The sequence below is a fragment of the Glycine soja genome, chromosome 2 (genome assembly GCF_004193775.1).
Source record: "Glycine soja cultivar W05 chromosome 2, ASM419377v2, whole genome shotgun sequence".
NCBI lineage: Eukaryota > Viridiplantae > Streptophyta > Magnoliopsida > Fabales > Fabaceae > Glycine > Glycine soja.
The window spans coordinates 46,173,745-46,316,193 of record NC_041003.1 but is presented as its reverse complement, the minus strand read 5'-3'; the positions used below and the strand labels follow the sequence as shown (position 1 = coordinate 46,316,193).

The following is a 142,449-nucleotide window of genomic DNA, read 5'->3' as shown; positions in this document are numbered from 1 at the left end:
AAATTTTGTTTATTATATATAAATACCTAGGATAAAACAAAAAATGATGTATCAAGACACAAACTCAGAAATAATTGAGATCATGGAGATCCAATATAGACATCACTTACATCAATCCATTTGGAGAAAATCACGCGTTGATAACAATAAACAGGAAGTTTGTGGAGATATACTTGAGAGCAGCACTAGAGTTTTTATGAAAGATGGCAATGGCATAAAATTAAAATCTTGAGTATTTAACAAGATAAAAATTGCAACTACGTACGATCTAACATACACATATCTGTTATTTAATAACGATAGTATAACCAATATAACTTGAATTATTTAATTTACATTATGAAATATGTAACAGTATCTGTTAATTAAAAAGCTAGTTTTCACCCTAGAAAGTATGTATTCATATAAGTTCATATAAATTAATTTTTTTGTCGGATCTATACGTACGAGTTCGACTCATTGGAAGACATGTTGGACTCATGGAAAGAGTTAAATTGCTAGCAGGCAATGCAGAGAGAGTACTGACTGTGGAATTGCTAGCAAAATAGTATGGCTAGCTACAACATCTTGTCTTCACAGGGGCCCATGTCTGCTCGTTAAATCTTCTTGTTTTTAGTGTGTGCTAAGATTCACCTATCCAAAATTATGTTGACTTGAAATACTAGTAAACTAGATTTTAGGGAAATATTTCTATGTTTAATTTTAAACAATAATTCTGAATTCATAATTGATTTGAAGTTAATACAATTTTAAAACAACTTTTGCATTATATAAAAAAATTATATTAAGTTTGACTATTAATTTACTTTTAAAACAAAAACATCCAAACACAGATTATATTAATTACTTCAAAATTAATTTTAATTAAAATCATTTTTATTCAAAATATCAATTTTGGTAGTGCTCACCAAACACACTAATCCAGGATCCTTGCCCTCTCTGAGCTAGAATTCTCCTTCCCGATTCATGGCAATTTTTGGTAATAAATTTAAATTATACAAACTTTCTTAAGACATTATCAGACCAATACATTTGGAAGGTTTAATTCCACTTCAAACAATATACAGGAATCAGGATATCCAGCTCTGAATGTTGGCAGCAATTTTGAACCTTCCATCTATGATTTTTTTCACTTAACTTGCTTGAGATCAGGGAAAAGAAAATCTTTCTTCTTATTCAATTTAGTCTAGGGAAGGGGTTACATGTCAAAGTTTTCTGCTGAGATAAACTACTACTACCTCCGCATAAATGCCAGAATTTATGATTTCCTAGCTTCTCAGCTGAACCAATGAAAAAACCATATAAACTACCTATGATGTACTAACATCGTATTGCTTTTGGCCGTGCTTTGGCATACTTCAATCCATCGAAATGTTTTATCAGGAGTTTTTGTTGCAATCAAATCATTATATGCAGAAAATCCCAATGCATTAAATTGTACTGACAAAAGCCCAAGGGATAAATGAATAGGAAACAGTGCCAAAAATTTCATTAAGTAGACCTATTCTTTACACATATATAGATGCTGCAGATAGTTAAAAAGAAGGATAAATAATGTAATTTTGAAGCAAACAAAACAGGAAACATATGTGATTTTGTGAGTTAAGAGTCATAAGACAGATCAACTTGCTACAAGCCATCACGCGTTTCATATATATATTTCTTTTCCTTTTTTTACTTCAATTTTTCATAAGCGCAATTTAACAATATATATTCATAATTTTCTTTATTGTTGGAACAACAATACATTCAGATTATGAACGTTAAAAAGTTATATCGCTATTTTTCTCAACTGATATACTTTTAATATGACCTGATCATATATAAATTAAATAAAGACACAATTGAACGTAGAAGAATATGGTTCATTGCATAGAAAAAAGAAGAAGAAGAAGAACATGGTTCATACACAGGCTACAACTAATAATTAAACTACAAGTTTCTAACATACATAACTATATTGAAGAAAATACTTCCATATTGCATCGCTGAGTTAATTGATGAAAATGCATTATAACCTAATCCACTCAAGATCCTTTTCATCATATAGACGCAACCTATGTTTGTGCTTGCCAATATCAACCATATTTAATTTATCAGTCATAAATATAAAATTTCCAAGGTAACTACAGGCACAAGAGCTAGCCGTTAAATGAATGCAAATAATAATGGACATGATATATATATATATATATATATATATATATATATATATATATATATATATATATATATATATATATATAAGGGATATATATGATTGGAAAACTCTTAACAGAAGTTCTTTTTGCTAATGCCTTCAGGATCGAATAAGTATAAGAATGGAAATAAAAAGGAATGTCAGCAGCTATAGCCATATATTGCTGGAGAAAACTGTGTGCAACAATATACTTCTTCTATGTTCTCTACGAGCCTTGCCTTCTGATGATGCCAACCATGGGCTTGATTAATAATATATATAAACTCAAAAAAGTGTAATTTTATATATTGTTATTTTTCTAAGAAATTCACTCTCAACTAATTACAACATTTATAATTTTTAAAATAATTATTACAAAAGTCAATCATCTTATTTACATGATAATTCAGTATTCGATGAAATTAAAAGTTTTTTTTACAATGTCAATTAATTAAATAAAAATTCATGATTCGATGCGAATGTATAATTAAAAGTTTATTTTCCATCATGTGGAAATATTCTAATAAATTTTTAACTTCATTTTTTCTTATGTTTTTATAAATATTTCAAAATTTGATTTTTGAAAATATTTTTGTTTGATTTAAATTTTTATTTTTTAAGTGAACAATTTTGATTTTATTTTTTTTATTAAATTTTGATTTTAATTTCAGAAAAATATTTTTATTTGATTAACATAATTAAATGAATATTTTTATTCAGTTTTTTTAATATTTATTTTTGCTGAATGATTTTTTTTGTTAAATATTGAATTGGTTAGTGATAGTTTAATTAATCATATCATATATATTATAATCATTCTTGCATGTTACTGAAAAGGTAAGTAGAAAAACAAAATTATTAAACTGCATTTTCATTTCATTTAAAAATGACAAAATCTGCCAATAAGAACATATAAACAACCTAATTGAATTGGCTATTAAAGGTGCCTCAGCTGGTAGGGGTTTCACTGTCCTACCAACGCGTCCTCCAGAATTTGCTCCTTTTTTAATGGCAGATGCTTTTGGAACCTCCTTTATTAGATTAGCTTAGTGCATTTTTAATGATAAAAAAATTTAAGATATTGATTTTGATTATCTTAGTGCATATTAAATTATTTTTTATTTTAAAGAAATTAGAAGATAAGTTATTTATATAAGATATTCATGTCAAAATTTAAGAAACTCACAAGGTCAATTAGACTTGTTCCAACAATAAAAGAAAATAAAAAATATTTTTTTATCCTAAGAAATTCATCAAACATCTTCGATTGAAGATGATCTTAGTTTCTCTTCGCTGTTTTTGTATTCCTCCTTGATAAAAAAAAAAAGAAGCCCAATTTAAGTTTTATTCAAAATTAAATCCCACTCTAGAAAGTTACTTCTTCCGATAAATAAAAGCTTGTTCAACTACAAATTGATCCATTTGAAAGCTAAAGCCCACTAAAGAATGTTACTGGGCTTTGTTATTCCCACTATCCCGATTTCTAAGTTAACCTCTAACTTTATCAATATCAGATTTTTTTAACAAATGGACAAAATTTGTTGAGCTATATAATAAAAATATGTTTTCAAGTATCTTGATAAGATTAAGATTGTCGAGATGCATAATACAAATATATTTTCATTGTTTATCTCAAAAATGTATTTTTGTTATGTATTGCAAAAACATATCCCTTCAACAAAACATAAATGTATTTTCATTGTGTATTGTAACCAAATGAATCAAGCAAGAGTAGTTGACAAAAAGAAATTGCATAAAAACATGCAGAAAAGGGAGGAGGGACTAACAAAGCCCAAGTTACTTCTTTCATTTGTAAGGCCCATTAGTTAATCATGATAGCCTGCTAGCTTCTCTCTTTATTTTTTATTTTTTTATGGAGGTCTACTAGCTATTCTCTGGGCTATCATAATGAGCTCACGACTATAATCACGACTATTTGGCAAGGTGAGCTTATAGTCGTGATTAATATGCTAAATTTAGCACAATATATATTCCAATGGGGAAATTTAATCGTGAAGATAATTAAAAACAATAATTCATATCTATAACATTTTCAAATTATTGTATACCATAATTTTAGCATAGTCCTCCATTTTTTTTCCGGGACTTTAGATAAATATTTTATGCTTCGTGTGAATTTAGACTTAAAAGAATATTTATTTATTATAAATTTTAGTTGTAAAAATAAATATTTATCCTATATATTGTAAAAATTGATTTTTTATATCATATTCTTTTGGAATATTAAAGATATTAATTTTAATTACGAGCGGTTCAATGACCAATTACTACATTTTTTAATAACATTGATTCTTAATATTTTTAAATAAAAAAAAATTAGTTTGCAGCGGGTTGGGAGTGCGCATTACGCACAGCGTGTGACAGTAGCCTAGTCGGGAAGCGAGTGCTATGGGTAGCATTGAATATTCATTCAAGGGTTGAAACTTAAAACGCCAAGATTTGTTCATTGTTGGGTCAATTGAAGTCTAAGAAAGAAAACAGAGAGCGAAGAAGGAGAAGAGATCAGAAAAATGGCGTCCAAAGCTCCAAAGAAGGCCAATCTCCTCGATCACCACTCCATCAAGCACATCCTCGACGAGTCAGTCTCCGAGGTCCGTAAAACCCTAACCCCCTTTTCGATCTATCTCTTTTCCACCTTCAAACCCCCTTTTTTTTGTGTATTTAATTCGCTAATTGGACTTGGACTTGCTCCAATTTTGGGTTCGTGTAGGTGGTAACGAGTCGTGGGTTTGTGGAAGACGTGAGATTGAGCAATGTGAGGCTTCTCATTGGGGCAATCATCATCGTCATTGCTCTCTTCGCCCAATTCTACAAGAAGAAGTTCCCTGAAAATAGGGATTTTCTCATCGCCTGCATCGCCTTATATCCTTTCCCTACATTTTAATTTATTTAATGTTGTTTGTTTGTTTTAATTTTGGTTTGCATGAGATAATTGGATGTGGAAACATAAAAAATTTAGGTTGTTTGGAAATGGGAATTGCTGGTGTCATGTTTTTGTTTCTGCTATTTTTTTGGGGGGGGGGGGGGGGGGGGGGGAAGGTTGTCTGATTAGGGTAACGGAAAACAAAACATTTGGGCAAGGTTTTACCTTTCCTTGTAATTCTTGACATTGGAGGAAAATGTGGACATGATGTGGCCTCAATTGTGGTCACAGATAGCCCCAAAACGTTGATGCTGCGGCTGAAATCATGGTTTGTGAATTGTTTTTTAAAACCTTGCATCTGGGATCAAGTCCTTTTGAGGTGGGGATTAAGTCTTTTTGCAGTGGCTAGGGATGCACAAATTGTTCAATTGAAGGTTATCGAGGTTCCTAGTTAAATGAGTTTGGTGCTTTATGTTGAAAGGGAAATGTGATTGCTGGTGTTTATGATTTTTATTCATTATGCTTCAGCTCTGTTTGTTCCTTAACACTTTCGAACGTATGTGATCTTCAATGGGTTGTTGCAGCTGATCATATACACTAAGGAGAAAAATGCCATTCTGTTCACTTATCCTCCTGTTGTAAGTTTCTGTTAACTTAGCTGAGGCTCTTCACTTTAATGCTCTAGTTTTTATTTATGTATGGAAAATAGATGCTGTGTTTCACTTGCATAATTGAATTTTTGTCTACCACCTCCTTGGGTTGGTATATAACAATATATCAGTTCTAAGGTGTTGGATATGAAGATTGTAGAAAATTGAAACACATAATCTATATTACTCACTACTCTTCTAAATGTTTAAATGCTCTATTAGAATATTTGGTGATGTTTTATGACAGGTTGATTTCAATTATTGAAGGAATCTGTTCATCTTTTAATTGCTTATTCAAATTGAAAAAAAAAAACAATCTCTAGACGTTCTATGGCTCCTTGTTTTATGTACTGATTTATTTTTTGTTTCATCTAGCCATTTTAATTCACTTTTTGATATAGAGAACATTTTAGACTTATATGATATCTATTTTGTGTTTTTTTTGTGTGTGTAAGAGAGAGATAGAGAAACTGGGAAAGGGAGGAATATGCCTTTTTATTATTGTTTAAATTTAAATTGGAAATCCTTTTTTTTTTCTGTCCTGAGAGAGCAATGACACCGAAATTTTACTCTGGTTAGCTTGTTAGAATTGTGCCATATATACTCTTAAGATCCGTCCAATAATTTGAGCATGACTGTTTTAGCTTAGTAATCAACATAGAGGCTAAGCAGATCTCTTGTGTATTAAATGAGCCATACATCAAGCACAATTATCAATATTGTGGACTATGGAGCAGTCATGAACTGCTACAAAGTTTGAATAGCTGTGTGTTTTTTAATAGCAGCCATGGCAGCTGCAATTGTGACCAAAATGGCAGCTATAGTGGTAGCTAGAGTGACGTTTTTCAAAAACCCATTTTTTCCTTAAAACATTGTTTTTTTTCGTGGCCTTTTTTTGGGGAAGGGAGGGCAAAGTTGAGATATCCTTCCCCCTTTTTAGAATGCAAAAAATTCCCTAATTGGATGTAGTTTCCCATGGTCCATCTCTGAACTCTCAACCTTCTTTTTTCCCTTATATATACAACACCACCCTCACTTTTCATTGCTGTTTAAGATTTCTTGTATTTGAAATGTGAATGTTTTAAATTTTGGTTGTTTCCTTGAGTTTCACTTTATTTACTTGTTTGTTTTGCTTATAACCCATGACTTTTTTTTTTTTTTTTTTTTGCAAATTATGAATATGTCAGGAGTTATTTTTTTGTAATTTTTTAGCATTTATGTGTTTAGGAGAAGTTATTTAATCTGTATATAAAAATTAGCCCTCTCACTATGTGCTATATCAATTTTGGGTCAGTTGCTATACACCACTGTTCTAGATTGATAACTAATACATCAAGTTAATGGATAGATGAAATTATTATCAGTTTGGTAAGAAATTAATATTTATTTGATACAGTAGTGTTATGAAATATTGAAATGATTGCAGTGAATAACCTTTTAACTTGTACTGGTATAGTTATACTCTATTTTCTTTATCCTTTCAGTTATTGAATTTCAATTTAAGTTGCATGAAAATTGCAACAGGATGATTTTTCACATTCGCTGGGTTAAACAAGACTAATTTCTTACATTGAATATGGCACATCTTTATTTAGGTTGGAAATTTAAATCAGATAGTACCTATATCTTTGTTATTTTAACTTTTGATACATTATCATCTGGAATTTGAATTGACCCTAACATGTTAAAATTCTTTAGGGTTCTAGTTGCTTTAGTTTTAAGTTGGATTACAACAACAACAACAACGCCTTATCCCACTAGGTGGGGTCGGCTACATGGATCAACTTCCGCCATAATGTTCTATCAAGTACCATACTTCTATCCAAACTATTAATTTCGAGATCCTTTTTTATAACCTCTCTTATAGTCTTTTTGGGTCTTCCTCTGCCTCGAATTGTTTGTCTTCTCTCCATCTGGTCTACTCTCCTCACTACAGAGTCTACCGGTTTTCTCTCTACATGCCCAAACCACCTAAGTCTATTTTCCACCATCTTCTCTACAATAGGCGCTACTCCAACCCTCTCTCTAATAGCTTCGTTTCTAATTTTATCCTGTCGAGTCTTACCACACATCCACCGCAACATCCTCATCTCCGCTACACCGACTTTATTCTCATGTTGGCTCTTGACCGCCCAACATTCTGTTCCGTACAAAAATCGCCGGTCTTACCGCAGTCCGATAAAACTTTCCCTTTAGCTTGATCGGTATCTTTGCATCACATAACACCCCCGATGCTTTTCTCCATTTCATCCATCCTGCTTGAATGCGATGATTCACATCCCCTTCAATTTCCCCATCATCCTGTATTACAGACCCAAGATATTTAAACCGTGTGACTTGAGGGATAATATGGTCTCCTATTTTCACCTCTGAGTTAGAAACCCTCCTTCTTTTGTTGAACTTACATTCCATATACTCCGATTTGCATGCAGTGATGCAAACTAGTTGCTTGCTTGGTGATTATTATATTTATAGGTTTTCCATGAACTAAGGGTGTTGATATTTATTTATTTATCTTTGTATTGCCTATAATGGAATATGTAATATTTCATTCATCTTATATTCATAGCCTTTCTGCAGAAGCCCAAGACATTAAAATTATGGTTATCATATTCCAACTTGGATTTTTGTCCCCTTTTCTACAGGGATCCTTTACTAGTACCGGTTTGGTGGTTTCCTCCAAATTGCCTAGGTTTTCTGACATGTACACACTCACTATAGCAAGCGCAGATCCAAAATCAATTTCTGCAAATGATCAAGTACATTTCACCAAAAGTGTCACTCAGTGGTATCTTTCTCTGTCTCTCTCTCTCGCTTCATCCCTTAACTTATGTCTGCTCACACGATGACATTGGACATATGAATCAGTATGCAGTCATCTCTTGTATGCCTTTTGGAGATCAAAGTGCATCAGTCTGTTTTTGTTTGGATTGCAGGTTCACTAAGGACGGAGTCTTAGTTGAGGGCCTGTTCTGGAAGGATGTTGAAGCTTTGATAGTTCAATATACTAAAGAACCAAAGAAGAGCAAGTAATATGGAGACATGAACTTTGGTTTTGTGGAAAACTTTTTGGATGAGAAAACATATATTTGGATATGGTTTATAATTCTATACTTAAGACATTTAAAATAGAACTGAGGGAATCAAGCTTTTACCAGCTTTAGAGCACAATTTATTCCCATATTTCATCAGCTTATTTCGTAGAAAAGGCTTGAACCTTTATTTTCATTTAATTTTCTAAAAACTATTAATGGTTCTCGAACACCCTATTTTTTTTCTGCCTTTTTTAGGGGATAGAAAAATAATTTTTAATATTAAGGAAGATAAGTGTACACAAAATGAAGGTAAGACACCAACAAGAAAAATTATAAGAGAAAGTATATCCTGGTTCGAGACTATTACGCCAATTGTGGTAGCAGTTTCATTTCTCTTATTTCTAAAGTCCTGTGTATTCAACTTTTCTATCATAAAAAAATCTTCATTCCAAATTCCGCTGGACCACGATGCAGAATTTGGTGTTCATGATATTATCAATTGTTTTAAAATCATAAAAAAAAATGGCGATTGTGCTATTCATTTCACATTGTGTACACCTCAACACAAATATAATACATGTCAATTCATGCTTGTAGTCTTCAGCCTTAATTTGGCAGACCCCTCCTTACGATGCTTGCTATGTGCCTATGTGGTTGTTTTCCCTCACGCCACAAAACAACGGTGATTTTGGGGTTTATAAAGGAGATAGCGAGCGAAGAGAGAAACAAGGACTTTCAAATTTCAATTTGTTCTAGAGGTGACTGTTGTATAGGTTGACGTTAGTTAACATATGTGTAGATAACATGTAATAATACAGAAAATTTAACCATAGTTGAAACAATGGTCAGGCTAACAACCACTCCTAATTCAGTTAATAGAGTGGGTTGAAATGTCAATTTGACACAAAAAATAATAAATAAAAAATTGAGTGTCATTTTCACAAACTTGAAAGTGATCGTTAAATCTCTTAAAATTCATATGGATGTATCATTATCAATAATGTGTTAGATTTCTATCTTCTTTTTTCTCATGACATGTGCATGTTCTTACTTTTTAATAATGTATAATATTGAGCTAATTTTCTAATATATTATCGAACAATATTATGAAGTGAGAGAGTTTACTTGTCGAGTGAGGCAGAACTCTTATGCCATCTTATTGAAAAATTAATAATTAGTAATAAGAATATGTTATTTACTTGTTTTATATTTATTAGAGGGCAGGTAAATGTTTGACCAAATGATTGCTTCTAAAGAACTACTCTCAGTCATAATACCTAGAGAGAAAATATCATGGCAAAGATATGATAACTGAATTTATAAAAAAAAAACGATAACTGAACGAAATTATTGGTAAAGTAATTGAAATCCACAATGTAAAATGCAGTATGTCTTTTTCAAGTGTATTATTCAAGTTGAGACTTGAGCCAATCCAAAAATATCAACTCTCCAATTTAGAAGGTTAAAAACATGGAGTTTATTTAATTATTTCCAAACTATTTTTTTAAAATTTAATTTTTTAATTATATTTTTCATATTATTATCATAAATAATTTTTTTACTTGCATTTATCTTTATCCTCTAAATAATTTGTGTACATTTTTCCTTTTATTTTCCCTTCATCAGTTTGGGTTTCTAATTAACATTGATGCCAATGCAATGCAGATTGTCAAGGGACCAACGACGCAGACAGATTTGAGAAAAACGAGTGCCTTGATAATGAAATCGGTTTACTTTTAATTTTAGTTTTTAAGCCACTTATATATTGTTATAGTCGGTCCTAGAGTCCAGACAAAGAACCAGTAAGAGCAACCTCAATAATTTTTTGGGTATAATAATATAGGGCATGTTTGCTTGCTAAAATCTTTTTTTAATTGTAAAGTATGTTTAGAAAAATATAAAATAAATATGCCAATTAAAATTCATTTTAATATAATGAGTTAAATTAATAACATCTATTAAAAAAATGATAAAATTACCTTTTAAAAAAAATGATAAAATATACTCCATCAGCCGTCCAGGAGAAAAAATAAGCAGAAAAGAAGAAACTAAAGATGAGCCCGTTCAGGTCATTTTTCTTCAGTTTTATGTGCTTGCTTACGTCCTTTCCCGAAGAAAAATAAACCTTTTTTTATTATAAAAAATAGAATAATTTTAGAGTATGAGTGGCATAATCATAATTAATCGTTACACTATTTATGAGAAAATTGTTCACAATTCTCTTCTCCCTTATTTGGTCGTAGTGGAAAAATATTAAGATTATAAATTTTAAATTATTTTTATTATAAAGTTCCTTTTCAAACTAAACAATTTTATTTTTTTTTGTAATCAGGTTATAAATAAAATGATATTGCTGCTGAAGGCTAATATTTTAATAAATATAATGTTTAAGCTTTTTATGAATATTAAAATTAATTTTTTAAATATATATTAAGTTTAATAAATATTAAAAATATTATATTTAATAAATACAAATTTTATATATCTAATCATATTATTTAATTTGACTTTATTATATTTAATAAATGTAATATTTAATGTTGTTAAACAGTCAATTTTTTTTACAGGGTTAACAGTCAACTTTATTCATGATATAGTGTATTATAGTATTCGTCAATATAATATACATTTAACTTAAATGATATTGTTAAATAGTTTATATATTAAATACATGTTAAATATAATAAAAATTACATAATTTACGCACATATAAAACATATTAGTATATTTGTTTTAAAACATTATTATTTGTTTTAAAATTCATCTTATAAAACATATTTTAAATTTTTTTTTAAATAATTATGATATATTAGTATATTACATTAACATGTCTTACTAATTTGGTATCTAATTGTATAAAGGCAGACGTGACAGATCTATGAATGGGAGATGTTGTGCGAGTATGTTTAAGTAAAATTAAATTCAAATTTTTTCAGTAATATTTTTATTTTTTTAAGTTTAATGATCGAAAAAGAAAGTGATGTCTCTATTTTAAGTTTAATGATTAAAAAAACGTGATCAGATGAAAAAATTCGATGCAAATATAAGATTTGATCCTTAATAAAATAATTAACATAAAAATTAAAATCACTTGATCAAAATTTAAAAATGTAAAGATATAATCAGGGAAAAGAAATTATTAAAAAGAAAACTGTGTTTAGAGTTAAGAGTCCTGGCCCTGGCACAGGGTGGCCATCATTATCACCGTCCGTATTGGACGGTGTCGTTGTCAAAACCTAATCAGAGAGGGTCGGCCATAGCTCCGACGTGGCACCGCCTCACGCTGGAAAAGCGGGACCCACAGAAAGCTGACATGGCCTCATGACCCCACCAACCAGTGCGCCTGGATCTGAAACCAGTGCCCTAACCTCCATTCCATAAACCCATTTCATGTCCGCCACGTCACCCTGGCCCGCCTTCTATTTGTAGAACAACTTGCTATTTCCCTTTCTCTCCATTTCGAGCGTTACCTCCACCTGTTCAAGATATTATTTCTCTCTCTAAAACCTGTCCACCCTCTCTCTCTAAAACCCTTCAAAATCCCTCGAATCTGTATTGCGTGACTGCTCGTTCGATTGACATTTGCTCTCGATCTCCCCTAACGGAAGAAGCTAGCTAGGGTTTCGGATTGATTTCTCTGCTCATAATTATAATCTGATTTGTTTTTCGGAAAATAATCTTAATCTTGCTATGGCAAGCCGGAGAGAACGAGATTTGTTTCACAGCGACGAGATCGATCCCGTGGACGCGTTGAATGGTGAGGATTTCGACGATTCGTCATCGGTGGAGAGTGCTACTTCCGGTGGTTCGAGGACGCAGGTTGGACTTACGGAGCGGTTGACGGATATTCTCGTTGACGAACGCGACGGCGATCTGTTGATTCAGCAGACTAATAGAGAGGACCGGTTGTTGCAGTGGCTTCAGGCTCTTGATATGCAAGTTATGGGAGCGTGTCGCGCTGACGAGCGGTTGAAGCCCTTGCTGAAGATGAACGCTGCTTGCGGCGTCGCGGAAGATCCTCTGCTGGCTCAATTGACTCAGGTGAGACTTCTTCTTGACGGTTCCGATGACTGAACTTCGTCTTCTTTTATTCATCTTGTAACCAACCTTGTTTCTTTCAACATATATGCAGCATTTTGAGCCATCTGAAGTTGGAATGTTAGCTAGATGCTTCTGCGTGCCGCTTGTTTCGATCCGCGTCGGGAAGATCAACAAGGAAGGGACTCGCTTCTGCCCTACTTCGATTAGGTAACGCCATTTTAATTTTTGAACCTGTGCGGAATTTGGCTTCCCCTCCACCCCTAAGGATGCGATAAATCTTTTTGCGATTTTTTTATTGTATATTTTGTTGTTCGATTACTCTACTTATTTGCATTGAGAGTTCCATTGGTTCTTAGTGTTTGATTTGTGTATTTTTGTTGTTCTCTACTTCGATTAAAACCGGTCATTGTCTGTTGATGCAAATAATTCTTATGTCTAGCCAGTCAAATTATCGACTGGATAACTACTTTATATTATTCATACTGCCATAACAATCCGCCGGCAATTCATTGTGTGCTTTCTGGTTCGGGAAGAAAAATGTGGATCAAAATTAGGCCTGATTTTGGTGGGGTATGTAAATAGCCTGGACTAATTATCGTTGGCTAAACAATTTGCCTGACAAGGGCAGGCCTTATTTGATATGTTTGTTTTTTCCCTTAATAGTTGGGTCCTGTGAGTTCATTTATACTGGATTCCAGGGTCCTGCAGCTGTTAAGTTAAAGACTTAAGGATTTTTTATTCTCCATGTGGAATTGTTTCATATCATTTGAATTGAATTTATTTATTTATTTTATATGTGCTTTATTGCGTTTATATTTGTTATCTTCCTTGTTCATAACTGTGGAATTGATTTTTCTGGTGGTTATAGTCAATCACTCATGCACTTTGTTTTGCTACATGGCTGTTCCTAAGATCGAAGTAGCAGTTATATCTGTTATGTATGAACTATTATTGCAAATTTGTTGCATTACTTCTAATTATCTGTATTTAGCAATGCGAAAATCCTTAGTTTATTGGATGATCGGTAGTAATTACTAGAGTCTGTAGTTTAGTTTATTGATGGTAATAATGTGATATGCTCATTCTTCCAAGTAAAGATGTCTTTTGACTTGTAGGTAACTGGGCGTATTCTATTATGATCTCTGAATTAAGAGGAAGTAAAGGTAGTTTCATGATCCTATATTATATATATAATTGCTGCTCAGATTTTCAGATCACTATAGGTTTGAAGCTTTTTATGTAGGGAAAACAGCACATTGACTAGTTTACAGAATCTAGCAGTATAACATGTATTTGCATATCTGTATGTTGTGTTTTTCTATGTAAATGTATTGTAAGTTTTATGTGTTTGCATTGATATGCCAAACTTGTTATTTTCGTGAGCACCCCCCTCAAAAAGAAAAAATTAATGTATCAATATAATCACATATTCATAGAATGTCTTTTGTTAATCATCTGACTTGGTGAGATTTAATGGGAAATTTATTCAGTGTTTGATTTTGGTTTTATATGCTCTAAACTAAACATGAAACAACACTCAGTAGAAAGCAGTGATAGAATTAATTTGTTCTTTTTGAAGTGGATTATCTATCTGTATTTAAAATGATGGAAAGGGTTCAATATGTTAGTGATTTAGATTTTTTTTTCTTGGGTAGTTGTATGACCGTACTTGTGTCTTAAATATGTCTTTTGGTAATTAATTATGATTTTGTCATTGGTAGCAAATGACTCTGCCCACAAAACTAACAAGTATTATATTCAATTTAGTAACACGTTTCCTGAAAGACAAGAATGTTTTTCAACTGGTAGGAATTTCATACCCTGATTGAGAAAATACTGTGACAAGGATAACTAGATGGATTCATTTGGTGTATATTTCCTAATTTAGCTACATCCCAGAAAAGACTCAATTATTTTTGTGATTCTAGTAAAGAAACATGGTCTGTACTATTCTGTTATGAGGACTGAGTTTTGGAACTAAAACTTCAATTTTTAATTGGAAGATACCTGTTATGTTCTTGGGCTAAAGTTTTGAAGATAACTAGTCACAATTTCATTATACAATTTTTATATGTTGTTTGTCTTCTTAATTTGTTTCTGTCTTCTTTATCCCGTACTAAGGTATCATCACATCTAAACTTGTGCACAGGGGTAACTTGACACTTGTACTACTGCCAAGTTCTGATCTTCGTCTCTCGTTCATAGGGGATGATGGTAGAACAGAGAGATTATTCACCCTTACCAACAAATCCCAATGCTCTGGTGTTATGGTTGATGAAATCCCAACTGATAGTTCTGGCCGATCCTTCCTTGTAAGGACTCCAGATAGCAGAATTTTTTATTTCTGGTGCTCTGAAAAGTCCAAGCTTTTGGGAATTGAATTACTTGGAAAGGTAATTTTAGCTATTCTTCTTGATTGAACTTATTTGCTTAATTTTAATGTTGTAGTATTTGATATGAATTTATTCTGCATTCTTCGTTGTTTCTCCTCTATTTTATTGGAGTTTTGAATATATTTAATGATTAATAATTTTTGTCATCAAACTCATTTTTGTATGAATCAGATGAAGGATTTGCTCAAGAGAAAACCATCCATTGTTGAGTTGAGTGGCATTAGCAAGTCACGACTTGACTGCTTTGCAACTCAGCTTCGGGCCTTTCTTGTGGGGACAACGGGAGGCAGAAGTCATGATAGTTCAGTCTGTGCTTCAACATCTGCTAATTCCATGTCTTGCTCCAATGTTGCTTCCGAAAGTTCACACCCTTCATCTTCAAAATTTCCCCGATCACGAAACATTGGAGGTCAGACAGCAAAGGGAGATACAACTCTTTACCAGAGTATTCTTAGTCCAAGATCAAGTTCTTTTAAAGAGGTTCCACCAAGAAACTTGTCTTCTCACAGGATTGCAGCCAGGGAGAAAATTAAACGTCGTGGTGATAATCATCAGCCAACAGTTGATACCTTGACAAATGATTCAACAAACATTTTGGATTCATCTTCCACTTCTGATCATGACAAAGCATCAGAAGTTACCAAAACTCTTGAGTTTTCACCAAGTTTTCTGGGTTCACTTGGAAAGCTTGGTGATGTTCCGTCAAGCATGGGGCTGGGTGGGGAGGTCCTTCCCGGGATGTCACCCGTTTTTTCTCCTTACTATTGTTGGTGTCCCCCAGGGGTTTCTACCTGTCCTTCCATTGCAGCGGTTACGCAATTCCCCAACTCATCTATTGAAACATTGCCTTTTCCCTCAGGTGCCTCTTTATTACCCAATCCTCTATCGGCTAACTTGTTAGATCCAGTACATCCTCTTAGTACTTCCATGGACTTTCCTCCTTTTTTCCCTGATCCACTGGTGAGAATGTCCTTGCCATCTCAGCAGATTCCCACTTTCACACCATTAATGTGTGATCCAATTGTTCATGTCCCAGTGATTGACGTGTGCTCTTCAGGTCAGGGCTATCTTGTGAGTGCTGGCCCTGCAATGTCACCTAGCATTCCACCATTGCATCCAAACCTTGTGAAGCCATTGATTCCTGAATCTGATGCTGTGGTGAAGGGTGCAAGAGAGACTCTACGATTGCTACTTAGTGGTTCAAGCCAGGGTAACCAACAGATGATGAGGGACACTCTGCCAGCAATTTTAACTAATCCAGACGAAAAGCAAAACAACATCCTTGTGGCTGGCAGTCGTGGTCTTTACACCGGAACCAGAGATATTAATGCTATTGCAAACAGCATTGCTGCTATGGGATTAGTATCACTGTCTGGGGTATCCAAGGTAGAAAGTGGAGGCTATTCGGAGCTATGTGAAAACTATGGGAATTTGGAAGCAGTGAAAAATTCTAATGATTCAGGTGGTGCCATTTTGGATGATGAGGGCGGGTCTTTTGATTCTAAGCAGTAGTGTAGTGATGAGTGCAATTATGTTTTTTTTTTTTTTTTTTGATGTAGATCTCTTTTGTCCAGCAAATGTAGATATGTGCTGTGGCACTTTTGAATGGTTTTTAAGTTAAAATTTCACCATTCAAAGCCTTGATGATTCTTTCTTGATTAGATATTTGGAATGTGGCTGAATCAGATTTTGGCTAGCTGTATATCCGTTTTCAGTGTATGTAGTGGTAAATTGGTATGGAACAATATGACAATATCCGGTTTCCTTTTTTTTTATATATAGGCTAAATGAATATTATTAAAAAAAATCATCAATCTTAGCACATTGGAAATAATAGATTCCAGGACAAAATGATGTGCTTGCTACAGTAGACACCCTCACCCATATATACCCCAAATAAATTCCACTGAACAAACATGCTGCTGCTTCATATTTTGACCCTGATGTGACGGTCCCTACGTTTTTATTCTCTACATTAACCATAATAACTACTTCCTATCTTTTGTATATCCAAAACCGCGAGGCATATGCAGTGTTCATGTGTATCTTTTATTTAAGTCTTTTATCTATTATGATTTTTATTGTGTAAGTTTATTTTCTAGCATCTTTATATTAAGTCAATGGTTGTCTTAAATTAATTCTAATATCAATAAAGCTGTTAACACTATTTCAATTTAAGTTCTATGCACTTAAATTTTTTATGAACTGTTGCAAACGTGATACCCCTCCATCAAATGAGTCGATTGTACACGCACATACAACACATATGAGTTAATTTCACACTAATTTATAATTATCTAAAATGTAAATAAAATATGATAACAATTAAATTATTATAATAATTAAAATATCTTAATAAAAAAAGAAAAACACAAGTCAAGTTCATGGCATACAATACTTAACCTGTCCCATTCCATTTCTACCCCCAACCTTGTGCAATGAAAGCAAAGCGAACAACAGTAATTAATTTCTCTTAACCCAAAAAGCTAAACACCATGCCTGAAAGGGTGAGAGGAGAGGAGAGGAGAGAGTCTCAAATTAAGGAATGTTGGCCCTCACCTCATTTGATGATAAGGTCACCACACCTGGTACTGGTGTAGAGGTCGCAGTACGAAAACGAACACAACCGCACACACATGCCAACTCTGGATCCCAATTTCCAAATATATCTATAAGCTTACGTCCTGTCTTAATCTAACAACACCATTTATATTTAAATGAAAATATGAAATATTATTAGTAATACATTTTTTTGGAATAAGATATATATATTATTGATTAAATTTGTAAAAATTATAAAATCAAAAGACAAGTTCATTAGATAAAAAAATAAAATAAAAGATAATAAATTTGTAGCTTTTACTAATAAATTTCAGATCATAAAAGGTGGATTTAAAAGTTAAAGAATATTTTATTAACATTTCTTTTTGTAGTATATTTTATAGTTGTGCCCCCACCCGATAATATCCCTGCAAGTAAGAATGACGTAGCCTTTTTCCCCCCACAACCTAAGCTTCAGAATCAGACCATTCACCAAAAACAAAAGACTACTCATTGTCAAAGATAATGGCCAGCTGAATTTTTGGTCCAGGATAAAAAGTTTGATCCAAATCATTTTCTTTTGTACATCTCAGGCCTGTATAAGCCTTCTAGCTAGGTCCCTCGCGTTAGAATTAAGCTCAATTTAAATTAATTGCGCTATATAGAAGGAGATGAAGTACAAAGCTTCTACATGTCTCTTCGTTCGCCTCATACTACATGAAGTACAAAGCTTCTACATTTCTCTTTATTGTACAAGTCAAAACCTTATCTATGATTGGACAAAATAGAAAAGGAAAATGCCAGAAAAAGAAAGACTATCAATGTCTTGGGCTGTTAGCTGTTTGACAAAGAATCATCATGATGATTCCTAATAAAAAAATTTGATGACGGATCCAACGGATTCTAAATCTTTTTTACTCATTAATCTCGTTGACAAATTTTACATTGTGTTTGACAGAGCATAAACAAAAATGAAAGTGTAAGAAAAAAAATAATAGAAAAAGGTGAAGAAATAGAAACAGAATAAAAAATAAAATTGTTTGATTTGGATGAAAGAATCGAAACAATCATAATTTATGAATATTGTGATTCCTATTGTCTATTAGCCTCGTGTTTTACAACATTGTAACTCTAGTGTGACTTTTCTAGCAATGATGAGATAAAACTAAACGGTGTTGATGCAGCTACCCAAGCAGACACCAACAACAGCCACTACAGTTGTATTTGTCTGATGTGAGAGTGCAATAATGTGGAGCCTTTGCTTTCTTTCCTTCGACTACAAAAGATAGATTTCTCTTACCCTACATTCTTCTCTATCTGTTTTAACCCGTGAATGTTAGTTTTATTAGTTTGGTTAAAACATCATAGGAACATTCAAATTGATGACTTTTCTTTTTTCACTCTTTAGTTTTTTTTAAAAAAAAAAATTATAAAATTAATTTGATGGTCAAAGGTATAAAGAGAGAGAAAAGTCATAAATTCAATTTTTATTAACAAAATACTAATAATTAATAACTACCATTTGTCTACAAATTTTTTTTCCTCCATTCTTCTCTATTTTTGTTTTTTTAGAAACAAAAAACAGGATCAAATGACTTTTAATATTCTCTGCCTTGAGAAAGAATATTCCCAAGTCTCTTTCATTCTCCAATTTATAAAGGATATCTATGTCCACTAGTATTGGGGTGAGATATAAAGTGTGTACGAATGGTGTTGGATGGAGCCAAATTGTACACGGTGGTTGTGGAAAAAGGAGGCTTGTCTCGTGTTGCCATGGAATGGTGCCAAAATGAGTTATGAACCGTGAAAGGATTTGAGATCGAACCATATTGTCGCATGTTGTTCCTCTTACAATGTGTGCCTAGAATTGCATTTGAAAATGTCAAAGTAAGTATGCAATACCAGTTCGAAAATCGAAAATAAAAGTACTTTGCAATCTTCCTCTCATTACCAAGAAAATGGATTTTTCTTTTGAAAATTTTATCTTTAATTTAATTTGTATTATTATAATCATTATTTAATAGATGAACCCGGTGGCATAACCGCATAAGTTTGAAGAAAGCTTTATATATATATATATATATATATATATATATATATATATATATATATATATATATATAAAAGGAGGGATCTCAATTTCATTTTTGCAAATTCATTTTATACAATCTGGATAAAGTTAGTTGTTTACACAAACGACTTGAACAAGTCATTTTTTTATAAGCAATTTAAGCAAGTCAAATTTAAGTATTATATTTTTTTAAAGAAATAAAGTTTACTCATAAAAAAACAAATAAAGTTTAAACGTTAAATTTGGCTTATTTAAATAAAAAAATATAGATTCAAATATTACTTTTTAAATTAAATTTAAAATTTGAACGATTAGCTTGATTTAACCGCTTTAAACCATAGATGAAAAAGTTGGACCAAACCAACTAATAGTCGCCTAGTTAGATTATCAATTCAGATAAATATTCCTTAAAAAAGTCAATTCAGCCAATAACAAAATCATGCAGCGGAAAATTAGTCGAAAATCGTTTAAAATAGTTTAATTACTATTTTTTATGGGTATTAAACGAATGGATTTTTTTTAGAGGAAACGAATGGATTAGATTAATGTAGAAATACACTTAATAATTAATAAATAAAAATGGATAAGGAGTACTTTTAATTTTGAAACTACGGGTTTTTTTGTGGTTTTCTAAAACAAGACTGTAGTATAAAAATATGAACTATTATGGATCATTTCGTTTCTATGAAAGTGGAGGACTTTTTTTATGAGTAAATGTTAGTTGTTAGTTTGATAGCCAAGAATTTGAATTCATGATTTATTTCACCCTCTCTTCACTCTGTTACTAGGGACATTTTAGACTTGTCTGGTTTGCGATATGTTGGTTCTGTTTTGTTGGTGGGTTTGGGAGTGATTCTGATGCAAGATTGGCATACATAATTTGGTGGGTGTGATTTCACAGTTGATATGGCTCGGCTTATTATATATTTTGTGACAATAATTCAGACAGAACAAACAGAAGCCGTTTTTAAGTCTTAACAGTCTCTCTTACGAAAAAGGGAATGAGATAGATGTGTAGATTTCTCAGCAATCTCACAAATTATGAGATTGAATAATCATACTTTTAGTACTGATCTATTATCATAAAAAAGGAAAAATAATAAGGAAGGTTCTTTCTTTAATGAGAAAAGGAAAATGAAAAATGAAAAATAAAAAAGTTTTACCCACGTAAAATTAAAGTAAAATCATAGCTCTGTACCAAAAAAAGAAGTAAAACCATAGCTTATTTTTGTTAAATATCAGAGGATGATAAAAAATAATAATATAATTTGATTAAACTGGTATTACTGCAAATATGAGAATACAATATGACTAATTTAATCATGTAAGATTTGAATTGTATATCAAATCTACCAACTATTATTATATCATATGAAGAATTTGAGATGTATTGGCAATGAGATAGCTTATATTTCTTTTTTTTTTTTGAAAAAAATGTAAATTATATTAAATCCAAAATGATACAACAATAAACGGGACATACCCCGCACAGCTAAAGAAAATCAAAAGTCTCCCTAATACAAGAAGTTCTATATCAAGATGTTAAAACAAATGTAACATGTGTGTTTGTCTATACATAAAAAACTTAATCTTACTAATAACCTCTATTACAGAAAATTGATAATCTTCAAAAATCAGCTTGTTCCTAGACAGCCAGATGCAGTAGACTGTAATTGCTATAGCCAGACAACGTAATTTTCCTTGAACACCTGATGTGGATCTGCCCCTAATTAAAGAGTCAGTAATGCGGCGCTGTAAAGAAGTGAAACGACTCCGGAAAGGAGCCAAATCACGAATGTGAGCCCAAACTTGGAGGGATTTCCTGCAAGAAAAGAACAAATAAATATTTGACTCAGCCTCATTTGAACATAAAGGACAGAGAGAACCCTTGTTCAAAAAAACAATTTTATCAAGATTAAGCAGCCGATTCCTTTTAGCAAGCCACAGAATAAAATACATCTTAGGGGGGATTGTTGAGTTCCATATAATAGAACACCAATTAACAATTGTTCATTTAAGATTGAATTTTCTTTTTTACCTATTCCGTATTTAGCTCTTTAGAAATAATAAAGTCTCATTATACATATGTAACCGAAATAAAACAAAATAGCGGATAAAATTTGACAAATTGGCTTTAAGACAGTCACAGTTTGTTACCCCAACGAGGTCACAAGTCGATTTAGGAATGGTCCCACGTTAGACATGGCATGACGTCAATGCATATAGAAGTTTGGCGCCAGAATTTTAATTCCTTAGGATTGATTCAAAAAGTTATTAAAACTCTATCTTAAACCGGATCTTCATTTAATTGCCAGTTGTAAAAATAAATAAATTGGTGGACCAATAGAAAAGACAGAACATTTAATTCTCAAAAACACATATTACTAACTAAAAAACAGAAAGAAAAAAAAAAAACCAAAACACGACAGAAACACACAAATTGTAATGGAATCGATCTTTCTCATGAATGCAAAAAAGTCAGTTATAATTGTTCAAATTTCGTAAAACATTTGAAATAATGATGGTTAACCATTATTAATTAATTTAATCCTGAAGTATCTTATTGACAACCGATGGGTTCTATGGTGGACCCTAGGAGCAAATACTACACCAATTGAAAAACTACTTTTGGTCTAGAATCAAACTTACTTTCATAAAAAAAACAATTACTTTTGCTCATAAAGTAGACATTACCGGTATCAAAAGATGTGTGATTAGAAACTTTAATACAATTGACATAACGTAAAGGAATATATATAGTGTATATGGATGATTATACAATTTAAATTTTGATCTTCTCACTTCTCACATAATATATGATACTTTCTGGATAAGAAACATATAGTTTAAAGTGTATAATTTTAGTTTTTATTGTTAAATTTTTTTAAACTTTTTTTGTTATGGTTGTTTAAAATTGTTTAACACCCTATAAGATAAATATGGACTAAATGAGTCAATTTATGTTCATTTTAAATGATGTTAGTGAACACTTGACAAAGATGACTAAAAGAATAAAATAAAATATAACCATTGAGATCTTACTAGAATGTTTTAAATTATAAAAATTAAAAGAAAAGTTTAGCCAAACCGCCTACAGGCCGGCAGTACTTCTCATTTTTTTGTTTAATCATAATGTTTGTGTTTTTTTTATGCATATCACATTTTTTGTTTAATTTGTGATTTGAGTACATTATCTCTCTTTTTCAAAGGAAACACAACTTAAAAAGCATTCATTGTATTTCATCAGCCAAGAACTATAGATCATGTTTTGTTTTTTGTATGCCTTCACATTTCTGGAAATTGTTTTTCTGTCAATCTTTCAAATTTGAACTCATGATGTACGGGAGTGGAAAGAGATTGATGCTTCCAGCAATAACGAATGTGGTGGGGAATAGATGTTTGCTCGGATATTTGTACACGACAAACTTTTAAGAATTGTTCAATGATATGATACTGCTTTTTCAATTGTGGACAAGAATATGGTACAATATTTTTTTTAAAATATTATAAACTGAGACTTAATTTCAACAACTGAGATTTTTTCTCATTTTTTTTTTCTTTTTTCAATGGTTATTTACTCATTCACGATAACATAATACGCACTCACGCTGATTGTCTTCTATTAACCTCAAAATGAAGTCTTTTTTCAAAGAAAATCTTAACAGAACCTAAAAATAAGTTGATATTTTAAAAATAAAAATATCTCAACCTACCCGATATTCTTATTATATATATATATATATATATATATATATATATATATATATATATATATATATATATATATATATATATATATTTGTTAGGTATAATTACTGGTTGTCACATGTAAGTACCAATCAAAACTGGTATCAAACACGTAAATGTCAATGATGGAAGTGATTTTTATATATGATTTTATTTCCAACCAGAACGATTTCTTGACTAACTAAATGAATCCAAAATCTAAAATCTAAAAAATCATCTTTCCATCGCACCCACTGCATGTAATAATTTTGTTAAATCAAGAGGATAAATATAGTTTGTAATACATCACTCCCTGAATCCCTCAAGAATTTCATTTTACATTATTGGCAATTGAGAGGGCAAGTTTTGTCGTTTAGTTGGCTTCTTTCTAGTTTCTACCTTTACTCTCTCACATCTCCAGCTCTAACTTGCTTCCCTTTAGTTACTTGCATCTACACAACAGTACAGTGATAAAATAAAAACAACTAGTACTAAAAACCCCTACTTTTTTTTTTTTTATTTAAATTTTCTCTTCTCAGATATTAGGATCCGATCCAATCCCCTTTTAACATTCTGTTGCAACTGTCACCGTCCAATACCTCTGATCCTCGCAATCTCCACCGTCCGTTCACTCTCCCTTCCACTATGTCTTCCCCTCACCCTCTTTCTTTTTTCCGCTTCAATTGGCCGGTTCGGCGGTTCGGTTCCGATCCGATTGGCTCGTCTTCAGTGTGAAATTCCTCGCTCATCGCGTTCCGAATCTTCCTCTCTTGTTATCCAGCAACCGGTTTGGCGGCGCGGCTTTTCACACGCGTCTCACAATTCGTCCACGTTTTTGTTTTTTTTGTTTTTTGGATAACGAGAATTCTAGATCTCTTGAACGCACCGTTTTTGGCGGTTATAGAGGATCGGGACGCGAGGCGGATGACGGCGAGGAGGTTATCGGATGTGGTGCTGGACTGCGTGATGCCATACATACACGACTCCAAGGACCGCGACGCCGTGTCGCAGGTGTGCAGGCGGTGGTACGAGCTCGACTCGCTCACTCGTAAACACGTCACTATTGCGCTGTGTTACACCACCACGCCGGACCGGCTAAGGCGGCGGTTCCCGCACCTGGAGTCGCTGAAGCTGAAGGGAAAGCCGCGGGCGGCGATGTTCAACCTGATACCTGAGGATTGGGGAGGTTTCGTCACGCCTTGGGTCAGAGTGATCTCTCAATACTTTGATTGCTTGAAGTCGCTTCACTTTCGGCGCATGATTGTGAGGGATTCGGATCTTCAAGTTCTAGCTCGTTCGCGCGGTCACGTACTTCAAGCACTCAGGCTGGAAAATTGCTCTGGATTCTCCACTGATGGCCTCTACTATATCGGTCGTTATTGCAGGTAACTTTTTTTTTTCTTCGCTTCTTACGGTGTTTTGCTTCAGTTTTGGATGCCTATCGCGGAAATATTGAATGAAATAATTCTGTTTTTTGGTTTCATTTTTTCTGTTGGTACGAGTAGAATCATTCTGAATATCACGCTTGTTCGCACTTGTGATTCGTGGAGTGGTTGGACGATTCAGAATTTGTGTTTCATTTAATGTTTTTGGATTTTGTATCGTGTTCTTTTTCTTGTTAACAAAAAAGAAAAAGGAAAGGCTTATCTGAACTTAAGTAACTACTAAACTTAGATACTACTTATAAGTTATAACCTTTAATTCTGTTTACTCTGTTTTATTAAGTTTCATGGATTCATACAAATAGTAAAAATGAGTAAATACAGTATACATATTCAATCATAAAGTTATTTATATGATCAGTAAATTTGATGATTTTTACATAACTGCACGATAGTCATGTAATTTATTATAAATTTTTATATATGAAAATATGTTGATTTTTAGTTAAAGTCATATTAACCTACTTGCAAGTCATGTCATTCAATGATAAATTTCTATATATAATACGATGATTTTTAATTAGTTGACAAATTTTTAATTGATTGACTGTAAGATTTTTTATACTGTACCTAAAAATTAAACTCTAGTAAAATTCACGGAGAAGTTGATCAATCCTTTTAGCATATTTTAGGAAACACTATATTCAACTTGTGAACAAAGAATAAGAATAATTGCATAGTTAAGTTGTTTAACAAAATGGGCAATGGTTTAATTCGTAACCACAGATGTTATGGGTGAGATTGTGTTTTCAAACTTTTATTATTTTAAATATTCCAAGTTTCAGTGAGATAATATTTCTGTTTTTGTTTGAATTTTAATGCTTCATTTGTAACCCCACGCCAGGTGCTTTAATTGGTTTTATAAATCTTCTGCCCTGTTACAGTTATGTTGCAGTTCAAATTGTTTAGAAGGAAGTTTTTTTCCCTTTCCTTTTTTCGTAAGATAATTATCTGTTATTGATGAGGAGCTCTGACAATTGTCTGTTGGTCCATCTTCCGTGAACTTGAAATGAATTGGCTCATTTATTGATGCTGGAGTTTTCCAATCCTACAAATTCATAGAACCACTTAGTAATTGATCATTGTTAGGATTGGTCTAGTAATGGAAGATTAGGATAGAGTGTATAAAATTATAGGTTTTTTTTGTAATTTTTTTTATAGGAATTGAATATGATATTTGAAGGTTTATAATTTTTATACAATTAATTGAAGTAGATCCTTTTGATAAAGTTATAGGTTTAAATTTGAGGGTGATCGTTGTAAAAAATAAATAAATTAATAATTGATAATTGATGAGTAGGTCTAAAGAAGATAAAATAAAATTCCAATAAATAAATAAATAAAATCCTTTAACTTTTGATTAAGACTACGCCGATCAATTCCCTATAACCCGTGAGGAACATAGTGCGGAAGTCCCTTGAATCCTTAACTATAATATTGCATAATAGATTTAAACTTGTGTAAAGTGTTCTTCCTTCCTTTTGTTCTGGGCATAATCAAATTCAATCCTATACTTTTAGGCTTCATTTAAGAAAGGAAATAGAAAACACCCTATATGTTAACCGTTTGTCCTTGCCTCTTTAAATTTTGGAAACTGTCTTGTATAATTTGAGTTGGTCACCTCTATTTCTTACTTGGGATTTTCATGACATACGATTCAAATCTATGGTAGTAGTATGTGTCAAGTCGCTGAGAGAATTTACCAGCTGGTTCAATTAATCTAATCACCAGAGAATGAAAATTGTTTTTCATATCTTACTGTAGGAGTACTGTAATCGTGTTTGCAACTGGTTACTGCCAAACATTTCCCTCATTTTCCAAGTTGTGTCTAATTCCAAGTCTATGTTTTTTTGCACTCATTAATTACGTTATTTAGGTTGTGATTCACTTTATTTTAATTAGTTTTGTTTTTTGTGTTGAGGCTGTTACCTTAATTCTCCTATTAATACTTTTTTCTATATATAAAATTCTTCCAGTAATACTTGGTAGGAATATAAAAATGAAAACATTTTATTGAGAAGGAAAGGAAATTAATGATTTTATTATTTCTAATATACTCTAATAAAATTTCTTTATGTATAAAAAATTTCCACTTTTTCATCTTCATAAAAATGGTAGAAAGAATTAAATAAAAAATAAATTCAATATATTGAAAATGTAGTCTTGTTAATCATAACTCTTAAGGGTAATAATTAATCTTGTAAAAAAGGACAATAATTAAGGAATCAATAAAATAATTTTTTTTTAAGGAACAGAACAAAAAGTTAATATTGGAATTTGGAAATCACCGAAGTAATGTACTATTAGTAACATAAATTCTTAGACCTTTTAATAAAAGTTTACTTCTGTTAATTCTTTAATTGTTGTTTTTAATATTTAATACTATTTCATGTACTCACTGAGGTAATATTAGGCAGTAAGATGAGTAGAAAGTGTGCTAAGAGGACTTGACTTTTTCTTACTGTTAGATTGGACTCTTTGGGGGAAATGACTGCTTATTTGAAGCCCGTTCAATGCACTTTTGTTTTATCCATTGCCTTTTAGAAATTCAAAATAAGGGTTTCTTTTTTTTTTTTTAAAATAGGAAGGAGGGAGTGCCTAGAGCTAGACATAGATTTTTCCAAGTGTTTCATTGCCTCTTGGAAGTAAGAACTTATGCCTGCTATTATAAATTAGTGTGACTCTGACTAAAATTTTCTTTTTGGCAGGAATTTAAGAGTCTTGTTTTTAGAGGAAAGCTCACTTGTTGAGAAGGATGGTGACTGGCTCCATGAGCTTGCTTTGAATAATACAGTTCTTGAGACACTGAATTTTTACGTGACTGATATTGCCAACGTCAGAATCCAGGACCTTGAACTTATAGCCAGAAATTGCCCGAACTTAAACTCTGTGAAAATTACTGATTGTGAAGTATTAGATCTGGTGAACTTCTTTCAATATGCATCTGCTCTAGAAGAATTTTCTGGAGGTTCCTACAACGAGGAATCGGAGAAGTACTCTGCTATGTCATTGCCAGCAAAATTAAGTCGTTTGGGTTTGACATATATTACAAAGAATGAAATGCCCATAGTGTTCCCTTATGCGGCCTTACTGAAAAAATTAGATCTTCTTTATGCAATGCTGGATACAGAGGACCATTGTACGTTAATCCAAAGGTGCCCCAACTTGGAAGTCCTTGAGGTAAATTTCCAGAACTTTTTCTCATTATATTTATTTGCTTACTCTTCAAATTCTTGCAATGATGTTTTGGTGGTCTAAATTTCTTTTGATCTAGCCTTCCACATTTAGCCATCTACCTCTATTTGTATAAATGTTTGCTTTTAAGTTTTAAGTATTCTCTACAAGCCTTAGCTTTAGATTAAAGTAAACATGAAATTGTAAAAACAATAAAACAAATGAAATGGATGTGGATGTTAAGTTTGGGATAATGGGTTATATACTTATATTGAGTTACTAGAACAACTTTGAAGTGTTGATAATAAACTAATAACCGTTCTTTATGGGCAGTCAAGGAATGTGATTGGAGACAGAGGATTAGAAGTGCTTGCTCGCTGTTGTAGGAGGCTTAAAAGGATTAGGATTGAACGAGGTGATGATGATCAAGGAATGGAGGATGAAGAAGGTGTTGTTTCCCAGAGAGGACTAATTGCTTTGTCACATGGCTGTCCAGAACTCGAATACTTGGCGGTATACGTATCCGACATTACAAATGCATCTCTAGAACACATTGGTACTCACTTGAAAAACCTTTGTGATTTTCGCCTTGTCTTGCTAGACCGCGAAGAAAAGATAACTGATTTGCCACTTGACAACGGAGTGAGGGCTCTACTGAGGGGTTGTGACAAGCTTAGAAGATTTGCTCTGTATCTGAGACCTGGGGGATTGACTGATGTTGGGCTAGGTTACGTAGGGCAATACAGCCCCAACGTGAGATGGATGCTTCTTGGTTATGTGGGAGAGACTGATGCAGGGCTTTTGGAATTCTCTAAGGGCTGCCCCAGTCTTCAGAAACTTGAAATGAGAGGATGCTCCTTTTTCAGTGAGTATGCACTAGCTATTGCTGCAACTCAACTGAATTCTCTCAGGTACCTATGGGTGCAAGGGTATAGTGCATCTGCATCTGGACGCGATCTTCTGGCAATGGCTCGCCCCTATTGGAACATTGAGCTGATTCCTTCTAGAAGCGTGGTTGTTAGCAATCAGCAAGAAGAGCCTGTAGTTGTCGAGCACCTGGCTCATATTCTTGCATATTACTCTCTTGCTGGCCCAAGAACAGATTTTCCAGATACCGTAATACCTTTGGATCCTGGAACATATGTTGACACCTAAACTTGTACATACCATTTTTCTTTTTCTTCCAAATCTTGTTTGTTAGTGGTGGCAGTGTTTTAGTTTAGAGGGTTTCAATTTTCTCTGCAATTCCTAGACAATAGTCTTGTAATAAGCTCGTGTTCTTTGCTTCCGATCAACTCTTGCAGCAGGTTGTTTTTTTCCCCTGAAGATGCTCAATTTTGTGAATATAAAGCATGGATTGTTTCTATTTGTTATTGTTTCTCTGTTTTTTTGGTGGTTCCAATTTGTAAGTTTGTAAAATTTTCTCACGCCTTCTCAGAATCTCAGGTGAGAATTCATCTTAGCTGGGGTTCCGAAAACTCTTTCCATTTTCTTCAAATATGTTTTGCTTGTTGAATCATTCCTAACCCCTGATTAAGCAAAAATTAAAGAAGAGTACCTAAAACATAAAAGTAAAAAATATGCGTGGAGGCTTTTAATGGACGGAAGAGTTCAGATTTGCTTCATGCCGTAGAATCTATAACAAATGTTTTGGTTCATCAGATACAATTAAATTAAATTTATTTTTTACAAAATGACTGCGTATTTAACAGAATGAAGGATGTAGTGATGAAGGCGATGGTAGCTATGGGACTAGGAAGTCAAATGAGAATAAGTGAGAGTGAGTAGAAAATTTGGAATAAAATGGAGTAATAATTTCTTCAAAATTTGATTTCTCACGTCAATATATACATAATTTCTTTTCTTAAAATAATATCTCTCCCTGCCTTTAATAAAAAAATAATATATTTTTCTACTACCACCTTGCAATCAAGGTGCTGTCACTTTTGTGGCCATTACACCATCAATAATGCCCATCACCATTCACTATCAATAATACACATTTGATTTATAATTTTGACAGGCTGAATTTTGCTATAAAATAATTCGGAGTTTGTTAAATTTTTATAAAACTTCAAACCATACAACTCTTGAACTAAATGAATGTCATGAATGTCAGCATCTCGAAGTTTTAGTTTCTAATTATTGGTCGGGAATATCCTGAGATAAAAAAAGAAGATAATATTGGGAATAGTTTTTCATTCGGTTATTGTCTAATGTGAGATAAAGTAAAGTTTAATGATTATAGTAAACTTTGTCTGGTAAGGATCCATGGATACGAGGGCTAAAGGGAAGTACACTGGAGCAATCTTTTTCCTTGGTGACAGGTACAGTTAATTAGCCATTGTCGTTGCAGAGGTTAGTCCCAAAAGTTGTTACAAAATTTGTGTCCTTAAACTCTTTTGCGAGATTAAATGAAAGATAAAGATGCCAAAATTGTACGATTATCTTTCTCACATTGATCAAATTTGGTTTAAAGGCATGACCTACACTTTTTTGAATTAATAATAGATGAAGCCGGTATCATTGTATCAATCAACTATATGACTTCGTTCATTTTGCAGAGAAAGATAAATGTAAAAAGAAGAAATAAACAATAACATAAAATGAGATATGTAATTTTACATTATGCTTTAATTTAAAATTTCCTTCTCATTTTACTTTTTTTTATTTATTTCTTTCCACTTTATAGGACGATACCTATATAAACTCGTTATCAAACAATATAGGATTTAGTATCTCTTGTCTCAAAACCTTTTAGATTTTTGTTTGCTTTTGTCCTTCAATTTTTTGTTGATGGTTAGATCTCTAAATTTAATTTTTCTCCATATTTTTAGTTCTTATCCTCTATTTTTTTCATTGACATTGTTATATTTTTTGTTTGTCATGTATAAAATAGATGACGTGACACTTAAATTTTAAGAATAAAAAATAGGAGTCTTAAAAAATTTAAGGACTAAAAAATATATGTAAGTGTTTAATAACATCACATGATTGGAGATTACATAACCACGTGAGTAGGAATAGATGATAATGAGTAATACTAAAAGTACGGACAAAAAAATAAGTTTAAAAACCTTGATTAGTTAGCAAAAGTTTAAGGACGATAAACTGAAATTCAAAAAAATCTAGAGACTAAACATGTATATGTAAATACTATGTCACTGATTTTTACATGTGGCAACCAAAAAATAATGACATGTATGGCCACATCAATGTTTAAAGAAAGAAATAGATGACCAAAACTAAAAATCTTAATAAAAAATAAGTTTAAAAACCTTGATTAGTCTGAACATTAAAAAGTTTAAGGAACAAAAACAAAAATCCTAATTTTTTTTTAGACAAAATCCTAAAATACTTAAGAACTAAAAAAAATAAATCCAATAATGTATTATATAGATAAATAGTTAGATAAGTAATTGATTTGGTAACATTTGTTTATCAAAACGTTTTTCAGATAGTTCTTTTTTGAGTTTAATAAATATGTATTGTTATTGTAAACAAAATTACACTCTCAACTCTTAAGTGTGGCAACGTGGATCATGACGGAACGACAAAATAAAATCATTAAATAAATAAATTATTTTTCAAAAAATTGAAAAATTTAGAGAGTTGTCACCAACGTTTATTTAAAGAAAATTTCAGAAAACAAAAAAAAAAAGATAAGAAATGATCTACGATTTGAGAAAAAATAGATTCGGGAGTCGTTTACGCATGAGGAAGGTATTAACATCCCGCACGTCCGTCACGACAACGATAACCTTTAATTAAGTGTGCTAAAAAATAAAGTGACTTTTAATTATTTATCTTCCTTTAGAAAAGTGCATTATATTTTGTTATATTTTTTTATTTAGAAAGGGAAATCAAATTTTTATTTTTAGAAATAAAAGGGATTTTATTTTATTTTTAGTTTTTTTTTGTTGACAAGGGATTTGCCCTCACTCCTACGTATTCCCAGGTGTAATGACGAAATCAGACTTATCTAGTTCTTTGTAGAAAAAGAGGTTGTGTGTTGGATTGATTTTATTTTATTTTATTTGAAAGATTTTGGTTTTGTGGTAAACTTTGTAAAGTCAAGCAAGTTGGAGACTAAACATGACACTCAAAAAATTTACTCACACTTTATTGAAACACCGTTAAGCAAGTCGAGGATCCAACATGGAGCGCGTGTAACATGAAAAGAGAGAATTGAGTGATCATTTATTTGAAAATGTTACTATTTTTAGAAAAGACTTTAGTTTTGTAGTATATTTTTTGAACTCAAGCAAGCCGGAGACCCAACATGTCATTCACAAAATTTACTCACAAACACCACCAAGCAAGTAAGTCGAAGACTCAACATGGAGTGCACAAAGTGCAAACGTGTACTAAAGAATGCTTATGTGGATTTGCAAAAATAAATAAATATTTGGCATAGTGCAACGAAATCAAATAAATAGAATGGAAATGGAAAGTGATAGAATAGAAGTAGGGAGTACAGTTACTAATTAAGGATGCGAAATTGAAATGTGGGAAAATGAGATGAATAACAAGATATTTACAAGCTATGATAAAAGAAATCACAACAAAGAAATACAATAAAATAAAGATCTATTCACTAATATGTATATTTTTTATTTTTTAATTTTTTTTCTTTCTTTTTTTGTCAAAGTCAAAGAATTGACTTTGACTTAGTCAACACTGACGAAGTGCTGACATGGCAGGCCTAGTCACCATCCTAAGTAGGAGAGTGCCTATATAAAGGAACAGGTTCACTTCACAAGAAAATGGGCTAGGGCCATAATGAAAGCAAATGCATGTGTTGAAAAAGCGGATGTAAATAGTAGTTTTCATTTTATTTTAGACTCCACAAAAATGGGCAAGGCCTAGAACAAAAAGGGGTGCATATATGAAAGACTAGGTGTAAATAAAGTTTCTATTTTATTTTAGATTTTGTAAAAAGGGTCAGGCTCAAAACAAAAAAGAGGTGCATATATTAAGAAATGAGGTGTAAACAATAATTGTTGTTGCTGTTTTTGTGTTTTTTTTTAGTTTTTGTTTTTTTAGGGTTGGGTTGGAATTGGGTCAGCGCGACCCAATCCAAGCCGCATTTAGGCATCAGGGTTGACAACCCTAGATGACCTAGCTCCCCAAATGGCACCACGATAAGAGAAGCCACCATGGAGGGTGGTGCGCCTCCCCGGCTCCACTGGTCCATGGTGCCGCGATGCGAGGTTGCCACGGGGATGGCGGCGGCGGCCGAAAAGAGGCCCACAGTGGTGGCGCACTAGCTTAATCGGAAAACAAAAGAAGGAAGAAGAAAAAAAAAGAGAAGGATGATGGAATGCGAAAACACTAAGAAATAAAACGATATCATCATGTACAGATGTCGTCGATAACCATGGATCTCACCGGCGAAATGAACGACGAGGCTTGGTAGGAGAAGAAGAAGAAAATGGAGGAGGGAAAGAAAAAGAGAGAAAGGGGGAAAAGAAACGTGCGAGAGAGTAAGGAAATGAAATATTACCTAATGATCCATCTCTCTTCTCTAACATCATGGCCAAATGACGCAATATAATTGGTTTCTTTTCCTTCCTTGGGATCCCTCTGTCCTTAATTCCAAAGACCTTCTTTTTTATACACGGTCTCTCTTGATCTGATAGATTCATTTTGAGAGTTCAATAGGTCATACAATACATTTTTTTTTCTTTTAATGTTTTCTTTCTTTCTTTTATATATTTTTTACAGTTGTGTTCTTTTTTCTTTTATGTTTTCATTCTTCTTTCTTTTTTCCTTCTTTCTCTTTTGCATTTTCTTTTTTCCATTTTTTTATTTCTGTTTTTTTTTTCATGCTTTCTTTTTTTTCTTTTTCATTTCATTTTTTATACGTTTCCTTTCTTTTTTTATTCATTTTTATAAGTTTTTTTTTCTCATTTTTATTTTTTCTTTTTATTCATAATTTTTTCTCTTCTTTTCTTTTTCTTTTTGTTTGTTTTTTTCTTAATATTTTTTTTGTTTTTTTTGGGCGGACAAAATTAGGGTCGGACATTAAGAAATTATTTTTAGTATAACGTATAAAGTATTTGTTATACAAGCTAATAAATTTATTATAAATATAAAAAATTGTGATGAGATGAAAATGTAATTTTTTTATACAATTAGTATATATTATTTATTCTTCTTTTTGAACCAAAATATACTGGAAGCTTTTCCTATTAATTAGATATCCGATAGAAATTCAAGGAATATAGTTCTGATGAGATTTGATGAGGACTATGTTTTATGAGGAATATCCTATGGTTAATTTGGCAAACGAAAAGCACTATAATTTATTAATAATATGATGGTTTATGATTATCAATTTATTATTTTAAATACCAGGTGCATAGGTAAAAGACTTAGAAAAAAACTTGTAGAGATTTAGAGATACAACGAGAAAAATTGTCCACCTACTTAAGCGTGTTTTTTATGCCACTCAAAGGGGTACAATTTTTATCAGTTTTGCAAACTAAGGATATACAGACACTAAGAGTGAAACCTTGATACGTACCTCCAAAACAAACTCAACCCATGTTTGGTGTTAATTGTTGAATATAAACTTTGATAATATTTTTTAAAAAAAAATCGTTTAAGAGAAAATAAAAGGTTTTTTTTTTATAAAAAAAAGTAAACTAAATATGCTCAATATGCTCTTGTTGGGTAATATACTATCATCTTACAATTATTTATTATTTATTTTGCTAGGAATCAATCCTGCTAAAATGACTACCAGGAAATATGTTTTAATTCTTGTTTATATATATATGTATAAAAGATTAAATTAAAAGTAATTTACTTTAGTAAAGCAGTTTACACATAAAAATAATAGAATGATTATAATGACTTTATCACTAGATACACGTGTACACATATTCATATATATGCAATGTTTTTCTGATTTTTAGGTAGTAACAGACACTCGTAAGAAATGACAGAATCTATTTGGTAAACCTTTATGTTATTATAAAAAAAAAAGGTTAAGAATATATTGGAATTAAAAACTCCTGCTACCACTAATTTCTGAACAAAAACAAAAGAAACAATTCTAATCTAAACTCAAGAATATCAAAATGTATATATGCTTATTCTCATAAAGACTAAAGAATATAGTCCTTCCATGTCTTGAAGAGCCCATTCTGCAATATATATATATAATCCAAGGTTGGGCAAACAAGTTGTTGTGACACTGGACTCAATCTAAGTAAAGTCTCACCACCAAAAATCTTGAACGAAGATTAATCACCGATGAAATTAATAAATCCTTTGATATCAATAATATGCTAGAAAAAATATATATAATCCAAGGTAGGTTGCTTTATTCCTAAATAGTTTTAGTATGAACAAAATTATGTGCATAATGCATAGGACTAGAATATGCTATGGGGTTCTCAAGCAAAGCAAAGAATCGAAATAAAGCATGATGCTTGAAGAGACCAGCAAAAGAAGGAACCAGGCTAACTCAACAGTGTTGCCACCACCGAAAAGTAGATTGGCGGGAACAGAAATATCAAAGAAAAGGAAGAACATGATTGGATGAGAATCAAAATTAATAAAAGCTCACTGTGATAGTGTGAACCACATTGGCGCATGCTTACGTGAATCTGCCTATATTCTGAACCAATGAAGCATGGGATTCTAGCTAAGTGGAATGCAAACTCGGATTCTATCAGTAAAGTGTGATGCTAATAAAAGATGGTCAGCTTGGCCATGTTGCTCTCACAAAGCAAATGATTAATAGCTATCTCATTCTCAAAGACACAAAAGGCTTAATATGTTACTATGCTGCCCAAAATTTCAATGCAAGTGCTTAAGTGAGTCAGACACATCATCAAATGAACTTGCTCTTCAAGTTTTTGTGCAGTGGTTATTAATTACTATTTCATTTTCAAAGGCACGAGGAGTGTTAGGTTTGCAATATCTAATACGCCCATTTTGGCTAGAGGGTACTATGTCTTATTTTTTGGGCCTACCCTGTGGCTAGTATTAGAAAACCATCAAAATTGAGGGTGGCCTCAAATATTGAGGGCTGGACAATCCTATTATTATGCGGTTCAATTTTTAGCTTGTTGGATAAGGATGAGAGCTTATGATATTTGAACCCATAGTAATATACGTGTGATAATAGAGTTCAATTATTAGTGACGTCTGTCATGTTGCTTTTGAGAAATAGCATGCCTGAATGGTACATCATATGATTCTGCTTGGGTCTCCAAAGAAATAGACAAGATCACTGTGACTAAAAAGATAAAAGAGGAAAACTTTAAAAGAAGTCCATTCCAAATTCAGTTTTTAAGGATTGAAACATTAGTCTAGTTTTCTTTTAGGATGTTCACTAATGATGAACGAAGTAGCTTGCTAGCTTCAGGTCATCTACATTAATCCTACAGAACAATGATCTATAATTTTTTCTTTAACATCATCAGGGTTGGAATTACAGTGCATGAATACCAAAAACAGCTTCATTATTGAAGTCTCTAGGAGCCATGCTGAAACCTGGAACTTTTACCTTGGCATAAGCCTCACGTAAGGCACATTCATAGAGATCTTGCCCTTGCATTTTCAGGGCCATGGAAGTGACATCAGATGAAGATGACACAAACAAGTCATCACTATTTGGGTTGAAAACCATGAGTGATCCATCATTGTAGTGGCTACTAGTCCAGTCCAGCTGTACTTTTGACATGCTATTCAGCTTCTGCTGTGGTGCAATCACAGGAGGCTTGTTCTTGTCTGATGCAGAAGTTTCTGTAAGATTAACAGTGGTTATATCATGGATGCTAGGTCTCCTTTTATCTTTGCCTCCAGAAACCTTTTGCCTTATGTAGTACTTTTGTGCATGGCTAGCAACTTGGGTTGGAGTCTTTGTGACCACAAAATTGCGAGAGATATTTCTCCAATCTCCTTTACCATACTTCAAAAGTCCCATCAGAAAACGTCTGTAATTTAAAACCAAAGTCATCAAGTGTATATAGGAAACACACAAACCAACTCAAAGTTATGTTTAACATGGCAGCTATTTTGGTCATGCCAACAGTTCAAATTGTAAGTTATTTTAAAAAATGAAAAACTCACTGATCAAATTACAGTATAGATACTTTGCTAGATAGATAAAATAGCTAGTATAGAAGTCAATTGGATCACGGATAAAAACATTGAAATTCAAGGTAAATGATATGAAAAATGATTTAATATTTGATTCAAGACTAATTGATTGGTAGGGAGCAATATAGTCATGTTTGATTAGCAGAATTTCAATACCAATATCTTGCAGCAACTACAGAAGGGAGCAAAAGGTCAAGTCTCTAGAGAAACTATTAGTATTAGATATTCTAAATTGGTGAAACTCACCTGTGTTCCTCTTCAGTCCATGGGACTCCTTTCTTTCTCTCTTGATCAGAGCCTCTGACAGGTGCAAGCCTTCTTCTGCATCCATCATAGTTGTGGTTGTCAACCAGCTCAAAGGTGAAAGAAGATGCAAGGTAGCCGGGAATCGGAACATGCCCTGCTTCGATTTCACTCACATCTTCTTCCAGTTCCCTATATTGCTTGATCACATCAAACACAGTCTTCCCAGGGATCATAGCGGCCACCTTGAACCATCTATCTGGGGTGTCCTTGTCATATATAGCAAGGGCACTTTCAAACTTCTTGTTATCTTCTCTAGTCCACTCTGTGCTGAGGCTCTCTTGCACAAACCAATTTGAGTTTGGCATATAACAAGGGGTGTAGAGGGTTTCCAATTCCATACCTCAAGCCACAAGCACACAAAAAATCTTAGTTGAATTAAGTTCCTAAAGAGATGGAAATGGAGAGGAACTAGAAAAGGCTGCTCACAAAAAACACAGAAGAGATACACGGAAAGGAAGAAATTATAGAGCTTTGATTCACAAGGTGCACAGATTTTCAGAATCTTTTACCTGTGTGATCAAGATAAACTTGAGAATCTATAAAAGCCATACCTTTTAGATTCGTACAAAATCTTGGAAAAATCATGGTGTACCAGAATTTTGGTGTGTGAGTATAAGGAATTCTGAAACTAAAAACAACAAAGATGTTAGTGTCTTGTTGATGAAACCAGGAATAAGATAGCAACTCTCACCCCCACCAAAAAGAAAAGAAGGTTTTTTCTAAGGCGAGCCTACAAAGTTGAGGTCCACGACAAGAGAGAAAAATATGGGAACCTAAGAGGAAGAGGGTGCAGAAAGCTATGATCCAATAGAGAAAAGAGAGATTATTTACAACCAGCCAAGAAAAAGTTAGAAACTGTTTCTCTTTGTCGTTACTTGGTGGCCAAGCAAACTATAAAAGCAAATGCATATATCATCAGTTCATCACATGCATCCATACAATAGAGTGGAAACTAAGAGAGTAGGAATCAGGATATCAAACGAGATAAGGAATTAGATTTGGATTTCTTGGTGTTGTGTAGTGATTTCAAAAGAGAGAATGGGAAGTATTTGAGGTGAGAGGTGGTTGTGTTAAGGTAATAAAAGGTTGGGATTGGAGTGTCACACTTTTGTTAAGGTAACAAGGTTGGGATTAGAGTGTCACAATTGCAAGTAGCCATTAGCCTACTAACGACAAAGTTTCGTTCTTAATCACGGTATTCAAAGAGGTTTAAATAAAGATAAAGGTAAAAATAGTAAATATACAAACTTTTTCAGGGGAAAGTATAATTCCCCTCCTGATATTTAGTTTATTTACAATGTCGTGCAAGTATCAAATTAACCTTAATCTAATAGGGTGTATTGTGCTTCTTTTTTCTTCTTAACAGAGCAATGAAGACGCAAAATAAAAATGAGAAGTTGGAATATGTTTCATTTGTAAAAATATTTTTTAATTTTTATTTCTTTTTTTATAATTAATTAAAAAATTACCATTTTATTTCCTATTTTCAAATATTTATAGAGAAAATCGTGAACAACTTGTTACTGGTTTTTATTCAATATTACAAATGGCATGCATATTTACAACTCTATCTAGTTTGTAACTTCTAATGCTCCATTATTTCTTGAGTGTTGATTTATAGACATTTAAATTAAATACCTAATTAATAATTATCAATTCTTTCTATTTCTCTCTTCTATCGTATCAATTTTTTAATCATATTAATAGCTTATTTCTATCTTAGTATAGAGAGGTGTACATAGTAGTATCGAAAAAAAAAAGAGGTGTACATAGATTTTTTTTCCTTATTTATTTGGTACCTTAGTAAATATGATTATTTCTTTCTCTTTCATATCTTTGTTAAGTCTATTTTTTTCTTCTAAAGTGAGCAACTCAATTTTAAAGATAAAATAAGTAATACCAATCATTAATGAGAAAACTGATCATTAATATTATATACACATACATAATAAATGTTTATTTTACAGAGAATCATACGAATGCTAAAATATCAACTATTAATCTTTTCATCAACTAACTGATTCATCCTTACTTCAGAGAAGTGGATTTTAATGAATTTCAGTTAATAAGGACAGCAAAGCGGTGACTACTGACTAGTGAGGAAGGCTCTTCAAACCCATCCCTAAACCGGTTCCTCACCGCACTAGATAAAAATTCGATACATAATATTGCTCTTATTGGACATTGGGTACGGGTAGCTCGCTCCGATTTTATTTATTTTCATAATCCACATTTATTTTAGTAAACTATATAGATAGAATATATTTTTAGATTAAATAGTACATAAAAAAATTAATGTTAAGAGTGTTAGAAATTATGAAATTTAAGAATCAAATCATTTTGTTAGTATAAAGATGTAAACTTAATTTTGTAATTTAATTATCATCAAAACAGAGTAAAGTCGGGTATCTATTTACCTAACTTGCCCCATCCCTACCATTCATATATATCAAGAAATCCTATCCTCTTTACTCACACACCCAATTAAGTAATGTTTCCTTCATTAAGATGAAGGTGGTAAAGCAAATAAGATTATAATTCTTTTTTTCACTAATAATATCTTTTAATTTATAATTACAGCCTTATCTCCTCTAAAATATAGAATTATTAAAGGCCCACAAAGTGTGTAAAGTAGAGTGGTTAAAATAATCCCAAACCTAGCAGTATACCCCAAATACTAGAAAAATACCATGGACATTGTTTTGCGCACCAGTTGCAAATCCTTTAAGGCCATTACCATTTTTTTAAATTTTTTCAATAATATATTTTACGAATTAATTTAAAATTAATGGCTCATGTAGAAATCCAACCTATGACTTTTATGTGATTAGCATGACACTTTAATCAACTGAACTAATAAATTAATTATGTTAAAATAATTAATGTCGTTATATATAATACTAAAATTTTCAATGTATATTTAATACACATGTAAATTCACATGATAAATTTTGTCACAATTAATTTTGATCTAATAATTAATTTTTTTACATTTATAGATTATAAATAAAAATCATAGGTTTAATAAAAATTTATATATGTAAAAAAATACATTATTAGATCAAAATTAATTGTAATAAGGTCAAAAAATACATTAGTATATTTATGTTAATAATTTATTTTTTACATATATAATTTTTTTATTAAATATATGATTTTATTTACAATTTATATATGTAAACAAATTAATTATTAAATCAAAATTATTCGTCACGAAATTAATTATGTAAATTTATATGTGTATTAAATATACATTAAAATTTTTAGTGTTATATATAGCAACATTAATTATTTTATAACATAATTGTTTTATTAGCTCAGTTGGTTAGAGTGTTATATTAATAACATGAATTGATTTGTGCCCTCCATTTCTGCATGGACCATTAATTTTAAATTAATTCATAAAATATACTTTTAAAAAAATTAAAAAAATTCATAATGAGCTTAGAGAATGTGAATCCGTAATTGACAATCCGTATATAGAAGGGTAATATTAGAATTGTCCATCTTATGATGGGTGTATTAGCAATTTGAAAGGCGCGCAAAGGAATACCCAAATAACATCCTTTTACTTGACCCACTTAACAAGGGAACTTAAAAAATCCTTCAATTTACATAACTCCCAGATCATGGGGTTAGGGACAGGGCCGAAAGGGCTTAGCCCACAATATATCGTCCTCTTAACGCCATACTTATATGAGGACTACTGTAATATTATTTCCTTTTTTAGATGTTACATTCACAAGTAATTAGTAATTTGAGCTCTTCAAGCATATGGTAAAAATTTGATCTTTGACTATATAATGAGTTACCAGTTAACTGATACTCTTAGACATGGCAATAGGGTGGGTCGGGTACGGGTATTGCCTCTCCAATCCCTTATCCCGACTCCTCAACATATCTCCATACCCGTACCCGATATCTGACGGGTTTGAGTTTATTGTCCCATTCCCGTACCCGTCGAGTATCGGGTACCCTTAACCCTGTTCCACACACCATCTAGAAAAATATTTTTTTTTGTAAAAAAATATTAAAAATTTGATTTTAGAAAAAAATAAATTGATTGTTAAACATTTATTTTTAACTACTTATATATCAATAAATTTATTATAACATGTGTGTCTACATAAATAGTTAAGAAAATAATATTAAATTATGTAAAAATTTTAAAATAAAATTAACTAGTAATAAAAATTATATGCCTAACGATTTTAAGTGGCGGAGCGGGTTCGGGTTCAGAGTCGGAATGGGTCTAGTAGTCCCATATCCGTACCCGTACCCGACTTTTGGTTATCGGAGAAAACCCAAATCCGAACTCATACCCGGTCAACTCAAGTATTACCCGTCAAAGTCATGACGGATTCGGGCGGATACCCACGGGTACGGATTTTCTTGCCATGTCTAGATACTCTCCTTCTCACAAGATTAGTTTCATAGTTTTTTCCTCTAGAGAAATAGATATCTCGTTTTATGAAGAAAAAAATATAAATTATGAAAGTGAATTATGGCAATTGGCAGAGTCTTTTCATATAAATGGTGAAAGTCAATCCTTGGTATATTATTTATTCAGTATTTATCTGATTATTTGCATTATCAAAGTTGCGCCTGTAGCTCAGTGGATAGAGCGTCTGTTTCCTAAGCAGAAGGTCGTAGGTTCGACCCCTACCTGGCGCGTCCTTTCTTTCTTGTCTTTTCTGCTCATTTACTTACTTTCCCTTGGATGAGTTGGATCCAAGCAACAGCTACCAACCTCTCCTTGTTCCATGACCTTTCTCCATCTTGTTGAGGAAACATGAAACCTAAGACAAGCCTAACATAGCCCGGTTCATCGTCATCAGCCAAGGAACTGCATCTTTCTACCATTGGCATCCATTCGGGTAGTCTTTTAGTTTTAGAGACCAAGGTCCAAACCTTCTCAATAGGTGCACAAACTATGCCACCAACTGAACCATGCCATTTACCATTTCCCACTTCAATAGCCTACAAGACATGAATTAAGATTAATTAAAATCATCTCTAACTATAACACAATAATGCATAGTTCAGGCAGACTTGTACTGAATGACAATTGACAGAGCAATGTTAGAGTAAGAACCAAAAATTTCAGTCTATGTGTACTTCACCTAAGAGAAGGAAAGTAAATATATAACCTAAGAAAAGGTGACTCAATGACTACTCTGAATCATATCAGAACATGTATACATACCATGTTTAATTCTATGATCCTATCCTGTTTTGGTGTATAGCTTTATTTCTAATTAATTGGAAGGATCTTCACTGTTTCATCTTTTAATCACTTGCACTTTTATATGAAGGGTGATACCATCAACTCTTTTAACTCCATAGTAGTCATCAGCCCAAAAAATAGCAGCATAACTTGATGATAACAGCTCGAACTCTAGCTTTCTGCAGCAAAATACTTATTGTTATACTATATGAACGCAGCATCTATCTCGCAAATTAATCGGGAGATTCAATGCAAAACTTGTCATGTTCAAAGGAAAAAGACAAAATAGTTACTGCTACTTCCATTTCTGGACTGATAACTCCAATGTCAGTCTTGGAAGTTGCCACCATTTGATGCCTAAATTGCTAGACTTTGTGATATTCTAAGTATACCCTAGATGATTTTATTGAATAATTTTACCACAAAATTCATATTATATAAATCATATTTATAAAATTTTATATTAATTTCGTACCTCATTTTATTATATACTTGTAATTATAATTGGGGTAATATGTAATGATACAAGGATCTTTCATCAAATTCAAGATCAATTTTATCACTATATTGACGACCAGGGTGGTCATTTAAAAAACTACACGATGTCTATGATGTTATATGGTCATCCTAACTCAACATACAAAGGACAAAATTTAGTGCTTGTTTACTGCACATCTGAATCTGATGACCTTGTCCACAGTCTAGCACAGACGGAGGACCTAAAGGAGTCTCTCCTGGATTTGGCTGATGGGAATGCCCTTTATGCACTTCTCTTTTACAATAATCTGCACACGAGAAGACATAAAGCATATCATGATATGCTGAACATCAATTTAGCAATATCAAACAAGGGTATTATATATAAGAAAGTAGTGAATAAATTGCCAATGGCCTTTTAGCCTAATGACTCCCAAGGGTTATGGGTTTCAAGGTAGGAAGGTTCCATCCCTCCATACCCCATATACATCCCATTTTACCTAAAAAAAGGAACAAAGTCATGTATTATGCACCATTCCTCCAGTATATCTCATTGTGTATTTTTTGCTACAAAGTTTACATTGAGGTTTCAAAATGTAATTGTCTTTGTAGTGGTACAATGATTTCATAACTTCAACTGGACCTCCCATATGTACTTCTGAGCACTTTAAAGATGCCAACTATTATTATTGTTGTTGAAATGAAAATCAAAGGTTTATTATTATTATTATTGAGATGAAAATCTAAGGTCCAATTCATTCTAGAAACAAAGTAATTCATCCTAGAAAAAAAGGAGTTCTGGGGTACTCGAATAACCTGCGCAGAAGGTTGGAATGACAGTAATTTACCAGCAAGACCTCCTGATTAATCTGCTAGCTGGGATTAAATCTGTTGTATTTATTTAATTAAATTTTTAGTTCCTTTAAAAAAATTTATTTTTTATTTTTAATATTTATAAAAAAAATTGACTATTTTTAGTCATTCATTTTTTTATTCACCAATACTTTTTTTTTAGAAACAATACTTTTCAAAAACTTAATTAACTTTTTTTTTTCAAAAACATGAGAAACATATCAAAACATAGGTAATATCGAACTTTGTATACTAGTTAAAGTGAAATGCAAAAGTTAAATATTAATAGCATCCTAATCTTGTAAATTATTATAATATAAAATAATTAGTATAACATCTCCTATATATATAAACATTTAAATCTATTTGTGTTTTCATTTCTACACTCTTTTCACTCTTCCTCATATATTTATAATTTTCTCTCAGATAAACTTCACTCTCCTCAGATGCATATCATCTTATACTTTTAAGTTTTAATAATATATAACAAAGACCAATTTTAAGTATTTTATCTTTAAAATTCAAATATGCTCCTATCATCTTATAATTTTAAATTTAACTTAATGGTCTAATTTAACTCTTTTAAAAAATGATTTAATTTTATTTGTTATCTCTTTTAATCTATCATTTTTAACATCTTTAATATTAACTAGAATTTGAAATTTTTTTAAACAGATTGTCTATAAATAAAAAATAATCATCATTATTACCACAACAAACAACAAGTTATAATATAATAGGATAATTATCCTATCTTTAATATCTCACAAGGCGGGGTTAAGTTAATTTTGGGCTTCACGTCTACTTCACACCTAACACCTTGAATTTGCCTCGCAGAATCATTTTAGTTCTAATCTTTTTAAATTTTCAAATTCGGAAGGGTCACCTTAGCTTTATTTTTTTAATAAGACTGATTAGGAATAAAAGCATAAAATAAATTCAAATAATAAAAATAAGAATTGTGGGAAACAACACTGTTGAATTTATTGCATATGATGTGTATAAGTAAATATTTGTTTTTATAAACAAAAATCTGCGATAAATAACTAATCTTGATCATATAAATTAGGCCAAATCACTTATTTGATTTATTATCTTATTTTTTTGGTTTATTTTGATCATTTATTTTTTTAAAAAATTATTTTGATTTTTTTTATCTTTTAAAATTAGTTTAAGATGATTTTTTCCTTAATTTGAAGCTAATATTGTTAATAATATTCAAATATTGTTGGCTAAAAGCCACCATAGATGGAAGAAAAAAAAAACTCCTAATCCCCAAACAATTCTAACTCTTTCTCTCTTTAGAATCGTTAATCTTTCTTCAAAGGTTAAAACTTTTGGCATCTAATCCATCCTCATCAACTTCCTCTCCTTCTAGCATCAAATTTTTCCTCATCATTTTGCTCTTTAACCTTTCCTAATTGGAATCCTTCTACACTATAAATCTCAAAAGGCAATGAGAGAGTAATAGATTTTGCTCATTACATACTTGAACGAACGTGATTTTCCCCTTCACCTTCATCGTTGCCATGTGCAGTGTCCTTCGAGTCACACACGGTAACAAGTTTACCTCCTTCGATAGGATCACCAAATCCAACAATCCACAATGTCATTCACTCAAATTTGATTATGATTTATGATTTACATGTGACTTGTGGGATTTTCGATCCAAAAGAATATTAGGTTGTGAATGATGAAACTAATTTATCATGAGTGTTTCTCCTTATTTTTTTTGTTTTGTAGCGGCTTTTAGTCGTTGATAGATATTTAAATATTGTTAACTTCAAACTAATGGAGCGATCATTGTAAACCTTTTAAAAAAAATAAAAGAACCAAAATAAACTTTCTAAAATATAAAGGACAAAAAAAATAAGATAAATGATCATATAAGTTATTTGGCCTTTAAATTATAGGCTTGATTAAGTTTTTATTACCTAGAATATAGGTCGTTTTCAAATTACTATCTAACATTCATCTTTTTTCAAGCAAGTACCTGAAAAAATTTTCAATTTCATTTTATTAACTACCGTTAGTCGTCTTTCGTTAAGTGATGACATAACAAACGAAGTGTCACGTCATCATGCCTTGTCACAGACACATCATTGTCACGCCATCACCTTCAATGGCATGACAACGACGTGTCAATGATTTGACGTGACACTCTGTCTGTCACGTCATCGAAGAATAGATGATAGGTTGAAACATAAAAATTTTCAAGTAGTTATCTGACAAAAAATGAATTCTTAGATAATAACCTTGAAATAGTCTATATTTTCGGGTATGAAAAAACTTAATTAAGTCAACTTGAAAAACAAATTTTCAGTTAACAAATAATAAGGAGGATTTTATCAAAATAAATAATTTAATTTCAGATAAAATGATATGATAAATTTTATTATTTTATTAAAAATAAAAATAAAAATGATAATCGTAAACTTAAGTTATGTTTAAAAGCAAATCTTATAAGTCAGTAAGAAAAAATTATTTTTCAAACACTTTTATTTGATCAAATATTTATAAACTTATAAAAAACTAAAAATTAATTAAAATAAATTGATAAACATATATGTAATTTACTTTTATATAGACTTAAGAAACTTTATCCTATTTATTTTTTTAAGATAACTACCCATTCAAAATAAGAAATAGATTAAATTAATAAGATATTCTTTATTGGTAGGAATAAAAAAATACTATTTAAAATTTACAATAACTCACTTATTAATTTATTATATTTAATCAACTGGTTTATATTAATAAGATAATATTAAAGATAAAATTTAAGAGTTAAGATGCATACATTTAATATCTAGACAAAGTTAAAAGAGAGCCAAGATCAAATTGTGAGATATATATGAAGGAAGAGTGAGAGAAGACATCACATGTTACATGTGTACATTGATCATAAATCGCAAAACACTGAATATATCTGGTTTAAATAAGTTTTTCATACCTGAAAAATATGTCGTATTCAGATTACTACCTAAAAATTTATTTTTTTGTGAAATACCTACTAAAAAAATTTCTCTATTTCAACTTATTATATGTTGTTAATCTTCTTTTGTTAAATGATAATGTAACAAGTTAGAGTATCACATCATCATGCCTAGTAGTTATTGATACATTATTGTCACGTCATCAAAAGGTAATGGCGTAACATTCTGTCTGATACATTATCACTTAACGAAAGATAACTAACGTCATGAAGTAAAATGAAACTGATTTTTTTTTTTCAGATACTTAATTGAAAAAAATGAATGTTTGATAATAATCTAAAAATGACTTATATTTTAGATATGAAAAACTTAATTAAACCCAAATTATATTGGATTAGTAAATATTTATTTTATATAATTGAAATTTATAATAAATAAGTATTTTATATTGTTTCACAAAGTTATTTTAATTATTAATGATTTTCAAAAAAGTTACTAATTATTAACGAATAATTTGATTTGTTAAATCCTCTCGTGTTTGTGTTGGGTTTTTACTAAGAAGACGAAATCGAAGTCGAAGACGGAGAGTATCTCGAGTGTGACTGCGTGAAAGGGTTCGTGCGTTTTTTCTTCCTCCGAAGCCTTTCATGGAGTTCACTGCACTCTCTAACGCTACCCAACTTGGGAGCTTCAACCCTCTTAGAACCAACCTTCAAAGTTCAACACAACACTTTCTTCCTTTTTCGTATGCTTCTTTCCCTTCTTCCTCTCGCAGAGGTTGCTCCTGCAAAGCCGTCCTTAGCACCCACACACCCACCTCTACCCACAACAACATGTTTGGACCCCGTTCCATCGATTTTGAGCTCTCTGCTTTGACGGCTCTGTCCCCATTGGATGGTCGTTATTGGAGCAAAGTTAAGGAACTTGCTCCTTTTTTGAGTGAATATGGCTTAATCTACTTTCGGGTTCTTGTTGAGGTACCCTTTTGTTAATTCTCCTCTTTTCTGATGCCCTTTTGATTAAAGTACCTTTTTTTTTTTCTGTTTTGAATTTTCTCTTCTGGGTATTGTTGCTCTCTGATGTTTTGTGTGTGTGTGTGTGTGTGTGCTTCCTGTTAGATAAAATGGTTGCTGCAGCTGTCTGTGATTCCTGAAATCGTTGAGGTTCCCAGTTTCAGTGATGGTGCTAAATCTTTCTTAGAAGGCCTGATTGATAACTTTAGTGTTGAGGATGCCTTGGAGGTTAAAAACATTGAGAGGGTCACGAATCATGACGTGAAAGCGGTGGAGTACTTCTTGAAACATAAGTGTCAATCCAATGCTGAAGTGGCTAAGGTTGAAATTCACTTTATGTGTGTGTTTCTTTATACTCTGAGGCTATGCACTGTTTTGCTGTTTTGATTATGGGTTCTGATGGACTGTGTTATTCTAAAACCTGTTCGCAGGTGGTTGAGTTTTTTCACTTTGCTTGCACATCTGAGGATATAAATAATCTTGCCCATGCCTTGATGCTGAGGGAAACAATGAATTCTATCATGTTTCCTGTCATGGATAAAATAATCAAAGCTTTGTGTGATATGGCTAAAGATAATGCACATGTTCCTATGCTTTCCCGCACTCATGGACAGGTATGTTCATTTGTGCAATTGTTATTAGAATATGGATTAGTTACCTATTTTCTGCTAAGAGTTAGTTACAGAATAGTTCTATAAATAGGAGATCAAAGTACAAAGTTTTGTATATTTTTCAATGTTTTTTTCATGAGATCTGTCTTTCCATTAGAAACATTTTTCCCCATAGCAGAAGCTTTCTAGGAAAATTATGAACCTGATGGATCCACGTGATATAATTGTGGTCCATTATCATTGAACCCAGCAACCAGCAGGGACACTCCAAAAGGCCTAACACCACTAGACACAGTAAATTCCTGCATTACAGTGGCAACTTCCCTGGCAAGTTGAGTGGCATGAATTGGTTCTTTATATAACTAGTGATACTGCTCAGCTTGTTTCCTGCTTTTTCCAACCTACACTTAACTCAACTCACTTGTTTCCTGCATTGTAGTGAATTTGCAAGCTACCTGTGTGACCAGCAAGCCTTTAGATAAACCTTTTCCAAAGTCATCAACATTATCAAACAAACCTAGTTTGTTTAGACGATGTGGCAATGACTTCTTAATGAGTATTGGTAATTTATTATTTTTTCCAGTTCAGGAAAAAAAACACAAAACTTTGTACATTGATATCCTATTTACAGAACTATTCTTCAACTAATTCTTAATAGAATAGGTAATTAACCTATGTTCTAATATTTGGTGCATATTTTTAAGAATCAATATATATTGTGGGATGTCATATTGGTCTATTGCAAATACCTTAACTTTGAAGTGACAAAAAATTGGTTTTTTTAGCTTCTGAACTCGTATGAAAGGTGGTAGATAGTTCCTTGTAAACAATTTTGCAATTCTTTAGTGCTATTGCTCTCTCACTTTATTAGTTGTTAGTTCTTCATTGTTAAATTTCTCTGCACTACTTACCAGCCAGCTTCACCAACTACTTTGGGAAAGGAAATGGCGATCTTTGCTGCAAGATTAAGCAGAGAAAGGAAGGATCTGTCTCAGGTTGAGATAGTGGGGAAATTTGCTGGTGCGGTTGGAAATTACAATGCACATATTGTTGCATATCCTGATGTTAACTGGCCTCACATTGCAGAACAGTTTGTACACTCTCTTGGATTAAGTTTTAATCCTTATGTTGCTCAGGTATGGTTTTACCTTTTCATTTTTTTTTTTCTGTTCAAGTTTACCAGATATTTATGCAATTTTTTTTATAAAAAAAAACTGAATCTTAAAATTTTTAGACTTCTGCTATCTCTATTGCTATATACATATACATTGTTTTAGATTTTCATCAATTCTCAATGAAGCTTGTGTTAGTTTTTTGGCTAGTTCTTCCCTTATATTATGATAGTTATATCTTGAGCACTTACACAATCAAAGCTAAGTTGAACTGCCATTTCATGATCATCTGATCATGCCAACTTGGTAACTTAATGTATTGTGCTGATTATATTACTCCACTTGGTTAACAGATTGAAACTCATGACTACATGGCAAAGCTTTTTCATTTGCTCATCCAGTTCAATAATATATTAATCGATTTTGATAGAGATGTATGGGGCTATATATCTTTGGGTTACTTTAAGCAGGTGAGCTTTCTTATATAGTAGCAATAACCAGACTATGGAGCTATACTTTAAGAGCGGCAATAATCTTTTCATTTACAAAATTTTTTATGCAGACCACCAAGGCTGGAGAGATTGGGTCATCAACTATGCCTCACAAAGTGAATCCTATTGATTTTGAGAACAGCGAAGGTAATCTAGGTGTAGCTAATGGAGGTCTGTCACATCTAAGCATGAAGTTGCCGATTTCACGTTGGCAGGCAAGACCTCTTGAGTTTGATTTCTTTTTTTGGTTTTATTATGCTCATTTTGGTATTGCTATTATTCTAAACTATGATGCCAAAAGGATTTTACTGATATATCTTTTGGAAATTGGCTTGTGTATTTTTCTGTAGTGTGAAGACACACACTGCCAAATTATATGCTGCAGAAAGTGTTACCAGAGCTATTGTAATTTGTAATTCATAGTGTGATTTGGCTAGCTAGTGATTTGTATCATAAGATGAATCTCGAATGATTTTAAATCTTTTTTTTGTGACAAAATGATTTTAAATCTTACAATACATGAATGAACTGGTAAGCGTATGATTTCATATCATTGATATGAATCACACGATTTAATGATTCATTATTATTTTTTTTTTCTTTTCTTTCATCAATTCTCAAAGAAATTGAAAAGTCATATAAGCTAAAATTGTTAAATGAAAATGAATTGAAGAGTAACACTACTGAGCTTATCCTATTTGATTATTCCACTACTCTTTTCTTTCATCTATTTGGCTGTTTCATTGTTTTGTTTTCATCCTTTTTCCAAAATAGAGGCTTCCCAAACTCATATATAACTTTTAATTTTGCTTTATGAGACTTATGGCTAAGTTGTTTTTATCTATTTCTAGTTTAAATTTTTTATATAAGTATTCAAGATTAAAAAATTAGTTGACAATTCACGGTTTGAATCTTTATTTGATAACCTTGTTGTAATCTATTGACTTTTGAGTTTAATTTAGTGTAGTTATAGTCTAATTGTGATTAGCTCTTGGAAATAATTGTTGTTTTCTATATTCATTTTTTTCTTTTCTGTAGAGGGACTTGACTGATTCAACTGTCTTAAGGAACATGGGTGTAGGTATAGGTCATTCTCTTCTTGCCTACAAAAGCACACTTCAAGGAATAGGGAAGCTTCAGGTAATCAGTGCAACATGAGATTTATGTTGCTTTTCTCCTACTATGTGCATAATTATCTTCTTTTTTTATTGGAAATATAGCATTATTGGATGATATATTTTGGTTATTGCAACTGTTTCTTTGACTGTAGTATACTGTTCATTTGAGCAGGATGCATATACAAAGTTCCTATCACTGTCTATTTGCATAACTATAGAGCAAGTTTCTCAAGTTTTCTATTAAATCCAAAGAAAAGGCAGTAGGTTTTTGTATTTTCATTGAACTTTTTCATGTCATATTTTAATTTACAATTTAGGTTAATGAAGCTTGCTTGAGTGAAGACTTGAACCACTGCTGGGAGGTGCTTGCTGAACCAATTCAGACTGTAAGTATATGCTTCTGGCTTTATATGTTTATTTAGTTTAATCTATTTGTATTTTACACGGAATGCTAAAAATATACTGAAGACTTGAGTTCTTTGTGGTGATGCTATTTACTTCATGGGGTTCAAGTATAACAAGAAGCAAAATATTCTTTTAACTTGACTCTTTGAAGATAATATAATTTACTAGTTAATGTCCTTTAGGAGATGAAAGGTTTGCTCAATGATCTGAAGCTTTTATCATTTTCTTATCAAAGCTGATTTCTAAAGTTAGTTTTTGAAGCATAACCAATGATCTGAAGCCTTTTGGCTAGTTCCATAGTATTTGCATGTCATGTTTGAATTCCGACTCAATTTCTATGCAAATTGAATAACCTTTTAATTTAGCAGCTTATCCAGACCTTGCTTCAATTTCTATGGAAATTAAATAACCTTTTAATTCATTCATAAACACCGTACAACACTTGCTCAACTTGTCTAATTGCTTTTCCCTTATGGTTTCAGGTTTTGATCATATTACTTCTGAAATGCTGTATGCTAATTGTAAAAATTTAGGCATTCTTGAGTCAATGGTTATATTGCTTGCCCCATGTTAAAACAAATTTTCTTTTCTGTTAGAAATTTTCTGAATTTGTAAAGTTACTGGTGTTTATGAATGAGATGCCCACATTTTTGTGCTGGATTCATGTGTACTTCTCTTGATGTTGCTTGCTGTCACCCCCTTTAAAATTCTACTATAATCATTTTGCAAATTTTATTCAGGTTATGCGAAGATATGGTGTTCCTGAGCCTTATGAGAAGTTAAAAGAACTAACCAGAGGAAGAGCAGTTACCAAAGAGAGCATAAGAGATTTCATTAAAGGCCTAGATATTCCAGAAGAAGCAAAGAGTAATATGTTGAAGTTAACACCTGATACTTATGTTGGAGCAGCTGTTGAATTGGCCAGAACAGTGGAAAATGTGGTGAATACTGTGATTGGAATAAAGATCTAGGAAACAAACAAATGGTTGAAACAGTTTGCTCGAGATATTCATTAGTTGATGATACTATTGGCAAGGCAATTTTGCATCCTCGCCACCATTTACCAAATGGCTATTAGTTGATATATTAACTTTTAAATAAGATGTTCCATTTTGGGAAAAAGGGAGAAAAGACATGATTTTCCCTGATTATAAAACCATTTTGATATAGAATGGTGTTAAGGATTTTGTAACATAGTGTACGAGTTTAAAGTGCCAGACCTGAATAATAAAATAGGTCTGATGAAGCATAAAGGATGTGTCAAATTTAAACCCTATGTATTTTGAAATTTATGAAATCTCTTTTCCAAAATCGTGGTATTTTACAGGAATTTGAAAATTATATTTCTCCATTCAGGTGAGTTCAACAAACACAACCTGGGTCATTTAAAAGAATTTAATTGAAATTTGATGATAGTGTAAAGGTAGTTTATCCTGCAATCAACTCTTAAACGTTGGAATTTACTGTTGGTCGGTTTTATTTTCTATCCTGTAAGCGCTTAGTAACAGGAATTTGTCAATGATCCTTTACTAGAGAGAACCAAGAAAAGTAAGCTTAATAAACTTTATATAAATAATGATGGGATTTGTCATAATTTTTCATTTTTCTTGCAAATATTCCACTAATATTTGGTTAAAAATTGTTTCCAACATGTTTTTCAATATTATCTTTTATGAATAATTTTTAAATTTTGGATGTTAATTTATTAGTTGCGTTTGCATCCAATAACTTAGGCTCATTCTGTATTATTGAGGTCAGCACGTGATTTTATCTAATTATGACAAAGAAGAGACGGTGTTGTTAATATTTTAACGTTTACTAGTATAGAGAAAAAAAGGACAACATTAGTTGATAATTTTAACGTGTGAAATCTGTTTTTAGCAAGCATGATCTTGAAGGTTGCAACCTCTATGATTGCTCCAAGCGACTAGTTTATTATTGTGAATTATTTTTTATTCTTTTATTACGTGGGATTCGAATCTAGAATCTAGCTAGCCACTAGTACCTTTAACCCCACACCAACCTGACTCATGTGATGTGCTAATATGCTATGGACGCCAAGTGGGGTTTATGTGCGTAATTTCTCAGTCTTGAATGCAACCTGCGACAGCAACACATATTTAACAATATAAATAATACTTACATGTTCTCACAACATCGTACTTTCTTAGTGTTTAACTTTGTTACGCTATTCCCAAAAAAAGAGAAAAAATAAAATAAAATTTGTTACGCTATTGGAGTTGGACAAAATTAATAATTTCAGTTGGGTATACTTATCTTCTGGAAAATGACAGAGTAGGAAAACAAATTTGAAGTGTTGCTTGTTACAATTTGATTGGTGATTGACCATGTATGATTATACACACCATAACTGATTAAACAATCAATTCTTTGCTTTTTTTTATCCCCAACAAAGGATAAAGGAAAGATTATTATTTTTATTTTACAGACTTATAGTAACTTCACTGCTCTTTAGTTGAAATTATTTCACTCATCAATGATGTAATGTAATGACGCATAAAATAAAATAGATCAAACATTACATTGGCGAAATTATCTGTCCTGTGTCATTCTTGAGCTATATACCGTTCTAGTCAACTTCTTTTTTCTTCCATATTTCACTTTGGCGTGTAATAATGTCTTTCTCGTGTGCTGTTTTCTCTCACTGCCTTCCCAAATCACCAATTTAACAGCATACATTCACAAGACAGTTGATTTGCTTGTCTTGTGTTAAATCTCTTACAGGATTTGATTTTTGAAGCCAACTGGGATGTAACAGACAGAAACAGCATTCTTTTGGGTCAGTCTCTACGTTTTCTCTTTCACCTTTTGTTTTGAATCAATTTGAGTTGTTTGTTGCGTGCTGTGATTTGAGAGCCAATGTGGTTGGGAACTTATAGACACCCCAGATCGTGTGCCAGCTGAAAGTTTCATCTAGCACAACTTACATATTTTATATTCTGTAATTTTAGGTTCATTTTTATTCTGTGATAGGATCAGGTGATTCTGTGGTGGGACAATTCTGATGGAAAAAAGAAAAGAAAATGTTGTTGGAAAATTCTGGTGGGACAATGCTGATGAGTGATAACTTCTTCCCCCATCTCCTCATCCCTTGAAATGTGTGATTGTCAGAAAAACTTGGGTAGGGCTAGAAAGAGAGAGAAAAAAAAAGAAAGAGGTGTTCAATTTTCACTGTATTTGCTTGTATATTCTGATTATGTCAAAAGTAGAATGCATAGCAATCCAATCGCATCAGTTGAGACTGATTACGAATATGACCAAGTTTTTTGTCTAAAATTTTCAGGATACCCCTTTGATATCTGATTCTGGACACAAGCTGTAGGTGTTACTTCAACTGGATTCTGGATAAATAATATATTAGATACAGCTTGAAGTTATGTCTGCGTATGGCCATCAAGTGGAGCGGATGAATTCTACAAGGAGTCTCTCAGGTGGTGGTTCTGGTAGGTAATGACAGCTTTGTCGCTCTTGGACTCTAAATGAATAAGAAATATTGTCCATGAATATATTTAATGTATTGTTGGAAACATAAAATGTATTCAATACTCTCTTCATCTTGTAAGAGAATTTGCACAAGAATGTTGTAGGAGAATTTAGAATTGTTTTATGTTTAATCACATAATGGAAGCCAGATAATACAGAGCTTGTTCCCATCTATCTTATCTTTCAGCTGTGATTATGCTTCAAAATTATTATTTTAGCATGATTATTTATCCTGTTTCTTTCCTGGTTAGAGTTGCGGAGGAGCAGTTTTGTGCTGGAATCAGGATTCTACATCACATCCTTTGCCGCAACCATCTTTGTTGTGGCATTAGCCGCCACAGGACTTTTATTAATTACTTTATTGGTTTCACTGGCAATGATGCTGCAATCTTGTCAAAGTAGCCATGCTGGAATTATTCAGCTTCAGAATATAAATGATGAGTATAATTATTGCAAGCTTTATTCTCTGCATGCTAAGCTCAATAACTTGGAAAGACATAATTTTCCTAGCCTCTGCAAGGACCTGGCCATGAAGTATATCAAGGAAGGTCAATATGCTAGAGACTTGGATTCAACCAAGTCTGTGATTGAGGATTACTTCAACAGTGTTAGACCATCAGATGATGGTCTTGATGTGGTGTTGATAGACATAGATGGCATATTTCCACCAATTCCCCATTCTTCCAATTTGTTTCAAAGGTAATCTCATCGTCCATCTTATTCTCGGTGTGTCATTCGAGGGCATAAGGAGGAATCTTATGTCTAGTGGTTCAGTTTTAGGTATCAGTAAAAGAAATTCTATTTTCTTAAACATAATACATCCCCCCAGTTTGAATGAATACTTTTGTAGGGAAATTCTTGTAGTGGCATGTAATCTCAATCTTGATGAATTTTGTCATATATTGTTGTAAATCCCCATTTATGTTCCCCAATTATAGATAGTATAAAAATTGGATAATGCTCAGATCATGGACAGCTGGAATTATGGTGTCCAAAATATTTATGCAAATTATTTGTTACTCCAACTTGCATCAGTTTACCCCCCATATATTATCTATCCAACTTGATGCAGATCTGCATATCTTTTTGGCAGTAACTTCATATGATTTTCTTTTTGTGTGGTTTTCATGATAACAGCAGCATTAACAATTGTATATTAGAAGCAAAGAATTTGAAGAGGATGCTTGTTTTAAGATTATACATGAACCTTCATGCTGGTGGGTGGTCCATAATTTTGTTATCAAGAGAGCATGGAACACGCCAAAATGTCACCATCAATCATCTTCTCTCCGCTGGATTTAGAGATTGGTCTTCCTTGATGATGAGGTACTTGTCACTAGTGTTTATTATGTTCCTTTCATATACCCTGGATAATGATTAAAGGAAGATCTCAAATTATGTTTGTTTAGACCTTATGGTAGATATCTAAACCTCACTAAGAAAGAATATTATACCCTTCTCTTACTTATATGTATTCGGAATTCTCAAATGATTTCAAGGCTTAATTTTATTTATTTTTGAGTTCAAAACCAGAAGTATTTCCAATCCATTGGATCAAAGATTATATCCACTCACGGTGCGTGATTGCCACTGGACATTAATCCAAAAGAATTTTACACACGGTAGAAATCAAACATAAAATCTTCCGTTAAATAGATTATTTTCGTTCATGCATGTGAACGCAGTGGGTCTTATACCACTATGTCAACCCTTTAGGTTCATTGCTTACTTAATATTGCCCGTGTGGATATTCCATTTTCTAATCTCTCTATGAAATTTCCTGGATCCTATAACCATGTTTAAAATTGATGGTCTTAAATTAAATTTTACCTTGCAAACAATCCCATTCACCACCAAAACAATAGGCAACAAAACAATAGCCAATCTTTCTTCAGCAATAGTGCTATACCAAAACATACGTAACCTATGATCTACGTTTTTGCAGTGAAGAAGATGAAGAATCTACCAAAGGGAATGAGTGTTTTGCTAGGCAAAGGAATGTGATACAGAAGAAGGGCTTCCGCATAATAAGTATCATGAGCAGTCAAATGGATGCTTTGACTGTTGCAGATAGAGGAATAAGAATTTTTTTGCTTCCGGACCCTATATTTGACAAGTTTAAGCAGCAAAGGAGAGCATAGATGCTGGATATATTAGTTTCATCCTACAATACAGGATAATTTGGTTTTTGTTCGACTAGTTTAATTCTCTGCATCTCTCCTATTGTTCATATTAGGGATGTTGTAATCGCATGTCATTGTCTGCCAAAGACAATGTAGGGAACAGATTTGTTTTAATTGAACACAGCATTACTGGTAGATAATATCTTCCTCGTTGGGCCATAAAAAAATTCTGACTGTCGGATATGCACGTCCATGAATGTGCCGCTTATAAAAGAATTTTACTAAAATCTTAAATATAATTCTGAGTACTTAAAAGGAATTAAAAAAAAATGAATAGTGTAATTTTTTTAGAGAAAGGCTAGCAATACATTTTTTATGTACAGTGATGACAATAAATTGGGGTTTTATGCAAACTACCTTCCTCCCCTAATACATTAATTAGATTACACTCTGTGTAGGTCTCACAAATATATTAGAACTTACAAAATTCTAGATCACACTCTCTGTGTCTCACAATTCACCCACAAATTTATTAAGAATAATATTGTTATTAAGCAAGCCAATCTCCCAGGTTTGATAGACTTTTTTTTTTTTTTTTAAGTCTATGACTTCTCCTATTTAACTAGATAAATTTTTAAAAAATAAGTCTACCCTTTTTGCTAAACAAGCTAGCCGCTTTTCTTTATAATTTGGATTTTTTTTGTCAACTTTTTGTTTACTGATCAAATATTTCAAATAAAAATTAAATAATGTACTAATATTCATTCAAATAAATAGTTTAACATTAAACAAAACAATAAAAAAAAGTAAAATTCCAAGTTCGTAATAACTAAAAAAAATATGACATCTATTATTCGTAAGAATGTTGAAATAGGTAAAAGAGTTTTTAAATTGAATAAAAGGATATAAAAAAATTTCCAATAAATTAGTGATGATAAAATTGAGAAGAAAAAAAATTAATAACTTATAAGCTAGTTTATTTTCACAAATTACTTGAAGTAATTTATAAAAAATAAAATCATGTATCAAACAAGTTTATTTTGATTAAAATAACTTATAAACTAGTCAAATAAACATATAAGCAAGAAGTTTATAAGTTTAAAAGTATCTTATAAGCTAATCAAAGAAGCTTTTAAATTTCTCAAAAGTTTCATCAAACAGTACAATTCATTCCTAGACTTGGGTAAAGAAATATAAAATAGACAAGATAAACTCGATAGAATTCGACTTGGCCGTCTCATTTCCACTCCTATGAGGTTTGTCTTCATTTTCTATTCATAATTTATTTACCTTTCACATACCAACATAATTAAGACAATGAGAAATGTTGCAGGTATTCTATCACACTCTTCCTCAAAGATTCTATATATTTTGTTAGAATTTATTACAAATCATTAATTTTGGTAGATGTTAATTCTGATTTAATATAAATCAAGAGAGAATCATAAATGAAAAAAAAAATTCACTAAAAATAATATTTTCTAATAAATTTTAACAAATCGTAAAAAAAATTTAGAAATAAAATGTCAAAAGAGAGTATCCTTTGTATTTCTCTTAAGACAATTTATGCAATCTTTCGTCTAAGTGTGACAACTGAATTGATTATGAGATTCTGAGTGACGTTTCAAGATGCAATTAGCTATCTATATATACATATGTATATATGCCACTAGCTATTTAATTACCCGTGCAACGATCATATGCAAAATATTTTTTTAAAAAAAACTTTTATCTTTTATAAAATTATAAAAATTAGTTTGATTAGTAGGTGTTTGGATAAGTGATAATAAAATTGATTTTAAATGTAATTAATTTTAACATAATATGATTTATGTTTGGATATTTTTATTATAATAAATTTTCCACTAATAATTTATCATTTATGTATCAATGAAATCATAACTTATGAAATTAATTTTACAAATGATATGATTTATGCCTGAAAAAACACATATTAACAAGTAGAGGAAAAAAAAGAAGCAAAGATTAGCTAGCTACCACATAATCACGTAAAAACAAAATCTAGCCACCACATGCTTATTTATTAATGTTTCACATAAATATTCGAATAAATTTACTGTTAATAAAGGTATTTTATCAAAAACATAATTTTTAATGTAATTAATTTGTTTTTGTAAAATTTATATATTACATTTAAAAATAAATAATATAAATTTAAAAAATAGAAAATTATTTATAACTATATTAATTATTTTCAATATAAAATTATAAATGAAACTATAACTAATGTTCATTTCGGTGATGCTCACAATCTTAAAAAGAACTTGACACTTTTAATGTTCTTGACGTAAAATGTATGTAAATTTATTAACATGCTTGACTTAACATGGAAGTACATGTAAAATTATTAACATGCCTGATTAACTCCTTTATCATAAAAATACATGTAAAACGGTGGGTCACATATATATATATATTTTTTAAAATACTTATATTATTTACATGACGACCCAAAAAAAACTTATATTAGTTACATAAAATTAAAAATAGAAATCAAAATTAGTAATTACCGGCATGTTCTATTCAACGTATATTCAAAGTAATTAATTTACTCCACGTCAAATAAATAAAATTGTACGTATTTTGAAATTTGAATTAATTTAAAGCCTATCGTGAAATTTAAATATAAATATACTTTCAGCATGTACTTAAAATGAACTCAAATTTTGCAAACAAATTCACCCAGTGGTTCAAAAATTAAAGAAAAGAATAAGTTTGTTATGAAAGATAAAATTTGAATAATAAAAGCTTCCATAAGGGATATAGTCCTGTTATGTTATCACAAAACAAAACCAAAGATCCCATGCATCTTCGTACAAACTAACATCGAGCTGCTATATTGATTGATCTTCTTACAAACTATGAACACCAACAAATTTCAGAGTACAACATTCAACACAAAATCAACCCTAATCAACAAATCCCCAACCCTAAACTACTAAAAAAAAAACCAATTAACCTCACCAGAATTAACAAATTCACTCACACAATAACCAAAAGCGATAAGAAGAAGATGATGATCATCACCGCGATATGAAGACTCCCAGAAGCAACCGAGGAGCACGAGAAATCGACGCGATGGTACTTTGCAGTTCCGTTAGGGTAGAGAACCCCCCAGCTCCTCCCTGTTGTTCCTTCCTCCTTATCGAACATCTCGTAAACGAAAACCTCTGTCACACCGTCTTTCAGCAACGGCGTCCCCATTCCAGATTTAAGATGCTTCACGAGCCCCTTGAGGTATATCTCGGCATACCCTAAATTCGCGTCGAACTCGTTAGCGGCGGCGCTGGAGCTCGGCCAGCCAGTTTCGGTCACAATAATCGGCACGGTCTCGTAGCCGGCGACGGCGAGTGCGGAGACTACGGCGTCGACCATGACGTCGAAGAGGTTCCGGTACCGAACACCGGTGGTGAAGTCGTCGCGGAAGTTAAAAGGATGTTCTTGAAAAAGCGCGATTCCGAGAGGAATCTCGGGGTTGAGGCGATAAAGATTGTAAGGGTAGAGGTTGATCAAGAAGGAGGAGTTGGTGTCGTGAAGGAATTGGAGGAGTGGACCGAATAGGGTTGCGCCGTTGGGTTCTTGAAACTGTGCGTTTGAGGGAGGGAAAGGGGAGGTGAGTGCGGTGACGAATGAGAAGGAGGTGGAGACCTTGATGTTGCGGATGCCGAGGTCGCGGAGGGACACGTGGACGTTGGAGATCGCGGGGAGGAGGTCGTTCACGGAATTAGGGTACACATCGGGGAAGGCGTTGCCGACGGAGATTGTTGTGATCTTGACGCGTGGATAGAAGGGGACCACGTGAGTGTAGAGCCAGGACTGTGCCACGGAGCGGTTTTGGGCGATGGAGGTGACCATGTAGTTGGGAATTGTGAGGAAGAGGGTGGTGTTGCTGTAGAGGAGGCTGCGGGTGATGGCGGGGTCGGCGTCTTCGAGGCGGAGGGATCTTGCGTTGAGGTGGCGGAGCCCGGCGGCGATGCGCTCCGGGGAGGGGGAGGGGTGCTGCGGGGTGGCGGTGGGGGCGGAGTAGGTGACGCCGATGCAGGGGTATGGCTGGGGGAGGAGGGAGAGAGAGATGAAAAATAAGAGAATGCGAGTGGACATGGTGCGAGAAGAGAGAAGGAAACGCGGGGAATTAGTTACAGGGAGGGTTTCAACTTTCAAATTTTAGAATATGGCGGCATCTATACTTGTTAATTCTTCTTTCTTATTTGCATTAATTACATTTAAGTAGGGGAAGGGACTAGATTGAACTTCACCATGCATATATGCATGAGCTATAGTGTTGGTAATGAAATATTTATTGGCTTGCATGACATGATAAACGAGTTAGTTACCTTTTTTAAACAAACAAAAAAATGTTTTTGATAATGGGACTACTTAATCCTTCCTATTGCATGAAGATTATTAAATAAGCATGTTCCTGCATTACATAAAATGCTACAAGAGTGTAAACAAGATAAAGGATTTAGTCACCACTCATAATAACTCATTGAAATAGTTTTAAAGTTAGCCTTAATCTATAAAACAACTCTTAATTTTAACCATTTTCATGCATTCACAAGAGTACACAATAGCAAAGTGAAAAATAATATTATTTCTATGCAACTGTAAAGTTCACACAACATATAGTAGTAACTTCCAAATGCTTTTTGTATTATCTATCTTTGTATTTCTCTGATCAAAAGTGAGACTTTACACGCACCTGTCAAGGGAGACTCTGTATTTCCCGTCTTTGTCAATCCTTTTCCTTTGAATCTTTGTATCACCTTAGTCAGGTGAGATTTGAAGATCGATATGCTATTTGTATATCAAATTAATTATACCGTACGTGTTTATAATTTACATGTCTGGGATGTTAAAGAGAAAGAATGTGTGTTGAACTGATTATGTTTTTTTGTTATTTAAAAACGGTGATGCATGTAACAATGGTGTAGAATTAAGAAAATGGATTAACAAATTTCATTTGCACAACTTTTTTATAATGATCAAAAAAGAAGCATATAAAATAAAAGAAATAATATAATAATATGATATTAGAGGGCGAGTCTTGGTGCAGCGGTAAAGTTGTGCCTTGGTGACTTGTTGGTCATGAGTTCGAATCCGGAAACAGATTATCTTGAACTTTTAAATTAATGTATTCAATTCGTGAAAATTCCTAATTGCATTCAATTAGTCATAATTAATTCAATATGTTTTATTTAACATAATAGAATTTAAAATAAAATAAAAATTCGACATTTTTATAAAAAATAAATTCTATTTTTTCAAGTCAAATGACCATGTAAGTTTTATTTTTCTCTCTCTCAAAATTGAAAATGACAAAGTTAGGTGTGACAACTGATATCATATGTATTTTTTTAGCTATTATTTCATTTAAAATTAAAGGTCAACTTCAATTATTAAAATTAAAAAATAATATAAATCAGCATTTATTACAGTGTACTTAACATTTTTCATTTTTTTTATGTAAAAAAATTATCAGACATGACAAAACTGCACATTTTGGAGGAGCTGAAGCATACCATGTGTGGTTAATAAAACTTGTTGAAAGAGCAGCTAAATAACATGTGCCCTGCCTTAACTATCACTGTTGTTAAGTTTTGTCATAATCAAAACTGTTTTACTGCCCTATTCGTCCAATTATTAAACCAGCAAAACATCGCAATTCATCCGTGATCACAGGGCTCTAGTTTTATTTCTTTTTTCATGTGAAGCAGATTTTATTTCCATAGTTATGACATGAGCAAAAGATTTTTTGATATTTCATTTAGCAAAAGGATTATTCTTTTTTATTTAGCAGTGATAAGACTAATGTTAAAGAAAGTGAAACATTTAAATTAAAAACACATATAATTGAATATTATTAGACATGTATTGATCAAAACCTATCTGATAATTTCTCAAACAACTATAGTTGTTGCTTATGGTCCTATGCAGTTAATTGGTCTTGTGAGTAGACAAGAGCTGACAGTGGAGCCAGCAAAGATATCTAATATCTATATCCTACCCCCCAAGTAGTTTATTGGTTAATACTATATTACTTGACACTGGTCATTACTCATGATCATTTGATTTGTTGTTATCAATCAATTTAATATATTCATATCCTTCCACCTGAGTTCTTAGTCCTGAATGTCCTTGTCCGTCTCAGAGTCTCTCTTCACAACCTCACCGATCTGCCATTTCTCACTCTTTTATCAACAAGGTACACAACAACTTTGTACAATTTGACTCGATCTGTTGAAGTTTCTCTGAAACTAAATTGGCCAATAGTAAGATATTTTATCTTTCACTTTGTCAACTGATGTGGTTTTTTCAATTCATGTAGCAGCTGAGGTTATATTTTAAAGGTCTAAGAAGCTACATTGTATTTTTGTTTACACATTTAGAGATTGGTAGTGGTAGGTTTGGTGCACTTAGATCAAAAAGCCAGAGACATGTCTTTTATTGGTACTCAGCAAAAGTGCAAGGCTTGTGGCAAAACGGTTTATCCGGTTGATCAGTTATCTGCTTACCACAAAGCATGCTTCAAGTGCTCCCATTGCGAAGGAACCTTGAAGGTAGTTTTGCTTTTAGTTCCTTCCATTTGTTTGCTTTTCTCTTATAAGCTGCATTGTTGGTTTAATTTAATGCATTGTGAACATTTTTCTTCATCCTCAAAATTTTGGTCTCTATTTCAAAGATCTTTATTTTATTTTAAATGCTGGCAGTGACTGACACACATATAAAAAATCCCACAACAAAAGATAAATATTTAGAGAATGGATAAGGTTACTTGATTGTTGTAATGCATTATTAGTTCTTATGATATTAAACAAAATTTGGGTTAATTTTATAGTATTTAAGTTCTCACTTATAAATTTACATGTTTCAGCTTAGCAACTATTCCTCCATGGAAAGTGTTCTTTACTGTAAGCCTCATAATGAGCAACTCTTCAAGGAGACAGGATCTTTCAAGAAGAACTTCCAGTCACGTACGTCTTCTTCTTCTTCTTATTATTATAGGATAGAGTTCTGTTTGTGATTTCTGAATCAGATTAACTGGTGATGATTTCAATTTGAACAGCTTCTAAGCAAGCTGACAAAACAACTCCTGAGCTGGTAAAAATCTTGAATTTGTCTTTTTGAAACATTGTTGGGAATGAGCAATTTAGAAATGGGTCTATGACATTTGGAGTTTTCTGCTGACACTGTCGGCATCTTTTGATTATTCTAGACAAGGTCCCCTAGTAAAGCTGCTAGCATGTTTTCTGGGACCAAGAAAAGTGTGCTACATGTGGCAAAACTGCTTATCCGTTGGAGAAGGTAGGATTCAGAAATCTCATAAACAAAATTGTTTGATGATATTTGTTGTAGGGGTCATGAACACCTCAGTTACATATTGGTTATGAATAAGTGTTTACTGTTCATGCGCTAATGACATGGATCTTTATTAATGTTCACATCTCTTTCTCTAGTTCACTAGTTGTAATGTTGTATGATTTGTGAGTAACCAAAACATTTAGTATCATTCACTTGTCTTTCTGAAAATTGAGGGGTCTAGTTCACAAGTTTATGCGAAAAGTCTCTTTGCTCCCTTCTTTGGAAATAACTCACTAAGTTTTGGGCTAAATTACCAGTTTGAAAAAACATATTACTTTTACCATTTTCTTCCAACGGTTTCAAACTATAGTATCAAATGTAGAAAGTTTGAAATCCATAGTAATATGTGGCCCAGAAGTAGACTTTGATACGGCTTCCTTGTTTCATGGGGAGAGTTGTTTGCAGAATATCATTTCTGTTTAAGGAGCTTCTTGGGTTAAGCAGAAAAATGTTAAGAGAAGAAATTGTAATTATTTTTTTATTTCTGTCTTTAGAAGATGGTGAAGAGTATATTGTGATTTAAATCATAATTGTCACAAGACAACAAAAGTTGCATTTGGAATTAGTAGTAACTTATACTTGGTGACCTGGTTTTTTTGTTGGGTTGGTTGAAATTGGAAATGAGCACAGGTAGCTTTTAGTATTTTACATCAATTTTAAAGGTGCTTGGTCATTAAGGCAAGTAAGGGAGACTTCTGTCCATGTCAATATAATTTGTATATAAATTGTCTAATTGAGTAAAGAGTGATTCTAATTGGTTATTTGTAACATGTCTGCACAGTTAGCCAGAATTAGAAGATTTAAATTTTCTGCTTGTCATGTGTAAGTTTATCTCACATTTTGAGTGGTCAGGCCTATCACAAATCTTGTTTCAAATGTTCACATGGCGGCTGTCCCATAACTCCACCCAATTATGCAGCCCTGGAGGGCGTTTTGTATTGCAAGCACCATTTCTCCCAGCTTTTTAAGGAGAAAGGGAGCTATAATCATCTTATTAAATCTGCATCAATCAAACGGCCAGCAAACTGTGTTCCACAAGCTTGAGTCCCGGTGTTATCTTTTGCTTTTTTATCATCTTTGGAGCAAGTGTTTGTGCTTTTTCCATTTTTATTCTACTTGGTGTGCAATTTACACTGTGATGTATTTGACCAAGCACATTCAGTAATAATAGTGTGATTTGCAAGATGTCAGCGTATCTGAAGTCCACGTACCCTCTCTTTTGAATCCACTAAAAATGTGATATCTAATTTTTGGATTATCATATTATTGATATGAAATATTCATTGGCTTAGCCGATAATCAATTTCTGTCAAAGAACATGACTGATCATCTTTAATAGGATTCTCTCTTTTGAATCATGTTTTTTTTTCTACAAAATTTAAATTTGAGACCTTAGAACTGAACTCAGCAGCATTTGAACCAACGGCTTGATTGCGGTATCTAATTTAACACACCAAATTGTGAAATACTCTGCATAAAAATAGTAGGAAACAGAGTATTTTCCTTTAAATAGGTTTATCTAACTAAGATTGGCAGAGATTCAAAGTATTTTATCAAGATGTATTAAAGATTTTGAATAGAATACGCTACATTCAATGGATTGTTTAAGGGGGTGTTTGAATGTCAATTCTTACATGTTACATTCAATGGAAAAGCTTCTCTCTTGATGAATTCAAATGAATGGATCTTTAATATATTGAAACGTAAATCCAAATACACTATATGTCGTGTTTATGCATTTCAATACTATTCCCTGATAAGAGGACAAAAGAGGAAAAGAATAAGTTCAATAGTATCTTTTAAGTTTAATAATTCTGCGTTTTAAAATCAGTTTTGATGGATAAGACTCAAAACTAAGAAGGATGAGAATTAGGTGGAGAAGATCAATCTATTAATTCGTGTGTATGATGTTGTTGGCGCATCCCAGATACAAATTTTATCATCAATAAACAAATGTAAGCAATGTAAACAACAAATGAGTAGAGGTCCTTCTACAACTCTTTCTTCAAAGAATAAATGACAAAAAGACATTCCTCGATTATATGCCAACATGGGTATAGTAGAGAGATCAGTCACTTATTGAAACTTTGTACTGTGGGCTATTTCTGCACAGGTACTAATACAATGGGAAACCCGTTTTTCCATGTAGGGCCAAAAAATTGTAGAGTCTGAAACATTCTGATCACAATCATGCTAACAAATTTGCCTCATGGAATCTTGAGTTTGTCCGCACAGGAATGAAAACAAATATAGGGAATTCACTGCTGATTTCCACAGAATCATGAATGACAGACAGCATCAGTATCACTTGCTTCGCTTTTTGGCTTGACTATAAAGTACAACTCCGAGGACTGTGAGTGAATAACCCATCATTCCAGTGACTGACACTGGGTTTCTAAATATCAGAATTGAAACTACTACTGCTACGGCCCCTTTAGCATTCCCAAGCACCTGCAAGTGTAAAGAACCAACTCTTAGATTAGTTGTCAAAGCATGAACTTAACATAATTTTTAAGCCAATATCAAATACTGGATTACAGGTAAAGCGTACATCTTGCCACTGATTTGTTTACTTATCGTCATTTGAATCACACATATTGTGACAATTTACACACCCTTTAAAAGAAAAAGCCTAGAAAATATTTTTTAAATCTACAACACCTCCAAATAATAACTCCGACAGTTCTTCAATAACTATATATCTATTAATCAATCAACTTGGCCCAGAAATCTAATGAACTTAATCAATACCAGCTGAAATGTCACTAAACAGTGAACACAGATAGCAACTCTAAGTCAAAAAATAAAAATTTACAGAGAATTTCACGAAATAATTTGGCACCATTAGCACTAGATCCTTATGAACTGTCTGTCAGTAGCAACAGAAGTATTTAAAAATACTGCCCCAGCACTAGTTTTAGAGATACAACATAAAATATTTAGCAGTAATCCATGAATTCCTTTTTCCAAGAGGTTTGAATTACTTATGAAATAGAAACTGGAAAACTAAGTACTCGAGAATTTTGAGAAAGTCTATTACTAGAGAATCTAGAAACTCTTGTGATAGGTAGATTTGCTTCCAAAAAAATTTATTTAAAAAGAATTGAAAAAATAACAATAATAAGACACCAAGATAAATCACAACGACGCGAAAATGACAGCACTAAAGGACATATGAAAGTGAACAAATAAAAAAATAAAACAAGAATTAGAATAAACAATAACATACTGAATATCTGTGAATTGACAATGAACTTGTGTATGACAAGCACAAAATTTTGATGTATCAACTAAAAATACAAAAGATATGTTCTTTTGAGTAAAATATTAAATTTTAAAAAACAAGGACATATGTGCCTATATGAATAGGTAAGGCATACCTGAAGGGTAAGAGCACTGGTATGTTTGGTGACCAAAAAATTGGTCAGGTTGACAAAATAAGCAAGTGCTGAATTAAATAGCAGATACCAAATGATCTTCACATCATCTCTGGCAAGAGCCAATGTAATGCCAACCACGTTTTCTTCCATTATAAGTGTAGCAGGAAGAAGGAAAACAACAGCAATTGGAGCCATGTAAAGAAGAAGGTTCATAGAATTCAACTTCTCTCTGATACACGACAAGAAGGATATCAGTAGCTATTTAATATATATAATCCAACAACAGAAGAAAGCAAAAGCAATGAGGTAAATAGCATGTTCCTTATACATACCCTTCAGAAGAAAGCAAAATTCCTTGTAACACGGATTTTAAGGCACGTGCGGCAGTAGCTGCAATGCATACTATGAACCCAAATAAATGGAAGCTCGGCTCACCCTATAAGCAATAAACAAAAGAAGAACAAATACATCAGAAGCCATATATTATTTTTGTGTTTTACTGATCAATATCACTCGAATAATAATACATAAAAAAGGAGAAAAAGATCTAGCTCTGCTTAAGCTGTCTCTCTGGCTGCACAGTTGAATTTGATTCAGCAGCAACTAAAACATCTACATTCATGACAAAAATTCCTAGTTTTTTTATAAACAAATCGATCATCGAACTGGGGACACCAAACAAGTATGCTGAAAACCAAGAATGCTACACAACATAAACTAAAGAAGTTCCTCTATCTGTAACCGGAATACGTTATTGGTGAATATCACATAGGAGAGAGTTCTTGTGTACCATCCGAGCAATACACCACTTTACTTAAAAGTAAAAACATTTCCAATAGGAGCTGCATAAGCATAACCCTACATGCCACTGAATTGAAAACAAAATATTAAACTAAAAGTCACAACATTTTATGATTGTACAAGCAAGTGACACCAACCAAAAACTCAAACTCATAAATAACAGAGTAAATAGTATCCAAGCTTTTAAACAGTCAATAGACAAGACTTTTAAAATAGTTATTATAAAATACTGTAATTGGATAAGGATGACTTCAACAAGATATTTTCATCATTAATAACAAGTGGAACATGTCTTAAGAAGCCTTTGAAGGCTTGTATGTAAGTGTCGGTGGTGCTAGAATTGTAATTATAAAGAAATAATCATTTTTATTATTATTTTCTCCCTCAATTAGCCAATAAGAAAAAGAAAAAGAAAAGATAATACAAAATTATCGTAATTTCTTGAAAATTAAAACAAAGCGCCACAAGAAAGAAAATTGCAAATAAGCAAGATTGGGAAGAATACCCCGCTGGCAATGACGACGCCGGTGACGACGGGGACGAGGGTGAGATAGGTGAGCCAGGCCTCGCGCTTGAAGGTCATGACGTAAGCGAAAACGGCGGTGAAGAAGGGAGTGGTGGCGCCGACGGCCTGGTTAAAAGAGACGGGGAGGTAGCGGAGAGAGACGTTGCCGAAGACGACGGAGAAGCAGAAGATGAGGCTGAGGGCGGCGATCTTGAGGAACTGGAGGCGGGAGCGGATGGTCTGCATGGGGACCATCTTGAGCCAGGCGATGGCGACGTAGCTGAAGAGGGAGCAAGCGGTCATGTGACACATGGTGAGGAAGATAGGGTACTTGAAGCCATAGTTGCTAAGGAGGTACTTGTTCAGGAGCAGCACCCCAATGTTCGACGAGTACCACGCCGACACAAGCCCGATCCTCAACAGACGCCTCGACGACTTCATTTTCCTTCACCCCCTCAGTCTGGATCTGAGAACAACAACATCGCCCACCACTGATGGATGGATCTGAGAACAACACCTTTCTCTGCGCTTTCTTTTTAACGCCCTCAAGGAAATTAAATATTAAACGGGAAACTAAATCATTCTAATTCACACTCTTATACATTTATAAATTGACATATATTATCATTTTTTTTATTTTATAATAGTTATTCTAAAAATATGTTTAGATTAATTATACATATATATATATATATAAATTGATAATAAACAGATTTTATAATTATTATCAATTTAACTTCTCATAGTTAGAAAAAAATGCAATTGAAAATGTGAGTTTAACGTTGACATATTTAATGCAATTATATAAAAAAAAATAAAATTCTTATTAAATATAATAAATAAATAATTTTATTATTAGAAAATATGTATAAACACTTTTAAAAATATTTATAACCAACCAAATAAATATAAATAATCATTTCCAAAATTTATATTATTGGACAAAAGAAGATACCTAAAGCCCCTTTAAAACTGAGGTCCGGGGAGCTCCCATAACTCGTTAACTTGTAACTGGATTGTAGTATGGTAAGTTTTATCATCGTTGATAATGTTATATGCACCGTCGTTTTCTACCTTCTTTTATGAATATTAAACATGTTTTGGGGTTTGGGGTGGCGCAATTTGTGCAGAAAATTGGAAGGGTCTGACTCTGGAACAAGTTTCTGTGGGACCCTAACCTGACACCAACTTACCATTCTATGCGCGTGAAAGAAAAATAAAAAAATAGAGGATAAGACTAAGAGAATGTGTAAATGACAGACTGCATATGAAAATTGAATTCATGTAGAATTAATTTGAATAGAACAAAAACTAATTAAAAAATAAAGAATGTAAAATGAATCAAACTTTCTCAAAAATTAAAATTAATTTATAAAAAAATTGATTCATTTTAGTTTTATAGTTTTTATTTTATTTTATTAACTTATAAGTATTTATTAGAAGTCTATCCAATTCCTTGTCAACTTACAGTTATTATATTAACTTATCAAATGAAAGTGAACCAATCTGATCTTAAATGAGTGAATCAATTTTCTAGATTAATAACTTCTTAATGAATATAATAAGTGATGTGAATCATCTAATAAAGAAAAAAGAAGTTGAGTATTTGTTACATATTTTCCTAATTATTATTTGTTTTTTTCTTTCATTGGATTCTGAAGTGGGAAAACTCCAAACCATAGGTAAGACCGTGTCTTGCTTCCCCCCACCCATCGACTTACGTTCTCCTTTGAAGCGATACACATTTACGTAGTCAAAGCAGTGTTAGGTTATTGTTAGGTCCAATTTTTGTTTCTTCATGGAATTGAAGGTGAACGAGTAATGCAAAGATACCTAAAGCACTGCACTTGTTTAGAGATGAGATGAAAGTGTGTACAATAATAAAGATTAAAGAGTACAATGCAGGCAAAGTCAAAGTTAATTAGGACTATAGTATTGAATGCAGTGAGTGGAAGAGGGTCAGAAGGCATGTGCTGTGTTTCATCCGCGATCACACCAAATCAAAGATCTAAGATTATATATATAAAACAGTGAGTCCAAATAAATAGACTAAATTATCTAAAATCTTCAGTATTTTTTTTTTTTTTAAAGTTTCTACTCATCAAACAATTGAGAACAAGTCAACAGAGGTTTGCATAAATTGTTGCTAATATACGTGTGCTATTTCATTTGGTCACATGGTCCAGGAAATTAATTTCTTAACCAAAGTCAGGTTTTCTCCCATTCCTTATTACTCACGTGATTTTTTTAATTCTTTTTTGTGGGGATGAAATGCACATACACCTAAAAAAAAGGGTATCGTGAGTTTTCAATTATCACCTAATTAATTATGGATTTGAATGATGACTTAGTTCAAAATTATATTAAATATTTGGGGGTACTGTTGTTAACATGGAAATTTACAAGTGAGTAAATGTAAACCTCTCATTTTAGGTACTAAGCCATATATTTTTGTTTTTTTTATTAATATCTTAAAAAAATAATTAAGTACATAATAAATAATATTGTCGGAAATATTTAATATATTTTCTATTAAGAGGTCTTCCTATCCATATAGAAAAATATTATTTGTCTCTTCAAATTTTTTTTCATTAATTAGTAACATCTTTTTTCCCTTCCCCTATCTTTATTTATACTCTCTCATTATCATATTATTTGATTGTCTTTTCTTCCACTTGGTGAAAAACTTGGACATTTCACTGATTAGAATTAAGAAAGGTACGTAGTAGGCATCAACTTTTTTTCTCAACGCCTTTAATATACTAAGGAAACGTTACCATAAAATATCTACAACTTTTGCATCCAACTAATGTTCTGTAAAAGTAGAAAATGATATATCAAATTTCCATACTCAACAATTTACTACACCGCTTAACATACCATAGTTAAATAGACTGAATACAAATATGAACAGTTAAGGCTATATTTTGTTTTCTATAATTTGGTAAAAGTTAATAGACTGCATATCAACTCAAAACTAAAAAATAGACTGCATGAGTTGAGTGCAACTACTCAGTATAAACGCTAGTAATTTCACCGAGACTTAGAAAATGCAAATTCGACAAGTTTATTCCACTTTAATCTCATTATTATTCACGTGGCTGTCGCTTTCGTATTATAGCGATTGTTGATACGTTCAATGTCACAGAAACACCGTTGCCGACAAAATAAGATACCAGTGAGAGATTTTATGAAAATGTCTCACCATGTTGCTATCAATTTGAAAAGAAGAAAAAAATTGCAGGCCTATTGTACATAACTTCAAAACACGCTCTATGCTCAACACTAGCAATGCCACATGGCAGTGTTTGCAGTTCACTCTACAGCATCCTGAGAGAAATGCTCATCACAAATTTTTATTAGCAATCTTAATATATACCATTCACCATTGACTTTTTTGGGGAGATCGCAATCTAATCCCTTAAACTTCATTCCAATTCCTATAATAATTAATCCAATTGCCATTTCCTTAAAGTTGTAGATGAAAAGCTCAATTTTGTATCCAATTTTTCCTGAGAACTACGAGCTCGAGTTCTTCAATTTCAATTTTAAGGGGACGGTAAAGTAAGGAAAAAAAATCCGTTAATGAAATTGAGACTCATAATCCTCCCTAATAACCATGGCAGTGAGAATAAAGAAAAAACATGCGGTACATTCTCTTCATCCTAAACAAGGATACTACCCTGCTCGAGAGCTACCAAAAAAGAAAAACATAATATAAATTCCTATCAAATACCCTGACAAAACAAGCTCCACGACTCACGAGTCCTGAGAACCTGCAAAGATAACCAACAAGCAATTTCAAGGTCAATTAGATCATATAGAATAAAATAAGGGCATCATTATAATACATTAGATACTCTCAAGTCACTAATAGCACTAATAAGAAACACAAGCTGGAAAAAAATTGGTATATTTTGAATAAATTTCAATCCAACAAAACACCGGATGTCCCGCCCAATTATCTCAATGGTATTTTTAAATCTTTACCTTAAAATCAACATTTACTTTTAGATTTTTTTTTACTGTTTCTTAAAAGCATAAACTGAACTGCGTTGTCATTACGATTGAATAGAATATTAATTAACAAACTTACGTAGGCCAATCACAATCCATTAAAAAAAATGTAACAGGTTTCAATCAACAAAAATGGAGGAAATGGACGGTTAATAAAATCACAAGATTATTTGATTGGGGGATATCAATATTCAAGGTACAATCATATGCTATTCATTAAGAATCAACAAGCTAACTATGATAAATAAAATAAAAACAATCTCAAGCAATGAGAAAGCTACCATTAGTAATGCTTTCTATGCCCTATTATGCACAAAAACAGCAAAATCAAAGCACAATATCAATCATTTTTTCCGAAAATGGATGAAGCTGTAAACCAATTACATTGGAGCATATCTCCATGGATAAAGGAGAGGGCTCAAGCAGAAAGGTTTTTCACTTGCTATCCGCACAAATAAAATCCTGGGAACTGATTTTGTAAAATTAGGTTCCTACGAAGATCTGTATGCGATTTTTTAACAATGAAGTGTTCAAGTCATCAAAACTTTATTTCTAAAAATAAGGAAACAGGACAGACAGAACATACCCAATACAACAGAGATTTTGACGAAGGAAGTAGTATTGTCACCAAATAAGACAAGGTAGCGATATAATAATCAATTGTGAGGCAATGTGAATACAAGCAAAGCTATTATTAAATGCTATACCTTATTTGGGGCAAAAACAGCAAGCCATCAACAAAATAATAATTTTTTCCAAAAATGAATGTAACTGTAAGCCAATTACATTGGAGCATATCTCCATGGATAAAGGAGAAGGCTCAAGCAGAAAGGTTTTTCACGTGCTATCCGCACAGATAAAATCCTGGGAACTGATTTTGTAAAGATTCCCAAGAAGAACTTTGTGCAATTTATTTAAGAAAGTGTTCAAGTCATCAATTTCATTTCTTGAATTAAGGAAATAGGACAGATAAAATGCAGACAATACAATGGAGTTTGACAAAGGGAAGGGAAAAAGAATGAAGTATGATAATGATACAATGATACCATCAACTACAAAAGCACCTAGCATGAAGTAATGCTAGGAAAGGTCCACAAGAATTCAATGAAGGAGTGGGGTTCCCATAATTGCAAAAACCTTTGCAATTGAATTCTTAGTTTCATCTACAAACCTATCAAATAGGTTTTATCTTAGAATTCCATATCTTTTTTAAAAATATAAAATTTTCAAGATAGGTACACACATTTGATTGCACAAGCTCTATTTGCATAAAAAACAGCCAATTTGTAATTGCACATTGACATGAGCAACAACTTAGCTGCACCAAGAGAACAACACTAGACATGTCATCTGAAGTACCTGCATTATTCATCACTTTCTACCACGGCCCCATCATAACTGAAGTATAATACTTTTATTTTCATTGATTATTCCATTCATATCACTGAGTTTCAGAATCAAATTAGTAATAGTACACTGGTACAGTTGGCAAGAACAGAGGTCTCAATTTCAAAGACACATAACTGAGGCAACAAATGATAATGCATAAGAAAACTTAAAATATCAACAAAACGGTAACATTACCTCATATATTGCTTGGATACATGAAGACTCTAACCCTTGCTCCCTGCAGATGCAACAACACTGACAGTCAGAAACCACAAAAAATGCCAAAAACAGAGACCAATTTAGAGTAAAAAAATTACCATTGATCTGGGCGGCAGATTGGACTTGAACTTAGCACGAACTATACCACTGTTACCATGAGGCCTGGTGACCTTACCCCAAATGCAGCGATAGTGGCTTCCGTCCTTCTTTACCTTGGCTTTGTAAATGTAAGCCATACGCTTCCCACAGTACCACGCAACTTCTTCCTTAGTGTTTACATTCTCAATCTGGATTAATGAGGTGTTTGGGTATTGATTTGACTTGGACCTGAACAACACCATCATCAATTTCTTAGCACAAATAAAGCCTCACTACAATATCAATATCCATTACACGGCACAGATTGAAATTATTATGAGAAAATCGATAAGCCTAATAATGTTATTAATAATACTCCAGCAAACCTTTAAATTAAGAAAAAGCTCACCTCTTGTATCCAAGTATTGAACCCCTGACGTAAAGTCTGGTAAACAACAAAAACAACGATAACATTAACAAATATTCATGAAATGTGCATCACGAATATCATGCTAACAACTTCTAAACTTTGTGAAAGTTAAACTATTATAAGGAGCCAATAAAACCACAGATCGAAGGCTTAAAAACGATGCTATAAACAACGAGAGAGAGAGAGAGAGAGAGTTAAATCGCAAACCTAACACGCTCTCCTTGGCGCCCTTTCACCATGTTTGGTAACGGTGATGCCTCCTGCTCCTCCTTTTCTCTTCTACTAAGCTCGGCGGAAGGAGTAGTAATATCAGTTTCGGGATTCTTATAGACAGAGTCAAACGGAGCGGGCCAGCTAGGGTTTTTCTGCAAGGCCCATTCCATTGGGCTTCTTGCCACGGCGTTTTTGCTTTCTTTTTTATGTTTTGTCTTTTGTATTTATCTTTTTTTTTAGTCTTCATTTATTTTAATTTTTTATTAAAATTATCATTCTAATTTTAAGAACTAAAAATATATTTTTATATTTCCATAAATTAAATTATCGTTACTCGTAATTTTAGGAATAATTTTATGTATTATTTAAGAGAGAGAATAAACAAAAGAAGAGAGATGGTGAAAACATTAAAATAAAATAAAAATGGAGAGAGATATACAGAATAGCTAGAGTCTAGAGAGTAGTGCAAGAAAAGATATAAGCCACTAAATTACATCAACCTAACCATTTTTCTTTTTAAAGGAACATATAATTTACTTAATTAGAACAAAACATTTCCATATGACACAAGTCAAGAACAAGAAATGTAGTATAAATGTAAAAAAAAAAAAAAAAAAATCTTTTTCTTCGTTTAAAAAAATTGGGTTATGTTAATAGTGTGTTGTTGTCAAACTAATGCACATAGATGAAATAGTTTGCCACACATAGGCTATAGCATATGAAATTAGTTTTATTAAACTCGATATAGCACACAAACTAAAAACATCTAAAATAGAGAGTGTATCGCCTCATTTTTCGGTCCCATGACATGTGGAATAATCATTCAACCATACAAAAGCCTCACCAAAGACAAATGAAGAAAGCAAAGTCCACCCCACAAGTCCAACCTTCGACCTATGCATGGTTGTTTTGTTTCTCATGACCTCACACTCCCTTTGTTAATTCCTTGACATTAATCTCTCTAATAATAATACCATCTTATCATCATCTTTTTGCCAAGCGTGGCTCTTAATCAACAATTATCCTGTGCACCATGTTCAAGGCAAGGAGGGGTCTATTAGATGGCACAGAACAACGATATGGGTTGATGTCTTCTAGCATGAGAGGCATGTCCTCCACGCGACGTAAAATACGACATTGGCAAAAACTTTTCAGGCTCAAGCTTGGACGCCACATGTTCTTGGGCTTAATGGTTTTGGTTTTTATGTGTGTGCTTACCAAGTTTGTGTTGTTGAATATGTTTTCTGACCAACTTACCTTGGATCCTGAAATACATGCAAACTTGGTGAAACATTACGTACCTTCACCGAACAATTCTCCGGTATACAACAATTTGTCCTACGTGATATTTTATCCCATTTTTTTTATTGTGTTTTCTTTTTCATGAATTTTATACAAGTCGCCGGCAAAAGCTTTTTGTTTTTACGTTCTCCTTTCATTGCCTCTAACATCTTATAACCATGAAATGGATATAATGGGTATTGTTTTAGTTGGTTTTATTGAAAGTTTGCCGATCATGTATAGTGTTGTTTGTTTGTTTTTTCTTGGTTATCTAGGATCTTTAGTTGCTTGGTTTCTTAATGTTTACCATTACACTTTTTTCTTCTTCTGTTTATTATCCATTGAAAGTTATAATTATACAAAATCCATCTTCTCTCATAAATCTCACATGTAATCTCATAATTATTACAATTATATTTTTGGTCTTTTCAATCATTTAATAAATTGTTCATTAACATAACTCAAGAATACATATACATCAATACAAATATTAAACTTCCAGAGGAAGAAAGTTGAATGCAAATTTAATCTTAGATTCTTGTATTCAGTCGTGTAGAATTTTACTTGTTTTTTTACTACTACATTGTTTCTCATTGAAAAAAATATATAACTTTTTTTAGGGGAATTTCAGTGTGCGTTTCATCTGACTTTTTTTTAGAAATAATTATCTGTGTTGTCAATTTCTTAACTAAGAAAAGTTTTGAAAAATAAATAATATTTAGTGGTGGTTACATGCCTAATATTTAGTGTAAGTGAAGTGTATATATTCTATTTATTTAATATGGTTTAATACTAAAGGTTTTGTTTTGGCAGGAGATAAGGGAATATAAAAAAATATAGATAAACTTTCATCCGAAAAAAATGCATTATTTTTTCCCCTTTCTTATATTGATTCTATCTTCTATAGTTGTCTTTTCATCCTTTGTTACCTTACAAAAAGTTCGTCAAAATAATCATAATGGACTGACACATGGTGGTATTATTTTGTGTGTTTGTTTTGCTTCATATTTTTTTCTTCACAATATAATATAAGAAATATATTAGAAAAACATATTCTCTAACATATTTTTTTTAAATATACTTTCTTTTATTGATTAAAATTTATTAAAAATCTTTTTTTTATCTCATATCTTATTTAATGAATCTGTTTCCTAAATTTGTAATTTTATATGAATTTTAATCCATAAATAAAAGTATGTTTAAAGGAGTATCTCTCTAGCACTCCTTATCAATATAAATATAATTTACATCTACATTTAAATTGTGATGCTAGTTTTCCTCATATATGTTAGTTAGACTCTCGAAATTTGGAAGCATCCCAACAGTGACAACTACCACAAATGCATGGATCGATCAATGAGTGACAAACGTGAGCCCGAAGCTCTTTATTGTTAAAATTTGAGTTAAGTTCATTGCAAGTGATTCACACTCTGTCATCTTTGTAACTAGGAAGAATTTATATTCTACAGGGAAAGAGAACTTCACAAATGGTTACCTTATGGTCCATGCCAATGGAGGATTAAATCAAATGAAAACTGGAGTACGCTAATAAATTGCTTTTGGAGCTTATCTTTATTTATGTTTATTTATTTTCAAATTCCTTGTTTACTTCAATCCTATGATAAGTGACATGGTTGCTATTGCAGATAAGTGACATGGTTGCTATTGCAAAAATTATGAAAGCCACTTTGGTTTTACCTACATTAGACCATAATTCCTTTTGGACAGATTCTAGGTATGGATTGTCATCTACGTGAGTATTGTGTCAAAAATATGCACCTCTCTGATTTTTGTATTGTTCTAATTTTACTGTCTCAGTGATTTTAAGCAAATTTTTAACTGGAAGAACTTCATTGAAGTTTTAAAAGATGATATTCAAATAATGGAATCCCTACCACCAGAATTTGCAGCAATTAAGCCAGTTTTGAAGGCTCCAGTTTCTTGGTCCAAGGCAATACTACACATTATCTACTTAAAAACTTCTAGCACGCTTACAAAGTATCCATTTCAGTTTTTAATCTAAATTTTGTGACCATTTTGAAACATGTAGGCCGGTTATTACGAAGGGGAGATGCTGCAATTATTGAAGAAAAACAAAGTGATCAAATTTACCCATACTGATTCTCGCTTAGTCAATAATGGTCTAGCTACTCCAATCCAAAGGGTACGATGTCGTGCAATGTATGAAGGACTTAGATTCACAGTTCCAATTGAAGAGCTAGGAATGAAGTTAGTAAATAGACTTAGAGACAACAACACCCCTTACATTGCTCTCCATTTAAGGTAATTCCTCTAATATGGTTTATTACTTTAATTAATCAATATATAGTTACATATTATCACCTAGACGTTGTACATATCCAGTTAACATTAAGCATATGTTGATATTGCAGATATGAAAAGGACATGCTTGCTTTTACAGGTTGCAGCCACAACCTGACCCAAGATGAAGCCGTGGAGCTTAAGAAAATGAGATATAAAGTGAAACATTGGAAGGTGAAAGAGATTGATGGCAAATCAAGGCGCTTACGGGGTAGTTGCCCTATGACTCCAAGAGAGGTTGCTGTGTTCCTTGAAGCACTAGGATATCCTCATGACACAAAAATTTATGTAGCTGCAGGCATGATTTATGGTAAAGATGCAATGAAACCCCTCCAAAGCAAGTATCGTCATTTGCTCACACACTCCACTTTAGCCACAAAAGAAGAGCTTCTACCCTTTATGGGTCACCAAAATCAACTTGCTGCTTTGGATTACTTCATAGCAGTAGAAAGTGATGTTTTTATCTACAGCTATGACGGGCACATGGCCAAAGCAGCCCGAGGTCATCGCGCATTTGAAGGGTTTCGGAAAACTATCACCCCAGACAAGTATTGATTCTACTAAACAACATATTAGGCTTCATTTTAGTATAATTAATGAGTTTAATATTTTACACTGTTAATCTAATCACAATTATGGTTGATATTATTTTTAAACTAATTTTACAAAAAAGTTAATAAATTTATTATATTATGATTTGTGATTGGATTACATTATCAATGTATAACCTTTTTTTTCTAGGAATTGATTCTGATCCAATTTGGTTCTTTCTAATTATTGGACCTTAATATGTTACAGGCAAAAGTTTGTGAGGCTGATTGATCAGTTGGACAATGGTTTGATTTCTTGGGACGAGTTTTCATCGAAAGTTAAGAGCATACATGCAAATAAAAATGGAGGTCCTCATAATAGAAAAGTCAATCGACACCCCAAATTGGAAGAGAGCTTTTATGCAAACCCTTATCCTGGTTGCATTTGTGAGCGTCGAGAGACAACAACGACGATGTAAATAAGTCATGAATCATGACATAGTAAATGGTATTGAGTCATGAGATGAGACAACCGCTTTAGATTTGTAAATATGCCAGAGCATTTTGGCAATTGGAGCTACAAAAGAGTCAAATCTCTCTCTCTCTGAAAATTATTAATTTTTAAAATAATGGTTTATTTATTTTATAATTATTATATTTTATATTTATAAAATAAAAATAGAGAAAATTAATAACATAAGAGATAATGTAGTATTAATTTAATTTTAAAAACTTATTTTAAGAAATATGAACTTTTAAAATATTCTATTTAATATTTTTATAATTATTATCTTTTTATATATTTATTAAAAAGAAATAGAAAAACTAATAAATTAACAAGAGACAAATTAGTGCAGTAAAAAAAGATAATATAGTATTAATTTAATTTTTTTTATTAAAATATCCACTTTTAAATAAATTTTAATATATTAAATTGAATATATGTAAATTAATAATAATAATTTATGCACATATTTAAAATATAAACTTGAAACCCCTTTAAAATAGGCACGCAGCCTGTAAACTAATTAAAACCATTTTCATTACCCTTTTAAAGCTTAAGTAATTTATTTTCATAGCTTTCATTTCATAACTTATTTTTTAATTTAATTATTTTAATTATGAAATTTTAATTTAATTCAATCAATTTGATATTAGTTTCAAATAATACGTGAGGTTCAAGGATTTTATAATTAAAAATATATATTATAAATATGTAATTAAATTTAAAATAATTTATAATTAAAGCTAGATATTTTAAAGTAACTAATTTATAATTAAAATAATTATAAATAACTAACAAATTGTGAATCACATAAGATGTTGATCCACCAATGTCTTTTAGAATAAAAGAAAAAGAATAATGAAATTTTTAACCAACCTCTTTGAATTTAAAATTAGTATAATTAAAAAATATTTTTATATAAATATGTAATTAAAATATATTTAAAATGATTATAAGAAATTAAGTTAATTTTAAATAATTCATAAATTTAATATATATATATATATATATATTGTTGGAAAATATTTTCTTATTATAATTTAAATTTTAAAGTTAAAAATATACTTCTTAATTAGCTTTGTTTTTTAAAGATCAAATATATGTGGTTTTAGATTAGATTTTTCGTAAAATCAAAAGCACCCCTATATCTTCTTCCATTCCTATCTTTTAGGAAGTTGTAGTTTTACTGAGTCAATTTTTTTATTTTTTTAAACTTTATAAGCCTTTCCACCTTAAAGAGATTTAATTGTTCTCTTTTATTATTTCCTTAACGTTACAAGTGTATTTGCATATCAGTGCCTTAGTGGTTGTTTGAGTTTGGGTTTGCTTATTTTTTTATTTTTTTTTTACGTTGTTGCACGTTGAGGTTGTCATTTTGCTACTATCTTTGTCTGGAGGCCTGTAAATTAAATAGTGTGCTGGCAGCTAAAAAATACATACGAAACATAACGCACAAAGCAGTAAAAATACGTACCAGTTTTACCTTTCCTCCGAAATTAAAAGTTATTTGCTTTTCCTTAAAAATCATATTGGTATTAAAAATTAGTTTTGCAACATTGATATTCTTTGGTTTAAATTCTTGGATGCTCATTATATTTATTTACGAATATAGTAGTGTGTCTTTTCTCTTTAAGGATAACATAACACTATGTTTCAACTCAGATTTTTTTAGACCCTTATCTATTTTTTTATTAATTAATTGTAAAATCATTTTGTGTTTTAATTCTATGTAAATTTATACCACTGCAATGTTTTGTTATTTTTTATTTCCTAATTTTTATCTAATATATATATATATAATATAAAGATTTTTAAATATATTTATAAAGGATTTTATAAATTTAAAATCATTTATAACTAAAGCTACTGAAAGTAACTAATTTATAATTTAAAATAATTTATAAATAACTAAAAAATTTAAATAATATACGAGACATTAATTTACTAACATCTTTGAGAATGTTCTATAAAAAAAACTTATTTCTGAATATATATAAAAAAAACCATAATAAACCCATAATAAATCTTTATGTAAGTTTGAGCTTTTTTTTGGTAATATACGAATACCAAAAAAAAAACTAAAGAACCAGAGGAGTATTTTATTTGTTTGAGCTAAATGGTGTAAGTATTTTATTTGTTTTATTCTAATTTTAGTGATTTCTTATTATAATGTTGGAAGATCGATATACATATTTTCCCATAAAATTTGTTGAGAAGGATCGTGCCTCATTAAGAAAAAAAATAACCCTGGTGAGTATCCTTTATCATATACTTTTTTTCAACGTAATCTTTGTGGTAAATATCATATTTTTCTTTTGGTAACGTAAACTGATCTTATTTGTGCTTTTTAAGATTTCTTTTTAAATAAAAAAATTGGATAAAAAAATAAAGCCAATTTATAATTGTTACTAATCCAGTTGTTGATAATGTTATAAATATATTTTACTTCTAATAATTTTATAATATTTCTACTAATACAAAATTTCCTATCAAATATATATCACCTAAAGGTTAAGTGATCGAGTTATTCTTTCTCACTTCCTCTTATTAATTTGTCATTAGTATCATTTCTGAACTTAATTTCTTATTAGTAACGACTCTCACTTTTATTTATATTCATGTTTGATTATATATATATATATATATATAGAGAGAGAGAGAGAGAGAGAGAATTGCATTGAGATAAGAGGTAACAAAATTATTACCCTTTAACAATTACTCTACTGAATTTCATCATCTTTTGCTTCCTTCTCTCAGTGAATCTTCTTTATATATATCTTATTTTTCTTACAAAAGCATGCTATTTTTTTTTTCTTTTACTTCCTATCTCGATGAATTTTCCTTATATAAATCTATATCTCATTTATCTTACATATTTTTGTTTTGTGTGTAGAAACATATTTCAATTTAGGAAAGAAGATTTTGGTGAACGTATTTGAATATAATATTTCTTATCTATAATATGCAGCAACAATTTTTATTTCTGAAATTAGGCAATCATCTTTATCTCTTAAATAATTTTTTTTGTACATATTTTGTTATTTAAATTGTCACCATGATGCTTCATCTAAACTTATACAGACAACAAAAAAAACAATAAAGTAGGTAGTACATATTTTGTTTAGGAGCTTTGAAAAAAAAGTGAAGCCAAAAAATAGATTTTTTTTTTTACTTTGATATGGAAAGAAATTTTTTTTGTTGCGTTTCAATTCTAATAGTAGGAATTTTAATTATTATCTTATGATTAATTTTCTTATTTAAACAAATATTATTTTTATAATTTGTAAATTATATTTTTTTGACAATTTGTAAATTATATTGTTAAAAATTTAGTTGTCAAGATTCTATCTTCTTTATTGGTTGGAAAATGCCATTGAAAATTACAAGTATAATAAAAGCAGCACCGTGACTTCAAAAAAAAAAAAAAAAACAGCACCATGACAAACAACCGATTCAAGTACATGTTAACATAATATCTAAAATAGAAAAAATGATCACACAAATAGTCAAATTTAAATAATTATATATTAATATTGATCACATTTATATTTTTTTTTTCAATTTAAACAGATTTTGCATGACTGTTATTACTTAAATACAGAATAAATCATAATAAATTTTAATAGACTAAATATTTTTTTTAACACAACATATTTTTACTTAAAATTTTAATGAATCATCTTCCTCAATAATTAAATATGTAATATTTCACTTAATATTTTAATAATTGATAATTTTATTTATGTAAATATATGATAAAAAAATAAATATAAATATAATAATTATATAATTTAAACAAAAACGTTCAACGCACTGGTTTAAAATCTAGTGCTTAACTATTTTGAAGTGTATATTAAAGTACATGGAGTAGGCTAATTGGTAGTTTTGACATTAATTTGTGAAATCTACTTTGGATGTTATGCTATTTAAGCATTAGAATTTAAAATGGTCTTGTAAAGAAATGTAAAAGGATTTATTTGCTAATGTCAGTTGTTTTATTTGATGATTCAGAAGAAATTTATTGTGCTCAATTTCAATTTTACACCCCAAGATAGCTTTAAGTTGAATGTTGATGTGTTCTTTTGAGAATCTAGGCAAAACAGATTCATTGTTGAGGTCTTATTTAGGATCATCATGCTAAAAAGATAGTTAACGCTTCAACGGTTACCAACCTTTAACTTTCTTAGGTTTGTTTGCTATGTTTTTTAGATTTAAGTTTAAAAAGTATTTAAAATTTAAAATTATTTTTAGTTTTATTTTTCTTGTAATTTTAGTTTTCAAATTTTAATATAAAATATTACATTTTTATGATATTGTGTTTAATTTGTATGAATAAAAAATGATAAACAAAGTAACAAAACTATACTTGACATTTTTAATTATTAATAATCAATAATGAAAATTATTTACAAAGTTTTTGAATTTATAAAATTTAAAATTTACAAAAAAAAATAATTCACATTTAATAGATGACTGAAAACATGTTTCAATGTGGTCAGAAAAACGGTGCGCTCTAGCAAGTTTGTGGCTTTGTCTTATCATTGGTTACCATTTGTTGTCATCTCTGATTCCACCGTCCACGTCATCACCGCCACCGCCACCGCCATCTACTGATTCGTTTTTTGCTCCTTCCTCAGGTTACCTCCTTCACCTTCTCCATTCCTCCATATTTTTTTAATCTTTCTTCTTTTCGTGTTCAATCGAAGGTGGTCCTCTAGTTCGTTCCGCTTTAAAATTTACATTTTTTTTGTCACATTCACTTTTGGTTGTTGGATTTGTTGGCAGATCTAGAATTCTGTATTTTTTAAACTTAGTCTTGTGTGTCTGTTATTTGATCTGAGTTCCTTTGTTATTCCGAATTCTGATCCATGCCTTAAAATCACTTGTGCCTGCCAATTGTTTCAATGTGTTTGAACTTTGAAGTGTGTACTTTGCACAACAATAATTGACACCCAGATAAAAAAAAAGGGGCAAAGCCGTAAAAGATAACTACTATCATTGAATTAGAAACTAGTCAATTGAGAGTAAGAGTTTATTTATAAAATAATGCAATTTTATGGAATGATGTTGAAATCCTTTATGTGATTGTAAGAGGAATTTTGATTTTTCTAGCCTTCAGATAAGGGAAATTGGTCAACTCTGTTGTAAGTCTGTCAGTTCTTTGACTTTGGAAGCATGCCATTGCTTTTTTTCCTACATATAGTATTATCAACTGAATCAGGTTCAGGGATAACATGCTTCACTTCAATTTAATGATTATTGGTTATGAATTATGGTTACTTATGAGGCAATATGAGGATAACTGTTGTCTGAAAGTCTAGGATTTGATTATGTAAAACTCTTACATAGTGCTGCTAGTTGTTTTCATGCTCGTGGTTAATGATTCCTTTCTCCTCCAAACATCAGCCGCATCAATAATCATTGGCCTTTTTAGTAGAGACAAGTCAATGGAGTGGACTCGTAGTGGCTAACACATGATTTCACATGATGCTTCTTGCTGTTATCCGTCCCAATCAATGCTTTAGAATGAACTTGATCTTTTTCTTACATGCCAGTGCATAGGTTTTCAGTGATTTGTAAAGCATCTACTAGTCTTTGTTCAAACATATCGTTATCATATTTTCCATTTTTCTGCAATTCATTAGTCATATGATAGGTACCAGAAGTGGAATTAAATTACTGAACTGAAGTGGTATTCTAATGCTTTAGGAACACTGAGGAAGTGCCCTCAGCAGTCAGTACAAGGATTACCTATAAGCTAAAATAGCTGAAGAACAATGTAATGAATGGAGACTAGCTCCTTACAGGATGATCAAATTAAAAAGTGTAAAATAAGAAGATAGTGACTCCTTTTTGCTGAGATAGGAATTGCTCCTATACTCAGCACCTCCAAAAGTCTCTGAAATGATATCCGATACCTGTTCCAATCCCCCCTCCTGCCTATATTTCCCCCCCTCTTCTCTCTTGCATGATTTCTTCATTATTCACGTGCCCTCCTCCTCTGCTCCTTTGCTGCCATCTGGCATTTCTGTAAAGCATCTAGTAGTCTTTGTCCTAACATATTAACTGGTTTTCTTTATAATGCAGGAAAATGGGATTGTGGACCTTACTTGAGGGGTTCCTGCTTCTTGCAAACGCACTAGCAATACTAAATGAGGACCGCTTTCTCACACCTAGAGGATGGGGCTTATCAGATTTTTCAGCTGGCCAGACAAAATCTTTTAAAGGCCAGCTTATAGGTCTCATTTATGCAACTCAGTACCTAAGATTTCCTCTTATACTTCTCAACTCTGTCTTCATTATCGTGAAGTTAGTTTCTGGATGATGCCTGAAAAGGTGAGAAGTCAATACATATGTATGCTTTAAACATGTATATAGTGCGTCATCATCGTTATTATTTACAGATGCTAAATTTTACTTCAATCATAACAAATATCTGTTGTTCAAGTCACCTTGAGCTTTTCTTATGTTTGACTAATAAATAAAACGAACATGAATTATATGTTGACATTTCAGACTAACGTATTTTCTAAATGTGATATTTGAAGCATTCTGACAGATATTGCAGTATAACGCATGCACACTTTGTACATGTACTGAATTTAGTCATAGATTGTGAGCTTAGTTTGCTACTTGAGTCATCAGTAGGTTTTTAAGTCCTTCATTAGGATTGTTGATAATTAGCATGAAATAACTGCTGAAATGTAGCTGTTTTGATGTTATGGAATTTACATTGGAGTAAGCCTAAATGGATAGGTTTAAACTTACCTAGGATAATTGTGAATTCAATAATCTCAAGTGTATGTTTGATTCAATTTATTTGGAAAAATAATCGCTTATTTTTGTTAGTTTCATGAATGTTTAAAAAACAAATGATTTTTATAAAAATAGTTTATACCAAACATGCACTGCTAGCGTTGTGAGCAAACCTTTTTTACGTATGCATTTTTGTCTTCTACGTCCTTTCTCTTATACAGATTGAGGAATATGGTTGTTTATTTTCTTATTAAGAAGAGGTAAAATGGATGTATCATGACATTTAACACTTTTTTTTTCTTAATGATGGCAGGTTCCAAGAGTTATCATCAGGTTATTTCAATTTGTTTTAAGGTAGGAAAATTTGACAGTAGTTATCTACCAAAAAAATGATCAAAGTATTGTAGAAATATTCATTAAAAGTATTTTTTTTGAGATATTGAATCATTGTCCTAAAATCATGTTTGCCATTGTGACATAACTAGTCAGAAAATGAGATTCATTGTGATTGTGATATTAGTTGTGCGGGTGTTGTATTCATTTTTTAAGAATTAATTACGTCTGCTGATGTTCCTATTGTAGATTCTCATTTTGTTTTTACCTGCTTCTTGTCTGATCGGTGATGTGTCCAAACCAACAACTCTCCTCGATTAACCTTCACTAAATTATATGATTCAAAACCTAATGGCTTTTAAATCAATTCCAAGGTTTTAACTTTCACTATATTTTACCTCAAGGCAGAAGTTTGTGTTTACTACCACAATAATAGGCAATAATATACTAGCTAACTGCGGGTTTGGTAGCGTGAGTAAATTTTCACATCCGATATTCACGTTTAAGCAGAAGTAATATATACTAGCTTCTGATTTCTCACATTTTGGATCCATGTTATAAGGTTCCATGGAGAACCAAACACAGGGTAAACATATTTTATAATTTTTTTTTTAAGAATCGCATTCTTAACAATCTATCCCTCGGAAATTGAGTATCTGTTTTGGGTTGTTGGGGCAAAGCAACATGACTTGTGAGAAGAGATAGGCACTAGGCAGTCCAGATAGTAGTGACATGATTAGGAAAGGCATTCAATGGCAATAATTCTTAGCATGATTGGGTTGGTGTTAGAAAACCATGATGATTATAAAATCATTGTGAACTCAAGATAAAAACAATTTTTTCGTTGCATCCAAAAACACGCTTTTTTCTCAGCTTTTGGTCAAAATTGATTTTGACCCTTGCACGAATGAAGCCCTAATTGAGAATGAAAGATTCCTCACTCCTAACCTAAAATATGCAAAATATTTTTTTTAATGAACGCATATTTGAAGCACAAACTAGCATTAGAATTACTGAAAGAATATAATGCATTTAATCATAAATCCGCAAAAACATGGTACGTTTTGGAGTCTAAATCAATAAGTCGCAGGGCTGCAATAGCCGCCGCAGCAGACATGAGGGCAAAGAAACAAATATTGATCCAATGCCAGAGCTTTTGGGTGGATGTTAGTTTGTTCTCATTTGTCACTAGGTACATATGGTTTGCAAGGATAAATGTGAGGGGAAATGTGCTGATAGCTCCAGTGAGGCTCATGAAATCTCCAAGAAATGGCAACAGAGCTGATACAAATGTGTTTACAGTCAGGTAGCCACCTCTTACCAAGACTCGAAATGACAAGTTCTTGAAAGCCAGGGCACTCCCTTTGATCCCATATTTGGTATCCAAATACTCATACATTGGACTTGCAAATATCTACCAAAAAGCAGAAGATAGGTTATTAGGCCAGTGACACAATTTAGATAAAATATTTAGTAGCACCAAAATTGAAGTTTAAAAGTTACTACATGCAATGCAATGACTGATTGAAGAAAGGCTGCAATATTGGCCATGGCCTTAGCCCAAACTGGACCATTCACATCACTCATCAAATAGGTTGCTGTTGAAGATCCATAAGCCCAGTATCCTGCAAAGGTTACCAGATATAATGGCAGAACTCCAACAGTAAACTGAAAATACAGGGCTTTCATCATATTCTTGACTACTGGTTGCCTGATTGTTGCCTGTTAGGTTTACAACCAAAAATAAAACTCACTTTCAAGAGCACATGAAGAAATAAAAGAGTTATGCATCCACATAAAACTCAAGAAATGAATGAATATAAGCTTGCATGATACCTGTATCTCAGGAAGCATTCCTGTATTATATGCAAACACAAGATTAGCAGACGCCCCAATTGTTGTGAATATTTTACTTGTTGATGTCCCCGGAATACTATAATCACCAGGTGGTGATTTTATACCTATTGATGCAAGGGGGGAGGTTATTAAGCAAATTCACTCCGAGTTCATCAAGTTAAACCTAATAAAAATATAAAAACTGAACAAACTAAGCATAGAGAAAAGCAATTGTTCTGAAGTAAAACATTGTGATTCTCAATTATAGTATAGTCACCCATGAAGAAAAGTCAGGAGAATGCTTTAGCCTAACTGAAAGCTTGAAAACAAGTTAGAAGAGAAATGGGGGAAAAAAGATGCGAATCATCATTTATAGTGAATGTTCTGTAATATGATTTGATGTTCGAACTATACTCTAGTATATAAATGAAAGAGCAAGTCTGTATATTGTTTAAGAATAAATTATATCCTTTTGCTAGTTCTCAAAGAGAATTCTTTTTTACACCAATTGGTTGGTTCAAAAGGTATATACTTGTTTCCCCTTAATGAAGGTAGTGGGTTTGAATCTTGGGTAGGAAAAAAAAAATCCCTACTAAAGAGAGTTAACCCCACCATGCTGTAGATGTTTCCAGCTCGAGCATGAATACCAAGTATGTGGAGGTACCTGTAATCTAGACAGAAAAATAATACCTTCTGACTTGCATTGAGACACAGCAAGTGGTGAATATAAAAAGATAAATCAACAATGAGGGATGCAATTTCCTAAAAAAAAATCTCACCAACTAAATCATAATACTAGGCATCAGCTGAAATACTAAATAAAAGAAGGGCACTTTAAGGTCTAGTTTATATCCTTTAGCAATAAAACAATTGGCTGCCCACAGTATACCAGCAGCAGAACAAAATCACAAATGAGGAACGTTATAATCACTGATAAGCACAAAAAGGGAGTGCAAAGAAGAAAAAAGCAAAGATAATGAGATTAGGGATGACAGAATGAAGAAACTCAACGAACTAAATCAAGAGATTTAAACAGGAATTTAAGATGTATGCAAGAACACTAGTTATTTATCTCTATTTCAGATAACACAGTTAATTGTAATTGCTAATAACATGAACGGGAACAAAAGAAACTCTTTTTTACAGGGGCACTGGGAAACAGAAAACCTAGCATCAGTCTTGCACATTACTTTCTTCTAACACAAGAATATATTCATAGGATGAATTTCAAATGACAATGTTTACATGTCAGATGACATGTAGATGGAAATTGTTAACTTTACAGGAGAAAAAGTGGATCAACAAGGCCAATTGATTTGAAGAAGCATATTGAATTGAGATTTGAGAAGTAACAGACACATCACAGAATGAGCGATTACCATCGTTAATTGACAGTACAAATGCTATAACAATATATACTAGGCTGAAGACTGTTGAAAATCCCAGCCAAATTCCAAGAGCCGATAGATGTGGAATACATATGGCAAACATTGCACACACAAATCCAGCTATGGCAATACAATACGGAAGCTTCATCCCATCGTCTTCCCTAAATAGAACATAAGCAGCCTGCACGACAATGAACAGAAAAGATTCAGAAAAATCCTAAAAGCACAATCTGTATAAAGAATTCCTGCATGAATCCACCAAGTGAAAGCAGAATTGACATAATAGGTACGTGTCATGTTTTGTTTGTATCATTGATCCAGAAATATAATAATCCAATCAATATTACATTAAGTAGAAGAAGTAACAAAATTAAAAGAAGGGCAGAGAAAGCATGACTCATTTTATTAGCAGGCTACTTGAGAAGCAGAAAAATGAAACCCCTAATGATTAATGAACAGTTGATATAAAGATTTTGAAAGTGCTACTTTCTTCAACAAAAGAAGAAAAATCACTAAAAAGAAGGAAAAAATCATAACATCAGTAACAATTGATACACTTGGCTGATTACCTTTAAAGCCGAACCAGCCAAAATGATGTAGCCGGCATTTATCATGAAAAGATTGACATACTGCAGAGCCCATGTGAGGGAATAAGCTTTTCTACCTGCAATAACAAAGAAAACGAGATAATAATAAGTACAAGCATCCATGCTTATTAGTTATTTACACAACAGCATAACATGGAGAGAAAAAGAAAACTAGGCAGTACAAGCCAATAATTGATAGTGTTATGTTATGCTATTTATTTATGTTTTTTTTTTAATCTTAGTTAATGTATATCCCCTAATTCTGTCTTCGTTTCCTACCGATAAAAAAAAAAGATGGATAGATAGATACCATAGATAAATCCAGCAAGATCTCTGTATCGAATATGCCTTGTTCCTCCATATTCATGGAGCCTAGCAATAAGAGCATTCGCGTAGAGCGATATTGCAGTGGCGAGAATCAAACCAACCACACCCCCTGCCCAACCCAGGGGAACCATGATGGTCCCAGAATATCCAAGCACATACGCGCTGTTGATTCCCGTCGTCAGCACGAACCCCACTTGAAACCATGAATCTGCCACACCAACAACACTAATAATAAATTAGCATCAGTATTTCCCAATTTATAGCTTCAATTATTGTTCTAAATTCGCAATCCAGTAGCAATAAATAAAGTCTGATTAGAAAAAAAAAAACGCACCGGTGCTAATTTGATGTGCGGTGTCGGGGATTTCGGCATCCGCAAGGTTCTCAACATCGGAAATCAGCGTCATGTGTTCCTCCTCCTCGGCCGCCGCAGAAACGTTCTTCACCGCCAGCGTGACTTTCTTTTCAATTTATAAATAATAAAGAATCAAATAAATTAGAATCAGAATCAAATCTGCTTCCTCTTATAAGTACTACTCCTCCTCAATAACTATAAGAATAACCGCTTGTTGCATTTGTTTGAGACAAGACGAGTGCGGCGCTGCCACTGGAGCTGTAGTTGGTAGTTTGGTGGGTCCCGCAACTGTAGATCGTTGATCGATTGCAACGCCCTTTGCATTGAAATTTGAAACAATCTTCTCTGCTCTGTCTTACGTGCTCCTACTCCTACTCTTACGCGCTCTCTGCTCTGCTCTGTCTCTGCGTATAAGATATAGTTATACTTATATCCACGCTTTCTTCTTCTTACCAAATCCAATAGAGGAAAACTGAGAAAAAATACCCTTTTTTTTTTTTTTTCTTTTAATACATTATTTTAATAATTTCCCTCCATTTCAATATAGGCAAAAATAAAATAAGTATTAAAATTTATTAAAGAGATTAATTATGTTTTTTATTCTTTTCATCTAGATTACTTGTGATTTTATTTTTTATTTTCTAATGAACCTGGGTATCTTCCGTCCCATATTTAAAGACTAATTTTTTCATGATATTAAAATCCATTTAAAAAATTGACTTTTTTAATAAATATTTTTTTTAACGAACAATCATCAAATTCTCTTATCACATGCTTAAAAAATAAGATTATTCGTGAACTACAAAATGAAATTTGATTTTTAGGGTGAACTTTATTTTATATAAAAAATTCCAAATTCTCATTTTTTTCACATAATTTTTTTGTAAATTAATTTTAAATAGTCTTTCATTTAAAACTCATAAATTAAAATATTTAGTTTTATTTAATATAAAAAAGACTCACATTCTATAAGATATTTAAAGTTTATCAAATTTTCCCTAAATTTTTATCCTTTTAAAATATGATTTCATATTCTAAATTTATCACAAACATTTTTTGATGCACCTGTCCGCTGTGTGCTGATCTGCTGGTGTTGCTGTTGGTTTTTCTTTTTTTGCCTCTAGGTTTGTGAAGGCAATTTATCACATATAAAAATGGTTTTTGCTCTTTGCTTTTGGAGGCTGCTATAATAGGAGACACTCTATGCATGATGAAAGGCATTTTATGTTAACAAGACTTGAGTAAAGGAAGTGATGAGGTAGGGGACTAGGGAAATGCTCAATAATTGTTGCTTGTTGAGTAAAGCAAGTGCTTACCCATTGTTGTCTGTTTTTGTTATCCTCTTTGTGTGACACTGTATCAGGTTTTATGGAGTAATATGTTTAGCTAGCTCTGTTTATTAGGGCATTGCTTATCCATGATTCCATTCTCATATTGTTGTGGGGCTTTTAAGGGGTTCACTGGTTTGAGTTCTATTCTTTCTGTCTCTTATTTGCCTGATTAAGAGTATATTATTAGGACAATTTTTTCTACAAGCACGCTTATAAGAAAGAAAAAAAATAATTTTTTTCATTTAAAATTATTTCACATAAATTAAAAATAAACTTTTAGAAAAATTAATATGAATGAATTTTTACAAATTGATTTTCTTTTTTAACCATAATATTAATATGAAGTATTCATCAATTTTATTGATGAGTAATTTTTATTAAAAAAAATCTAACTGATTATTTTTAATGAATTCTTTGATTATAAAAAAATTAATTTAATTTTTATTTTTATCTATTTTCTTATAATTACTTATAGAAAAATTTATCTCGACATTTATGAAGTTATAAGTTATTGACTACCTGCTCCGTCCTCTTTAAATAAACTTCTACTTGCCTCATCATTTATATTTCTATATGAAATTATTAATTCATTGAGCAAATTATTGATTCCAAAATAAGTTGACCCTATTTTTTTTAGACCGATTGCGCATGATCGTTATTGTTAATCAGTTTCAAATATGAAATACTCAGTTCCTAAATAAAATTCTTCGACTCCAAAATAGTCTGTTTCTCTTCTTATCTTTTTGGCTTGAATTTCTCTCCTTATTATATATCAAAATAACATTGCAATTTCAATGTAGCGATTGAAAGTTTTTTCTTTTTCTTTTTCCGAAGATGTAATCGTGGCCATATCTGAAGATGCACTCGCTATCCTTTGATTGGATCCGCAGAAAACGAACCCGAAACATGATGCTCCATTGATTCGAAAAATGCGAAGAATGTGAGAAGGACAATGTATTTTGCACAACGGAAAATGACAGATTAAAAAAAATGCTTGGGAATCGACAAATTATACTAATGTCGCCCTTATTTATTCCTAACGTTTGTCATTTTTAATTTATTATTATAAAAAGATGACAGATTTTCCACTAAACAACAAACAAAGGACGTGTAAACGAATCTCCTTGGATACAGATTTTAATTTTAAGAGGCTACTGTCATTTCAATTTCAGATTAAGCATAACCCCTCATTATCATATTGTCTACACTTAGATTTTGATTTAGCTTTTGGGATATTGTCTCATATTTGTTTGAATTAATAGTGAGACATCCATTAATTAATTAAAATAAGAGGTAGCCCAAAATTATCAATTCGGGAATTTTTGAGACAGGGGCTACTTAAATATTCATTCTTCGAGCCATTCATTATTGAAAAATGAAAAACATCAACACTTGTACCATTACTATTCGATGGAGCATTTTTTTATAAGATCTTTAATTTCTTTTTCAAAATTTCCATTCGCAAGTAACATATATATACAGGAAAATGAACAATTCAACATGAAAACGATTGGTTGATAGAATATAGATTATAATATACCATTGTTATAGCTTTTAGGTAAAATTAATAAATTTAATAATATTGTGAAAGGACAAGTTGTTTTACTAAAAAAAGGATAATTAATAGACAAGAAGTAGTGCTCTCAAGTCTCAGCCTTTTGGCTTTTGGCAACAATCATGAAACAGTCTCCTCTCACGCAACATATGTATTCTTTTTACTTAATTACAAATTGGTTTTCTTATTTATTTAATTTTCAGTTTTACAAATTTAGATTATTCTGTTTTTTTTTAGCAAATTTAATTCTCACTATTACAATTTTGAGAGTGTGAGTCAAATGTTAATTATTTAAGTGACTTTTTATTATTATTTAGAGATTGTGATCTGACACATTTACGTGACTTTATATTATTATTTAAGTGATATTATGATTGTAATATGACTTGAATTATTTTTCATGTAACATGCCCATGTAAAACCTTTCAAATCATAATGTCGCTTAAACACACACACCCACCCACAAAAAAAAAAAAAAAACACGTTTGTTTGCATCTGTTATCAATTTGATAGAGTTAACGATGAACTTATATTTCCAAAATTAAAATAATGAGAATCAAATTTGAGTAAAAAAGAAAAAAGAAGAGAAACTAATTTAACAAAATTGAAAAAAAAATACGAGAAACAAAAGTGTAATTATATTATTTTCTTCTCTTTATCAATTGAGAGCATTTCTTTCTTTTTGCTTAACTAAATATTCTTCTATAAAATCAATGTAATAATATATGTCTCCCACTTTCTACATCAAGAACCACCAAGGCCACAGATTAACTAGAGGAGTTTATTTAAGTTTGAGTTCCTACATATACAATTAAAAGTTTAGAAGCAGAGTTTTATTATTTATAATGATATTATTTAGCTTGATATCTCGATTAGTAGAATTTCAATATGATTTTTGGATATATGTCTTAGAAAAAAAAAGCCTTTTTATCTCAAGAAGATAATTTTATTTGAAAATGTGATTTAAGCTGAAAAATTATTATTATTATTTTGCTGTTGTTATTTGGTGATCTTGTATAATGTATAAGAGTTTGGTTGATCATATCGACGAGTTAACAATCATGATTATTTTATAACCAATGTAACGTCTATCTATTGTTGAGTTAGCTCCAGTTGGGCTTAGCATTGTCGTTAATTTCATCTCATCATACCCAAGCCCAACAAGACCTCCCACGAAAGAACAGTTATTGAACCAACAATAGTATGACTTCCAAGTTCAAACAGAATAGTAGTGAAATTTATGCATTGTTGTAGATTCAGGAGTTATACATGCACACAGGGAAATTTTGTAGTTGCTTCAATTTGTATCAAGGTTTTAAATTGTGATTGCTGTGAGCTAGAAAACCTTTGCATTATGGGTACTTGTAGGAAAGTATGGCTGATTTGATTACAATTTAAAACCATGATCTGTATATATATTTGGGCATTATAGCAAATTAATTAACCATTAATATCTACCTTTTTAATTCAATTCCAATATGTCCCGGATCTGATTTTACATATGGTGTCAAAATCATTATAAAAATGTTGAGTATAGAATAGAACTCCCAATTAATTAACCAGTTGGCACTGTTACTTTTGGTTGGTTGGCACTGGCACATGAGACAAAAGAGAAAAAGAAAGATAAACAAACTGTAAACATGGAGAAGAAGAAACTTCTGCGCAGAAAGGTGCATATATATATATAAAAGCTGCAGAAAGGTGCATATATGATATAAAACTGGAGGAATGACCTCGATCATAATAATAATAATCCGTGGAAGCACCCAAGGCCAAAAGTGCGCCAGAAACGCTGAAACGGCGTCACAACAATATGATCATTGATCAGTAGATAATAGATGAGCGATGGGTGTGAAATCATTGGTCTTCACTCTTCACCAGAATTGTCCCCGACCCTCAATAATTAATGCTACTTATTTTCATTTTCCTATCTTGAGAATTGAGGTGCAAGTTTAGTTTGGAATTAAATTTTGCATGAATTGGCATATTTTTTTGTATGTTTTATATACACTTAATTGTAAATTATAGACTGTTACATACTCTGAATGCGTGGATAACCTGACACAAGTTTGTTACCAGTTCCCGCATTATTGTAATACAGAAGAATGTATATTAGAATTTTTTGTTATTGGCAACATTCTCCAATTGTATTCGTCTGATACATAACTGTATTAGTCTCACTTTACAGCCAAGCAAATTTTTTTGAGAAAAATAAATGTTTTATTTTTTTAATGAGTAAGAATGGAAAAGGATACCAAAAATTTATGTACAATAATTCATATATCTTACTTAACTAATTAAATAAACCTTCTTAATATAAATATTTTTGTATGTAATTGGGTATACTCAGTCCACTTGCTAACCCCATTAAATGAGTCAATTATCATGCTAGCCTGTATATGTTTTTTTTTTTCTAGTTATTGTTTGTTGAATGTTTCTTGCTTATATTTTTTCCTACTTTAAAATAATAAAAATATAAAAATGGTTTTTTAATTTTAAAAAAATATTTTCTAAAACTTTTTAAAAATTAAAAAAAGATCTAAATTTTTGTAACTTTTTTTAGACCATTTTTTTGTAACTTGAGAAGTTGACCTATGAACTTAGTAAATTTAACTCGTTTAACTTGTAGGTTATGTGAGTTAATCCAACTAATTTAAGATGTTGTATGAACTATTATCGTTCAATATACTATAATCATATCACATTGTTCTGTGGTTCTTGTTAGACAAATTGGAAACATAAAGGGTGTGTTTGGTACACACCAAAGGACAGAACAACACAGAAAAAGTATCTAGAAAGAGCAGGAGTATGTAGCATTTGCAAAGATTTACCTAACCAGGTTGATTGTCAGCCTTTAAATATGTTTTTAGTTTTATAAAATTAGTGAATTTTGATTTTAGTATATATATATATATATATATATATATATATATATATATATATATATATATATATATATCATTTTTTTATCATTCTATTTAAAATTATTCTTTTTGTTCTTGTAAAATAAATAATTAATTTTGATCCTTATAAATGTCTTAAATTTTCATCTTCAAAATTTGAAATAATTACTTTTGCCTCAACATTCATTTTAAAATAGACGAATAGAATTTATTTTAAGAATCTAGAAAATATTTTAGATGTGTCACATACTTACATAATACCACTAACACCTGATATTACCTGAGATAGTTACTTACCTTTCATTAAACACACAAATAGTTGATAGATGTTACATAATATTAAGGATTAAAAATAATAATATTATATTTTTAAAAGATGAAAATTAAATTTGTTAAAAGACCAAAATCAAAGCCCACTCTTTTTATGAGGATTAAAAGATATTTAAGTGTATTTTGTTACAATGCCTCTTATCAGCCGCTCAAGATGTATTATTGGTAAAAAGAATCTATAATTAATTAATTAATTGAACAATTCCAATCAAAATTGAAAAAAAAAACCTGAATTTCACATCATGTGTGCATATATATATATATATATATATGTATGTATATAATAAAAATCAATATAATTTTTTTTGTTTTGGATTAAAAATTACATGTGTCTTTTAATCTATTGTGACAAACACTAATCTCACTTATAATATGTAAATGCGATTAACTCAAAGAAATCTTGCATATAAATAAAATCAAACACATTGCTAATAAAATAAATTGTTGTTTACTCACATATAAATGCAGCGGATCTTACATTACAATTTCAATGATTTAAAAATACATATAGTTAATAAATAATAAGATGGAAATAAACAGAAAAATTAAAAATATCAAATGAATATAAAAGTTGAAATGTGAGAAAAATCATGCTTATTTTAGTAATTTGATTGATTAATTTCAAATATGAGTCCTTCCTCCATCACATGGGTCTCCACCTTGAATCACCACCAATGGCACCATCACCATGCAGCAGCACAGCTATAGGGCCAATATTGACAGTACTGCCATCCCACTAATGGCATTGTCGTGGCTACTCTTGTGCAATATGCAGTGCACAGTAGCTGGACCACGCGAGATATATATGCATCATCATTCATCACCATGCCCTTTTATATCCATCCAATTTCTGCACACAACCCCATGCTTGTGCTATATATACTAGCTCTACCCACTTTTCTCCTGTTTTATTCACCTTTAATAGCTCTAACCTAGCTCACTATATTTGATCAGCCGTTTCAATATTATCATAAATACGATGCATCACCTTTTATGGCTTAATTATACAACTAGCAACATAGAAAATCTATTCCGGCATTCTTTGTTTAATTCTTTTCTGGCCCAAAGATGGGATGCATGAACATATGATAGAAGCTCAATGTGTCAATTAATTAATGATTATACGTCTTCACAGCATTGACTATGTTGGATTTGCTATTGCTTCACAAGATCACCATTTCTTAACGATCGTTTTTTATATGCATGTGGTATGGTAGCTGCGTTTAGTCAAAATTAGTTATATGATGTGAGTTGCCTTTCATGTCATTGCGTTTATTAAAAATAAATAAAAAAAGAAGCTATATAATGCATGGTGTCATGAGTTGTCTGTGTTCCTCAATTCTCTTTAGGGGACGTATATCAAGTGAGCAGGCCAGCCCAACATTATTTTAGTCTCAAAGCAAATTTTTAGGTGAGATTTTTTTAAAAAGAAAATAGTGAAAGTAACACAAAATTAGGGACATTACTAAACATAAAAGTATTTTTTCCTCTAATAAGTTCGAGCCTCATTCACAACAAAGACACCTAAATTAAACTAACTCTGGTACACTGCAATTTGTTTCTAATAAATAGGATAAAAAATTGTACTAATTAATAGTAAAAGTTGTATGAATATTAATACTAAACATCTTTTTACGGGACCTAAAGTAAGGGTTTACATCGTCTCATGCTTGGGCCTGCAAGTGAGATAAATTTTTTTTTTATAATGAGATAGTGAGAATAATAAATTTGGACTATGGATAATTAGAATTAAAAGTTATTTAATGATCATATAATCATAGTAAAAAAATATTTTATATTTTTAAAATAAAGAACGTTTAATTCGAGCGTGAGAGGAGGAGGATAAGAAGTTACAGGTGATGGAAAAACCTTTGGTCATAACTCATAAAGGAGATAAATCAATATCTATCAAATAAAGAAAGTCTTTGTAAAAATAAGAAACACCACCTAAGTGGAATGAGAGTCGTGTTTAAAAAGAGAAATTTCAAATAAAAGACCCATTAATCAAAATAATGTGAAAAGATCTAAGTGAAAATGTTATCATTCTTTATAACAATTTTGTGTGGGAGACTTATGTTTGTAGGATGATAACTAATTGAGGATGACGGTTTTTCAAATTTGTCTAATATATAATTTTATTTGAAATAGTTAATATATATATATATATATATATATATATATATATATATATATATATATATATATATATATATATATATATATATATGTTTTTATAGACCTTAACAAGAGATATCAAATCATATATATTAAATTGTATTTAATATTATTTTTACTTGTACTTTTTTTTTTGTTATTGTCTTTAGTCTCTATAATAGAGATCGATTGCACATAATTAATAGAAATTAAGTGCATGCTTGAAAATCTATTGAAAATTCCGTTGTGTGTTTTTTAAAATAATTTCTCACATTTTGATGCAGCAAACATGAGAGTAATAAAATATTACTTCTCCGTTCAATGAAACTAAACTTAATACAAACACAACCTAAAATCTTTAATATATATGTCTTGTATGCAATGTTTTTCTCCAACAATTTGAAAGCATACACAAAAAGTTTCAGAAAACAAAAATTTCTGATAGATTTGAATAATTTATGGGTAAGTCACAAGACAGTTTCACGAGTAGATTTTGGTAAAGTTGAACTTGTTGATTTTACCGTTTGCACAATAAAGGAAGACAAACTTAGTCCTCAAACTTTACGAACGATAGGAACATTTGACAAGCATGTACGATGAGGCTGTTTGTTAAAGAAATTTAATTTTTTTAGACCCTATTAGTAGCGGTGATCATGTGGAGAAGATTTACATCAGATCTAAAGAAAGAAAAGAAAAGATATGAAACGATCTAGACAGCTAAAATACCCGCTTAATGTGCCTGTCCATGTGCATATTTACTGGATTGGATTGGAAGGAAGGAAACAAATGCTTCTCTTTTGGGTGCCCATTATGTATTTGTCTGCCCATTATAAGGGAGAAATCTAATAAAAATCATTTCCTTTTAACTTTCCATTATGACTGACTAATTTATTTTAACGGTTTCTTTCATCAAGTATAATATTTTTCCTGCAAAATTAGGTAATGTGCCTATTGCTTGATCTTCAGGGAAAAAACACACACAATATAAGTTGAAATATATATACTTGATGATCATGTGGTTACCAATTAGCAATTAACTTTTAACTGTGATCATTTGTGTGAAATTTTATGATTCAGATTTATAGTTCTATTTTTTTACAACAACCAATAGTTCCAACTTTATACATCTCTTATAATGATAAGAAGATGTGTAAAATGTATGCATGGTGCCTCAATGTTGTTAAGGTCATTAAATCGGTTCAATTTTATTTTATTTTTTCTGAATAAATCGGTACGTTCATACTTCTTCCTTCAATAAATAAAACAACCTCATAACAAATGAAGTTTTCTTTTCCACACTAATTAGAAGAAGATAATGTCTACGTGCATAAACTTGGAATATATGATTTTTCCTATGCGGCGAGTTGGATGAATATTTTAGGATTGAGTAACTGTATGTGTAATTAACTTACAATATATTGGATATTATACATCAATAAAAGTTTTACACTATAGCGTATTAAAGGGAAAAGAATTCAATTAATAAAATAGAATAATTATTACTTGATATTAGTGAGATCTTAAGATTTTGATGTAAGAAAGGAAGGTTGAGTGTGGACATTAGAACTTGCTAGAAATGGAACATGAAATCAAATACTTTTTTAAAAGAAGCCGGATATAACCACTAAATTATACCGTCGTTAGCAATATAAAAATAATAATAATGTACAGCCATATGATTTATAATGTAATTTAATTAATTGAGAAGTTATGCGTTTATATTAAGCATCTTTGACCAATATACACAACTTGGATTTCTTCAAATATCCCCCATATATTTAGTCTCTGGTTGGGTCATATATATGATCATTCATATCATTGATAAAGTATATTTAATCATGCGTACATACAATGTCATAAATTTTATAATGTATACTTCTGAAACAAGTATTATTATAGTTTGTTGTGTGTGAGTGGGAACATGGTTTGGACCACAAACTTTCATTTAAATAAAGAAGAAAAGAAAAGAAAATATAGAGAATAAAATTACTTTTCTTTGGAAAGACAGGGAATAAAATTCTAATATATATTGCCAGCCCAACTTGTAGAGAATTTCCAATAATGGATAGCTGACCCATTGTCGGGTAAATTTTCTTTCGGGGTGCCTGGATTATTATGGAATGGGGTCTACATCTCAATAAATATCATAATTTCTTGAAAAAAAACATTTTCAGATTATATATTCTGCAAATCTTAATAAATATATTAATCAATTAATTCATGGACAATTTTTGAAATAAAAGAAACAATGATGGAAAGAGAGTTTTTGTTGTTAATATAAGCACTTGCTCTCTCTTTTGCTTTGAAAGCCTCTCCTTCAATCCTCAAACTCAGAGCCATCCATGATCCTGCCACTTTCCTTCAGCACAAAAGCCTGCAGAGAGAGAAGGAGAGAAGGGTTACGCACTTATATACACCTATGTGAAACACTAAAGAATTAAGAAGGCGAAGTTTGGTTATTATATTCCACTGCAACTGGAGGAGGCATCCAAAGGGATCGCATTGATCCCAAATTTCAGATTTATAAATTTTTCTCTTTCCCTCCCCTTCTCAATATTTGGGATCATGCTATCCCTTTGGATTCCTCCTTTGGTGGCTTCTACTATATATGATTGTTTTGGTGGATTGCCTCTTTTTACTGCATCAGATACTTCATACACAGTTTATGGACTAGAAACTGCATTCTTCATATGAAAGAGAGTGGTATAATTCATGTAAGTACATATTATTGACCTTTTTATTGCTCTTTTGGTCTTACAAAGCTAATTTCTTTAATCTTTCCTTTATTTCTTTTTTTGATTATTAACCGTGCTAGATGGGATCGTCGTGTGATTCATGTAGTGAATCCAACTTCAGTAGTTACTAGGATAAGACTTTTGTTTTCGTTGTTGTTGTTTTCTTTTCCTTTTTTCTTCTTCTTTTCAATCTATTAAGTCAAACAAGTTTCAAAAACCCCATATATTATACTCTTAAATTTAGCAAAAGTAGACTTAATGATTATACCTTATTCATGCTTGTTGACCATGGTTGAATAGATCCACAAATTCAGTCTGGGGGGGGGCTGGATCCCACCAAGGTAAATTATTCTTGAACCAAGTATTATCTCATGATTAGGTTTCCATGCTTTTCACCCTATTATATATATACGTATATATTTTACTGAAGTAGTTCTCCATGAATATCAGTATATGTCAGTGTATATGCAGTGCATACATATATTTCAGACACTAGAGTGAGGTCAGCCTCAACTGCTGGCCGGGTACTAAAAATGCTACAAAATTACAACATGCAAGTTAAATGCCAACTTTAACTAATATGGAAACACCCTTTTGCCGTACGTTGATGCACTGAGATTTATGAATTAATGTTCATTAGATGTTTCTATTATATGGTTTTAAGTGTGCTATAGACATTTTGGGGTGTTTCTAACAGATATCTTCCATCTGTAGGTAAGACATTTTAAATCATAGACTAAAAACCACTTTGACCAAAGAATTAAGGATACTTTCACCATATCTTTCATGGGATGAATAAGAAAGATTTCATCCTCTCTGAGTAACTTTCTTGATTTTAATCAAGCACTTTTTTTATGGGTTCAGAAATATGAATGGAAGAAAAATAATAATCTCTCTCCGAAGTCCAAGGTCACAAAAGTGCATATTCTCCCTCTTACAAGTTGAGGATGCCACTGTTGGTAAATTAAAAATGATGATTAAGTACAATAGCAAGCAAAATGGAAGCAAGCAAGTTAGTTACTTAAAGAAAAATGTTTGATGGATATTCTAAATGCTATAAAATATCTACAGAGAGAAAAAAATATAAATATTATATGATTTATGATATGATAGAAAAAAGATAAAAAAAATAAAAAATATTAATAAAATATTTAAAATAAATAAATATTTATGTATTATTATTCTTTACTTAATTAGCAATGCATTTGTATGAATAGAACAGTGTGGACTGATATATATTCTATGCATTGATTCTAACTTGGCAAAAAAAGCATTTCTACCCCATTTAGAATGTTTTGAATTTTGATCATCACCTATATTCAACAAATCAATTTTACCTTTTGATAAAGCATCTTTTTGCCTGGTTGAGCATGATCATTTTATGGACAAAAGCTAACCGGGCAAACTTGGCACTCATAGTAATAGTTTGCTGACCACACTTGAGTTGTCATATGTTGACATGATGTTTTCTGTTGAACCAAACAGTTTTCTGTTGCCATATATGAGTGCTGGAACAGGCTTCATGGGTCACACACATTCACAGTACATATATGATAGCCTTATAATTTTAAATTAGCTATTGTAAAAATTGTAAATAATTGCAGAAAAATACAATTCAGATGGTGATAAAGTGGAGTTCCATACAGTATTTCCAATTCAAGTAGTAGCATATGGCAGTTTAAAACCATTGAGCTTGAGTGAATTGCACTCCGAAAAACACATGGTTTTATGGACTTTAATTAGAATCCAAGGCAGTGAAAGTTGTTATTTAGCAGGCAATTATCCGTATATTGCTTTGAGACTCACACCGGGTGTTCCATAGGAAATGGAATCATACACGTACGTGCCAACATTGCAATTATTTTTTTTTACTAATCATGATATAATATATAATATTTATTGTCAGAAATAATGACTAATATTTATATTGAAGATCATAAATACATATTAAAAGTGTGTATTTTTTTTATCATGATTTATTTCATACGTAAATCTTAAATTATTTGATTAAGTATCATAATCAATCAATATTTGTATTATAATACCAATTTTTTTTCTTAGCATCGCATGTGACTACCAACGTTCTAAATTTAAGCCCACACTTTCCTAACGATTGCTCTTATCACATGGTTCCAACCCCCACCTAGCTACCCGTCCCCCCTCTCTACTGTTAAAGAATGAGCTGTTAACTCCATCAATTTTCCTGAAAGGACAAAAGATTAATTCTACACTAAACTATTAATGTTGGAGGACCAGTTAGGAACACAGTACACACATTTGTGAAGGATGGCCCTTTTGTTTCATGGTCTATTATGTCAATTTCTTATAATATTAAGAATAATGCTATTTACACAATTCTTATGTAAAAAAAATCTATCTATCTCTCTCTCTATATATATATATATATATATATTGCTGATGTGGACATATTAAATTTGAATTTGATAAGGCATAATAAAGAGATAGTTAATTAAGCCGAGCAGACTCATTTCACAATTATATAATGAAGCTACAACACAATATTTTATGGTTTTAACAACAACAAAAAAAAGAGAAAAGAAAATTACTCTTTTTTATCAATTGATTAATTCTCTACAAGGGTCACTCTTTTGCATACTATGAAATGCAATTACATTGTGTAGACCATTTTACTGTCACTGAAATGGTTTCCTTGAGAATTTCCCCCTTGTCCTCTGGAATTTGACTATTATGCATGATAAAACCTTTTCCTTTAATTATTTTCCACAAAGCCTGTAATAAAGTAATAATAAATTATGGGTCAGCGCGAAAAGTACCAGATCATAAATAATTGCGTCTGCCTAACCATGGTCCTAAGAATACTAATTCACGAAACAAACAAATTGATTTTTTTTTATTAAAAAATATGCTAATATGTGTTAACAAATAAAATTTTATAGATATTTACTGTCGGTATATTTTTTTACACTATTAACAAATCAGAAAAATGTCTTTAAGGTAAACTTTTAAATTAATGATTATGAAAGTCAATAAAATCATGATATATAGTAGTTTACAATTAAATAATAATATAAAAAATATTTACTCTGCTAGTTTAACATATTATTTATTCTAAATATTATAATGAGAGAGAGTTGATAAATAATGTTAATAAAAATATTTATTTGTTATTCTTGAAGAACCAGTGTTGTTGAAACACGGACTACTGACATTTACCTAAAGAATATAAATGCGGAAGAATGCCTCAACAGTTGTTGTAATCTAGCAGCAACAACAAGAATATATGCTTGGTTTTGTCATAATTTTTCTCATAATACAGGGATGGCTGGACTTAAAATTTTCTAAGGAAATGACGTTGAATTGCAACAGTACATGGTATGGGGTCCTAGGTGAAGTAGAATTTTTGGACAAAAGAGTGTACAAATTGTCTACAAGTGTGAATATGTAGTTCACATGTCCCCCTCTTGGACTACACAAGCTTTATGAAGAAGACAGGAGCTGCCAAAAGAAAATAAAATGCATATTAATTTTTCTTTCAAGAAAAACAAATTACGTACGGTGCTATTAAGTATAGAAGGGGTTGGCTGAGCGTGCTAAGGCTAGTGGCCCCTTAAGGCCCTTCTCCTGTCTCCAAATTTAAAGTCCTTTAGTTTCCTCAATTTCTTCTCATTCTTTTGTACTCCACTTTGTGAGGTTAACTTGCAACCATAATTTTGGGATCTTAGGATTTTATCATCTTCACTTTTAGAGGGAGGATTTGTTGATTGAGAATTCTTCGTAAAGTTCCAATATAAACTTATTACTTCTTTTAATTGTTCTTTCTACCATTTCTTGTTCCCAATTTTTTTTTAATAAAAAGTAGTCAAAGATAAAGACAAGTCAATAGCGTTATAGATGAGAAATATTATTTCAGTAAGAAAAATGTCATATATATACGATTAGGTGTTGTATTAATTAACAAGTCAATAGTGTTGTATTAAATTATTAATATAAGTACTATAAATTTACATTAGACGCAGAAGTTAAGAAATAAAAAAAATTATTTTAATATTATAAGTTATAGATTATCAATGTAATAACTTTTTTATTTTAATTTTGGACACGTTAACCTTGTGCATGGGATAGAAAAATTAATTTTTATATTACATATAAGCTATGTAATAAAACAAAATATGTATTGGTTGGTAGTAGTGCAGTGGGGAACCACAATTGCACGATTAAATGAAAATGGTTGGCCTTTCAATTTTTTTTTTTTAAATGATTGGTTTCACTACCCACCAAGCGAAAATAATAAAGAGGAGTATTTGAAAAAAATAGTCTTTTTTCTATTTTTTTAGATTTATTAGGGTTTTTCTTGTTCATTTATGTTCTATGATAAACATGCTCTTTGATTGTTACAACTACAATCCTCAAATGAGAAAAAGTTATTTATAATATATTCTTAATTTTTCTTTTACCTCATTTTTACCTTAGTTTTCTTTTTATTCTTTTCTTCTTTTCTCATCATATCATTTATCATATCTATTAATTTTTTGTTTCTCAATCCATTTCTTCTTTTCACCCACACACCTAAAAAATAAAATAAGTGTACATTTGGAATTTTCCAAATGAGAATTAGCAAGAATTCGTCTTTATCAAGTGGCTAAATTAACTCGTGTTGGTCATTTTGATAATTAAACCATGAATAGAGGTCAATTACAAAATGATCCATAAAATCCACCTCATATAACATGATAATCCCTCACAAAAAAAAAAAATACATGATAATCATTCCTGGTAAAATGCCGCTAGTTCTTTTAAGAGAAAGTTTATAGATAAATAAATCATACAATAACTAGGTAAAACTACTTGCAGTTTAAAAATATCACGAATGGACTTTCACTAGCATCTTTCCTGATAATGTTGGGATGCCTTCCTATTTTACCACTTTTTTAAACATATAAAAAAAAAATCATACAAGAAGATGTAAGTCACAGTGTCATTTGTTTGAAGTTTTTTTCCCACTTAAACCGGAATAATAAAAAAGGGAGGAGAGAATATGGTACAAAAACAATGAAACATATTTTAAGAGACCCACATGCATCTGTACTACTTGACAGAGTGCATTGCATTCACAATCAATGTCCCCCGATTAAATATGCTAACTCAAAATTTAATCTTTTACAAACAGTATATTTTACTTGGGCTGTTTTGGGTCTATGTGGTAATCGGACAAGGCTTAGCTACCATTCTAAATGGGCTCATAAGAGGGTCCATTAGTAGGATATTTTATTTGCACCTCCCATTTTGCATCCTGTACCTCCCAAATACAAAGTCTTGAGTCCGGTCACATAAACCAAATGATGACACTGGAGAAGCATATCTGGCTAGTGCTTTTACCTGTAAAGCATGTTTGATAGCTGGAGCTTTTAATGCGATGACGAACTCAACAAAAGCAGAGGTTCTAAAGCTGTTTGAGGTTTGGATTGGGCTGAAACGATGTAGGACAGAGTTGGAGTAATTCCAGGGGTTTAAGAGAGGATTCAGATCTCATAATATTATTTTTCATATCCTTTCTTCTCGACAAATTCATTACATATATCTCCGCACCCACATTCTAGCGTAACAAACTCATTTTTGGAAGGTGTAGGATTCAAATTAGGAAGTCAAGCCCAAGTCCGTATTTGTAAGGGCAAACTCGTAATCTAGAAAATACCATTAAATTCGAAATTCAAATTCCCAAGGCCGTTGTTCAGGATGGCAATAGGGTAAATAACGATCAACTAACCATCATTTCGAAAACCCGCAATCTGACGTGTCAGAAGTCAACAAACAATACTCTTAGTCAACCAAAGGAATAGGCGTTTCCGAAACTGCCCAGACGCATCACGCACAAACATATCTTCACATTCTTTCAAACTGCGTCGTTTCGTTGACAGCGTGGGGACAAAAAAGTCATTTTCGGATATATTATGCGTGTGGTCCAATCGAAATCGCAGTTAGTTAGAAAAAACGGAAAAAAGAAAAAGAAAAGAAAATAAACTGTCAGTAACAGATAGCGAAACAACCAAACCAACAACCGCCATGACCGAAGAAGACCGCTCCGCCGAAGAAAACGTCCGCAATGGCGTCGCCGCGAAGGATCTCGGCGGCAAGGAGAAGGACGTCGCGGAAGTGACTTCGGCCGCTGAAGGTTTGGTTGCCGGAAGCGTGAAGGGACCTTGGTCACCGGAGGAGGACGCGCTGTTGAGCCGATTGGTGGCGCAGTTCGGGGCAAGGAACTGGGGCATGATCGCGCGGGGAGTGCCAGGACGCTCCAGCAAGTCGTGCCGGCTCCGGTGGTGTAATCAGCTTGACCCTTGCTTGAAACGCAAGCCCTTCACTGGTAATTAATTAATCTCCGTGTTTCACACTGATAACACTGATTTTAAGTCAATTGTTCTAGAATTAGGTTATAAGGTTAGAAATGTATGAGTGTGTGTGTTTTTAATTTAAAGATATATAAGATAATAGATATGGTGCTCTTTATTTGTATAGCTTTTGGTTTTAGTTATTTGTTTGTTTATTTTGGATTGAATGATTCTAGTAGCTTGTGCTTTTGCAGTCTTTTTGTTTATTTCCATTTGGAGTTGGGGATGATATGTTTATATCCGTTTATCAAGAGATATTCAAGGAAAATTGAGGGGGGGGAGGGTGTCAAATAACTATTGTTCTGTTTAGTATAATCATTTGATCAAAACAGTGAAGTCTCGCTCTCAGTCTCACTATCTTTATTTGAGTCAATGTGGTAAGTTTGATTGAAAAAAATGCTATTATCCACACAAGTTGTAGAGGAGAGACGTTATGGATCATAGAATGACTTTTAAGGGGATTGACAAATAGAATAAACTGGTAGCAATATACTAATATATCATTTGCATTGTATGCTAAAATACCATGATATGTTTTAAATATAGTAACAGAATGTGTTTGTGGAAAGGAGATATCTAATGCATTTTTGTCTCTTTAAAGTTGTCCTATTTACAATTGAGAATTTTATGTATATTAGTGCAACTATTAAGTATGATATAATCTCGGAGCCAATGTCTGTTTGTCATATATTTTTCATTTAATGTTTGATTTATGATAGTTTCAAAAGTGCTGAGAAGTCAGAAGAGAAATTGATAGTGGCAGCTGAAAATGCTGTATGTTATTCCTGGTGTTGAGGTTGATCTTCTGTTTTTCTCCTTGTTGTTCGGGCATGTTCATTGTTTGCAACTATATTTCAACCAGCTTATGCAATAAGAAGAAATTAAAATAGTTCCAGAAACTGGCAGAGTGGTGTCAGTGTCATATCAGTTTTAGCTTCATCACTACTTTGATAACTATTGGTATTTCTTTAACCACTTTGTATGTATATTATCATCTCATGATGTGAGACCTTTTCCAGCTCCATACTATCTCCTTAACCTGTATAGTGACCATTTTAGTTACTATTTCTGATAGCCACGCTTCTTAGTACATTATGTCTTACCTTTACATACATGTTGGTAAACTATGGTAGTTTGGTCAGTGGACACAGTTTATCTATATAATGACCGTGCCTTTTGCCTTGAGCTAGCTTGCAAATTGCTAGATGTTGGCTATATTTTTGGGTAAACTATGGTTAGTAGCTACAGTTTATCATGTTGGATTTTTTTTTATTTAGCATTTTTTATTTGGTAAGGCTGATAGTTTTCTAAAGGATTGTTGAAGTTGAATGTTGTTATTTAGTTCATTTTACTTGTTAAATATTCATTTAATGTGACTCTTGCCATCTTTATATTTACTTGATTTTGGTCACGAATAGAATCATAAGATAAATGTTCTCCAGCACGCAGTTGAGTGTTATACTGCTTATGTAACTTGTTATTGTGGTTATTAGGCTATAAATTATATTATCTATTTTAACCACTGATATTATATTGAATATTCAACTACTATAAACTGACGGAGTGGGGAAAGTGCAGGGTTGTAAGTTATAACCACTGATCAGAAAATCAAGGGAGAAGATTTTAATAACCTTGTAGTTTATTATACAAAATGCATGTATTTTTTCATAATATCAAATGTTGATTTTCCAATCAACGATTGTAAATTAAATCCATACTTTTCCATCCAAAGTTTACAATTCTGTCACTTGCGGTCAGAACACCAATGAACTCTAGACTCCTAACTTCTTGAAGTTTATGTCTGGTAACACTTCTTAGTAAGATCCATTGTCAAAGAACTCAATGGACCTTCCTCTTTTCTTTGCTGTTCTTAGAGTTTGCCATTTATTTCTGAAAAGGATAACATTAGTAACATTTTTGTCATATACTCCTAATTTCCTACCTGAGAACTACTAATTATAGAGATGAATAATAAAATAAAATTAAAAGAAATGCTCAAGAGTTATCACTTATCAGTGACACCTTGTGGTCTTGGCAATAAATAGGGAGGAGGAAGTGAACCAAAGATCCACATGCCATGCACTAGGTCGGGAATAAAAATCAACTAACATATTAATATGGAAATCAGGAACATGAATACACGATGAAACGATATTTTGTGGTCTCTGAAAATTAATGCTTGGTTTAGAATACCCGTGAAACTTTTTTAAAGAAAAAGAAAAAGAAATTGTATTATTTATGCTTAAGCTTGCAGGCATCCATGTTGTTGTGTTGATGTGCGAGTGTGTGACAAACTTGAATTTAATGAAAGAAAATCTTGAAAGTTGCTGCTGCATACTCTGGAAAGTTCATATCAGACCTTGTGTAACACTTGTATTTTCCTTTCCACCAGTGAATTTTCCTATTGTATGCTATATATTCTATTGAACTAAACTTGTTGTCATTTAATTGACAGATTAGCCGGTCATTACAAATATCTTGACTGTCAATTATCAATATCTAACAGTAATGAGAATTCAATTTCTGCAGAGGAAGAGGATAACATCATAGTTTCAGCCCATGCAATCCATGGAAACAAATGGGCAATAATTGCTAAGCTTCTTCCAGGTAGAACAGATAATGCAATCAAGAATCACTGGAATTCTACACTGACGCGCAAGCGTATGGAAATGGGAAGATATGTCCCAGCACATGCTGATGTGATCGAAGATGGTACTGGTAACTTTGAAAAAACAAAAGCATCCTCTGAAGAAACCATGTCAATTGGGGATATCAATTCATTGAATCCTGCAGAAGTCAGAAATGTCATGATGAATGATGAAACTAAACCTCCAACAAAAGATGATGCTAAAGTGGAGGAACATGCTACTCTTCATCGACCAGTAGCACGTGTTAGTGCATTTAGTTTTTATAACTCTCCAGGCAGGCCAACAATGGGGTCATGTTCAAAGATGTTCCCAAGGCAGAGCCCTTTGATCCAATCCCCCAAACCAGACGTAGGACCCTGCAAGTTATTTGATAATATTGATTGTGAGCCCATGGTTTCATCAAAAGATGATGCTAAAGTGGAGGAACATGCTACTCTTCATCGACCAGTAGCACGTGTTAGTGCATTTAGTTTTTATAACTCTCCAGGCAGGCCAACAATGGGATCATGTTCAAAGATGTTCCCAAGGCAGAGCCCTTTGATCCAATCCCCCAAACCAGACGTAGGATCCTGCAAGTTATTTGATAATATTGATTGTGAGCCCATGGTTCCATCACAATGTGGTCATGGCTGCTGTTCAGGAGACTCGAGGGAAAGCCATTTGCATGGTTCACTTCTAGGTCCCGAGTTTGTTGACTATTTGGAGTCACCTTTCTCTAGTCATGCATTTCTTTCTATAGCTACGGACTTGAACTGTTGTCCAAAGTATCACAGAAAATGATACACAGAAAAATCTGAATTTCTTTCTAAGGATGAGTTTCGGATTACAAAGAGTTTTCTAGAGAGAGTTGAAAAAGAATCACTCTCAATCTAAACATTAGTTGAGCTAATTATACTGGTTTTTACAAATGGACAGCTCACTAATTTTAGTAGTTTGTTACAACTGTTTTACCTACCAGCTTAAATTTGTTAGTTATGTGGACCAACTTATCAACAAATCTCTACCTTGGTTACATAACTAGACAAGGATCAAAGTGGCTGCTCCCTTTTTGACATCAGACTAGCTAACGTTCTTCAAATTTATAAGGTCCAGGCAGTAGAAAAACTTGCTGCTTGGTAGAACTTTAGTGATCATATCAGAGGGATTATGCTAAGTGGAGACTTTCTTCACCAACACAGCTCCTCAGCAATAGTCTCTCACACAAAGTGTAACTTCACATCTACATGCTTTGTCCTTTCGTGATAAACCTGGTTCTTTGAAAGGTGAATAGCACTTTGGTTATCACAATTGATATTGATAGCATGATCTTGCAGCTTCAGCTCTCGACCAATTCCCCTTAACCACAGTGCTTCTTTTACAGCTTCTGTCAAAGCAATATACTTTGTTTCAGTACTGGACAATGCAACCACCTTCTGAAGACTAGCTTTCTAGCTAATTGCAGTTCCAAATGCAGTAAAGATATATCCTATGATTGATTTCCTGGTGCCAAGGCAGCCAACATAATCGGAGTCCACAAACCCTTCTATGGCAGCTGAATTGTAAATGGTCTTATCAGCTCCACCATAAACCAGACCCTTCCCAAGTGAATCTTTGATGTATCTCAGAATCTACTTCAAGGCTTGCCAATGCACCTTCCCTGGATACATGAACCTACTCACCAAACTCACTGAGTATGCTATATCAGGTCGAGTTTACACCATGGCATACATCAAAGGGCCTATTGCATTTGCATAAGGAATTTTAGCCATAAATTGCTTGTCTCCTTCTAAACTAGGTGCTTTATCATTGCTCAGTTTGAACTGTTGGGATATAGATAAGGTTACTGGCTTAGCTCGAGACATTCCAAACTTGTCAACACTTTCTTTCAGTATGACTCTTGAGATAGGAACAAATACTTCTTGTTTCTGTCCCTTTTGATCTCAATTCCCAAAATCTTACTGGCAGCACCTAAATCTTTCATTTCAAACTCCCTTTTAAGTTCATCCTTTACCTTTGTTAACTCACTCTTATCATTGCTTGTTAGCAAGATATCATCAATACAGTAAGAAAACAAAGGTATTAGGTGTGATGAATTTGAAGTAAACACAGCTATCATACTTACTTCTGTTGAACTTAATTCTTGACATGAAATCATCAAATCTCTTATTCCATTGTCTAGGAGATTGTTTCAGACCATACAAGGATTTGTTCAACTTACAGGCATGATCTTTCTTGCCTTTTGCTTCATATCCTTCAGGTTGTCACATGTAGATAACCTCTTCCAGCTCTCCATAAAAAAAGCTATCTTCACATCCATTTGTTCTAGCTCCAAATCAAACTTTGCAACCATAGCTAAGAGTATCCTTAAAGAAGGATTTGTTCAACTTACAGGCATGATCTTTCTTGCCTTTTGCTTCATATCCTTCAGGTTGTCTCATGTAGATAACCTCTTCCAGCTCTCCATAAAAAAAAGTTGTCTTCACATCCTTTTGTTCTAGCTCCAAATCAAACTTTGCAACCATAGCTAAGAGTATCCTTATAGACATGTGCTTTACAACTGGCAGGAAAACATCATTGTAATCAATGTCTTCTCTCTGTTTGAAGTCTCTAGCAACTAGCCTTGCCTTAAATCTTCCTTGTTCAACTCCCGAAATCCCCTCTTTCATCTTATAGACCCACTTACGACTTACTAACTTGGCACCAGCTGGTTTCTTCACTAACTCCCATGTGTGGTTGTCATGGAGTGATTTCATTTCCTCATCCATAGTTTTTCCCCATTTCAATTTTTCCTTACTCGCCATTGCAGCCTTGTAGCTTTTTGGCTCATCATCCCAAACTTCACTAGTATCTACAAGGGAGAAAACCATCAGATCAGCATAACCAAATTTTTTTGGTGGTTTGATCTGTCTCCTGGTCCTATCTCGAGCCAGCAAGTAATCATTTGTCTCATCTTCAACATCAGGTTGAGTTCCTTCTAGACACTCTTCCTCAGGTGGTATGTTGTCATCTTGTTTACTCTGAGCTGTATCAATAGGCTCCACCTCAAACATTGTTTTTTCTGAAGCTGGATCCAATTGTCCCTTGTTAGTATTTGATGCTGTTTTATAGGCCATTTCAGACTCATTGAACACCACATCTCTACTTATAATGCATTTCTTATGTCCATCACACCACAACTTATAGCCTTTGACACCTTTTACATACCCTATAAACATGCACTTCAAGGCCCTGGGTTCCAACTTGTCTTGCCTTATGTGCGCATAGGCAACACAACCAAACACTTTAAGTCTGTCATAGGTTGGAGGATGACTAGACTAGACTTCTTCTGGTGTTTTCATGTTCAAGGCCATAAATGGACATCTGTTTATCAAGAAACAAGCTGTTGGCACAACTTATGCCCAAAAAGTCTTGACAACTGCACTTGAAAGCATGCATCTAACCCTCTCAAGTATGGTTCTATTGAACCTTTCTGCTAGGCCATTTTGCTGGGGTGTTCTAGCAACTGATTTATGCCTAGCAATTCCTATCTTCCTGCAATAATCACTGGAAAAATCAAAACAGAATTCAAGACCATTATCTGCACAAAACCTCTTGATTTTCCTTTCAGTTTGATTCTTAATCATTGTTTTCCAATTCTTGAAAGTCTCATAAACCTCATCCTTAGTTTTGAGAATGAGATAGAGTTCTAGAGGGTCCCCATAGATCAGCATGTATCAAATCCAAGATGCCTTTAGTTCTTTGTTGACCAACTCCAAACTTTGCTTTACAGGTCTTACCATAAACACAATGTTCACAGAAATTCAGTTTCTCCACTTTGTCACCACATAGCATACCTTGTTTAGAGAGCTCCACCAAACCCCTTTCACTCACATGCCCCAACCTTCTATGCCACAACTCAATTCTTGACATGTCTCTTACAAAACCTGAAGCTATTAACCCAGCTACTACCTTTCCTTCCAATGAGTACAAGTCATGCTTCCTCACACCCCTCGTGATAATTCTTGAGTCCTTCATAACCTCCAATATGTCATTTTCACCTCTGAACAAATAACCTTTTTTGTCTAATTCGCCAAGTAAAATTAGATTTCTCTTATGATTAGGAACAAATCTTACATCTTTGATAATCTTTTCAATCCCATCATGCAATTTTAATCTGATTGATCCAATACCTTGAATTTTACATGGCTTATTGTTTCCAAGTAACACTAACCCTCCCTGTAGCTCAATGAACTTCTCAAACCAGGGCTTATTTGGTGTCATATGGAACGAACACCCAGAATCCATAATCCATTCTCCATCAGATTTCATAGAGCCTACCATTAAAGCTTCTACAGATTCATAACCATCTTGGACTATCGTTGCATTTCCTCCTTCCTTTGATTTATGAGAATTGTAACCATTCTACGTCAGAATCTTCAAGTGTGACCTTCCTTTTTGCAGTGGTAACATCTTATATTAGGCACATTTCCACTATTTTCAGACTGCGACTTTGATTTCTTCTTCTCAAGATGGTTGTCTTTCTTGGTTCATTTCCCTTGGACTATTAAACCTTCACCACTCACAAAAGCCTTTTGCTCATTTCTTTCATTCAATTCCTTTGAGTTCAGGGCTGATTGAACATCTAACAGGGACAAAGATTCTCTCCCATACAAGAGGGTTTCTTTAAAATGAGAGAAAGACTTTGGTAAAGCACACAATAGTAACAGGGCCTGATCTTCGTCATCAATATTTCTAGATCAAGAAACAGTTTATTGAAGACATTCAATTGAGATTCCACAGTTCTACCTTCTTGCATCTTGAATATAAGGCTTGTTTAAGATAAAGATGATTTACTAGAGATTTAGTCATATACAAACCTTATAGTTTCGACCAAATTCCAACTGTTGTCTTCTCCTTCGAGACATGTCTTAGTACCTTGTCTCAAAGACTCAAGATGATTGCATTGTGAGCCTTATCCATCAAGATCTTCTTATCTCTTTCCTCCAGCTTTACATCAGAGCGGTTTCACCTTGCAAAGCTTCTTCAGACCCTGATGAACAAGCAATGCTCTCATCTTCAATCGCCATAAGCCAAAATCATTTTGGCCTGTGAATTTTTCAACCTTGTACTTTGCAGATGTCATGACTGATCGTTCCACACTCACCGCACCAGTTTGTTGTGCAAAGTATCACAGAAAACACACAAAAATCATAATTTCTTTCTAAGGATGAGTTTCAGATTAAAGAGTTTTTTTAGAGAGAATTGAAAAAAGAATTACTCTCAATCTAAACAGTAGTTGAGCTACTTATACTGGTTTTTACAAATGGGCAACTCACTAATTTTAATACTTTGTTACAATTGTTTTAACTACCAGTCACGTTTGTTATAACTGTTTTAACTACCAGCTTAAATTTGTTAGTTATGTGGACCAATTTATCAACATGAACAATATAGCTTGGATCAAGAGTGGCCTTGAGAATTGTAGTACTGGAGTAACTGCGAATACTGCAAACTTGACAGCATCTCAAGGAGTTGCCACTGCTTCGCAAGCAAACTTCTTACGAGAAGATCTAAAGAATGGCTATGGGCAATTTGAGGAGGGACATGGCATGTTTTTGGGTGCGATCCAAGAAGTGTTGTCAACAAAGATGGCTAGGCAACATTATGCAGTGCCTGCGGAAGTCTGACTCTAACTTAAAATTCCTCAATTGGATTTTTTATTTTTTATTTTGATGTGCAAGTGGATTTCAATCTTACTTTGTGGCATTTTGTGGTGGGTGGATAGATAGATCATAGATGGTAGAAGTTTGTTTCACTACAGTCAAGGCACCGTGTAGAACGAGTAGCTATTTTTGGCTTTCATTGACTTGCAGAGTTCTTGAATTACATCTTGGTAACTATAATCTGAAAATATGTATACCAAATTACCAATTTGATTTAGTACAGGAATATTTCAGTTATTATTTTCTTGACATTTTATCCTGTCGATTTATTTATATACATGATAACATCAGCAACGTGATTCACTTATAACACGAATAACATTTTGTTCCTAACATTCATAATAGAGGTGTCAAAACTCAAAAGCTGCGTCGGCTCTCATCATGAACCTCTCAGAAAAGTAAGTTAACTTGACCCTTCACTGAAAAAAAAAATCAATCTAGGTCGATTAGGTAACGAGATGATTTTATTTTTTTTGGTGAATAGAGATGACTTATTTTATCATGAGTGATGTGTATTTAGTATATATTGACGAGTTTTACATGGTGACTTGTAATAACAAAGAATACAAAAAAAAAACTATAAATACAAAAAATTCAGCAACATATTAATTCTTAATAAATTCAAAGAACAAATAAATAAAATAAAAGTATCAAACTAGCATTTATAACAAAAAAGAAAGAAAAATACAAATATTAGTTTAATCTTAAAAAAAAAAAGGGTTGGCATGGGTTGGTTCGGCTTAATTTAGGATAGTTCACCTCAACGGAAGTTAAATGAGTCAAACGAGACAATTTGCGAAAATTTAATTAACATTTTTATAATTAGTTTTTTTTAAAGGGCATTTTTATAATTAATTTAGAACTCAATTTTTAACACCTTTAAAATGCTATGCAATTTTACGTGGCTGAACTTCTCTAAAAAGAGGAGTAAACTAATATTGAAAAGAATACGTTAAAAAAAATACTAAAATTCATCTAATAAGATGATAAATTGATCCTTGAAAAATAAAAATTATAAATTTAATTCTTAAAACTAATGATAAATTTGTGAGATCATTTTATCATTAAGTTATAATGTTCAAAAATCAAATTAACAATAAATTATATTTTTTAAGAAATAATTTAATATTAAATTGTAAAATTTAAAATTTAATTTATCATTAAATTATTTTGTTGTGCTCTATACACATTCAAAGACTCAATTTAAATTTTCAATTTTTCATTTTTCTTGTCAGCATGTCAAATTTTCAGAACAAATTTGAATGTTTATTCTTAAAAAAAAATGCTAAAGTCCCTCCATTTTGGCAATATTATGGCTCGATGTGTGTCTGGTCATTTTATGGGATTTGGTGGTGGTAAAGTGCCTGACTCTGTAAGGTTGATGTACCCATCAAGATCTGCTGTGTTTGCTACTTTGCTTGGGTTTTTTATTTTAAAATTAAAAAAATTATAGTATTAAAAAAATATTTATTAATTTTATTTATTACTAATCCTCACGTTTAATGAAAAAATATTTTTAAATATGTTTTTCCATTCATAATATTATTAAGTGTAACAATTACATAGAAAGATATAAACTGAAGAATTAATATTTCAGAAAATTAACGATTAAGTTTATAATAAATTACATATATATAAAGAACCTGTACTTACAAATTTTTTCTTATTCGTCAGGGCAAAGCAATTATCTTTGTCACCGAATATTATCACATGTAATTTGGTTATGCCAATTTAAACATACGGCACTAAAAACATGTAAACTAATAGTGAATTTTATAAGAAATTAATACAGAATTGTATAATTGAATGTTAGTCTCATAATATTACAGTAGATTAAAAATTAACTCATATCAGTACGAGGAAAAAAAGACTCGTATTTCATATAACTTCTATTTTTATATTTAGTGTTTTATAAAATATTTGTCTTTGAAAATAACTATTAGTTCATAAAAGAAGTGATATGATAGTAAATGAAGTATAACTGAAATTAATAGTAAAAATTAGGAGTTTAAATAAGATGAGCTATTTGAGTTTGGTTTATAAATGTTTATTTAAACTTGTATGTTTAGATAAACAAATTTATTAAAGCTTATATTAAAATTTGAGTATTTAAATTAATCAAATTTAAGCTTTGTACTTCAACATTATTAAGGTTTTTTTAGAAGAACGTTATTAAGTTATGAATAGCTTTTGCGTGTTACACACACATATCATTTACCTATAGTGAGTTTTTACTTTTTAAGAATCATATTTTAAATTAATGGTTATAAATCTTTAGAAGAATTTCACTATTTCATCATCTTGTAATAAATTTTTCTTTTTAGGGATCATATGTTGACAATTTTTTATTTTTTACATTCATTATTTTTATATTTCATTTACATTTTTTATTACATTATAATTACATTGAAGTTAACTGCACCAACAATCTGCAGTGCACAATACACACGCGTGCCAGACATAATATACCGTTTAAATAAGTTGAATTGAAATTATAAGCATAATTTATACTATTGTTTAATAATGTATTATATTGTTTTAATAAATTTAATAAAACATAAATAATCAAATTTAATGAAAATATACAATTTTATATATAAATATTACATACATCAAAAAACTTATCTGATTAACTTACCTTCAATTAAAACAAAAAACTTAACTTATCTTCGTTGGCATCCATTCAACTAATGTGAGCATGTTTGGTTTAACACTCAATTTGTTTACATGAATTCTAAGATAAAATTTAACAGTCAAATGAAAATTAAACGTAAAAGAAAAGAAGATGTAGATATATATTTATGTAAAAATCTTTTTGCTACGAAGGTTTGTTTGTAATGGTAAATCAATCATGCACATTTTAACCTCACCAAACTACTTTATATATTTTATTTTATTCAAGTTTAGATAATTAAGAAAAGTGAAAGATACATAAAAAGACAAGAAAAAATAGAAGAGAGAAAAGTGAAAGCGGTGAATGCCAAAAGAGGACAAAGAATTTTGTGCTTTTGACAGTTTGATCTGTAGTGTTCTTGGCAGCTGCAACTGCAACAGAGAGTTTTTAGGTAACCTCTATCTATCAATCATAAACCTCACTCCTCAATTTTATGTTTAATATCTAAAATTCTAGGAGACTATTAAAAAATATTTATAACCACCAGCAACATAATAACTTAGATTATTAAAAAGAATTTTAAAAATATCTAAATTTATAATAATTAATCAACAAACACATCAAAATTTAAATTCACAGTGATTATATGATTCTTTGAGTTTCCTTATTTTTTAATAGAATCTTTTACAACTCCTGTAAAAGATTATAGTCTTTTTATACTATGTTAACTTAATAGATTTTTATTATTTTTTAATAGACCAAATGAATTTCATATCATCTTATTTCATTATTTAACAAACTCACTTAATTTAATTATATAAAATAAAATTTAATGATAATAAATCATTAATATAATTATCATAATATTAGTGGTTTGAAATAAAAAAATTTAAACACAATGCTGAATGCTCATTTCATTTTCCATTCCCCTTTTCGTTCTTTCTTACATTCCCTGCTCTGTTACACTCATCATTTTGCAGCCCACAGTAGAATAAACCACCGTATTTTCTGGCCAGACTCGACAAGAGAAAAAAAAAGAAGAAAAAAAAACGTGGGCCCCACTTATCTCATAATTCATTACACCATGTCACTTCACCTTGACCCGTGTTCAACAGTCTCTCCCCTGTTTAAGGTTTCTTTTGCTTGTTATTATGGTAACGACAGCGGCATTGAGAAAAATAAGACATATTAAAAACTATGTTTTTCAGTATTTGAGGAGAAACTGTTAGATTTCCGAGACCCATTTTTTACATAGAAATAAACAAACAAAATAAAATAAGGATTTTTTTTGCTGCTAATTTTCTCCCATCAGATCACTGCATAATCATAATGCTGTTCCTCTTATATCATCTTTGTTGATCCATTTTTTTTTCTCTCTCTTTCTCAAAGGTCCTGTGTCAGGGACTCTGAAGAGAGAGATCACAAACATCAAGTACTTACTACTTAGCACAAAATTCACACAACTCGTGCCGGGGTTCAGAAAGACTGAAACTTTCTCCTTTAAAACTTGCTGGGTATTAATGATCTTTGCCTCCCTGAGTCATTACATGAAGATTCTCAACTTGGGTGTTCAAAATGTTGGTTACTGAGGACAAGTCTCATGTTGCTGTTGCTATAGACAATGATGGCTGTTGTCACCGGAGCTCTGCCGGCGGTGAGGGGTGCTCCGACGCTAGCGACCGGACAGATAAGGAGCAAAGGAGGTCCTCCCATGTTTCTGGCACTGAGATTGTGGGAGTGTGTGAGGAGAGAGGATCAGAGTGTTCAGTGGAGGTGGATCTGGTTCCTGAGGTTAAGGTGCATTTGGCCAATGAGGAGAGGGATTGTAGGATTTGCCATCTCAGCATGGATATGACCAACCATGAATCTGGGACTCCCATTGAGTTGGGATGTTCTTGCAAGGATGATTTGGCTGCTGCTCACAAGCAGTGTGCCGAGGCTTGGTTCAAGATCAAGGGAAACAAGTAAGTACACTTTCATGTCTTTGGAATGGCTTGGTTCGTGGCAAAGTATTGTGAATTTGTAAGATTGATGAGTACTGTTTGCTTGTTAGGATGGAACTTGTCACCTTTGCCTCCATTCCTTCTTTCTTATTAGTTACTACTCACCAATTTTAATTTTGTTTTTTTTTTTTCTTTTGGAGTGAAGTTATGACTTATGACCAGGGTACTATATTGACCTTGCTTTAATTTGAGGCTTGGATATTTATATTTTATTTTATTTTTCCAAATCTGGTGCTGTTTGACTTGTCTATTTGCTGCTTACTTGCCCTTGACAATTTAGCATATGCTTATGATGAGAAGAGGATTTGGGATAATAATGTGGGTTAAATGATCATGCTTGATGAAGTGTCTCAATAGTGGAGTGTGAATCTGATTCTTCTTTTGCAAACAAAAAGATATTGTGCGAGCTAAATTAGGCTACATTATTCCAAAAATGGTTTAGGTAAAGATTAAATGCTTTCAGGAAAATGTTGGAAGGGAGCTGAAAATATCATATTTTCAGGTCTGACAGTCCAGACATATATATCAGCCATTACAATATTTGTTTGATTTGTTTTCCTACCTCTCAATATTTGTTTGGGAGTAAGGTTTTGGAGGAAAAGGGAAACAAAATTTTCATTTCTAATAAGTATTTTCTAATTTTGGTAATTTTTAAAATAAAGACATAAAATGATATTCTAATCCTTTGTTTATTTGAATAAACAATATTTTTTATAACTCTGAATAAAAAATGACAATTTTGCACCTCCCTTTCCTTTTCCTCGAAAACCTTACTAGTAAACATGTCCTAAGTCAACTGACATTAAGATCCATCATTTATTTATACGGGGTAAATACACTGACCTTTCTGGAGGTTAGTGTTGACTACACTGAATTGTTGAAACCTTTATTATTTGAAAAACTACACTTATATTCTTTGCTTTGTTATTTTTAATGAGACTGCATGTATGGTCCATAAATAAAAAGTTTAGGAGTTATGAGGAATTTCTTGTAAAAGAAGGATGTCAAAGTGTAAAAATAGTTAATATAGGGAGGTGAGCGTAGTTTCCTAATCAAGAAAGCTGTAAGTGCAATTAATGTTAACCTCAAGAGAGGTTAGTATAATTATCCTTTATTTATTGATCAAGCCATCATTATTCATTAGTTTCTTTTTTCTTTCCTTAAAAGAAATCATGAATGGGTGTATCATTCATTCGTTCATGTAGGACATTTGTGATACCTGTATTTCATGAAGTAATAATTTCACCTATTGTTGACAGGATCTAGTAATTTCCTAATTCAAAAAATCACCTAAATGATATTCAAGTGTTGGGTGTGCCAAGAGAAAGATACTGAAATTAAATACATAGTTCTATGGGTTTCTTGGTTGAATATGGGGATTGCATATTGAAAATTTGCACTATGTAGTCAAATTATGCTCATTCCAGATCTGATTTGTTCTGGCTTTCACTACTGGCCAGCACTAAATAAATTAAACTGCTGCAAGTATGAAACTTGGTTATATGACATCTTTTGTTCTTGTTCATTCTTCATTTACCATTTTCTGTTTCTAGTTATTCATTTTGCTCTGTAGTGGAGATCTGAAGCCTGCAAATTAAGCCCCCTATCTTTCATTTTAGGGATCCTAGATGTTACTAACTTTTAAATCACAGTCTAGCTTTCTGAATTTTCTACATATAAATAGGGCATAGAATTGCTTCGGGGAATATACTTGAGAACAAAATGCTGCTTTTGTGGTAATCATGACACAGTTTTCTCAATAGTTTTTTTACCTCAATGATCTTTCATAATGCGTAGGTTTTTTTTTTTTTTGACAGTTTCATAATGTGTAGCTCTTCCCTTGTAGTGGTGGCCACCTCATATTTTCTTATTCTTGATTCCCTTTTCGCCTTCAAATGAAAAATGATGCTTGTCTCACCTGTTTCAATCCTGATTCATATAAACTCTTTACTTTTTTTAGTAGGTTTGTAGTTGACCATATCATATATGCATAAGGTTTCTACTTGATTTTTGTCTTGATAGTAATCTTTTAAAACAGAAATAAGTTGCAGAATTTGAATTTTAAACGGGTTAAATGTGCTTAAGACACAAATGTATTAAAGACATTCATACATTCAGAATGCATACAGATTTTCAGGAAGACTTACAGCAAAGCCAATATCTCATATATATAAGTGCATGTTTGGATTTAAGTTGGTGTATTGAAATTCGTTATTGTGCATTGAAATTAGCAAAAGTACTTTCCAAACTTCAATCCAAACATGGCCTAAAGTTGGTCATTGGTATTTGGTTGTGTTTGTTAGGCTGACCAACTGTCATGTACAGAGTTGACCATTGAAAAAAGTAATTTCATACAAAAATTGCAGACTTTGAGATTTGATGTCTTTTTTTAACTTTGAGATTGCAAAAGCAGAACTATGAGTTTCTACTTTGTACAATTTCACTTTAACAACTTTTAAAGGCAAGGGGTTTCTTTTATATCTGCATTAGGTTTCTGAAAACCTATAGAGCCAAAAATGCATAAATCTAATGGTTAAACAGTAGGAAGTAACATGAAAATTGCTGCATCTAGATTGTTCTCATATTTCTGAATGATATTTCCTTCCTTTTACTGTTCTATTTCTAAAAAAGAAACAAGTTCTTTTAGCAGTGGGAGAGCAAAACACCAAGCCATAAAAAATGTCACTAACTTTAAATCAACTGATCAGACGGAGGCAGGAGCCTGCCACTACTAATCATATAAAAGAAAAAAGATGTAAATTTTGAAAAGTTTTTTTGACAACCTCTTACTCTGAGATTTTCATTATGAGCATAGAAGGGGAAAAAGTTGAAGTTTGAAAGGATTATTGTATTGTGAGTATAATTAGTAATTGATAGAAAGTACAGGTTCAATTATTTAATGTTTGATTGGAAGCTTATGGCACTTCAGTCTCTAGTTTATTTTTAAGTAATATATTTATTATTGTGAACTGAAATACCAAGTTTAGAAGAGTTTTAGTTATTTTACAGAAAGATATTAAGATGAAAATAATAGCTGGATTTAGTGGCTTGGCGAGTGATAGTCTTCATGGGATCAAAATCTATTGGTTACTTTCATTTGATCACTATTTTGTTCTTTTTAAATTGTGGTTGAAACTTATATGACTTCAATGTACAATTAAGCTTCATACTTTCTGGCATCAATTTTCCTTAGGCTGATTTTCTTGGTTTACTTTGATCATATCATTAGTTAAGAATATTATGCTCAGGATTATCTTTTCTTATCAGACATATAATTTGTATTAGATCAATTATACTGCTTTACCTTTCTCTTTCAAGTTTGGAAATTCTCTAGTTATGAAATCACATCAGGAAGTCTGTAACGAAATCCTTAACAATGAAACATTGTTGGACAACTCCAAGTTTTTTATTCCATATTTCCCAGCTTATTGAGGATAATCTCATTGTTAGCTTTTAATGAATGCACTCTCTTTTGTGTCTTTATCTTGACTGTTTTCCTTAGCCTTTTTTCCTTTGAGTAATCTGTTCCCAGCCCAAACACGAGAACATTAAGAAGTGACAGCAGTTTGGCAAATCAGTAATATTTGCTGTTATTTCTGAAATTATGTATTCTAAACTTAGATTGGTTAAAGTGAACTAGGGTGCAAAGCATTTCAGAAACTTGTTTTTGTCTAAAATATGGCTCAAGATCAATAATTTGATCATCTATTAAGTTTTGGAAAATCACGCATTGAATGCAGATTCTATTAATCCATTCAATTGGTTTGCTTCTGCTTATGTTTTCAAACTATAGAAATTTGCTGCACTAATATTTTACTATTATAGGCTTGTGTGATGCACTAATCATTTGATTTGTATGATTAGCAGAACTTGTGAAATCTGTGGATCAGTTGCACGCAATGTAGCCGGAGCTATTGAAATTCAAATGACAGAACAGTGGAATGAGGCAAACGATGCTTCCACGGCACCATCATCTGGACCGGCACCACTGGCAGAAACTCAAAATTTCTGGCAGGGTCACCGTTTTTTGAATTTTCTGCTAGCCTGTATGGTGTTTGCCTTTGTCATATCCTGGCTTTTTCACTTTAATGTGCCCTCTTGAATTCCCGTGTAACTTGAGGATGAAGCAGGTTAAGATGATGGGGGGTTAATGGGTTATTAGACCAATCTATGGCTCTTAACGCAGGTATCAAACTCAATACCTGTGCCTGCTTAGTTAGTTGGTTGGGATCTGTGTATTTCTTTCCATATGATATGATGTTCACAGTGTATTTGTATTTGTTGTATTATATGGTTGTTCTTATTTTGCTCAGCTTAGAATAGCACCATGGATGTTTATCACTATTTTCTTAATTAAATTTTTATATCATTCTCGCTGCATCTTGTAGAAATTGTACTTGAATGGATGCTCAAACTTGGACGTTTCTACTTTCTACAATGCACCTAACAATTTTGGGTACATTAGTGCACCACCTAGTTCTAACCATTAGATACAGTGTTAGTTTTTTAATAGAAAGATGAGATCTGATCTGATCATTAGCTTTCAAAATTGTATTGTTGTCCTTTGTATGAAAACTTATTTCTCCTTCATGCTTGCTCCAATTCTGGTCTAATTTCTTCGTTATCTAACTCCAAGCAATAAAGAACACGCAACACTAAAAATAGAGCCATTGCTCCATGTGTGGATACAAGATCATTCCCAGGAAGTTTATACTGTAACTTGATAACCTTGAGCGATCCATAAGTTAATTTTTCATTAGGACAGATTAAGGCTCGTTTACTTTATCATCAAAAAATTAGTTTTCCTATTTTTTAAAATAAAAATACACATTTTAATGAAATTAATTTTATCTCATTCCACTCTAATGTTAGATCAAATTGATACTAAATTAAAAATAAAGATTTGTATAGTAAATTATTTTATTTAAATATGTTTTTAGTTCCCAATTTATTTTAGTTCCTAGAATTCCACAACTAATTTTTTAGTCCTTTGCATACATCGTTAATGTAATCAAACATGAGATATGTAACTCAATTTGTAATAATTTTTAACTGTCACAGCTTAAAAAACAATAAAAAAAAATTGAACGTGATAAAAAAGCATTGGTTAACAATGATTTTTTCTTCTTCAAATTATTAATAAGCTTTTAACCTTATATAATAATTGTGAGAATAATATATAACAAATAATAAGATATTAAATAAGTATATTTTAATCCAAACACAACAATATTTTACTTTTATTAAATGTTTAAATATGTTGTTATTTTCTTAAATATAAGATTTTTTTGTTTCAATTAGTTCCCAAAATTAAAATTTATTTTTTTAGTCCTCCAAATTCATAAAATACTTTTTTAGTCCTTCTCTTTATATGTCATTAGAGTGGGCTATAAATAAGGAATATTAAATTCTAATTTGTGACAATTTTTACTGTCAAAAATTTATTTTTAATTTAAATATTAAAGTATGATTTATAGGACTTAAAAACTATAACAGATTGTGGAGAAAAAAGTGCAATAAAAAACCTCTTGTCCTCCATACCCTAGAAATCGATTAATAATGAGAGAGAGAGAAAGAGAGAGAGAGCAATAAGACTTTAGCTTTGCAAAATATTAATAATTTGAAGGGAAAAAAAAACTTAAATAGAGAATGAATGAGGGTAGTATTTTCAAATCTTGGTCCTTTCTTAGAAGTACCGAGTACGATTTCCTTACCATGCACCAAATCGCTTATAAGTAAACTCAATCCAATTAAGATTATAGTAGGGACAAGAATTGTCCATGAACCCTGAAAAAAAATTGAACATTTATAATTATGTTTAACATTGATAAAGACTTGAAAAGAAGGTAAAAATAGATTGATCGAGACTTTATCCTCTAAGATTCGTACAATGATTTTATTCCCATGTCAATTAGGACTAACTTAGGAGCATGGGTTAACAATGATTTTTTTAAAGACAATATTCGATCCACTGAATCAATTATTTTATTCCAATAACAATATATAATGATGTCTTGTATGATTGTAACATTAATATTTGATCACTACTCATTTCATGATATAATGCTTTATTTTCTCAAGTGCTTCAAATATCATTATAAATTTTTTTATCATATAGAACATGAATCTTATTTTAATATTTCAGTACCTTTCTCTTAATTTTTGTCCTTCTGTTCCCCCTCTACGATCCAGACAGACCATTTAGATCCATGTATATCCCCCCTATCCCCACTTTAACAAGAAAAAAAAAGTAGAATGGAGGAGCAATATTAAATATTTGCATATGCTCGCTATTTATTGCTGTAATTAATTGAAATTTAATTTATGATAATACTAAAATAACTTTAACGTAGGTTTTGTTGCCTTTTTGCATTTTGTATGAATTTTTTTAAATATACCTATAAATAATGTAAAAAAATTCAATAAACAAAAAAGAAAAGATGTGAAAGACATTATCTGAAGCGTCGAATGCCATGTGATGGGTCAGTCATAAACTGTCCATATCAATATATACCATCATCAGAAATTTAGTTTCAGGGAAAAAATATAAGGGAAGATGAAAATAAATGTATTTTACATTTTTAATTGATATATATATATATATATAATAAGTTTCTAAAATTTAAAATAATTATTTTAAAAATCATATTTATTATATTTTTTTTATTGGCTGCCATTATACTGACAATTCATAATAATATATTACACTCTTTTTTTGTTATTATTATCCTAAATATAGACCTTTTAACATTGCATCCACCTAAATAATGCCTGGCAGAGAAGGTAAAGGTAAAATTCACCTGTACAAACATAGGAAATTAGGAATAATATAATATAAGTTATATAACAGATCGAGTATGACAAATTGACAATTTAGTTGAGGATGAAGCAGCATCATTATTTAAAATCCTATGATTAACAATAAATAGGAAGGCAATTTGAGTCAGTGCACGAGTTGCTGCCATTAACTTGGCGCGATTAGCGCTCATTGATTTGTCACCTTAACTGCATAATCTGAGTTCACCACATATATATGAGGAACTAGAACTCCCTAACCCCCTAGGTTACATTATGAATATATATGTAAAATGAAAATAATAAGAAAAAAACGATTTCATTGAGGATAAAAAAAAGTACATGTGTTTAAAATGTTTAATATTACAAATAGTTTATTTAGTGGAAATTATTTTAATGATAAAATCAAATCAAATCTGAAGGCATGCCCACTTCAGTACTTCGTAACAAATATCGAACAGATCAATACAATATCAAACAACTCATGAATAGATATAGAGATTCCTCGGGGGACAAGGAAACAGGAAAATTTACCTGCCTGAATAAATAAAGAGTGAAACTTATTATGATATTCTTGTACATATTTTTACAATTTATTTTTCCTTTTTCTCTCTATTATATATCTCTCGTCTAATCATAATTAAGCTTTTTCTTCTTCTTTTTATATCTCTCTTAATTACATAAAAAGTTACACAAAAGTGTCGTATCAATATTTTTTTCTTCATTTTTGTAAAAAAAAGAAGGTTTTCATAAATAATATACATCTCGATTGTTGTAACAACAACATAGTTAAGTTACCCGGCCCGTGGCCAATCTATGTCTCTTACTGAAGCATTTTCATGAACGTGCATGAAATGATTCAGAATCCAAAAACGGCACTATATATTTTGTCGCTTAATATACCTTCCTTGTCAGCTTAACCAGACCAATAATCAGAAATTGGATCATACCACACAGCTCACGTGGCCCTGTTCATTGGAGACATGAATAGATTCATATGATCTTAACCTGTAACCAGCAACCACCTATGGCCAAGGCCATGGGCTACCATTCTCAATTACAATTAGAATTAGAATGTTGGTCGCATCTTGCATAATCACATCTTGTATGGTTGGGACATGCATCTTTAAGTTCTTTGCATATATCATATGTGTTGCCGACAATTATCCCAAGTTTAAAAAGTAGCGTATCTTGAATAAGCATGATCTTATCCTTTTAACTAGTTAGTAATTATTGGATAAAAACGACAAAGCTTATAAAAGTATATGCCATTGTAGGAGGTAACAAAGTTTGAATTGTGGGGCAATGTACTCTCTTTGGAGCTCATCCTTATGTGCTTCTTTTTTCTCCCAATTGCAACTTAGCTAATGATTTTCTCTTTTCTTTTTGTTTGTTTCACTTTTAATGAAAGTTGTTCACCTCTTAAAATCAAATTCACTTATTGTGTTTATGTGTATGCCTGACGAGAAAGTATCTGATCAATTGTGTGGCGGACACACTAAGTATATATATTTCACCTCACATTCACATATGCTACAATGTCAATTTCAATATAGTTAATTAATCATAATATTACTATGTGAAAAAGAAACGACACCATATTGTTGTTACATCATTAAATTTCCATGTACGTTTTTACCTAGAAGTGAAAAAGAAAAAAGGAAAAACCTTTTATATAATTTTGATGGATTTTTAGTTTTTTTATTTAATTAATTTAATTAAGTCAATATTGATGTTTTACATACCATCTATTTTTTAATATTAAAAATGTATTAAAATTAAAGTCTAAAGTATCACATGAGAGAAATGACTGAATTAAGAAACTGTGGGTACGGCAAGAATTTTTTGTTACCAATTTTAATAATAGTTGACACATTATAAAATTTAGTCAAATTTTCCATAATTTAATACTCAAACAATTGGGTGAAATCTAGGCGGTTGGTGATATAAGTTACGTGGCAAATTAAACTTGGGTTAGTAATTTAGTTAAACATTAATATTAGAAATTCTTAAAGCTTCATTAAAATAAATTAAAAATTAGTTCAAAAGATTGATTTGGTGGTATAAGATTCTTTGGTTTTATATATATGATACTGAATTATTTAACATGTCGATTCAATGGATTAAGAAACATTCTCGTCGGACATAAACAAGATTGACTCTAATAAAGTATATGCATGATATATAAAAAAAAAAAATATAAACTACTTTTATTAAGTATAAAAAAAAACTCTTGCAAACGCCTCGTGATCTAAGTAGTTGCAGAATAATTATTAACATATAACATTTGCAGGTTGCAACACTAAAATTTCTGATTCCCCGTTACTCTTACTCAACAAAGAGGAAATTATATTTGACACAAATTAATTTATCCCGAGAGACAAATAAAACCAGGCTAAAGGAAGACTATATAAAGTAATGGTATGAACTCGAGGACTTTTTTTAAAAACGATTTGGCCTTTCATTTTCTGCCAGAGTAAATGGAGATAATTAACCAGAAGACGTAACTTAATCTCAACAACCCTCCCTTTAGAAAAATAATAAAATAAGTTGACATGAAAATCATAAAATTATACTACAAAGAAAGAAACAAGTACATCATTAATTTTAAAGGGAAACCGTAAGTTGGCTATAACAAGTTAGTATATAGTATGAGAGGCGTGCCAACACGACGACATAGACAAGTGAGGGTCCCAATAGTTTGGTTGTTAATCTTTTTCCAAAGTTACATACTCAACACTCTAATATGTTATATCTGATACAAATCTGAAATCTCCCATTTCTGATTTCCTTAAATATCCTAATAATTACTATTACCAAGCTCCCTTTGAATTCAAGACTTCAATCCTCTCCTTCCTCTTCTCTTTCTCATAAGCCATCTATAGCCATAAACATTACCTTTATCTCCAAAGGCTTTCTTGTGTTCATGGTAATCGAAACCAAAGTACATTTTCTTAACTCATCTCTTTAATTTCTCTCTCTCTCTCTCTCTGCTATGAAGAAGCTCTGTCCCAATCTTACTCGCGAGGATGGGCTCGAAACGGTGCTGGAGGTTCCCATCCCTGAGGAGATTTTCACCATCAAGAGTGGAACCAGCAGAGCTTGGCATAACATGAAGTCATGGATGAAGCCAAATGTTGAATCTTCAAGATCATCATCACTCTTTGGAGGCCAAAACACAGATATCCAACTATTGCTTGGTGTTGTTGGAGCGCCATTGATCCCTCTCCCTGTCACCTCTCACAACCAACCTATCACCATTAAATCCCATAACATTGTGAGTAAATGACTAATAAGACAACACTCTCTTTTTTATTTTTGACAAAATTTAGATGCAATTCCTTAGTGTTACTCTCCAATCAGAATTGGAGTTTAATTCATCTTGATAATCTATGTTGATGTTTATTGCAAACCTTTCTTATACATATTATTGAGATGAAACTTCAATTCTCAATCCCATAACATTGTCACATTGTTAGCATTTGCCAGGTGTTTTGAGCGTTATTCTCCTATAAGAATTGGAATTTCATTTTGGTAATCTATGTTAATCTTTTTATTATTGCAAACCTTTATCATGCGGATTAATTACTTAGATGAAATTCCAATTCTGTTTGGAGAACAACACCAAAAAACGACAACGCCTAAGGAAACTGTATCCAAGTATTTTCCTTTTGTTTTTTAAGCATACAATGATCATAATTGACTAATTGAGTATATATATGTATATGTATCTCAATTTTAACTCTTTGATTGTTTGTGTGTGTGAAGGAGGCTTCGATGGCGAAATACATAGTGAAACAATACGTGGCGGCCGTGGGAGGAGAGAGTGGTTTGAATTCGGTGGAAAGCATGTATGCGATGGGTGAGGTGAGAGTAGGGTCAGAGTTTTCAGAAGGGGAAGAATGTGTGAGTAGCAAGAAGACGAAGAAGGTACAGATGAAAGAGGAAGTGGGAGGGTTCGTTGTGTGGCAGAAGAAGCCAGAACTGTGGTGCTTGGAACTAGTTGTTTCTGGGTACAAAATCAGTGCCGGGAGTGACGGCAAAGTGGCGTGGAGGCAAACACCTTGGCATCATTCTCATGCTTCTCGTGGCCCACCAAGACCACTTAGGCGTTTACTTCAGGTAATTTCAATTTCAGTTTTACTAATCCGTTTTTTCTTTTTCGTTTTCAGTTTTTTTTCCATTTAATTAAAGTTGTTAAGTTGCAAAGAGGTGTGTGTGTGTGTGTTTTTATTTGACATAATGGAACATGATTAATTATGATTAGGATTTGGTGTGTTATGTTGCTGTGGGGACATTGGGGTTAAAGAGAGGATTCGCGCAACTTTAAATTTTTTTGCTGATTTTCATGCTAAATTCCCTGCTGTCGGTTTTCAAGTTTGAACTGAGGAAATGGGTGACGTTGGCCTGGTGTTCCTTTGTGTCTCTTGCCATTATGAATGGGGGCCAAAAGGGATTCCAAACCGTGTTCTTGCATTAATTGGTGTTACTTCTTTAATTTGATTTCCTCTGAGTCACTATAGTGTGAATCTGAATTGAATGTGTTCCCATGATCCCATCTATGCTGCATTCCCACGTCACTCAATTTTTATTTATTTCTAGCTCCCTATAACACAGAAAAGCTAGTTTGAATGTGTTTCCAAACGCTGCCTAACCGAATCCCACTCATCCAAAACCAAGTGCTTCCCCTTTTAAAAATAATAAAAGAAAAAAGAAAAAAAAAATAAAAAATTCGATTCACTTTCCAAATTGTTTTTTCATAGAAATTAATAACTTAGCCCTCCCTGAACGCGAAGTTGTCTACATTTTATAACAGAAGTCAACAATTTAATATGTAATGCGAGGAAATTTCTTCCTTATTTAGTCCGAACTCATAAGTATGTAATCCTCCAATTCAGCAGTTAACAATACTTATCGTCATTCTTAGAAGTCAACAATTTGCTAGACCCTAAAAGTCAACAGTATCTATCTTCATTCCTCGGTGCATGACAACTTGTATTCATTTTTTCAAATAGCTTTTTTTTTCTTGTGTCCTCCCAAGCCTTTTGTTAATGCGTCACAGCTAGGTAATCGCCATTTAGGCATCTTTTGGTTATTGCCGGGACATGAAATTTGACTAACAAAGAACGCTCACTAATTTGATGTCCTCAGTTCATGATTCACGTATCATAGTCATATGCCCCCATTTCATGCTTCCTACATACAATCAATCAATTAAGAAATAAGAGAGACAAAATAGGGGAAGGAAAATCTAACGTGTTAAGAAAGCAAAATACTAGATTACTAGCTAGTGTCGAATAACACACATATTACTATATCCACATTTTAATTATGATTTCAATATAAATAATGTTGTCCATTCTATAATTTTTTTTTTAATTAATGCCTTTTGAACAGGGTCTTGATCCAAGGTCTACGGCAAATTTGTTCAACAACTCCATATGCGTTGGAGAGAAGACAGTGAATAATGAAGAATGTTTCATATTAAAACTTGAAGCCGATTCCAATTCACTTCGAACAAGAAGTAGTAGCAACGTAGAGATTATTCGCCACACGGTGTGGGGCTACTTTAGCCAGAGAACAGGCCTTTTGGTCCAATTAGAAGATTCCCACTTGATCAAACTCAAATCCAATGCAAGTGAAGCCATATTTTGGGAAACCAACATGGAGTCCCTAATACAAGACTATAGAATTGTGGATGGCATTAACATAGCACACGCGGGGAAGACTTGGGTCACATTGTCAAGGTTGGGTGAATGCCCTGAGAGCCATTCGACGACAAGAATAAAAGAGGTTTGGCAAATTGAAGAAGTGGATTTTAACATCAAAGGGTTGTCCATGGATTGCTTCCTACCACCTAGTGATTTGAAGAGAGAGGAAGAGAAAGGGGTGGAAGAGTGTGGGGTGGCTGCAAGCAATGCAAAGTTGCCCTATAAGATTCAATCTGCTTCTTTTAAGATTAGTGTCTCCAAAGTAGCAGCTATTAATGTGGAGGATTCAAGTGCTAGTGAAAGTGATGATGAAAACGTGTAAATCGGTACCTTACATTTTGTAAGACCATCCATCCCATTTGTGGGGCATGGTCGAGCTTGTAGGGGATATGTGGTATTTGTTAAATAACTTAATTCCTTTACTTCAGGGTGATTTTCTTGCAACAAATATAGAACGTAAAACTTACGATATATGCTCATTGGAATCTTAACTAAATAAAAAGTGTAAAATCTTAGGATAATCTAAGTATATTTTGTGATCACTCGATCTAGAATCTAGTATGAAGCTCAAGTTAAATTTGTTGTGTATAAACGTGTGTTAATTAAGGTTTATCTTTATAGAAGAAAAAAAAATGAAGAAAACAAAGAAAATTACTTATGATACATTTATCTATGTGAAACTCTATGAATCTTAGGCGTTGTCATTTTATTGAAGAATGATTTTCATTCCTTTTGTTAGCTTCTAAGATATTCTGAACAAACTTTTTTATATATATATTTAGTAGCTTATAGCTTATTTTTATAAGTTACTTTAAGTAATTTTTTAAGATAATTAAGTTTATAAGTTACTAGCGTTTTTGTTTTTCAATTTTATCCTGGTTATTTATTTGAAATTCTTTTTTATCTTTATTTTAATTTACAAACTCTTTTTTCTTATTTTATCACTCTTACATGCACACAACAATCAAATAAAAATCAATTATCGTGAGAACTGGAATTCTACTTATTTTTAAAGTTCAAACTATTTCTCTTAATTATTACAATGTTCATTTTTATTTTCAACTAAAGTAATTGGTCACCAAAAAAATTGATAAAAATCAATTGGAGAGAAGACAAATAAACATTTTAAGATTAGTGTCTCCAAAGTAGCAGCTATCAATGTGAATGATTCAAGTGCTAGGGAAAGTGATGATGAAGACGTATAAATCGGTTTAGGGGGATATGGCAATGGGAGCTAAGATGGAGGAGGCCATGGTTCCAATTGAGGAAAATGTGGTACAACAAATGTAGAATATCATAGATGAAGCTAGGCCATATCAACATAGGCCGGATGGGTGGGAATGAAAATTAAATAAAGGGAAGCAATATGTGGTGAGAGAGGTATATGATAATCTTGTTAAATGGGAAACCTTGGAGGCGAAGGATTTTTATCAAAAAAATTGGAAATTACCTATACCGTCAAAGGTTAAAGGGTTTATTTGGAGGTTAGCACATGATAGAATTCAAACCATGGACATGCAACTTGAAAAAAAAAAAAAATAATTCCTGATGATGCTAATCTACAATGCGTGTTCTGTAATGAATGTATGGAAACATCTAAGCATTTGATGTTTGAGTGTAAGTTTGCTCAATATGTTTGGAAGAGTTGTTATCTGTAGTTAGGAGAGGTACATATATTGCCATCAAATTGTTTTGATCATTTTTGGCAACATGGAGGAGGGCTCAAAAGGAACAAATCAATCCTAGCTTGGTGGTCCGTGTGGGCAGCTGTGGTATGGGGGATTTGGACACAAAGAAATGATATCAAATTCAATATGAAAAATATTGATTCTGAAGGGGTACTTGATGCAGTAAAATACAAAGTTTGGTCATGGTGTAAGGCCTATTTTCGAAACTTTGATGCATCACTCTATGTGTGGAATATACATCCACTTTATTGCCTGCAATATATCGAGTGAATACTCATATAGAGAGGGTGCAATCTTCTGGAAATGACTTTATTTGATGAAGGCAAACTTGTGCAGGGCATTGTGTAATATGTTTTGCACGTAAAAGCTGAAACTGGGCCAGCAATATTGGGCCTTTTAGTGTATCATCTACCTTGTAAACAACTGGGCATTTGGAACTCCTTGTGACATTGCCTTTCTCATTAATATAACTTTTGAAAATAATTCAAATTCCACATCCACTAACAATACAATTATATATAAGTGAAGGACAATCCTTATCCCTTGAACTAGCTTTTGAAGTTGAGTTAAGCTTCTCACATTATTCATTCTAAGAATAACTTAATTTTTTTTGCTGTCCAAAGAAAGGACACATGAAGAAGGACTGCCCCAAATTATTCAAGGGTTGGAAACCAAGTTTGCGACATATACGCGTTTGGGGATGCCCGTCTGAAGTAAGAATCTATAATCCACAAGAGAAGAAACTAGACCCTAAGACTATTACTGGGTATTTCATTGGATATGCTGAAAGGTCTAAAGGGTATAGGTTCTATTGTCCATCCCACAACACTAGGATTGTGGAATCAAGGAATGCAAAGTTTCTTGAAAATGACTTGATCAGTGGGAGTGATCAATTTCAGAACATTTCTTCTGAAAGGGATCACTATGAAGCTGAACCTTCTGGGACAAGTAATAGGTTGGTAGTCATTCCCACCCCTCAAGTTAAAATGGGTGTTAGACAACCAGTGATTGAAGTTCCACAAGCTGTTGAAAGTGATCATGTAGATCGAGTTGTTTGTGAGGAACAACATGATGATATTGAACAAACTGGTGAAGAACCAGTTGAACAAGTTCCTCAGCAAGATGACCAAACAACATTAAGAAGATCTACTAGAATAAAAAAGACAGCAATTCCTAGTGATTATGTAGTGTACCTACAAGAATCAGACTACAACATTGGAGCCGAAAATGATCCTGAGACGTTTTCACAAGCCATGAGTTCTAAGGAATCAAATTTGTGGTATAATGCTATGAGAGATGAGATGGATTCTATGGCATCTAACCAAGTTTGGGATCTCGTTGAGTTGCCTGTTGGTGTAAAAGCCATCGGATGTAGATGGGTCTTCAAAACAAAGAAATACTCAGAAGGCAACATTGAGAGACATAAGGCAAGACTTGTTGCTAAAGGATTCACTCAAAGAGAAGGAATCGATTACAGAGAGACTTTTTCCCCTGTATCTAAGAAAGACTCTCTTCGAGTAATTCTGGCATTAGTAGCTCATTTTGATCTTAAGCTGCATCAAATGGATGTGAAAATGGCATTCCTGAATGGTGATCTAGAATAAGAGGTTTACATGAAACAACCTGAGGGATTCTTATCTAGTGTTGGTGAGCACTTAGTCTGCAAGCTTAATAAGTCCATCTATGGATTGAAACAAGCCTCCTGCCAATGGTATTTAAAATTTCATGAGGTCATTTCTTCATTTAGCTTTGAAGAGAATGTCATGGATCACTGTATATACCAGAAGGTCAGTGGGAGTAAGATTTGTTTCCTTGTATTATACGTAGATGACATTCTGCTTGCAACTAATGATAAGGGTATGCTATATGAGGTGAAACAATTTCTCTCAAAGAACTTTGATATGAAGGATATGGGAGAGGCATCTTATGTCATAGGCATAAAGATCCATAGAGAAAGATCTCGAGGCATTTTAGGCTTGTCTCAAGAAACCTATATCAACAAAGTTTTAGAGAGAGATTTAATATGAAAGATTGTTCACCAAGTGTAGCTCCCATTGTGAAGGGTGACAAACTTGCTTTGAGTCAATGCCCCAAAAATGATTTTGAGCGGGAACACATGAAAAATATTCCATATGCTTCAGCAGTTGGAAGCCTTATGTATGCTCAGGTTTGCACTAGACCTGATATTGCATTCGCTGTTGGAGTTTTGGAAAGATATCAAAGTAATCCAGGTATTGACCACTGGAAAGCTGCAAAGAAAGTGATGAGATATCTTCAAGGAACAAAAGATTACATGCTCATGTACAGACAAACTGATTGTCTGGAAGTGATCGGCTACTCCGACTCAGACTTTGCTGGTTGTGTTGATTCACGAAGATCAACATCTGATTATATTTTTATGTTAGCCAATGGAGTTGTATCTTGGAGAAGTGCCAAACAAACCTTGACTGCTACTTCCACTATGGAGGCTGAGTTCGTTTCTTGTTTTGAGGCTACCTCGCATGGTGTATGGTTGAAGAGTTTCATATCTGGCCTTAGAGTTGTGGACTCTATTTCTAGGCCATTAAAGTTGTATTGTGACAACTTTGCTGCAGTGTTTATGGCTAAAAACAACAAAAGTGGAAGTCGAAGTAAGCACATCGACATCAAGTACTTAGCCATAAGAGAACGTGTTAAAGAAAAGAAAGTGGTCATTGAACACGTCAACACTGAGTTAATGATTGCTGATCCTTTAACTAAAGGCATGCCACCAAAGAATTTTAAGGATCATGTAGTACGAATGGGACTTGGTTCCATGATGTAATTTCATTGTATGTACATTTGTTATTTTCAATGAAACTCTTATTCAGTTAGATATTTTCTCATATCGTTTTGTGCACATATTTATTTATTTCGAGAAAAATCATTCGGTTTAGATATAGAATAAACATATGGTTTATTCATTAAGTTGAGAGCTAGTGTTGAGAGACTCGATATATTGTGGTACATGAGAGATACTACTCATCATCAGAGGACCTATCGCCATGACTCATATATTATGTTTCTTGTTATGGTTGATGTTGAGTTAAATGGACCAAGTGGGAGAATGTTGGAGGCCCACGTTATATGCACGTTGCACATTCCTTTATATTTTATTATTTTGGAAAAATTTGTTACTTCTGAATCTGGTCCATTTTCCATCCACATTCATCCCATATCTTTGCAAATATATTTGCAACCACCTTCAGTAAAAAATACGTACCCATCATCTCACGTACTGATAACTTCTTATCTCACGTCCGATAACTTCCTATCTCACGTTCTGATAACAAGTTAAGAGAGCTCTGTGATGGACAGACTCTATAAATAGGATGGGGTGCTCTCAGTTTTGTATCACCAAACTCACTTCTCTATTAAAAAAAAATACACCATCTATTCAGAGTGAGTAAGGGTCTGGAAGAACAAAACTGTCTTTCAGGTTCGTGTGTGCGTCGCTTCCCGTTCAATTTGCAATAGCTGGAGGTACGCTCGTAATTCTTTTAATTTCCGTTGTTTGATCTAAATATGCTATTTAAATTTATTTGCATGTTTAGATCAGTATATATATATTTTTACATTTACGTGTTTGTTATCATTTTTGAAGAATGGTTTTCATTTTTCATTATCTTTTTTCCTTTAAATATATGTTTACTAAATATATGTTTACTAACGTAATAATCAGTGTGCCCTTTAAATAAAAACTTCCATAACATTTTTAATTAAATGATGGAATGAAATATATTTTCTAAATTTTTTTAATTAAATGGTTGAGCATAAATAAAAATATTAGAAAATATTATATATTAAATTGATAATTATATTACCAATAGATAGTTTAATTTATTATAAAAAAATTTAAAAGTTATGACAATTTAAAGTTTAAGATAGATATTTAATTATAATAAATATGAAATTGAATTAAATTTAAATAATTAAAGTGTTTATTAATGTAATTTATTAAAATAAATTTTATCCAAAAAATATGATAAATTTTAAAATTAAATACATTCAATTGAATATTGATCGAACACCAATTCGTGTGTCAACAACATTCACACAGGAAACGAGATTAACATATGGTTTCTAACCCATTTATTAGTTTCCTCGGTTGCATCTACAGGCAATATTGTATTTTCTTTTATTTTTTTCTTAAAAATTCTTGTTCTATTACTCGGAGTTCATTCGAAGGAATCAGTTTGCATCCTACAAAATAATTGATGCGGGCGAATAATTCCTTGAAGATAGAGTTTGTTGAATTAGTTGCTAGGCTCAATTCGAATAAATTGTTGATCCTTTCAATTTGAATTGTTTTTAGTTCTGTGCTTTGGTTATGTTTATCAGTTTGTTATCTCTATTTGTTGAATGCGTATTGAAAGGCCTGTTTTTGAAGCCTAATTTCTAGACACTTCCCCAGATAAGATTGAAAATGAGAGATTTAGAAAATCATGTCGGGATAAAGCAATATCAATTTATTGATGCATTTTAACGGAAAACTTCACAACAACTTCCCTTCTATTAAACCCTCACACAAACCACAATACATTACACAACACAAACACATGCAGAGAACAGCATACAAAAAGACATAACACAACACAACACAACACACTTGTTTGGAATAAGAGACAGCAATCAAAAGATTTAACCAGAGATTTGAATAGACTTGACTTGAGGCTTCTTCTGTTCTTCCTTGGGCACAGTAACAGTCAGCACCCCATTCTCCATAGCAGCTTTGACCTGATCCATTTTAGCATTCTCGGGAAGCCTGAACCTCCTCATGAACTTCCCAGTGCTTCTTTCAATGCGGTGCCACCTATCATCTTTCTGTTCTTGTTCTTTGGTTTTCTCACCACTAATCTGCAGCACCCTTCCGTCTTCAACTTCGACCTTGACATCCTCCTTCTTCAACCCGGGAAGGTCAACGCTGAACACGTGAGCCTGCGGTGTCTCCTTCCAGTCCACGCGAGTGTTGGCTATGGCACTACTTTCGCCAGCGTTGGCTGTGGAAAACGGAAACCCTTCCAATGGGTCCCACACGTCCAGAGAAACTGGGTCGAAGACGTTGCTTCGTCGACCACCGAACAAGTTTGGGATGATAGACATGGTTGGTGATTTATTTTGTTATGTTAACTTTGTAAAAACTGGGTTTACTAGACGAGGCTTTCTTTCTATTCACTCACTGCTTCTGATTCTAAGGACAAACTGCGGAGGAGGCTTTATATATATAGGAAACAAGACCTGTGTCTAGTATTTTCTAGGAATATTTATTAAGATAGCCATTGATGGAGACACGTTAATTACTTTCTATAACTTTCTACGGGTTTCTATTAAAGTTGGGTTTGGTTCCCATAATTGTTCACCTTTGTTAATTTGCTTGGTGAATCCGTAAAGAATTTAACTTCAAATACACTATTATTTAATTAAAAATTATTAATTTATCTAATAACTATTTACAGGTCATAAAGTAATTTTAGTTTTAAAAAATTGGTACAATTGTAATTTTAATTAATTAATAGTTTAAAAATTCTTAATGCATTAAAATTAAACTAAAAAACAAATATTTGAGACCATCCCTCTCGTTTGAACATTTGTTTATGATGTGGCGTTCAGTAGCAAAACGAAATATATGAGGTGTTGCGAATTGCGATAACAAATATTTGATTGTATTGAGTGTTGATGCCAAGTGCAGCCACGTCTAAAAGCTCTTTTTCATCCTTGATAATATGTTCACTTAGCTTAGTAGGTTTTTTGAATCGTGATTTATAATCTCATGGTATAGTGTATTACGTTTTTCCTGTCAAGAAAAGGTATATAGCATTACGTTTTGATCATGAAATGAGAAATTTTTG

General features: G+C 32.0%; 16 protein-coding genes, 1 non-coding gene and 2 pseudogenes across 29 annotated transcripts; 12 read left to right on the top strand and 7 right to left on the bottom strand.

The window, feature by feature from the left end:
• The first annotated feature begins 4,557 nt into the window (after positions 1-4,557).
• Positions 4,558-8,977, top strand: LOC114398918 (probable signal peptidase complex subunit 2). The gene is made up of 5 exons (XM_028361012.1): positions 4,558-4,791; positions 4,911-5,062; positions 5,620-5,701; positions 8,359-8,501; positions 8,650-8,977. The coding sequence occupies exons 1-5, from the start codon at positions 4,711-4,713 to the stop codon at positions 8,744-8,746; spliced, it is 555 nt and encodes a 184-aa protein (XP_028216813.1). The 5' UTR covers positions 4,558-4,710; the 3' UTR covers positions 8,747-8,977.
• Positions 8,978-12,202: 3,225 nt separating this feature from the next.
• Positions 12,203-16,957, top strand: LOC114398906. The gene is made up of 4 exons (XM_028361006.1): positions 12,203-12,789; positions 12,881-12,996; positions 14,939-15,182; positions 15,354-16,957. Exons 1-4 carry the CDS (start codon positions 12,439-12,441, stop codon positions 16,692-16,694), a joined length of 2,052 nt encoding a protein of 683 aa, XP_028216807.1. The 5' UTR covers positions 12,203-12,438; the 3' UTR covers positions 16,695-16,957.
• Positions 16,958-23,971: 7,014 nt separating this feature from the next.
• LOC114398897 (coronatine-insensitive protein 1-like) lies at positions 23,972-29,509 on the top strand. The gene is made up of 3 exons (XM_028361000.1): positions 23,972-24,905; positions 27,671-28,142; positions 28,470-29,509. Exons 1-3 carry the CDS (start codon positions 24,445-24,447, stop codon positions 29,289-29,291), a joined length of 1,755 nt encoding a protein of 584 aa, XP_028216801.1. The 5' UTR covers positions 23,972-24,444; the 3' UTR covers positions 29,292-29,509.
• A 6,890-nt stretch (positions 29,510-36,399) lies between these two features.
• LOC114398879 (transcription factor DIVARICATA-like) lies at positions 36,400-38,723 on the bottom strand. Of its 2 annotated transcripts, XM_028360995.1 has the most exons (4): positions 38,394-38,723; positions 38,114-38,190; positions 37,503-37,902; positions 36,400-37,090 (listed from the first exon to the last, which is right to left on the bottom strand). In XM_028360995.1, the coding sequence occupies exons 2-4, from the start codon at positions 38,145-38,147 to the stop codon at positions 36,586-36,588; spliced, it is 939 nt and encodes a 312-aa protein (XP_028216796.1). In that variant the 5' UTR covers positions 38,148-38,190; positions 38,394-38,723; the 3' UTR covers positions 36,400-36,585. The 2 variants fall into 2 exon arrangements, with proteins under 2 accessions (XP_028216796.1, XP_028216790.1); XM_028360989.1 differs by having other exon boundaries at positions 38,114-38,722.
• Positions 38,724-42,064: 3,341 nt separating this feature from the next.
• LOC114371931 lies at positions 42,065-45,843 on the bottom strand. 7 transcript variants are annotated; one of them, XR_003658086.1, is made up of 4 exons: positions 44,083-44,179; positions 43,431-43,574; positions 42,769-42,968; positions 42,065-42,542 (listed from the first exon to the last, which is right to left on the bottom strand). XR_003658086.1 is itself a non-coding variant. In XM_028329269.1 (3 exons), the coding sequence occupies exons 1-3, from the start codon at positions 45,729-45,731 to the stop codon at positions 42,535-42,537; spliced, it is 276 nt and encodes a 91-aa protein (XP_028185070.1). In that variant the 5' UTR covers positions 45,732-45,843; the 3' UTR covers positions 42,065-42,534. The 7 variants fall into 7 exon arrangements, 3 of the variants coding, with proteins under 3 accessions (XP_028185070.1, XP_028185080.1, XP_028185063.1); XR_003658085.1 differs by lacking the exon at positions 44,083-44,179 and adding an exon at positions 43,767-44,030; XR_003658087.1 differs by lacking the exon at positions 44,083-44,179 and adding an exon at positions 43,767-44,029 and having other exon boundaries at positions 43,479-43,574.
• Positions 42,164-42,236, top strand: TRNAR-CCU. Its single transcript has one exon. It is a non-coding gene; the product is annotated as a tRNA-Arg (tRNA).
• A 1,715-nt stretch (positions 45,844-47,558) lies between the features above and the next one.
• Positions 47,559-53,075, top strand: LOC114398872 (adenylosuccinate lyase-like). The gene is made up of 9 exons (XM_028360984.1): positions 47,559-48,031; positions 48,173-48,388; positions 48,499-48,681; positions 49,593-49,814; positions 50,144-50,260; positions 50,353-50,496; positions 51,320-51,421; positions 51,717-51,785; positions 52,545-53,075. The coding sequence occupies exons 1-9, from the start codon at positions 47,702-47,704 to the stop codon at positions 52,773-52,775; spliced, it is 1,614 nt and encodes a 537-aa protein (XP_028216785.1). The 5' UTR covers positions 47,559-47,701; the 3' UTR covers positions 52,776-53,075.
• A 1,278-nt stretch (positions 53,076-54,353) lies between these two features.
• Positions 54,354-57,626, top strand: LOC114398844 (uncharacterized protein At2g39920-like). Of its 4 annotated transcripts, none has more exons than XM_028360970.1 (6): positions 54,359-54,604; positions 54,799-54,946; positions 55,109-55,268; positions 55,560-56,007; positions 56,446-56,634; positions 57,254-57,626. In XM_028360970.1, the coding sequence occupies exons 3-6, from the start codon at positions 55,202-55,204 to the stop codon at positions 57,447-57,449; spliced, it is 900 nt and encodes a 299-aa protein (XP_028216771.1). In that variant the 5' UTR covers positions 54,359-54,604; positions 54,799-54,946; positions 55,109-55,201; the 3' UTR covers positions 57,450-57,626. The 4 variants fall into 4 exon arrangements, with proteins under 4 accessions (XP_028216767.1, XP_028216780.1, XP_028216771.1 ...); XM_028360974.1 differs by having other exon boundaries at positions 54,799-54,982; XM_028360966.1 differs by lacking the exon at positions 54,799-54,946 and having other exon boundaries at positions 54,354-54,604.
• Positions 57,627-60,142: 2,516 nt separating this feature from the next.
• LOC114398835 (glucan endo-1,3-beta-glucosidase 2) lies at positions 60,143-61,619 on the bottom strand. The gene has a single exon (XM_028360959.1). It carries the CDS (start codon positions 61,551-61,553, stop codon positions 60,435-60,437), a length of 1,119 nt encoding a protein of 372 aa, XP_028216760.1. The 5' UTR covers positions 61,554-61,619; the 3' UTR covers positions 60,143-60,434.
• A 2,179-nt stretch (positions 61,620-63,798) lies between these two features.
• LOC114371925 lies at positions 63,799-65,962 on the top strand (annotated as a pseudogene).
• A 721-nt stretch (positions 65,963-66,683) lies between these two features.
• On the bottom strand, positions 66,684-70,075 carry LOC114398816 (probable sugar phosphate/phosphate translocator At3g11320). The gene is made up of 4 exons (XM_028360952.1): positions 69,501-70,075; positions 68,527-68,630; positions 68,195-68,423; positions 66,684-67,265 (listed from the first exon to the last, which is right to left on the bottom strand). The coding sequence occupies exons 1-4, from the start codon at positions 69,939-69,941 to the stop codon at positions 67,119-67,121; spliced, it is 921 nt and encodes a 306-aa protein (XP_028216753.1). The 5' UTR covers positions 69,942-70,075; the 3' UTR covers positions 66,684-67,118.
• A 2,990-nt stretch (positions 70,076-73,065) lies between these two features.
• Positions 73,066-76,022, bottom strand: LOC114398823 (60S ribosomal protein L35a-1-like). 2 transcript variants are annotated; one of them, XR_003663614.1, is made up of 6 exons: positions 75,841-76,022; positions 75,613-75,648; positions 75,224-75,452; positions 75,102-75,144; positions 74,877-74,961; positions 73,066-73,276 (listed from the first exon to the last, which is right to left on the bottom strand). XR_003663614.1 is itself a non-coding variant. In XM_028360954.1 (5 exons), the coding sequence occupies exons 1-4, from the start codon at positions 76,014-76,016 to the stop codon at positions 75,103-75,105; spliced, it is 483 nt and encodes a 160-aa protein (XP_028216755.1). In that variant the 5' UTR covers positions 76,017-76,022; the 3' UTR covers positions 73,066-73,276; position 75,102. The 2 variants fall into 2 exon arrangements, 1 of the variants encoding a protein (XP_028216755.1); XM_028360954.1 differs by lacking the exon at positions 74,877-74,961.
• An 839-nt stretch (positions 76,023-76,861) lies between these two features.
• LOC114371917 lies at positions 76,862-80,503 on the top strand (annotated as a pseudogene).
• Positions 80,504-84,957: 4,454 nt separating this feature from the next.
• On the top strand, positions 84,958-87,795 carry LOC114398810 (immediate early response 3-interacting protein 1-like). Its single transcript, XM_028360949.1, has 3 exons — positions 84,958-85,121; positions 86,572-86,820; positions 87,554-87,795. Exon 2 carries the CDS (start codon positions 86,576-86,578, stop codon positions 86,807-86,809), a length of 234 nt encoding a protein of 77 aa, XP_028216750.1. The 5' UTR covers positions 84,958-85,121; positions 86,572-86,575; the 3' UTR covers positions 86,810-86,820; positions 87,554-87,795.
• A 782-nt stretch (positions 87,796-88,577) lies between these two features.
• Positions 88,578-92,488, bottom strand: LOC114398795 (proline transporter 1-like). 2 transcript variants are annotated; one of them, XM_028360942.1, is made up of 7 exons: positions 92,046-92,488; positions 91,695-91,919; positions 91,367-91,461; positions 90,789-90,978; positions 89,410-89,534; positions 89,080-89,295; positions 88,578-88,987 (listed from the first exon to the last, which is right to left on the bottom strand). In XM_028360942.1, the coding sequence occupies exons 1-7, from the start codon at positions 92,116-92,118 to the stop codon at positions 88,610-88,612; spliced, it is 1,302 nt and encodes a 433-aa protein (XP_028216743.1). In that variant the 5' UTR covers positions 92,119-92,488; the 3' UTR covers positions 88,578-88,609. The 2 variants fall into 2 exon arrangements, with proteins under 2 accessions (XP_028216743.1, XP_028216747.1); XM_028360946.1 differs by having other exon boundaries at positions 88,584-88,987; positions 91,695-91,936.
• Positions 92,489-109,054: 16,566 nt separating this feature from the next.
• Positions 109,055-117,910, top strand: LOC114398789 (transcription factor MYB25-like). Its single transcript, XM_028360937.1, has 2 exons — positions 109,055-109,417; positions 111,972-117,910. The coding sequence occupies exons 1-2, from the start codon at positions 109,117-109,119 to the stop codon at positions 112,868-112,870; spliced, it is 1,200 nt and encodes a 399-aa protein (XP_028216738.1). The 5' UTR covers positions 109,055-109,116; the 3' UTR covers positions 112,871-117,910.
• Positions 117,911-121,569: 3,659 nt separating this feature from the next.
• On the top strand, positions 121,570-126,768 carry LOC114398780. Its single transcript, XM_028360929.1, has 2 exons — positions 121,570-122,349; positions 126,256-126,768. The coding sequence occupies exons 1-2, from the start codon at positions 121,961-121,963 to the stop codon at positions 126,488-126,490; spliced, it is 624 nt and encodes a 207-aa protein (XP_028216730.1). The 5' UTR covers positions 121,570-121,960; the 3' UTR covers positions 126,491-126,768.
• Positions 126,769-131,857: 5,089 nt separating this feature from the next.
• LOC114398773 lies at positions 131,858-135,370 on the top strand. Its single transcript, XM_028360925.1, has 3 exons — positions 131,858-132,460; positions 132,952-133,305; positions 134,581-135,370. The coding sequence occupies exons 1-3, from the start codon at positions 132,179-132,181 to the stop codon at positions 135,214-135,216; spliced, it is 1,272 nt and encodes a 423-aa protein (XP_028216726.1). The 5' UTR covers positions 131,858-132,178; the 3' UTR covers positions 135,217-135,370.
• Positions 135,371-141,048: 5,678 nt separating this feature from the next.
• On the bottom strand, positions 141,049-141,807 carry LOC114398765 (18.2 kDa class I heat shock protein-like). Its single transcript, XM_028360919.1, has one exon. It carries the CDS (start codon positions 141,701-141,703, stop codon positions 141,242-141,244), a length of 462 nt encoding a protein of 153 aa, XP_028216720.1. The 5' UTR covers positions 141,704-141,807; the 3' UTR covers positions 141,049-141,241.
• Positions 141,808-142,449: the final 642 nt, after the last annotated feature.

Bases quoted from the DNA above. Each gene is read 5' to 3' on its own strand.
- LOC114398780 (XM_028360929.1), top strand. From the start codon at position 121,961: ATGTTGGTTACTGAGGACAAGTCTCATGTTGCTGTTGCTATAGACAAT. The intron at 122,350-126,255 runs GTAAGTACACTT...TATGATTAGCAG, and splicing joins TTCAAGATCAAGGGAAACAA to AACTTGTGAAATCTGTGGAT.
- LOC114371931 (XM_028329262.1), bottom strand. From the start codon at position 45,649: ATGGCAACGATGAAGGTGAAGGGGAAAATCACGTTCGTTCAA. The intron at 42,543-45,607 runs GTATGTAATGAG...CATGTCTTGTAG, and splicing joins GGAAAATCACGTTCGTTCAA to GCTATTGAAGTGGGAAATGG.
- LOC114398918 (XM_028361012.1), top strand. From the start codon at position 4,711: ATGGCGTCCAAAGCTCCAAAGAAGGCCAATCTCCTCGATCACCACTCC. The intron at 5,063-5,619 runs ATATCCTTTCCC...ACACTTTCGAAC, and splicing joins CTCATCGCCTGCATCGCCTT to GTATGTGATCTTCAATGGGT. The intron at 5,702-8,358 runs GTAAGTTTCTGT...CCTTTTCTACAG, and splicing joins TGTTCACTTATCCTCCTGTT to GGATCCTTTACTAGTACCGG.
- LOC114398906 (XM_028361006.1), top strand. From the start codon at position 12,439: ATGGCAAGCCGGAGAGAACGAGATTTGTTTCACAGCGACGAGATCGAT. The intron at 12,790-12,880 runs GTGAGACTTCTT...ACATATATGCAG, and splicing joins TGCTGGCTCAATTGACTCAG to CATTTTGAGCCATCTGAAGT. The intron at 15,183-15,353 runs GTAATTTTAGCT...TGTATGAATCAG, and splicing joins GAATTGAATTACTTGGAAAG to ATGAAGGATTTGCTCAAGAG.
- LOC114398879 (XM_028360995.1), bottom strand. From the start codon at position 38,147: ATGATTTTTCCAAGATTTTGTACGAATCTAAAAG. The intron at 37,903-38,113 runs GTATGGCTTTTA...TTGTGGCTTGAG, and splicing joins ATTTTGTACGAATCTAAAAG to GTATGGAATTGGAAACCCTC. The intron at 37,091-37,502 runs GTGAGTTTCACC...TTTAAATTACAG, and splicing joins TGGACTGAAGAGGAACACAG to ACGTTTTCTGATGGGACTTT.
- LOC114398844 (XM_028360966.1), top strand. From the start codon at position 55,202: ATGTCTGCGTATGGCCATCAAGTGGAGCGGATGAATTCTACAAGGAGT. The intron at 55,269-55,559 runs GTAGGTAATGAC...TTTCCTGGTTAG, and splicing joins TCTCTCAGGTGGTGGTTCTG to AGTTGCGGAGGAGCAGTTTT. The intron at 56,008-56,445 runs GTAATCTCATCG...TCATGATAACAG, and splicing joins TCTTCCAATTTGTTTCAAAG to CAGCATTAACAATTGTATAT.
- LOC114398795 (XM_028360942.1), bottom strand. From the start codon at position 92,118: ATGACGCTGATTTCCGATGTTGAGAACCTTGCGGATGCCGAAATCCCC. The intron at 90,979-91,366 runs GTAATCAGCCAA...ATTGTCGTGCAG, and splicing joins TGGCTGGTTCGGCTTTAAAG to GCTGCTTATGTTCTATTTAG. The intron at 88,988-89,079 runs GTAGTAACTTTT...GCTTTTTGGTAG, and splicing joins AATCAGTCATTGCATTGCAT to ATATTTGCAAGTCCAATGTA.
- LOC114398789 (XM_028360937.1), top strand. From the start codon at position 109,117: ATGACCGAAGAAGACCGCTCCGCCGAAGAAAACGTCCGCAATGGCGTC. The intron at 109,418-111,971 runs GTAATTAATTAA...CAATTTCTGCAG, and splicing joins GAAACGCAAGCCCTTCACTG to AGGAAGAGGATAACATCATA.
- LOC114398872 (XM_028360984.1), top strand. From the start codon at position 47,702: ATGGAGTTCACTGCACTCTCTAACGCTACCCAACTTGGGAGCTTCAAC. The intron at 49,815-50,143 runs GTATGGTTTTAC...CTTGGTTAACAG, and splicing joins TTAATCCTTATGTTGCTCAG to ATTGAAACTCATGACTACAT. The intron at 51,422-51,716 runs GTAATCAGTGCA...TTTACAATTTAG, and splicing joins AAGGAATAGGGAAGCTTCAG to GTTAATGAAGCTTGCTTGAG.
- LOC114398810 (XM_028360949.1), top strand. From the start codon at position 86,576: ATGGGATTGTGGACCTTACTTGAGGGGTTCCTGCTTCTTGCAAACGCA.
- LOC114398765 (XM_028360919.1), bottom strand. From the start codon at position 141,703: ATGTCTATCATCCCAAACTTGTTCGGTGGTCGACGAAGCAACGTCTTC.
- LOC114398823 (XM_028360954.1), bottom strand. From the start codon at position 76,016: ATGGAATGGGCCTTGCAGAAAAACCCTAGCTGGCCCGCTCCGTTTGAC. The intron at 75,649-75,840 runs GTTTGCGATTTA...GTTGTTTACCAG, and splicing joins CGCCAAGGAGAGCGTGTTAG to ACTTTACGTCAGGGGTTCAA. The intron at 75,145-75,223 runs GTAATTTTTTTA...TTGCATCTGCAG, and splicing joins ATCTGCCGCCCAGATCAATG to GGAGCAAGGGTTAGAGTCTT.
- LOC114398816 (XM_028360952.1), bottom strand. From the start codon at position 69,941: ATGAAGTCGTCGAGGCGTCTGTTGAGGATCGGGCTTGTGTCGGCGTGG. The intron at 68,631-69,500 runs GTATTCTTCCCA...TATTGCTTATAG, and splicing joins GCGTCGTCATTGCCAGCGGG to GGTGAGCCGAGCTTCCATTT. The intron at 68,424-68,526 runs GTATGTATAAGG...GTCGTGTATCAG, and splicing joins ATTTTGCTTTCTTCTGAAGG to AGAGAAGTTGAATTCTATGA.
- LOC114398897 (XM_028361000.1), top strand. From the start codon at position 24,445: ATGACGGCGAGGAGGTTATCGGATGTGGTGCTGGACTGCGTGATGCCA. The intron at 24,906-27,670 runs GTAACTTTTTTT...TCTTTTTGGCAG, and splicing joins TATATCGGTCGTTATTGCAG to GAATTTAAGAGTCTTGTTTT. The intron at 28,143-28,469 runs GTAAATTTCCAG...CTTTATGGGCAG, and splicing joins CCAACTTGGAAGTCCTTGAG to TCAAGGAATGTGATTGGAGA.
- LOC114398835 (XM_028360959.1), bottom strand. From the start codon at position 61,553: ATGTCCACTCGCATTCTCTTATTTTTCATCTCTCTCTCCCTCCTCCCC.
- LOC114398773 (XM_028360925.1), top strand. From the start codon at position 132,179: ATGAAGAAGCTCTGTCCCAATCTTACTCGCGAGGATGGGCTCGAAACG. The intron at 132,461-132,951 runs GTGAGTAAATGA...GTGTGTGTGAAG, and splicing joins CCATTAAATCCCATAACATT to GAGGCTTCGATGGCGAAATA. The intron at 133,306-134,580 runs GTAATTTCAATT...CCTTTTGAACAG, and splicing joins CACTTAGGCGTTTACTTCAG to GGTCTTGATCCAAGGTCTAC.